The sequence below is a fragment of the Balaenoptera musculus genome, chromosome 4 (assembly GCF_009873245.2).
Source record: "Balaenoptera musculus isolate JJ_BM4_2016_0621 chromosome 4, mBalMus1.pri.v3, whole genome shotgun sequence".
Lineage (NCBI taxonomy): Eukaryota > Metazoa > Chordata > Mammalia > Artiodactyla > Balaenopteridae > Balaenoptera > Balaenoptera musculus.
This window is the reverse complement of record NC_045788.1, coordinates 104,361,685-104,505,863: the sequence shown is the minus strand read 5'-3', so window position 1 is coordinate 104,505,863 and position 144,179 is coordinate 104,361,685. Positions and strand designations below refer to the sequence as shown.

Here is a 144,179-nt window from a genome sequence, read left to right as displayed (position 1 = left end):
TGAAACCTTAAAAATTAATGCTTGAGATCATCTGAGCTCAGCAAATGCCATTAAGGCAAAAAACAACCTCAGTGCTTTACTTACCTCTTGGAGTTCCTGCCTTTAACTTATTTTTAGCCTAAGTAATATTAACTTTTTTTGGTAGCATTTGCACGCATTTAAGATTTTTAAAAATATTTTTGCTCAGCAGTTTTAGTTGTTTTCAGCAATTAGGGTCAGTCCTGGTACTTAGTTAACCATGTTACCAGTAATGGAAGTAAAGTTGCCTTAAACTTGCTTTTTCTTCTGCACCCATTACAGTTATCTCAAGCCTTTACTCCGTTTTATTATAATTTATTTTTTCCCTTGCTGTTTCTGGTATTACGGTTTATTTGTTACATCTACAATTATGGGTCAGTTCTCAGATTGTTTTCTTATCTCTGAATCTCCTTTTAACCTTTTAATTCTAATCATCTTGGTTTTTAGCTCTTCTTTTATTGGATTATTTACTTTGACACTATGTTATTGTATAGCATAAAACACTTGGGGACTCTGCCTCTGTAGTTTGAGTTATGCTAATTTCCAGACTTTTGCCTGTTATGAACTGTAAGTCTCTTCCTTTTTTCCTTGTTTTCTTCCTTCCTCTGTATTCCCTCCCTCCCTCCCTTCCTTCCTTCCGTCTTCATTTTTGCTCTATCATAGTTCCGTAATTGCCATGTGATTTAGTTTTACCTTGGTCACATTTATCATCAGGTACTGCTACAATTCAACATAATACGGATTTTCTTTGAATCACTTCTCATCTTATCTATAACCAGCTGGTCTTTCTTTCAAGCTTATGAGCATGTGGAGATGGCAGAGGTGGAGCCTTGCTGTGGAGGAGTGTTACCCTTGCTGTAGATCTGGCATCTGAGTTCTTCTCTGAGATTCTGTCATGAGTGGATTCTTGGGTTGGCTGTCATTCCAACATTGCACAGTACCATTAAAGATACTATTAAGCCAATTGGCCCTTCTTTTCGCTGATGAGTTCTCAAGCTAGGGTTGTATTTTTGTGGGTTTCTCCTTCATTTTTCTCAGGGATACCTACTTAACTCCTCAGTCCACATATTTCTAAATTAGATGACATTAGTGAGAACTTTCATAATACTCTAGACTCATTTATCATGATAATTCTTCTGGGAGATGAAGGCAAGTTTAGGTGTAATGCAATGTGACAGTATTTTCTATGTCTTTCTTTGGCCCCATTTCATTATGGCATTACGTTGTGACCCTTTATTTATTTTGTTGCTGCTGGTAAGTTTTACCCTCCCCCCTTTTGTAGGTTTTTGTAGTTATTTATTTGATCATTGACTTAGGTATTGGGGAATCTTGCTTCATTCCTGTCACCTTAGGCAAGTAAAACTTACTTAAAAATACCGTCCTGCAATAAAATTTATTCTTTTTATGAACGGCTTTATTTTAGATACTTAGGTTTTAATAATATATATCTGTTAAGGATCGTGTGCATATAAGAGTAGTTATTCTATATAAATTATCACTACCCATAGAAGAAAACACAGGTAGAAATACAAGATAATTATTTTTATTGGAGGGGGCATAATTCTGAGTGCCTGGCATATGTGATAACCCGCTGGGAGAGCCAGTGTTCTCAGTATCTAGAGGCAGTGAGCAGGTCATGGTTGTCTGGAAGAAAGATCTAGAAGTACCAGAGGAATAAAGTCCTACCAAAACCAGATTTGACCACTTCTTTGTCACTGACAAGCAGCCCAGCACTTATTTTTACTTAAACAAAAAAGCCACAAAAATCTCCCTTACATTAATAAAAACTTTCAGTGCTGACTTTAGATAATGTGAACTCACATTTATGCCTTATTCCTAATCAACTGCTACTACAATCCTGAAGTTTAAAGCACAGGGATTTGCACTACTATTTGCTGCCCTCTGCAGGCTGACTTAAAGCTTACAGATAATACTGGAATTCTGGAAAAAGCAAAACCCCCTGTATTTCAGTACAGATATATATTCGTGAACTTGAAGCAAGAAAGCTCATGAAATCTTACAAAGTATTTCTATTTCTGCTGCATAGATGCCATGTGACTGGGAACTGTTACTTGTTAGATGATTGAGAGATGGAGACATCTTTTGAGGAGTTCAGCATTAAAAGGAAAAGAGAAAAGTGCTTGAGGTAGAAGTTAAGTGTTGATTTGGGTTTGATTCTTAAATCACAGTGTAGTTCAACATATGGGTCCATATGTGAAACATTGCTTGTTACTTTTTTTTCCCCTGCATCTTCTTTTATTAGTTGACCCTCCGTCATTCAAGGAAATTTCTCTGGAATAAATGCTAAATATTGGCTTTCAAATTCAGAAACCTTGATGCAAGTATAACACAGAAGGAATTAAAAACAATATTTGTCTCATTCAGTCTCTCCAATGATTAAGTTGCAAAGTATGGGGGGTAGATAGTAGAAAATCCAGAATGTATTGAGGGGACTCTGAAAGTGAAGGGTTTCTGCACCTACTTTCCACTAGGACCCTGAGCATCTAAGAGTTCCCACAGAATCAGCTACTCTAGAAGAGTACAGTAGCAATCTCTTAAATGTAGTTAATAGGGTATGGGGGCAGAAATAAGGCTGACACAGGCCCAGTGAGCATCCTATGGCCTGTGGTGGCATGAGAATTCTCCCCAAAGACCCCGGATGTAGAAGTGAGGGAGAGAGAGAAAGAAGCATCTGTCCTGCAAGGGCCCTAGGGACACAAGAAGACATTACGGAAGATCACATCTCGGTTGCAATCACATCTTGATATTGATGCCAGCATGGAGAAAGAACGCTTGAGTACCTTATAACATGAGTTACATTTCAAAGATTGCAACACAGCATTGAGACAGACTGAACAAGAGAAGTAGATGTACTTTCCCAAACACAGGAAGAAAGAGGGGTGTGGAGGGCAGAGTCTGAATTTGAATAAAGCATGAAATACTCAGAAATCCCTGGAGCAATAGAATTTATTGGAAATAATTAAGCTTTATCCTTCAGAAGAATGGGGTCTTAAGATAGAGATCTCATCCAGATATAAGAAAAATAAAGTTACATTTTTTTCATACCAGCATTTGTGACTGGAAAGATTCAAGTGAAGGTTTTGAAAGAAAGTGAAAGATTTAATGACCTTGTATGGGAAAAGAATCTAAAAAAGAGCGGATATATGTATATGTATAACTGATTCACTTTGCTGTTCACCTGAAACTAACACAACATTGACACAACATTGTAAAGCAACTATACTCCAATAAAATTTTTTTTAAAAAGTGAAAGTTTCACGGAAACAGAGTGAAAGATTCAAAAGAATGTTCTGAAGAAATCACTCCAGCACTAGGACTTGGCACTTGTCCATCCTTCACTAGCATCTTACTCTCTGTTCACACTTGGTGTTCAGTGTCTCCTTTTCTTGTCTACCTTTAGCCCCTCTCTTAGTTTGGATAACTTTCCCCAGCTCAAAAGAGAGCAGCAGGAGGATAGGTATTGTATCGGTTTTGCTTATCATTTGTCTCCACTGCCTAGAATGGTTGCTGGCTTATGGTACATGCTTAATAAATAATGATTAAAATGAAATAATTTCTTAACTAGATGACTAAAGCTCAGATGAGAAACAGCCTTTTGTGAGAAATGCGGAATTAAGGCAAAATATTACTTTCACCTGTTCCTTCTCGTTAATGGACTGTGAATAAGTTTTGTGGATACTTTACTTGGTGTGTGGCAGTTCCTAGGACCCAACTTGGCAATTATAAGAGATTCACCATTTGTCAACACAAAGGTCTGGCAGATTTTATCTTTTCTTAGAATCATATTTGAAATGTTACAGTTTACTGTCTTCTCTTTTAGATGACCCTTTCATCATCAATTTCTCTAGCTTAGCATCACTAGGAAGAGTGGGAAAGGGGTCAGAGATGTGTTCATGAAGCAAAAACTAAGAGGACAAATTCCAGATTAACTTAGCTTAGTATTTCAAACAAACATTGTTGTTTGCTGCCCCTTACTGGTAAGATAATAAAATTGCTAAATCACATTTTAAAAGTGTAGTTCTTGGCACTGAAATCAGATTTTACAGGAAATAGCTCCTTTATCACACACACACACAAAATTACACAAGTGAATTGTCTCAAATACTGAACACCATGTGGGAAGACCACTTAATCAAAAGCAGTTTTCTGGCCTTCAGTTTGGATAATTGTGGAGAAAAGTTAAGTAGGAAAAGTACTAAAACAAACCTCATATGTGTAAGATGCTCTCCCTTGCTTGAAAACTTGGAAGTTTTCATTGGCAACGAATACTGTCAGTTGATTCCCTTGAAGTGACAAGCTCATTTATGAGAAAATACCTGCCAGATGCCCATGTCTGGGTAATCAGGGTTTGTCTGCCAGTCACTCTTTCACATAAAACTGGCATTCGTTGTAAAGCAGCAGCTAATTTAGATTTCAGTTGACACTAGAGCTCAAGAGCTTTTGTCATGATAACCATCATAATACATCATTATTCAACAGAAGTGCGTTATGCACGCTTCTCATGTTATCACACAGAAGTTAGCAGCAGGACTGAACCGCTGGGAAAACTGGCAGCAGAACTCGGAGGGCTCTCAGAGCCTTGGGGGTTGGGCCTCTGAATGTAGAGCCAGCAATTCTGCCCTGGTCTCTGTTAATGGTTAAAGAGCCCAGGGATTCCAGGTATTAGAGTAATGTTCTACCTCTAGTGCCAGGTTGGCTAGCCATGGAGGATTTTAATTTGGACATGAAAAATGGCCATGGTTTACCAAGGAGGTGATCCAGAACTGTAGGTTAACAACCTAATCTGTGGTTTCCTCTGCTGTATCTTCAGGAAACTCCACACCTCCTGGGGCTGGATTGAGATAGGCAGCCCAAAGCAGTGTACAGCAAGGACCTAATTCTTGGAAAACAGGTAGACAAGAATATGGGTAAGAAGACAATGCTGAAAATCTAGTCTGAAAGACAAGGCAAGGTTGAAAATGGAAAGTAAACAATGAAGGCCGAAGTCAGGATAGCGGAGAACAGACTGAAGGAGGAAGCAATTGAGGAATCACTTTGTGCAAAAGCTGAAGAAATAAAAAACCTCCAGCCCAAGAGTTCCGGCAGTTGCCTCTTTGCGGTACCTAATTTGTGACATGGGGCTTAAAGGCAGTTCCCTAAAGGAATTGTGCAGGGCCAAAGAGGACAGCTAGGTGGGGAAAAAACTACCTGAAGCTAAAAGAAAACAGGATCAGAAAAAGTGGCCCCAGGAAGGGAGCTAAGAGTCAGATGGTAATTCTAAGCAGAGACCCAGCAGATCCTGTATTGTTTCAGATAGGCGTGTTCTCCCCTGTCGCTGTCTCTCCTCTGTCTGCCCTTAGCAGTGAACTACTGGAAAGAATAACACTGTCTCCTCTTACTCGTTTTCAGCCCTTTGCACTCAAATTTCATCCCCCGCACTCCACTCAACATTGTAAAGGTGACTTCCTAACTGAAGTGGCTTCCTAAATCTATAGGAAAAATCTATAGGAAAAATCCTATAGATTTACTTATTTTAATCGTCTTTTTGCTACTTTATTTCCATCAAGCCTCTTCTCAAAATTCTCCTGATCGAAAGTCTTCTCTCGAAAGAGAGGCCTTTCCTGATTCCCCCGAGTAAAACAGTGCTTACTGTCATAGTGTCGCTTTTCCCTATGTTGTCCTCTTTTTATGTTTATTTTAGAAAATTCCAGATATAGGAAAGTAAACAGGTAATTCAAAAATTACCTAATTCATGGGCAAACTTGTTTTACCTAGTTCCACACCAACTTTCCCCTCCTATGCTATCTTGAAGTAGTTCCCAGACATCATATCTTTTCATCCATAAATACTTCATATGTATCTCTATAAAATAAGGAAATTTTTTGTTAAACAATCATAATACCATTATCATAACTGAAAGCAAGATAATAAGTCTTGGTATATATACAATGGAATATTATTCAGCCATAACAAGGAGGAAATCATACCTTTTGCAACAACATGGATGGACTGTGCAGACATTATGCTAAGTGAAATAAGTCATAGAGTGAAAGACAAATACTGTATTATCTCACTTATGTGTGGAATCTAAAAAAAAAAAAAAATAGAGAGCAAGACAGAGAAAACCAAACTCATAGAAAAAGGGATCTGACTTGTGGTTACTAAAGGCAGAGGGTGGGGGGAGGGTAAATTGGAGGAAGGTGGTGAAAAATACAAACTTCCAGTTATAAGATAAATAAGTACTAGCGATGTAATGAACAACATGATGGCTACACTTAACACTGCTGTATGATATATAAGAAAGTCCTTACAAGAGTAAATCCTGAGAGTTCTATAAGGAGAATTTTTTTCTTTTTTTCTTTTCTTCTATCTTTTCCTTTTATTGCATCCATGAGTAGATGGATGTTAGCTGAACCTATTGTGGTCATCATTTCACAATATATGTAAATCTAACCATCATGTTGAATGCCTTAAACTTATACACTGTTGTATGTCAATCATTTCTCAATAGAACTGGGAAAAATATAATAATTCTTTAATATGGCAAATAGTGTTTAAATGACCAGTTTACTCATTAATATCATTTTCTGCCTTGTTTGAATCGGTATTTAAATAAGATATATAACTGATTTGTTGATAAGTTTCTTAATTCTCTTTTAATCCATAAGTTCCTTCTCTCTCTCTCTCTCCATATTTTTCCCTCTGCAGTCTATTTATTGAAAAAAAACTTGATCATTTGTCCTGTATAGTTTCCCATTCTGGATTTTGCTGATGAGTTTCATTACTACTTTCCTCTTGTATTTTCCTTCGGTATTTCCTGTGACGTGATGGTTGGATCATATGAGGTTTTCTTGGTGAAACTGCTTCATAGGGCTTGTGGTGTTCTTCCAACAGAAAGTATACTATCTGCTTTTGTGATGTAGGCAGAAATTGGCTGGTATTGACTTGATCCATTAACACATTAGGAGTTGCAAAACAATAAATTTCAATTCTGTTGTTCTGTCTTAGTTTATTAACTGGACTACTGCTATAAAGAAAAACTTCCCCTCATCAGTTTTTTAGTTACCCAGCAATAGAGTTCATATAGGAAAGATGGGATAAATGCTTGATTGTTTCTCTTGTTTAAAATTAAGTTTCAAAATAATGAGTTCCTTAGCATCCTGCAGGAGTTACCAGTTGGTGTTGTTATTTATCTCAGTTTGTTAAAAAAAACTCCCCCATTCCCCACCCCTACAAACTCAATAGCTTAAAACAATAAAGCACTTTTGATTCTCACCAAGATGGAGAAACAAGATTCAGATTATTCTTCTGCCTAAAATAATTTTTAAAAAATACAAAACATATGAAACAACAATTTGTAAGACACTGGACATTAGACAACAAAGGACAATTATCTCTGAGAGACATGAAGCAAACAAGGTAAGTTCAGTGAATGCCCCACTGTACTAACTTGGGGGAATTTAGAGGCCACAGAAAAGGGAGGGAAAACTGAGGCAGATCCCAGCATACTCCTGGAATTGAGGAGATGCAGCTAAGATTTTAGCGAGTCCAAAGAAACTAGAGTTCACAGGACGTAGTACCAGAGAAGAGAGAAGTGTTCATCGAGAGAACTGTGGAGATAAGCATAGGTACATCCTCAAGTATCAGCTTAATACTGATCAGTATATGCATGTGAGGACACTCCCTGAGGCTGAAGGAAGAACCAAAAGAAAAGATTAGAGGCAACAGTGCCCAGCACTCACACAGGGCCACAAATAGTGCTTGTTCCCACCAGCCAGCCTAGAAAACCCATGATTTATGAAACATTAGGAACAGTACATGGAAGGGCCTTATCTCAAGAGTAGAGATTACGTAGCTCTGGACTAAGCACTGAGCTGATCTCACCTAAGAATCTTAAATTCAAGAGTCTGAAAGGTCAAACCATTTTCAGGTCACATAACTGTAACCCAGAACAAAGTTTAAGAATCCTTATAGGAATGCAGAAAATATCCAATACCCACAAGGTAAAATTTACATTGTCTGGCATCCAATAAAGTATTATTAGGCATGGAAAGAAGCAGGAGAATAAGACCCATTATTATGAGGATATAAGCTACTTGAAACCCATCCAGAATGGACATACCTGTTAGAATTAGTGAACAAGAACATTAAAAATTTATTATAACTGTATTTCATACATTCAGAAAGTTAAGAAGAGACATGAAAGATGTTAAAAAAGACCCAAACCAAACTTTTAAAGATTAAAACTGCAGTGTGTGAAATGAACATGTTGACTGTGAGTAATGGCAGGTTAGAGAGTCTAAAAGAAAAGATTAAGGATTAGTTAACTTGAAGATACAGCAAGAGAACTATTCAAAATAAAGCACACAGAAAAGAGGGGATTTTTTTTTTTTTGAATGAACAAAGCTGTGAGTTGCAGCACAATTGAAGCAGACTAATCTACACATATTTGTAGTCCCTGAAAGAGAGGAGAGAGAGAGAAGGAGACAGAAAAATTACTTGGAGAAATACAGCTAAAACTTTCCAGATTAAGTGAAAGCTATAAAGACACAAATCCAGGAAGCTCAACAAATCTTAAGCACAATAATCATGAATAGAAATATACCAAGGCAAATCATAATGAAATTGCTCAAAACCAGGGTAATCTTAAAAGCAACTAGACGAAAAGCTACACAAATACATAGTACATACAGATGACAGCAAATTTCTTGTCAGAAACAATGCAAGTAAGAAAACAATGGAGCAAGAACTTTAAAGCACTGAAGAAAAAGTGTCAATTCTATACCCAGTGAAAAATGTTTCAAAGCTGAAGGTAAAATAAAGACCTCTTCAGACATATAAAAGCTGAAAGATGTCCAATATACCCACACTGTAAGAGATATTCAAGGAAATCCTTCAGTTAGAAGAAAAATGATGGGAATATTATCAATACCAAGGAATGAATAATTCCAGAAATGGTAAATTCATAGGTAAATAAATGTGTGTTTCTTTATTATTTAAATCTTTTAAAAGATAATTGGTTATTTAAACAAAAATAGTAACAATGTAGTGTGGAGTTTATAACACACAAACTATATAACAAAAGCCATAATGACCACAATAGCAAAAAGGTCAGGAGAGGAGAAAAAGAAGTATGTACTACTGTAAAGTTCTCTTGCTACATTTGAAGATAGACTGTGAAAGTAAATGTATATACTATAAAACTTAAAGCAACCATGAATATAACAAAACAATAAATTACAGATAATAAGGAAACAATGGGAATCAAATAAAATTATATAAAATATTTACTTAAATGAAGGAAGAAAAAGATGGAAAAAGGAGAAAAAACAGATGAATAAAGTGGAAAAAAAACAGGATGATGCTGTAAAATCTTATACTAATCACATTAAATGCAAATTGTCTAAATACCCCAATTAAAAGGAGAAAATTGTCAAATTGTTTTAAAAAATCAGGATCCAACTGTATGCTGCCTACAAAAAACACACTTCAGATATAAAGATGCAAATAGGCTAAAAGTATAAGAATGGAAAGAGATACATCATGCTATTAATAATCAAAGAAGGTTAGAATGGCTATGTTAATATCATACAAAGTAGATTTCAGAACAAAGAATTTTACCAGGGCAAAGAATGTCATTTCACAATGATAAAATTGTCAATTTATCAAAAAGGCAAAGCATTCCTAAATGTTTATTCACCTAATAACAGAGCTTCAAAATACATGAAGCAAAAATTTATAGAACTATAAGGAGAAATGGGCAAGTCCGCAAGTATACTTAAAGAGTTCAATACCGTTATCTTAATAATTGTTGGAACAAGTAGATGGAAAATCAGTAACTGTTCTTAGATTTCAGGAATCTATGGCCTGAGAGCTAAATCCATCCTCTCCCTGTTCCACCTGTTTTTGTAAATAACTTTTTATTAGGTTAAAGACAGGTTTTTTCACTTATATGTATTGTCTATGGCTTCTTTCACATCACAACAGTAGATATTTATGGCTGTTTTCACATTGTAACAGAAAAGTAGTATTTAGGGGGAAATTTATAGCACTAGGTGCCAATATTTTGTACAGAATGAAAATGAAAACCAACACATCAAACTTTGTGAAACACCACTAAAGCATTACTTAGAGGGAAAGTTATAGCCCTAAGTGCCAATAAAAGAAAAAAAGATCTGAAATAAATCACTTTAACTTCCACCTTAAGAGTTGCATAATGGTGCCAAAGACTCTATGGCCAGCAAAGCCTAAAATGTTTACTATGTTTCTCTTTAAAGAAGAGTCTACTGATGCATGGCAGAGAAGATTAGAAGGGTACAACCACTTTGACCTAATAGACATTTATAGACCACTCCATTCAGCAATAGCAGAAGACATTGTTTTCAAGTGCACATGGTACATGTACCAAGAAAGACCATATTCTGAGCCATAAAACAAGTCTCATGTAATTCCAAAGGATTAAAGTCATACAACATTCGTTCTCTGATCACAATAGAATTAAGTGGGGATGATGGGGATACATCTGTCAAATCATCACAGTGATGGTTTTATGTGTGCACACATATGTCACAACTTATCACGTTAGACAGGTTAAATATGTGAAGTTTATTGTATGTCTGTTATAGTTCAATAAAACTGTTTTAAAAATAAACATGAAAAATAATCTGGGCAGTTCAGCTTCTCCAGGCTGAGCTTTGTTGGTCAGCAGGTGGCTGGCTGGTATAGAATGACCTCAGCTGAGATGACTTAATTCTGTTACATGTAAATCTCTCATTGGCCAGCAGGCTAGCTTGGACTTTTTCACAATGTGGTAGGAGGGTGGCAAGAATGAGAAAGCACAACTGTGTAAGAGAGCAAGCAGAAGCATGTAAGGCTTCTTGAGGACTAGACTCAGAACTGGCACACTGTCCTTTCTGCTGCATTCTATTGGTCAAAGAGAGCTAGATAGAGGGCCAGCCCAGATTCAAGGGATGGGGAAAAATACACTACCTACTGATGAGAGGAACTGCAGTCATGTGGTAAGGGGCAGAGATACAGGGAAGGAAATAATTGCGGCTGTTTTTGCAATCAGTCTTAGGATCATTATTAACTCATGGATTTAATCCTATTTGATGTATTTTAGTCAATTGCAGTTATTCTTATTGCTAGCATTCAAATTGTCCATACTAGGACAGTAGGAGCCACTGTTTACTTGGAACCCCCTGCCACGTCCTCTCAGTCTGGAAACTACATTTCCCAGATTCCCCTTTCCTATGCGGGTTTAGGTCGGAGTTTGTCAATGACGAACTCATGCAAAATTTGAAAGTTGTTAAGTGGGGGCAGAAGCCATTATTCTCAGGAGTTTGCTGAGACCAGGTTCATTGGCTTCACAGACCTGTCCATGAGCTTCCACTTCAAAGTCACTGTAGGTTGAGTGACAGCTTCTCAAACTCTTCTAGAATTCTTGCTTTTCAAACTGATCCAATCTTCATGCTAAAGACATTAGTGATGTGATCCTGTGGCTGCTTTCTCAGCTTTTCCACACTCATGTGAATTCAGATTCTTACAACAAACCCTTTTATTCCCATAATAATTGTTGCGGCTCTTCTATTATTTGAATCTGGGCTGATAAAGAGTTTCTTCAAGTTGGCTTCTGAGTCCTTTTGACGTTGTGTAGTCTTTAATAACTCTTACTTTCTGGTATAAGAAGATATTCTAGGGTTATCCTGTACCATTACTGCCCAAGATCTGGAATCAGCCGTTTCTTCAGAGACCAGCTGTTTTTTTTGTTTGTTTGTTTTTTTTTTAAGTTACTTGGAATAGTTCCTCTCTGAATACATGGTTTATTAATAATATCTCCTTTCACTATCTGACATTAAATTTTTTATATATTTGCTTATTGTCTGTCTCCTCTAGAATATGTCTAATGAGAGCACGGACTTTGTTTACCACTGTATCCCTAGTACATTTTCAGATACTAAAAATTTTTATTTTCTTACTCTTATCAAGTGATTTCTTACATTTTCTATTTTATTACTACTAGCTTGAGCCCCTTTAATACAGGATTAACTCCTGCACCAGAAATTTAACAGTTGTGTTCTTACCTTGTTTATTTATAAAATACATCCCACAGATTTCTGACATCTTTTTTTAAGGCTATGTGCAATGAAGAAAATGTTGGCAAGATAAGTTTAAACTTTTTACGTCAAAATTACTATGCAAGGTGACAAGTCAGCTGCTGTTTTTTTGTCTTTATTACACTAAAATTAAATTCAACATTTACAATTTCAAAAAAAAAAAAATCCCAGAAAAGTGCCTGTGATATGCCAGGCATTTTTCTTCCAAGGACAAGCCTTGGAATACATACAGTAAAAATCCACTACACTGGGGCAAAAGTAAGTGTGGCTTTGAGCAAAAGTTTGCTGCAATGCAGCTGTCATGTGACACCTAGTAGCCCTGTGGGTTTTGTGGACACAAAAAATAAACAGTGAACTCAGAAAAATACCACCACGGTAGTCTATTTTATATAAGTACCCTGGTGCCAAACATTTGATGCTAACCACGGAGCAAAAAAGCCAGTATGCAGATTAATACATGGTAAAAATTGAAATGTAAATAATCATAGTCACACCAGTACAAACCACGTGTTTTTCATGAAATGTCTCCGATTTACTTACTGGCAGGTTAAGTATCTGTAATTGGACAAAGCCTTCAGACTAGAGAAATATAATCTTTCTACTATAAACTTCAGTGATTTGAATTGATTGAGATAGAGGAGTAGCTATAAATTTCTTGGTGTTTTAACAAATTTGGTGTTTTAACAGCTGAACTAAGAGTGTAGTTAGAGAGGTCCTTTATGTTTTACCAAGTCAATATACTTTAATATAAAAATAAACATGTTGAAATTGTATTTGTAAAAAGGGTTTCCAAAATTCATCAGGTTTTTAAAAACAATTCTTATCTTTATATTTTCAGTCTTCTTTATAACTTGCTTATACAATCTATAAAGATATTGTGAATTATTGGTATCTGAATTCTTCAGTTTTAGTGTTCTGTAAAGTAGGAACACATTGAAAAATGGAAAATGTTAACTCTAAATGAGTCAGAAACCACTCACAGATTTCTTAAAGCCAAAAAAGTAAACAGGAATGACCAAATCGGTACTGTCAAACCAGTATCCAAGCTGTGATCTACTGTGATCTACCAAATGAGTCTGTTTGGTAAACTACAAATGGGTTAAAGAGATAATAGTAAGCATTTGTATTCTTTTTATACTATAAATATAAAATACCTTATCTCAAGCGAGGGAAGGCTATAATAAAAAGAATCTATTGATCTGTAATAAAAATATATCTATTTTGATAGCTGAAGATTCATTTCACTGCAGGCCTTGATGGGAAAGGAATAAGGAAAGCAGAGCATGCTGGGTAACAGTAGTATATGTCCCGCGGCAGCATAAGGAAAATAATCAGATTGCAAGTCTTCTGGGCTGGGCTTTCTACTTAACTAAATACCATACACACACACTCGTTTTCTCCTGTCTGTGTTGTCCCGGAAGCAGACACCAAGATGGAGTTAGAAATTCAAGAGTTGTAGTAGAGATAGCACCTGTGCAAGATCAAGAGCAGAGGGAGAAAAAGTGGTCAGAGAAAGCCTACAATCCACAGCGCAAGTCTGACACTTGTGAAAGTGAAAGGGTAAGGACGAAAGACTGGGGAGGCAGAGCCTCAGACCATGCTGCAGCTCTGAGAAAGTCTCAGCCCAGTGGGGAACGCTGGTGCAAAGATTGCCCATAGTTTCTAATTGGGAGGAGACTGCCCTCCTCTAGTAGCGTGCTGTGCTTTGTCTCTCCAGGGAGCTGCTTGAAGACAGCTTGGCCTTGATTTGAACCCTGGGGTATAACCTGAAGGCACTGCAGTTGGAGGCTGTCAGCTCACTGTACTCATGGCAACTTCTCTCTCTTTTTTTTCTAATATTTTTTTCATTGAAGTACAGTTGATTTGCAATGTTGTGCCACTCTCTGCTGTACAGCAAAGTGACTCAGTTATACACATGTGTACATTCTTTTTTTATATTCTTTTCCATTATGGTTTAGCATAGGATACTGAAAATAGTTCCCTGTGCTATACAGTAGAACCTTGCTGTTTATCCATCCTATATATAATAGTTTACATCTGCTAATCCCACACTCCCAGTCCTTCCCTCCCCTATCCTGCTCCACCTTGGCAACCACAAGTCTGTTCTCTATGTCTGTGAGTCAGTTTCTGTTTTGTAGATAGGTCCATTTGTGCCATATTTTAGATTCCACATATAAGTGATGTCATATGGTATTTGTCTTTCTCTTTCTGACTTACTTCACTTAGTATAATAATCTCTAGTTGCATCCATGTTGCTGCAAATGGCATTATTTCATTCTTTTTTATGGCTAAGTAGTATTTCATTGTATATATATATACCACATCTTCTTTATCCATTCATCTGCTGATGGACATTTAGGTTGTTTCCATGTTTTGGCTATTGTGAACAGTGCTGCTATGAACATAGGGGTGCATGAATCTTTTCGAATTATAGTTTTGTCTGGGTATATACCCAGGGGCGGGATTGCTGGATCATAAGGTAATTCTATTTTTATTTTTCTGAGGAACCACTGTACTGTTTTCCATAGTGGCAGCTTCTCTCTTGAGGGGAGATCCAAACAGCACACCTTCATGGCTGCCACATTTTCCATCAAATTATAGTGATCCGTAAAGCTATCTTTCTCTCTAATGGTAGGATAGATTGTTTTTTGTTTTTTTCTTGTTTGTTTTTATTGAAGTATAGTTGATGTGCAATATATGTTACAGGTGTACAATATAGTGATTCACAATTTTTAAGGCTTATACTCCATTTATAGTTATTGTAAAACATTGGCTACATTCCCTGCATTGTACAATATATCTTTGTAGCTTATTTTATACATAATAGTTTGTACCTCCTAATCCCTTACTCCTATAATTCCCCTCCACCTTTCCCCACTGGTAACCACTAGTTTGTTCTCTGTATCTGTGAGTCTGTTTCTTTTTTTTTAATATTCACTAGTTCGTTGTATATTTTAGATTCCACATATAAGTGATATCATACAGTATTTGTCTTTCTCTGTCTGACTTATTTCATTTAGCATAATACCCTCCAAGTCCATCCATGTTGTAGCAATGGCAAGATTTCATTCTTTTTTTATGGCTGAGTAGTATTCCATTGTATGTATGTATGTATATATATACCACATCTTTATCCATTCATCTGTTGATGGACTTAGGTTGCTTCCATACCTTGGCAATTGTATATAATGCTGCTATGAACATTGTGGTGCATGTATCTTTTTGAATTAATGTTTTTGTTTTTTTGGATATATACCCAGGAGTAGAATTGCTGGGTCATATGGTAGTTCTATTTTTAGTTTTCTGAGACGCCTCCATACTGTTTTCCACAGTGGCTGCAACCAGTTTACATTCCCACCAACAGTGTACGAGGGTTCCCTTTTCTCCACATCCTTGCCAACATTTGCTATTTGTGTTCTTTTTGATGATAGACATTCTGAAAGGTGTGAATTGATATCTCATTGTGGTTTTGATTTGCATTTCCCTGATGATTAGTGATGTTGAGCAACTTTTCATATGCCTGTTGGCCATCGGTGTGTCCTCTTTGAAAAAATACTTATTCAGTTCTTCTGCCCAGTTTTTAATCGGATTGTTTTTTGATGTTGCATTATGTGAGCTGTTTATATATGTTGAATATTAATCCCTTATTGGTCATATCATTTGCAAATATCTTCTCCCATTCAGTAGGTTGTCTTCATTTTGTGGATGGTTTCCATTGCTGTGTAAAAGCTTTTAAGTTTAATTAGGTCCCATTTGTTTCCATTTGCTTTTATTTCCTTTACTTTAAGGGATGGACCCAAAAAAATATGGCTGTGATTTATGTCAGAGAGTGTTCTGCCTTTGTTTTCCTCTAGGAGTTTTATGGTATCCAGTCTTACATTTAGATCTTTAATCCATTTTTGGTTTATTTTTGTATACGGTGTTAGAGAATATTCTAATTTCATTCTTTTACATGTAGCTGTCCAGTTTTCCCAGCACCACTAATTGAAGAGACTGTCTTTTCTCCATTGTGTATCCTTGCCTCCTTTGTCATAGATTAATTGGCCATACGTGTTTGGGTTTATTTCTGGGCTCACTATTCTGTTCCATGGAAGGAGAGATCATTTTTAAATGCCAAATATATGTATCTTAACAATAGATCATATGGATGATTTGCTCTTTTATTTATTGTAGAAATAAAGTGTGTACAAGAAAAAAATACTCTAAAAGGTTTCAGAGAGCTTCACCAAGACACCTACAATGGAACAAGAATTAAAATGACATCAGGCTTCCCAACAGCAACAGCAGAAGCAGGGGGACAAGAGAGCACTCATTTGAAAGTGCTGAAGGAACTTTGAATTAGAATTTTATATCTAAGTGATCATTCAAATGTGAGGGTAAGATGAAGATGTTCTGAAGCATACAAGGTCTCAGAAGTTTTACCACACATAGCCATTATCTAAAACACTTTTGGAAGAAGCACTCCAGAAAGAAGAGAAATGAACAATTAATGCCATTTACTGTTTCTTATATGACCACTACCAAAAAATAAAGAAAAAACATTAAAAAGAGGGAAAAAAGGAAAAAGACCCATCAATAAGGATTCTGAGATAAACTAATAGTAATGTTAACACAGTTGGAGGCTGCTAGAAAGACTGGAAAGAGGGCTGAGAGAGGGCTAAGGTATTGATTGTTTTAGGCTGGAGTTTCCCCAGTCAGACCCTGAGCCAAGGATCTGAGTGCAAATATTTTATTTTTGATGGTGACTTAAAAAATCACCAATAGGGGAATGAAGAAGTGAGACAGTGAGGGGAAGAAAGTCAATACAGAACATATTAAGGAACAAGTTATCACTTTGGACAATGAAACTAAATCCCACGGGGGCCCTCTGGGAGATGTAGAGCAGGCCTCAGATTTACCCTATTCGAAGAGCAAAAAACCTGGGTATTCACCCACCAACTCCAGTCCCTCATTGGTTAAGGGCTGTTCCCATGGTCATTAGCTCCCTGGACATTCCAGTCTGCCCCACATATGGCCAAGCACCCTCCTGAGGTCCAAGATAACCTCTGGCTAAGATTCACAGTGCCTGAAGTAAGAAGCTATTAGGATGTATGGGAAACATAATCACACAGGGGATCTGGGTTGGACACCAATGGCAACTGCTGTAATCTTCCCCTTGCACTGCACAGATCTACTTATGCCCCACTGTCTAGTCACTATTCTTCAGTTTACTGGACAATCACAATTTTAAAATAAAATGAAATGAAATACTAACAATAGGAAGCTAATAGGACAAACTGAAGTCTCCACTGCTGCAGTTGGTCACGAGCCTATGACAGCTGTGCAGCGTCTTACTTCTGTAGCAGCCATTGTATAGTCCACTCATCCTTGGCTAGCATTTCCACTAGTCTAGGTTGCTTCACTTTAGGAAAATTCAGACCGTCATCCCTGAGGGGTCTGATCCCTTTTTTTTACCATTTTCTAACTAATTCATGGTTGTTGTAGTTGCCTTCTCACTGTTATCATCGGACATATGATCATCAAGAAGAAACCAGTGAATCCCCTAAGTTCCAGACATACTTCTCTTTGCCCCCATGATGCAGCAGTAACTCTATCTTCTCATGATAATAACTCAATTACACCTTCCTATATAGTAACTCTTATTTGCTTCCTGGCCTATTGACCTGAGGAGTCAAAAGTGACCAGGTGGCAGTCACAGCCTCAGATTCAGTAGAACCTTACTGGTCCCCTGTAATCTAGCATAACCCAAGTTTTGCAGATAGAAGGACAGACATCCAAAGTGGTTCATTGTGAGTGATGCCAGGAACCACTTCTATTTCTATCCTTTCATTCCTATACCCATGTGTCCTGGCCATTGCAACATATATAATAACCATTGGTTCAAAGTGTATATCGCATCCTGAAGAACAGCACTCCAGTGCCACAGAGGGTCATCCACAAGCTGATGCCTTGGCTTGTACCTGTTAAGAGGCTATTTCAACATTCCATCAGACTGGCAGATTCTGGTAATGCAGTGTACGGTAGGACTGGTGGTTCCTGGTCACCTGAATATTGTCACGCTTCCTTTGCTGTAAAGAGGTCCAGTGCAACCAATTTGCTGCAGAGTTGTTGGTTGAGCTCCTTGAAGGACAGTACCGTTTTAGGGCTGAGCATCAGTCTGTGCTGCTGGGAGATATGATATTCAGCAGCAGCAGTAGTTAGGTTAGCATCAGTCAAAGGAAGCAATGCTATTGAGCTAAGCTACTGAGTCCGTATACAGCCTCCATCTCCACCACCATGACTACTCTCTTTAGGCCCATTGTGAGCAATGGCATGGCCAAGGACAGAGACTGGTAAGTGTCCCTGGATGAGTTATCCTGTATACTTTGTTGTTCATTTCCTCCTCCTCATGCTATGCTCATTCCAAAGATTTATCCACGTGTCTCTTCCTCAATCTTCCTTCATCTGATCTTTCAGTGCTTCACCCAGGCTCCTGACCCACCAGCCAAGCCACATGGCACTTCTCAAGATCTTATGTACAGTCTTCTTTCAGACTACTGAAAGGGGCCACCTAGTGTGAGTCTTGAAGCTCTGCTCTCTGGGAGGATTTCCCCTCATTATCGTGTCTTAGGGCCACGCTCGAGTAGGTCCACAGTGTAGCAGTGGTTTATGTTTAGCTCACTCCAACATATTACGCCAACTTATCTGTAGAACTAGGCTTAAAAGAATGCCTTAAAAAAAACACCAAACATGTTTTGGATATTTTAAATAGCATACTACTAAATGACCTTTTGTTAAACAAAAAAAAGCGGGGTGGGGGGAACTTGCAAAATACTTAGAACTAAAAGACAATGTACTGTATATCAAGTCTAAGGAACTTTACTCAAGCAGTGCTTAATGGAAACGTTATAGTTTTGAATGTATTTATTAGAAAACTAGAACAATTGAAAACAAATGACCTAGGAGTTCAACCCAAGAAGGTGAAGAAGGAACAACAGAGTAAAGCTGATAGAGAAAAAAGAGGAGAAGAAGAAGAAGGAAATAATAAAGATAGATGCAGAATCAATAAACTAGAGAATGACAAAAAATTAAAATTAAAATTAAAATTTGATAGGAGAGATCAAAAAACCAAGAGCTGGTTCTTTAGAAAGACAAATAAGATAGACAAGTAAATATGCATTTAACTTATGACTCAGAAACCCCACTCCTGGTCCTATGCCCCGAGGCAATCGTGCACAGGCCCGTAAAGAAACAGATACAAGCTGCTTTACCTCAGTATTATTTGTGGAAGTGGGCATTTGAAGGCACCTTAGTTATCCATCACTGAGACAATGGATAGTTAAAATGTGATGATGCATATTATAGTATGCTATGAAGTAGTCAGAAATAATGAACTAGATGTAATCAAAGCCACATGGATAGATCTTGTAAACATGCTAAGTGAAAAATACATAGTGCAATACCATTTGCGTAAATTAAAAGCACATGTATAGAAAAGAAACACTGCGTGTTTTAGGGATACAAAATTTTTCTGAGACATAAAATACATCAGCATATACCATGGGGGAGGGATGTAGATATAAGTTGGAGTAGGATCTGAAGAGGAAATATATCAATAGTAAAATTAAGACAAAACCCAACAAGAGAAGTGTGTGCCAATAATGATGGTGTACCATGATCCAAAAAATTAGAATGGTAACTATTTGTACCTGAGATTAAAAAAAATTTGTATGTCACTATTAACTACTAATTACATGACATGGAAGTTGTATTTTATATAATGTAGAGATAATTTTCTTTCATAGTGTCAGGTAAATACATACCTCTCTTTGAAAGATTTTGAGATTTGATTTCTGGTTTGGTTTCCCTTGGGCTTTCTTATTCTTTTTCTGAGAGCGAAGTTTGGGCATAATATTCTCAGTCCCTAAGGAATTCAAATATTTATCCAACTTAAAACTTCATAGAGTATTGTCATTCTGGATGAATTAATTAAAATAATGAATAACATTCAGTGAAGAAAGGTCAGAAGTATGATTCATAAATAAAAAATTCAGAAAATGTCTTCTACTTAAAGATATCTAAACAAAATATATTTCTTTCTGTGTATCAAATGTTACAGGCAGAAATTCCTAGATTTCTTAACATTTATTCATATAGTTTAAGAGGAAACATTTTTCTAATAAACATCAAAATAAAAATCTAAAAATACTTAGCAGAATAAAACATTCCCTAAATAGGGTCAGAATCAATTTTATCTTTATACATTTTCTAAAATTTTTATATCTAAATAGGAAAGTTGGAAACCATGGAAAAATATATAGTTAACCAAATATCAAGATATCCTAAAAATAATGAATTGCAGTATCTGATCATAAAATCCTAGCTTTAGAACTCTAGTTTTAATGTTTCAGTTCCATTTTTGGAGTCAATGTACCTTAAGGCATTTTTAGGTCAGATCTAACTATTAATTTACTTATGTTATAAATTATATATTTCATACATTTTAAAGTGTACATTTTCTAACTATAAAGATCTTTAACAGTGATATTAATTTATCTCTGTTTTGGACACTTTCAGAACATAATAACCAAATTCATGTGTTTTCCATTGCTTTGAATACTGATGATAGCTTTGTCCTAAGCCAAACACAGTTTTGTACAAAAATAGACATATTTAAGTTGGGTAATCAATTTTGGAGTGGAGATAGAATAAAACCTTCCTTTAGGCAAAAATAATTGTCCCAAAGAAATTTCTTGGCTCCAGGATCCCTGGGTATTAAGGCTGGAAGAGACCTTAAGATAGTTCATGAAAACCAATTGCTAAAAGAATCATTTGTGTTAAAAAATAAAATGTATATAATTTAAGATGTATACTGGAAATATAGCTGGTACTCAATCAATACTTTTGAATGAATGAAATGCTAACATATATTATCACAGCATATCATTCCCTTTTAAATACCCTTCATTGAACTCTTTTGTCTGGAGAAGTAGCAGGAAGGATCAGGAGGCAGGAGGCAGGGCCTGAAGGATGGTGCACATGGGGCTGAGTGAGAGCTTTGTCTATTCTTTTTGTTTTCCCTACTAATGCTCCTCATGTTGCCTATAATAGGCCTCTGGCTGAATATGTATCAGGGGTTGTTTTATGTCCCTAAGGGTACAGATTAGGTGACTTTTAGAGCTGCTGTCCATCAGATTAAATATACATATGTATGCATTCATGTTAGTAGGTGGGCTACTACGAGTTTATTGCCATTAGTTTCACTTTCAGTTTCTCACGGTATAATGGTCTGGTTTGACAATGAGTGTTGTACTACTGGCACCAACTTTACCTTCCTTTAAATCTCTTTAACAAAAGAGCATCATATACCAAGCCTTTTACAAAATGCCCATCTAAAGGGTTATTCTGCATATTTAATTCACTTGGGTTTCTGTTGCCCAGGTTTTATTTAACACTATTTTTCTTGTTCTTAACTTCTTCTCTGACTCTGATTTTGAGAACATGATTTGTGTCCTGCTTCGCTCTGTGCTTGTAGATAATCTCTCTTGCTGAGTTTCATTCTGTATCTTAATAACTTCCATGTTTTTTGTGTTCTGTAAGCTGCCATGATGTGTAAATGAGCCCTTACAATTCCTTAGGTGTGAAACGTCTGATTTTACACGTCTGATTTAATTTCCAAATTCCTTCTTGATCTCTGAGCTCCACAAAGCCAGAAGCTGTAACTTATCTATCTTTGTATCTCCAGTATATAGATCAGAACCTGAAATATGGCAGGCATTCGGTAATTGTAGTGAATAGAAAGAGAAGCAGTTTCAGGGACTGGAATCTGGGAAAAACTTATTCTAATCATCAAATTTATTCTATACTATATGTCATATTTTGTGGCCAGGTTATTTTATGGAATATACTTCTGTTGATGAAAAAATAGTCAGTCGATCTAAGAAAGAAATGGAAAATTTTATTCAAGCCAAATTTGAGGATTATAACCCAGGAAGAGCATCTCAGAAAGCTCTGAGAACTGTTCCGCCCATTAGAAGTCAAGGCACAGTTATATAACACACAGTCAAGGCACAGTTTGAGACAGAGGGCTGTACCTCAAATGACGTATTATTGACAGTTTACATGATCCAGATCTAAGTGCCATGTGACCCCTTACGAGATCAAGAAGGAATGTTATCTTTAAGGAGTCATCTTGTTGATGCTAGGGGAATGTTGTTCTTTATGGTTGAACAGGTATTTCTGCAGGTGGGGGAGGTTTGGTCGATGCATAATGCAGATACGCAATGCAAAGTGGAGGGAGAGAGGAGGTCAAAAGGCAGAGATTTTTTTGTCAATATTTTTCTTGTCTTGTCATAAAATATGAATTTTATTTCATACTTTGTATGTGTATATTTGCTACCAACCTCACAACAAAGAAGGAATTATTATCCTCATTTTATTAAAAAAAAGAAAAGCGAATCTGGTGCTCAGAGAGTTTGAGTAATTTGCCTGAGGTGAACAGGATTAGTGTAAGTAGCAAAAAATTCTCTATCGAAAGTCTTGGCTCTTCTATCTAAATCTAGTTGATAGAAAATAGACAGGGAATTTCTCCCAATCCCAATATGGTGTCAACCATGAAAGGCAGACATATTTGGGGAGGAATTCCCAGTTTAGAATAAGAGGTTGTTGAATCTTACCTAATGGGCTTGGATTACCATTCAACAGACATAAAGGAATTCCGGTCCTCTAATTGGCAGGCAGCCAAACAAGAATATCAAAGAGAAGGAGCAAACAGATGTGTAGAAGTAATGCAATTCTCTTTCTAGATGTAACACTCCAGGAGTCATCCAAGATTAGAAGATCCAAGATTAGAAGGTCTAATGTCATAATCTGTCTCCCCAGTATACCACAAACCAAATAAAATTTCAGGGAAAAAAGACCTACTTCTAAGAATCTTTTATCATCTTGTTTCAGTTACCCATTGCTGCGTAACAGCTTACCCCGGGCTTTAGGAGCATCAAACAACAATTTTGCTGTATCTCACAATTTTGTGGGTAAAGAAGTTGAACAGGTTTTAGCCGAGAGACTCGTCTCCATGTGGGATTGATTGGCATCATCAAGTTATATAAACTGGTGAATGGGATGGTCTGGAAGGTCCAAGACCTTTCACTCGCATGACTATTACTATTACTTCTAGGAGGGTCTAGAAGGCTGAGGTCAGCTGGAACTATTGACCAGAGCATCAACATGTGACCTTTGTAGCATGACAGTTGCAAGGTGGTTGGATTTCTTACAGGACACCCCAGGGCTCCCAGAAAGAGTTTTTCAAGAAACAGGAAGTAGAAACTGCCAGTTTCTTATGTTCTGGTCCTGGAAACTGGCACAGTGTTGTTTCTGCCGCAATCTAATGGTAAAAGCAGGCCTGGAACCCACAGTGATTTAAAGTGAGGGGACATAGACCCTCACTTCTAGATGGGAGGAATGTCAAAGAATTGGGGGTCATTTTTAATCCACCAAACAGCCCAATTACCATTCAGCAATTCTTGCTTATAAATGATATTCTTCAATATATTTTTTCGGTACCCAAAAGAAAGGAACTTTTTGTTCTTCTCTGTTCTCAGATTACTACTGCTATAGCTATCACATAGTACCTTATATTATGCTACTCTATATATTTTAATCACCACTTATCTTAGTCTACACTAAGATATGTTTACATTTATGCCCAAATTGTTTATATACCAGTATGAATGAAAAGTTAAGGCAGAAATTTCGTAATGCTTATTGTTGTCCCCACTCTTTCCTTCTTGGCCTCCAACTGTTTAAATACTTCCAGACTCTTTGCTCTTCTAAAGCAGATTGAACATGATACTGTTACCAGCATCTCAGCGTGGACAGACTTTTTCTCATTATCATTAAATGATAGACTGTAAGCCCAAAAAAGTATTTGGGGAATCACATAGACCAAACTTGGCATTTCACAGAAGTGAAATCTAAGGCTCAGAGAAGTCTGTACGAGCTTGTCCAAATCATGCAAGTAATTTATAGGTGAGCCTGAACTAACACTGAGGGCTCATTGATCCTCTTCAGTTGTACAGATGGCATATGTGTTTTGTGTTGGTATTTTTTTCAAATGGAATTTTATTAGAAAACTAAAAAGGAAAAACTTTTTATCTTTAAAAAATTTTTATTGGTGTATAGTTGATTTATAATGTTGTGTTAGTTTCAGTTGTGAATCAGTTATACATATACATATATCCACTCTTTTTTAGATTCTTTTCCCATATAGGTCATTACAGAGTACTGAGTAGGGTTCTCAGTGCTGTACAGGAAAAACTATTTTTCAGTGCTAAAGCAACCAAATCCAGAATACCAAACCATAGAAATGATTGAATTTCCTCTGGTTACGCAGTTAGAGCCTTCCTGTGTCTAAGATAGTTCTGGTCACTTTAGTCTAATGGGACCACTGACTCTTAACTGTTTACAAGATAATGTCTTGTGGAAAATAGAATGCATTTTCCTTCCATAGAAACGCGCGAGCTTGTTAGTCCCCATCTCGGATATCCGGTAGAAAACTTACCGCTCTTAAAGAACCTATGAAAGGCAAATCAACTTTAGATTTCATCTTAACCTATTGGCAGACATAGTTTCTCTGAACTTCCTCAGACTGCTTGCCTGGTACTGAGGATATAGATGATAAATAGCGCTTAAGTAGATAAAATTATAACACCAAGGTTTGTAATTAATGCATTTATTCATTTAATTGATTTTATAAATAACTAAGAGAAATTCAGTCATTATAAGAAATCTCACCCCAAGGAAATGATAAATCTCATTCAGTCAAGGTGCCAACCAACTCTCTCAAACTGCAGAAGCAAGTTTAAAAAATTTTTACAGTACTTTTCCTGTAGCCTGTTCTCATCACTGAGGATATAACACCTGCTTTATGTGACCACTATCATTAAGCTCTAGCTGTTGTAACACTGGAAGTGTAGACAAAATTCTTTAAAAAGAAAGCAATAAACACACTATTCCATTTTGCCAGGGTTATTAAGTACCATACACATGCTAGTGTGTCATAATAGCAGTTGGGTAAAGAGGGAGGATGCCAAAATGTATCAGTGATTCCTGAATTTTCAGATTATCAAGCATACAGTGAAACAATTGACACCTTTTATACAGATCCTCAAGATTTTAATTCTAAATTAATATGACCACCATACCTTGGGCACCTCTCATACTCATAAAAGCAGCACATATATAACAGAATCTCTTTGTAATGGATTTGATAGACTCCCATTTCCCAATGGTCAGTTGTTTGCTCGAGAGACATTTCCAGGTTAGAAAGTATAAATATGCATGTACCAGAAAATAAAAATCCCTGCAACTCTATTACCCAGAGAAAAATGTAAACACCTAAGGATGGATATATTTGTAATTTATTTTTTCATTTAATACAAAAATAGGACGTGAAAAAATTTTCATGTCTAAATCCTCTTCCACAGCATCTTTTTCTAAAAGGTGTGCAGCATTCTACCCTATGGCTGGTTTATAAAAATGTACTGATTATTAGCCATTTAAATTAATTACAATTTTGTTTACTAATAATAGCAATGCTGGATGAATATCCTAGAAGCATATTGGTTGCATACATTCATGAATATTTCTTCTTGACAGAATCAAAGACATGGAATCTGTGGGCCAAAGGTTTGCACATTTTAAGGCTTTTATGGCATATTCCCAAATTGTATCCAGAATCTATAATTTTTATTCTCGCAGCATTGTATGAGATATCCATTTTTCCCATACACTGACTAACATTAAGAAATAATAGTCATCTTTACCAGCCAAAAATAACTTATCTCACTAATATTTCAATTTTCATTTATTTGACTAGAGTGAACTTATTGTCCTATACTGGAATTTGTTTCTCTCTCCATTTTCTCCCCTATTAGAGCTTCTTGAGAATAGAAGCCTAGTCTTGGTCCCTCAGGTCTAGAGCAAAGAGTGTTTCTCACAACACCTGACTGGTTTGTACCCAGTAATGTTTGTTGAATAAATGAAAGTGACATCAGAAAATATTAGTCAAGAACTTAATAGAGAGTGAGTATGGGTCACCCATGATTAGAAATTTGTTAAACATGCATACACACAAAAGAACAATTCACACATACATAAATAATATTAAGAAAGAAATTCATTCTCTCATCATTATAATGTAAGAAACTTTTTTGGTACTAACTGGAAGAAGATCAGTCTAAAGTAATGAAAATCTTTAACCTTGGAATTTTTTTATGTGATTTTACTAATTTATGGCCACACACAACCACAACTTGAAGTAGGAGCTTCCAGATCCTTTCTAAGACTACTTATGGGCCTGCTACAATGAACAGATGAGATGTATTTATAGTTAGAGCTTTCCCTTGCCTATATTAAATTCATTGCTAAAAACCTCAAAAAAAAGGTATATTCCCTTAAGTAATATGATGAATTCTGTTGATTATTCAAATGCTGATAAAAGAAAAAACCTAGTTATCATACATAATATAATAAAAGCCTCGGATCAAGGAATATAACCAGTAGAATACTAAGCAAAAATGTGTGGAGTGAGTGAGTGTGTTTCTGCGTGTGTGTCTCTTCATCATATTACCAACCAGTTGAGTGAAAGAAAAAGTTCACTGCCCTGAAGACTTTCTAGAGGGAAATCTTCCTGGATGACAAGGCAGTATGCCTCAATATTTGCTGTTACCTCTGTGGGAACACAATTCAACTCCCAAACTCCTTTTGCTTTATCATTCTTCCTTTCACTAGAGCCTTGGGTTCAGTCATCAGAGGAGGAAGAGAATAGAAGATGGCATGATAGAGATTAAAATTTGACTTCCACTCACATGCCATTGACCAGGACTCTGTCACCTGGGAAAGGAGGCTGGGAAATGCAGTCTCGCCATCTGCAGGTTTGGTGAGCAGCTAACCATTCTGTGCCACATCATCTTTTGTTTTTTGTCATATTTGTGTAGCATCCCATGGTACCTTCGAGTATTTTGCTCTACCAAAGTCTCACAAATGCTATTATTTCCTTGGTATGTTTTACATTCACTTGCTTTTTATACTTCAAAAAATGTATTTAAAAAGAAAACCTTCAAAACTGTAATTGGAAAGCCAAAGTGAAATATCCACGAATAGAGCTTAACTATAAAAATACATGTACTAAAAACAAAAAGTTATAAATGCTGAGGCATTATCAGTGCTTGCAGAAGCCTCTAAGCTGAGGTTGGTGTTTTCTTTGTTGAGAATGGGGATTATAAAAGGATAGAAAGAGGCACAGTGTATATTTGACCAATATCAAAAATTATTCTTTTCTGTTTTATTATAATTGTAAATTCTATTTGTTCTTGGTTGTAATATTGTCAAAGTTGTTCTTATTTTCTGAGCATTTGATTAATATATCATTTTCAAACTTTCAGCACAATTTTGTTGTAAGTACAGTTGTTTCAATCATACCTTGTTTTTCAAAAATCTAATTATTCTTTTAATAGAAGACTTTTATAAGTTATAATAACAGATATATTTGAACTTACTCCTGCCATCTTATGTTTTGTCTTTTGCACTGCTTTTTTCCTTTTCTTTTTTTGTTCCTTTCTTGCTTTGTTTGATTGGATTTCTTTTACTAAATTTCTTTTTTATTAGTGGGATTGGAAGTTACACATCCAATTCCTGCCTTTCTGTTTGTTTGTTTGCCTGTTTATATACAAATTTATATTTTTAGCAATATCAATAGTTAATTATAGTGACATCTGCAAGTTATAATTTTAGCAATATCAAGGATTAATCTTAGCACAGTTTTAGGTTTTATTTACTTTGGGTTTTACCCCATCCCTTTATCCCAATGTCTAAATGTTATTATCATCAGGAATTTTAATGACCACATTTTTCACTCTTTTTAAGCATTATATATCAATAGTATTAAGACTTAACTGTATATTTATGTGTTGCCCTTTCTTGTATATCACGTTTTCTGTTTTCTTATATTTAACATTTTTTTATATTTAACATATTTCTATTATGATTCTCATGTAATTATCTCAGAGAGATTCTGTGGGTGGTAACTTTTGACCTTTGCAAGTCAGAACATTTATTTATTTTGACCTCACATTTAAATTCTAGTTTGGATGAGTGTATACTTGTGTTTTTGAAATAGTTCCTACTCAGCATTTGGAAGGTATTTCCGGAGTGTTTTCCAACACCACCAGTTTTTCCAGTGCTCACACTGACTGGGTATCCTACAAATTTAACTCAATTCTGATACTATCTACTTGGAGATAGCATTAGATCCGACCAGTTAAGGGGTCCGTCCCATAAGACTGCCCCCATGTCAGAAGCCAATCACAGCCCAAGTCGTCTGTCACTTGTGTTTCTGACTGACCAACCTAACCGTATATCAAATGTTCCCACGCCCCCTCCTCAGTTCTATTAATTTGCTAGAGCAGTTCACAGAACTCAGAGAAACATTTTCTTACATTTGCCATTTAATTATAAAGGATACTATAAAGAATATAGATGAATAGCCAGATAAAGAGGTACATAGGCAAGGTCCCTCATGACTGCTTAATGCTGATAGACCACCTTCTGACCCCTTATGGTGATCTATAGGGAATTCCTTTGGGTAACACTGATTTCATCATGGTTCACTGATGGTTCTTATTTAAAAACTGACAATGGCAAATATAGTGCTGGGTATGCTATTACAACTCCTCTGTTTTTTTTCATTTTTTTAAAATTGAAGTATAATTGATTTACAATGTTGTGCCAAACTCTGCTGTACAGCAAAGTGATTCAGTTATACACATAGAGACATTCTTTTTTTTAATATTCTTTTCCATTATGGTTTATCCCAAGAGATTGGATATAGTTCCCTGTGTTATACAGTAGGACCTTGTTGGTTATTAATTCTAAATGTAATAGTTTGCATCTACCAACCCCAAACTCCCAGTCCATCCCTCTCCCTCCTCCTCTCCCCCTTGGCAACCACAAGTCTGATCTCTATGTCTGTGAGTCTGTTTCTGTTTTGTAGATAGGTTCATTTGTTGCAACTCCTTATGATGTTGTTGAGGTAGTATCTTTACCTATGGCTATTTCCGTCCAACAGGCTGAATTATAGGCTCTTAGATAAGCTTGTACTTTAGCCAAGGACAAAACTGCCAATATTTATACTGATAGAAGGTACACTTTCAGAGTAGCTCATGATTTTGGAATGTCAGGGAAGCAACATGGCTTCCTAACTTCCAGTGGAAATAAAGTTTAAAATGACCCCTATGTTCAGGAATTATTGGTTGTAATACTTTTACCTACTGCTTTGGCTATTATTAAGATTCTGGGGCATTGTAAACTTGACTCACTGGAAGCTAAGGGAAATCACCCACCTTGCTGGCATTTTTGCAAGGAATGCTGCTGTTAAAGAGACCAGAAACAGCCAAATCTCTGTCATGGTTCAAAGGCATATTTCCCCAAATGATAACTTAGAAAAACTGGCTAGAAAAGCCCAATAGTTGGCCTCAGAAAAAGAAAAGCAAGATTGGAAATCAACAACTGTTAGTTTGATAAAAAGAGAAAGCTCTGGTTTAGACCAAATAACAACCCAGTCTCACTGGAGACTCAAATTCCCACTCCTAACCACTGTACATGCATTAAATCATTGATCTATTGACAAAATGATAGCCTTCATGAATAATGTTGGTGGGGAAACATTAACAAGGCCACAAAAATGCCTACCTTTCTTATCCCACTTGTCCAAAATACAACCCAGGGAAGCCTGTTCATACTGCTCCTGGACATTTTAAACTGCCTAACAGACCATTTGAAGTCTGGCAAATGGATTTCATACAACTTCCTCTGTCTCATGGATATAAATATGTTTTAGGCTTGGTCTGTATGTTTTCACATTGGACTGAAGCCTTCTTCTGCAGACAAACTACTGTTTCTTCTAAAGCCCTTTTGGAAAAGATTATCCTTACCTGGGGAACTCCTCTTGAACTTTTGAAGAACCCATCTTGCTGGACAGGTACTTCAAAAAGTCTATGCTGTTTGGTCAGTTTTACAATACTCTCACTATGCTTACCACCCTCAATCCTATGTTGAACACACTAATGGCATTATTAAGACGCAGTGATAAAATTTGTAGAGGCCCTCCAAAAACCTTGACCAAAATTGTTGCTGCAGTCCTTCTAAATCTCAGATTCACCTCTTTTGGAACACATTAACTCTCACCCTTTGAGATAGTCACGGGACTCCCACTGCACTTGGCTCCTGCTTCTTTTGACCTACAATTCATAGAAGGAGATAAAAGGAGAGATACTCCAATATTACAAAGGCCTGATTGCTTCTGCTAAAACTAACATGTTTTGGTAGAGCAGTCTTTTCACAGTGTGCTCTCAGGAGATGAAGACCTTAAGCATCACACCTTGCAACATGGAGATTTCATCTATTGGAAAAGGCACCTCCAGAAGAACTCTCTTCAACCTCACTATAAAGGCTTCCATCAGATACTGCCAGACTCCAAGGAATAGACTCTTGGATTTATGTAATGCACCTAAAGAAAGCACTGAACTCTGACTGAACGTGCACATAATCTGGTGATTGAAAGTAAAGATTTTCTAGAATAGAAGCAGAGGAAATCTGATGAGACAGCTTTCCAAAGTTATCTGGATCAGACCTCACCAATGTCTATGATCTTGATAACATATGGATTTTAGATAAAAAGTGCCTGAGAGATCTCCCTCCTACCCCTCCTTGTTACTCAAATGTGACTTTAATAGGTTTTCAACCTGTGCACTTTCCCTCATATGTGGGACACTACACCCAGGAAAGGTCCTTCCTGGCACTAAGGAAGAGAAGGCCACTAAAACTATAAAAACCTGATGCTTGATCAGCAATGCTTTCAGAGCAAGATCTTGATCAAAAGGGGGAAATGTTTAAAATTAATAAATAGAAACCTCAATTAAATAGAGTCTGGAGAATAGAAGGGGGAGCTCTCACACCCTGTGACAATAGAAGAGCCCAACAGGGGGGAAGAAAGTCTACTCTTCTTTCCTGGCAGGGGCTCAGCCAATGAAAAGACATAGATTCTTTGTTTACTATGGCCCTTACAACTTCCTTTCCCCCTCTATAGAAGCATTCTCCTTCCCTTGCCCTGTGGGGACTTGTATGTAACTTACCATGGTTGCAGACCCCAAATTGCAATTCTCTGCTGATCCTGAATGAACTCTTCTTTCCTGGAGAAATATCTGGCAGCCTATTTGTTTTCTGTCAACTCCTACCTATTTGCCAAAAGAAGGAAGACTTTACTTGGGTGATGTATTAGAGTTCTCCAAAGAAACAGAACCAGTAGGATGGATAGATAGACAGATAGATAGGTAGATAGATATAGATATAGATATAGTTATAGATATAGATACAGGTAAATAAATATAGATGTTTATCTATAACTATATATCTTACCGATACATATTATATGTATATTATATATGAAGAGATTTATTTATTATTATTATTTTTTAATATTTATTTATTTATTTGGTTGTGCTGGGTCTTAGTTGCGGCTTGCTGGCTCCTTAGTTGCAGCTCGCCTGCTCCTTAGTTGTGGCACGTAGGCTCCTTAGTTGTGGCATGTGAACTCTTAGTTGTGGCATGCATGTGGGATCTAGTTCCCTGACCAGAGATTGAACCTGGGTTCCCTGCACTGGGAGTGTGGAGTCTTAACCACTGCGCCACCAGGGAAGTCCCTGAAGAGATTTATTATAAGGAATTTGCTCATGCCACTATGGAGGCTGACAAGTTCCAAGAACTGTAGTCAGCAAGCTGGAGACCTAAGGGAGATCCTAGACAGCCAATGTTGTAGTTCCAAACCAAATATTTGCAGGCTTGAGACCCAGGAAAACCCCATGCCCCAGCTCAAGGCAGTCAAGCAAGAGGAGATTCCTTCTCAGTTAAAGGAGTATTAGCCTCTTGTTCTATTCATGCCTTCGACCGATTGGATAGGAGGACAATGTTTTACTCATTCTACTGATTCAAATGTTAATCTCCTCCAAAAAACATTCTCACAGACAAATCCAGAATAATGTTTAACTAAATATCTGGGCACCCCATGGCGCAGTCAAGTTGGCACATAAAACTGATCATCACAAGTCCACCCCTTGTCAACGTGGCACCCATATTCATCGCATTAAACAATACTCAAACAAAAACAATATTAAGACCACAGTTCCATCTAACATGATACAACTATCCTGTGTACAACTGAAAATGTACCAACCCCTTCCCTAGAAGAGGAGATAAAATCCTTCAGTGATGTTTACTCTTCTTCTTGATATCCTATAATTTCAATACTATGATGTAAAATTAACAGTACTTAAATACTGCAATATAACTTCAATACACCTACATTATAAGGTAATAGGAGAGGAAAGAAGACAGAGACATATAGATACAGATAGATATATATAGATACACAAATGTATTCATAGCAGAATAAGGAGGAAATGCTCAATGACAGTTACAGTCCTTATATCTATAATTGGTCATGTGGTTGTAGCTGGTAGTTTTACTTTTCTTTCACTACCCACTCTATATTCCTTTTGCCTTTAGCAAGCACCTTGCCTTGTCATGTATCTTTACCTGGGGGGGGTGGTAATCCAAACCTTGATTCCTGAAGGGTCTGAGCCATTGGTAGTCCTTCCTGGATTGAGTTGTGGTAGTTTTCCATTGATTTTAATCACAAGGGTGGTAATACTAAGAGACGCTAAGAGATCTGTGTATTCCACACATACTCTTCATTACCTCCATTGTGGAGCAGCAGTCCAATTTCCCCTGGGTAGTCAGGATCGGTCTCTCCAGTCAGCACAGTAACTACCTTCTAGGCCTACTGATTCAGAGGCATGAGGAGTCCAAAGTGGCGGGGTGGCAGTCTTAACTTGCAGTTCAATCGAAAATCATTGTTGTGTCTCAGCGTGGAAGCATTCCTCCCTTTGGAACTAAGACCTCTAGGCCAGCAGAACATAAAGTCATGAGAACAGGAAGCACGAATTTTACTAGTGATCACTAGGGGTAATAGAGACTGGTGCCACTCCCATTTTCACCCCATGATTCCTGTACACCAGCTACGGGAGAAGTAGCACCGTATATCGGATGTTGATTCAGACTATATACAGCCTTCTGGAGAATCTTGCCCCCACCCTGCGAGGTATAGCTGGCCTTATTAGCCATTTACCCTGATAATTACTCAGAAACAACATCTCCTATTCTTCATATTTGTTCTTGAGCTTGCTGTTTTTCTGGTTCTGCTATGAATTCAGCAGTGGTTTTCTTCAGGATGTGGTTTTCTTCAAAGCATTTGAGCTTTGGTTTTTCTAGCTGTGTCACTTCTCAATCAGTCTAATACAAACTACAGTTGACCCTTGAACAACTCAGGAATTAGGGACACAGACCCCACCGCCACACAGTCAAAAATCCGAGTATAACTTTACAGTTGGCTCTCATATCTGAGTTTCCACATTCTTGAATTCAACCAACTGAGGATTGGATTGTGTAGTGCTGTAGTATGTATTTAGTGATAAAAATCCATGTATAAGTGAACCTACACAGTTCAAACCTGTGTTGCTCAACGGTTAACTGTGTTTTTCCATCATCTATACAGTTAATCATCCCATACAATCAATTTTTCCATCATCCAGGAATTCCTCAAGAAGTCTTATGCATTCATGAACCCTTTCTTATTTTATAATGCTACTATGAATTTCTTCTCAGAATTTAAGGGATTTGAGGCATAAAGGGAAGGAAGTGCATGTGTTTGACCTGTCTATCCAGTCTCTGGCTTTGATATTCAAACGTAGCATATTGAGATCAGAAGCAAAAGACTTCTGGTTAAAAATGGTGGATTAGCATGTATTTATCTCCTTTATCTCATAAAACTTCACTAAAATAAAAATACATGAATTAGAAATATATGTATGTATATGTGTGTGTATGTGTGTGTGTATTTAAAACTTAAGGACAAATGAAATGGAAAAAGACACATAATGTATGAGAAATTTCCTCAACCTTCAAAACATGAAGTGTAGTTGGATAGGTAATAAGTGACTGAGTGGCACAAGTACACAGAGCCAGTCAATTCACTCTACAGAACCCCTCAGAGGCTCAGCACTTGCAGGCTGCAAGGAAGCTCTTGGCATGCTCCAGGCCCACTTCCCTAGACCATACCAGTAGGCAACTATTTCTCCATCCACATCCACACCCCTAACCAAGCAAGGGATCAGAAGCTTATTCTCTGGATAATTTGAACCAGAGAAGCTCCAGGTTCAGGAAAGCCAGTGAATAAAGGGTTGTAATGAGGCACAGGGCTAACAACATGGGATTTAAAGAATTATTACATATTGAATCATAAGCTCCTATATTAATTTCCTCACACTGCTCTAACAAAGTACCACAAACCACAAATTTGGTGGCTTAAACAACATAAATGTATTGTCTCACAGTTCTACAGGCTAAAAGTCTGAGATCAAGGTGTAGGCAGGATTGGTTCCTTCTGAGGGCTGTGAGGAAGGACCTGTTCTATGTTCTATGTTCTATGTTCTATGTACCTGTTCTATGACCTGTTCTCCTAGCTTCCTATGGTTTGCTGGCAATCTCTGATATACCTTGGCTTCTGCCACATCACCTAGAGCTCTACCTTTAGCATGGCATTCTCCCTGTATGTGTGTGTGTGTGTGTGTGTGTGTGTGTGTCCAAATTTCCCCTCTCACAGGCACTAGTCCTATTGGATTAGGGGCCCATCCTATTCCAATATAACTAATTACATCTGCAATGACCCTTTTTCCAAACAAGGTCATATTCTGAGGTATTGGTGGGTTAGGACTTCAAGTTACAAATTTGGTGGGGGAGGACACAATTTAACTCATAATAGCTCTCTTATTCATCGTGTTCTCAGAATTCCAGTAATTGGGCATATTATTCACATTCTTGTGTTGACCAAACAAATAGACTGCCAGATACTTCTCCAGCAAAGATGGGTTTATTCAGGATCAGCAGAGAATTGCAACTTGCGGTCTGCAACCATGGCAAGCCATGTGCAGGCAAGCCATGGGTAAGTCCCCACATGGGGGAACACTTTTATAAAGGGGAAAAGGAAGTTGAGAGGGCTATCATAAACAGACCCGTGGCTTTTCATTGGCTGAGTCCTTGCCAGGAAAGAATAGGAGTCTTTCTTCTTCCTGTTGAGTTCTGCCATCATCACAGGGCATGAGCGATCCCCCTTCTGGTCTCCAGACTCTATTTGGCTGAGGTTTCTGTTTATTAATTTTTTACATTTGTCCCTGTGAGTTTGAAGAAATTAAATGCACTTAGATAAAAGATTTTCAGCAACTTACTTCTGGAGTTCTTCAAAAATTGTGTTTTATTTCTGATTACCTGTTGCCTGGTCCCATTCATGCACATAGGGATTCCAATCAGCTATTTAGTTCTTAAATATGAATCAGCATCTATGAATCACTAGATACTTAAATAGTGCTTCCAATAAGGAAGAGACAGATTAAAATTAAACAGTCAGAAATAGAGGAGCCTGGAGGAAATAGAGACAGTGCAGGAGCAGAAGAAAGCTTTTAAAAAATTACAGTTGTCACAGAGATAAAAGAAAATTCTGCAATCATAAACCTAAAATGGGATGCTATGAAAAGGAAGTGTTCAGAAAACAAGAAAGAGGTCTTAGAAATCAAAAGCAGGATGGAATAAATGAAGGAGAGTAGATTATCAAAGAAATAATATAAATATAATACAAAATAATATATATTCCATTTGTTTCCCTGGAGACCTTCCTTCCCAGCCCTCTTTCCTCTTGCTCCAATATGAACCTGTTTTTCTGTAGATTCAATACAATGGTACACTTAAAAATGTGGATTAATGACTACACAGATTCTAGACATGAATTTGCTACTTACAACTCTTGTGATCTCACAGTGAGTTGATAATATTTTGTGTTAGTCAAAGGAAGGTAATAGCATTAAGAATCCACAAGGGGAGAAGATGAAGAAGCATTAGAGGAGAAAGAAGGAAATCAGGAAAGAAAGATTAAGGACAGATGGCCGTTGGTAACAGGGAAAGATTGCACCTTAATTGTTTTGTGTTACTACTATACTAAGTAGTAAAGAAACTGCTGTTGTGTCAGCAAGCAAAGTGATGTTAGGTGATCCCCCAGTAGGAAAAGAGTATTTAGAAGAGTGTACATTCCACAATAGCAACCTTCATGGAGAGGAACAGAATTAAATGACAAATGATTACCAGACATGGAGTTCCAATCCTGATATAATGCTGGTTTTCTGAAACAGGAAATTAAGGTGTTAGATAGAAAAACTACCTGATGATATTTTATGACATTTGTTTTATTCTCATTAACTGACAGATTAGGAAACACCTACAAGGTTTTAGCAGTTATTAGATTTATGTTTGTTATAGGTATTATTGAAGCATTGTGGAGTAGTACTTACAACTACTATAAAAAACTAGAAAATGTTTAGGCTATTTATAGAGTACAGGGATACTAAAGTCATAGCTTTGAAATTGACTCCCCATTACATACTTAGTAATGAATAACTTGGGGAGAAGAATAATGACTTCACTTTGTAAATATGCAACTAAATTTTATAAAGATAAGTTTTAAAGAATTCAAAAAGATGTTTTAAAATATTTGTTCAGCAATTAAAATTCTTTAATATTCTCATTAATAAAGTAGATGAATTATGTGATATTGCTGTTCTTTACAGTTTGGATATAACTACTGTGGGAGCAAGTTTCAATAAAAATATAATTCATATTTTGTGTGTGTGACACAGATAACATGTGCTTGTTGTAAGTCAACATATGGGAGTATATAAAACAAGGCAAATATTGCCCCCCCACCCCATTCAGTATCACCACTTGTCAGTAATCTTAACCATTTAGTGTGTGTTTTTCACCACATACAAACATATTGTACTTTGCATAGCACTGTTATTTTTCCTCAAAATACACTATATATATTTATAAATGTATATATAGAGAAACTTAACAACCTTGTAGGTGTCTCTTTTAATACACACTTTTAGGGCACTTGAATAATTCCATAATATTGATGTGTCATAATTTTTGGACCATTGCACTTTTGCTGGACATTCATAGTATTTGCAGTTTTTTACGATTATAATATTAAAATGAACTTCTTTTTACATATATCTTTATATATTGGCCATTTTGTTTCTGATATATTCATAAAAGTAGAATTTGTTAGATTAAAAGGAATACATAAAATTATTACTATTACTATTGAATATGTACTACATGAGCATACTAAGAAAAAAATTTTTAAAAATCAATGTGTTCTATTACATAGATTCCTTGTATGCTTAAACAGAAAAGGTTGTAGACTCTGTCATTTAATATACATACCAGCTCAGGGGTTTGGATTATGATCATCATTAGTTAATGTCTAATTGATTAGGTACACCAGTGACTATCTTGATATTCAGTATTCAATGAAGCTCTTGATGTATTATGGGCATTGCAGTAAAATGTGTGGCAGGTTCTTATTTACATTAGTCAATCCCATTGTTTAATAGAATTTAATCTGGAAATTGATAGTTTCTGTCTAACATATACTACCAGATTTTCAAAGGATGTGCACACATTTAATTTGGAAATTTTCAAATTTTATTGCTCTTCCTGTACAAAATAAGACTTGGAGAGTGTAGATGAAACCGGTGATAACTATTTTGTTGGTAATTTACTAGTCTTACAAGGAATGCTTAAAGAAGTTGGCTAGATAAGACAACAATATGTGCCCTCCCGCTCTTCTGCCCCCATCACTGTGTTAACGACAATAAATCATCTTTATTTTCTCTGATGTAGAGTAGATGTGATGGAGTGGCTAGAGTAGCCACTAGAGTAGCGTGGCTGGAGTAGCGTCAAGCACATGATAAGAACTCAGTAAGTACTAGTTGATTGCATATTATTCAAATTTAACCAAGAACTTGAGGCCATGGACTTTTAAATTATTTGATTCCAACATTTAAACAAGAGAGATCTAAGCATTCATTCTAAATAGTATGCATATAAAACAAATGAAATCAAGTAACATATTAGAGGGGTAATCAGATGGAAGTCATGTCATACGTATCAAATGCATCACATCACAAGTTTAAGTCTTATTCTACTTCCTAGTTTTAGTCTTTACTGCGCTAGGTTAGCTAGTCTGATCCCAGGACATCTTTGCATCATGAGATACCATATTATAGGTGCGTAATACAACTCAGTTTACACACAGAAAGAAAAAAAGGAACTATTATGAGACCCAAAGGCACACACATTCAATTGGTTTACATTTAATAAAGGTTATGATGAGATTCTTTAGGAAAAATGAAGAAAAGCCTCTGTTGGTTTGGAGATATTAAACTGGAAACAGAAGTATTGACTAATTTCTTAAGGTCCTTTCTACCGTTTTATCTCAGAAAAAACAAGTCAATTGCTTTATAAATTCATTAACTTTTTTCCAGATAGAAGTAAATAGAACGAGGAATAGCTGTCCTCAAAACTATGTAAAACTAGTAAGAGACAATTTTCCACTTATATGCATTTTCTCCCCAGTGCTGATAAGAGTATATAGCAAATCTTTCAAAAACCCAATAAAACTTACAAGATGCAAGTTAGATCCTTGTCTTCCATAATTAGTCTTTCTAAAGGTAAAAAGTTACAGTATGTTTCCAATTAAAAGCACTTATTAAGCTTATTTAAATATTACCTATATAACTTTAGGGGAAAGGGGCTATCTGTAGCTATGATGTAAATTTGGTTTGACAGAATATATATGCTTTTACATTGGACATAAGGACTAATAATCTTACAAAGAGATATAACTAGTAGAAAAATAACTCTAAATTAGTAAAGTTTTATTAATCTGTTGGCATTATGAAATATATGCTATTGACCCACAAAACAAAACATGCTTTCAAAAACTTCTGAAACAATTTTTGAAATTTATTTCTAAAAGTCACAGAGACAAAACTTTAAAAGAGACACATTTATACTAAGGATACATGCGTGAGCAAAAAAAATAAGCAAGGGAATACAAAAATGAACATAGTAAAATTTTAATGAATACAGTATTCTGGATACAAGTAGAATACCACTACATAAGAACTGTATTTACCTCAAAAGTCTATGGTAGTATGGATTGAGATAAACCAGGTTTAGGATAGTCACTTCACTATTCACATTTTAATCAGTGCTGACTAGAAGCCAAAGCAACTTATTTTAGGCTAAGATTTTCAGTTAAATTATAGAATGAATCTTCTATTTAATAAACATGTTTTAAGGTGATCTGTACTCATTTAAAGGCAGCTGGGGCAAGTCAAACCACAGAGAGCCCTTACAAAGACTAAGCACCAAATGACAAATTGTTTGTGGCTTTTGTTTGGGGCCACCTTACGTTTAATTTTGTTTAAATGTGTTTTCCATTAACATTTACATACAAATTCTTTCAGGCAAAAGATTTTAACATGGAACTTTCTGCTTAGCGATCTTGCCAACTGTTACTTACAATAGTTTTTAAGCAATGAAGACTTCAGAACAGTCCCAAGCCGATACTTAATTGGTTACAACTGTAAGATGCAGAACTTTTTAAGTATTGGTATTTTGGTCCCTGAAATTCAGTAGGGCCAAATGCGTTAACTGGAAGTAACATTTGTTTAAAAAAAAAAAAAAAAGAAAAAAAGTCTTACTCAAAGATGATAATGAATAAAATAACTATTTAGGCTCCAATACACAATCTTTCTAAATTTCCACCCTGTAAGAAATGATTATAATGTCTTTCAGGCTTGCTATATGCCCCAGAGAATCAAAAGAAACCAACAAGGAATTTAACATTTCAACAAGCTAGGAACTATGTACTGTAAGCATATAGTGAAATTCTGGAAGACATACTATCATACTTTGAGAAAACACTATTAACAGGTAAGCATGTGTTGAAGGCAGTTTATAAATGAAACATTACAAATCTTATGTTTATGCATACAACTTATAAAATAGAAAAAATGTGCTATTTTTCCCAATAGTATAGCATCACACTAACACTATATAGTTAAGATTGAGAGCTCTGTACACACGTCCACACCTCCACAGCAGCATATGCCTCTTAGACATTCTCCATTTGTTACCCAACGTATGCTAACCATGGTTTCACAGATTTGTACCAGTTTGAGCAGGCTAAGACAATCATTCTGCCTTATCTTTTTAACTATGAAGTAAAGTTAACCAGTTTCAGGGAACGAAAAGTTTCACAATCAGTAAAGAAACACATTAAACCTCCACAACAGGATGGAAAACGCTTCTAAGGACATGATATAATCCTAACAGGAGGACGGATTATGCCCCTAGATATACTGGATATACAAAAAGTTAGGAGCCTGGAGAAATACATTAAGCTATATGGGACCTAAATGATCATCAAATTACTAATAACTGCTAGAAACTCAAATGTGAATTATTGGTATTTTTCTAGTACAACGTCATCCAGTTTATTGTTTAGGACTACTCAAAGCCATCCTGCCACGATGTGTTTGCTGTTAGTGCAAATTAATGTCCAAACAATAGGGAGCAGTCTGAATCACATGAAAGTCTTGAAAAAATTAGAATGATTGTATGTCTAACCTTATCTTTGTATTCTGAAAATACTGCTATAAAAATCAATTATTTTCCAAGTTTCTTAGATCTTGTACCATCTTAGATAATTCAAATTAAACATGGTTGCCTGCAAATTCTTTACTAGAGGAAGTAAAAGCAAAGTACATTTTGGTTACGTTTTGCCACTGGTTTCCTCTTGCATGTGCTTAACAAATGAGAGCACTATTCTGGGCATTAATTGTGCTACTTTAACATAACTGAACATGAGAAAAACTGGTAGCTCAAATTTTGAAAAGTGATTTTTTTTTTTTTTGGTGGCAGACTTACTTAAAAACGAAAACAACAACAAAAAGCCCACATAAAATCTAAAATAAGATGGGCACTTTGACACCTCATACTAGGAACTTAAGTCCACCAAAAAAACTTAGACATGGAAAGCCGATTCTGAAAAACATAATATCTAATCTTTTTCTTATTCACTTTGGCTGTTTTTTAATGAAGACTTGTGGTAAAATGACTTCAAAGATAACTCCAAGTCACATAGGGCATCTTTTGTCAGTGCTTTGTAATAGAAATATACTTTATAAAGATTTTTAACTTGAATGGTTTCAAACACTTTGACTTTTTTTAAAGCTCTACTCCAAGTTTTCAGCTGTTTAATTTTTTAAAAATATAATTTGGGTATCCAACAAAGAGGACATACCTGGGCTAAGCCACTTTAATAACCTTACAGGATAGTGGAATTCAGATAGAGATCATTTCCTGAACATGGTTGACCTTTAACAGATCTGATTATTTCCTCACCCAAACAGTTATGCAGGATACTGCCAGATCTTCATTACAAAAATCTTGCCAGTATTTTTAGACAATGGTTTACCATCTATGATTAAAAACCTTATACCACCAGAGGCAAAGCACATAAAAGTGAAAGTAAGTAAACTTGTTTCTAGTCTATCTAAATAAACTCTTATAAAATCATGTGGAAAAATTAATGCATAAAAAGTAATTTCCTTATCATCTGATCTGTCAGCCAAAAAGTAATTACTAATTCTCTGTAAAAACAGGAAACTCAATCATAAAATGTCTACCTGTTTAAATTAAAATGCCAATCTTGAAGTCTTTTAACACCATGACATAAAAAAAAAGTTTGCAAATTCAAAATGATGCTTGAAATGAAAGCTATGGTTCGAAAATTTGTGTTTATAGTACGAGACTAAAATCGTGTCACTGCAAAATTCCCGGTGGCTTTTGGCACTGACATGAAAAGATTTTAGTCTTTTGGTCACTTGAAGCTGCTACTAATACAACAATAAGCCTTTAAAAAAAAAAAAAAGGAAAAAAGACAGTGAGGAACTGAAAGATAGTTAACTACATCATATACAAGTAAAGCATAGTCTGACATAAACAATCATTTTCTGCTAGGAATCTGAAGATATAAGAATAGTTTCCCACCATCCCTTCCTTTTTGAGGATCCTCTAATCAGAAATAATTCCTTTAAGTTACTGTGAGTGGTATTGCCTGGCAGCAGCTTCAACTTCCTAGGCTAGTCTTCAATCCAAGTAATTAGGTAATCTCACAAGGAATAATCATACATGGCAATGGGGTAAAAAAGCAGGGCAGTTCTTCCATGCACAAACATTTCAGGAGAAAAACCATCAATTTTAAAGATAACCATCAGGTTTCAGGTATCCTAGCACACTCTAAACCCTAAGTTTTGCTTTACACCATTGGTGACTAAAATTAACAATATGTTTTGCAGTGAGGTTTCTTTTTTTGTTGTTTTTTTTGTTTTTTTTGCCTGCAACTATATATACATTGCAAAACTATTATGCATCACATGATTTAAAATGAAATAAATATAAAAATGAACCACACAATCAACACATAACTTTAATACTCCACATTATTTATCTTGATCACAATGGTGATAACCTCCTTGTCAACAATCTTGTGAGTTAAGGAGTTGATTCTCATTCTCATATCCATCAGGCAGATATGCTCTCCTCAGTTGGTCTGACTTGGGTATGGAGCCTCCATTCTTCACATGGCGAGACAGGAAAGCACGGACTGCTGGGTGATCAGCCTTCTCAAGTGGGATGTTGGCTTCCAGGCACATTTTCACAAAGTCCTGGATAACACTGACTTTCTCTGTTTGCGCAGTACTGTTGCACTGAAGCGATGCAGTTAGAGGCCTCTGCTTCTTTCTCACATTCTGCTCTTCAAATTCTGCCTTCCTCTTGGTATGAGTCTTTGACTTGAGGTGGTCACTAATGGCAGACTTGCGAACATGATTCAGAACCACATTGCAAGAAGTGCAGAAGAGTTTTCCTCCATCTTCGTGCAGCTCACCTCCAAACTCAGTGACTCGATCCAGGGGAGTCACATACAAAGCAGTCTTAGAACGGTTTCGAGCAGGTGGTGCTGTCACTACAAATCTTTCCATTCTGACTTTGAATAGGGTTCTTTCAAGACAAGAGAAACAGAGTGTTATAACAACACTTCACGAGGGAAGGAATAATAAAAAGGTAGATATAAACATTTTAAGATTAAAGGCTTCACAAAACTTAATTCCAATTAATAGACTGTGTGTCTATTAAGTCTTAACTTACCTGAGATATGTTAAGGGAAGGCAAAACCAGAGCAAGTTACTAGTAACAACTAGGTCCATTCCTTGATTTTGATGAAATTCAAATAAATTCAAAGTATGAAAAAAGAACTATCCCAGATGTCACTATCCTTTAGAAAAACCTAACTACAGGTCAACATTTATGGTATTAATTGTATTAATCTCATCCAATTTAGATATGTGTTCAAGTTTAAAAGAACTTCTTTCCCTTCACAGTTCTGGGGCAACAGATTTTAGGGAAACAACTGCAAGGAACTGTGTACAAAGTTTGTTCAAACAGGTGGGCCACTAAACTGGCGTAATTCTACATGAAGTTGAATATAATTTCCAAAATTGTTCTGAGAAGAAAGAAAGTAAAAACCAAGAAAGAACACAGGCCAAATGCAATTAAAAGCAGCAATAATGATGTTAAATTTTAAAGTCAAAATACAGAGCTCAAAGTAAGTCATTTTTTTTAATGCATATACACCTCTACTAAGATACCTTTCCAAAAGGTGATAGACAAGCTATGTAAAGTGCCTTATCTAACACTTTTTATTCCATTAAAGAATAATATTTACATTTGCTAATATTTATTTCACTTATTTAACTATTAAGTTAGACCAAAATTAAGAACACAGTATCCTGTACATGACAGATGCTCAATCACAATTTGCTGATATGGAATAAGTGATTATCTTCACTATTTTTCCAAATATTTAACTCAGAAGCAGCTTAATAATTTCTCAATTTAACCCCAAAACAAATTTTTGTGATCATTGCCAAAATCGTAAGGTTATGGGCACTGAAAACTTGAGATAACAGAAGTTGTAAGTGATAACCATTTGTTCCCTGAGGCCATGCCATTGGATTAAGCTCTTACATTAACCTAGATATAAGAAGTTGAAATGAATTTGATAGAATTCAAGATGGAATTCTGTTCTGTTTAAATACATTAGAGAAAAATTCCCAGGTGTGCTCTGAAGAACTGTACTTTATAAGTGTAATCAGAAACAATGGAGTATTCCGTTAATCTATGCTACAGAATTCATAGCTGGTTACCATGAAATCTCTCTCAAAAGAATTTATGTATTAGACACCTGTGGACATAACCTCAGAGAAGAACTCAACATTCCACAGAAATTTTGGAAAGTATGATCAAGTTTAGGTTTTAATAAGTTTAATTCTTTTTTTTCCCATTAAAAATGTGTTTAACGCAAGGCTCTTGTGTCAAATATTATTTAGGTTATAGGTTTTCAATGGCAGGTAAGACAATTCCTGCTTACTAAATAGTGAATTACCATTACACATAGTTGTACTTTAAGTTAATGGTATGTGTTTTATAATCATATAGCAAGTCAGTCCCTATTATAATTAATGGTTCTAAGCTATTTATGAAAAACATTACATATTTGTGCCCAGTAATGCTTAAATCATTCTATTTGAAAAGTCTTCTGTCTTTGGATTTCACACTCTAAAACAATTAACATGTTCGTTATTCTTTGAAGCATAAAACGCGCAATCACTTGTGCTAATATGAAAGGCCTACACATTCCAAAATCTTTTAAGTTTTAAAGTATATTTGTGTTACTGCAGAGGTAAATATCCACCCAGCAGAGGATGCTCGAGTTTACAGAACCGAAGAACGAAAGTGTTTTCCATAGAAGTAAAGATATTTTAAACGAGTAAGTTACAAAGTTAAGAGCAGGAATTGGCCAACAAAAAAAGCAAATCATTTACTAGATAAAAATAAAACTCAACAGAAGTTTTCAAGTTTAAATGTTTACCAGATTAGTTTCCAGTTTTTTTCGTCTTGATACCTAGTAACGAAGGGTCTCCAGCGCAAAACCAAAGACGCATGAAATCCTGGCACTTTCAGTTTGTTCAAACCCGGAGATGCCTTCGAATCAGTTTTTCAACAAGTGATGGTGTGGAAATAGTTTCTGGGCTTGCACCCTATTTTCCCTGAGGTGCTGGGAAGTCATGCCTTTACTGTAAAACACGAAAAACAAATGGAAAGAAAAAACGGGGGAGGGGGAAGGAAAAAGGGTGGATGAAAAAACGAACAAGAACGTCCACAACAGCCACCACGCAGGTGTGCTTAAAATCACTCTAAGTCCACACCACAAATTCGGATCCCAACGTTCACCCCAACTCTCCTCATCCCAGTCCCTCCACAGTGGTGCGCCCGGATCTGCACCTCCCCGGGCGCCCAAGCCCCAGGGTTCGGGAAGAGGGAAAGGCGGGGCTCGCGACGCGCCCGGCGTCTAGACTCCCTCCTCCCGCGCGGAGCCCAGCACGCCGGCGCCCCACCGCCCCTGCCCGCTAGCTGGGCAGGGCCGAGTCCCAGCTGCCGGCCGTGGGCCCGGGAACTCGACAGCCGAGTTGGCGGCAGTCTCAAGGGAGGAGGCAGCAGGCGCCTGGCGGAGGCGGCCGCTGTCAGGCTTCCCGTCCCCTCCCTCTTCCTCCCGCCGACAACGGCGCCCCGGCCCCGCCCCCGGCTCCCGCTTTGGGACGGAAGGCCCCGGGCCCAAAGCCCGCACCAACGGCCGGGCCCACCCTCGGCCTCCCTAGCTCCTTGGTACCGTAGGATCGGGGCCGCCTTGAGGGGAAGTGGACGATACGCGGCCGGAAAGAAAAGGAAGAGGAAGAAAAGGAGGTGCAATGGGGTGAAGGCGGAGGACCAGTCGCCACCGCCGCCACCACCGTCGCCGTTGCCCGATCGAGCCCCGCAGCGGCCGCCGTGTCCCCCGCCGAGCCCAGTCCTCCTGCGCCGCCTATGGGAGAGCTCGTAGGCGGTCCCCAGCAACCGCCGAGCAACATTGACCAACGGACCGCGGATCTATCAAACAGACGGCTGATTTGGCCAATAGTAGTGGAAGGGCGGGCATGTGCATGATTGGCAGCTAGAGTTCTCCAATGAAAACTGGGGGCGTGGGTGGGCGGAGCCGGAAGTAGAGCCAGCCGAGAGGCCCCTGTCCGGCTGGGGAGGAGGGAAGGGGGAGGGAACTAGACGAGGAGGAGGAGGTTAGCCGAGGCAGCTACAGCGGCGGAGGCGCAGGGGCTGGTACGCGCTGGGCGGCGAGAGCCTCATGGCGGAGGAAGAGAGCGACCAAGAGGCCGAACGCCTCGGAGAAGAGCTCGTGGCCATTGTGGAGTCCCCGCCAGGCCCTCCCGGGCTTAGAGCTGCGGGCGAAGGCAGAGGCGGCGCTGGCGGCGGCAGCTGCCGTGGCGGCGGCGTCGGGATCAGCAGTCGGGATTACTGCCGACGCTTCTGTCAGGTGAGGAGCCCGTCGGCCGCCAGGACTTGTCAGCCAGGTCCTGGGCCTCCCTGCTTTTCCTGGTCTTCCCGTCTCCGAATTTGGGCTGTGTCCAGCGCTCGCGCCACCAGCCCAACAAGGAGCGTGAGGGTGAAGCTCCCCCCTCCACCTATCCGGCTTGGGGTGGGGGGCGGGGAGCGGGACGGGGATGACCTGCGCAGGTTTAGGGTTGCTGAGAAAGTGAGAGTTTGTCGGGGGTGGAGGGGCTGGAGAGAAGGAGGGCCAGCTGGCAGGAAAGCTCTGTACTGACAAGCCTGCCCTGCCCCAAACAGACCCCTTTCTGCCCGAGGGTCCCGCCTTTCTTGTGTTTCCTACCCTGTTTCTTGTCACCTCATTTGGAATCTCTGGCAACATTTCCTGCCTTCCCTTCTCCGCCCCTTGCCCCCGTATTCTCCCCTTTTCCGGAAATCGGAGGCTTGCCATCTCTCTACCGCCCCCTCTTCTGTCATCGCCACCCCTCCCCCTCTGCTAGGGTCTCCTGTCATCTCTTCACGAGACCCCGCTGGGCCGGTTCTCCAGTTGGTTTAGGCGCTGACCCACAGTGATTTAGTTACTCTTTTGGGAGGTGGGGTTAAGGCAGTGGGATTGTCATCTTTCCTTTTCTTACCCCTTTCCCCGATACACGCAAGCTCTTTTCTAATTAACTGCTAATAGAGAAAGTAGCTTTCCTGAAACTATTGCTCCAGTTACATCACCACCAACCCCCTTCCTTTAAATTAGTGTATTTTATTTAGCTTGTTAAAAAAAAAAAGAAAAGTGTCTGAATAGTGACAGTAAATTATTTACTTTGTCGACTGCCACTAAAATTTGATGAAGTTTAGAATGTTTGACCATAATCAAATATTAAAGCACCAAAGTACTTGTGTAGGGGTGAAATTTGTGTTATCTACATTCACATCTACATATATTTATAGTTTAAACATTTTGTTCTGTTTCACAACACTCTTACTTTGCAAACTCTTTTGGAAAAAAAATTTAACTGCTCCTTTTCCACCCCATTCCTTTATTTGTTTATTATCTTGGCTGTATAGCGTTCAAGTCATGGCTCTACTACTTCTAGCTGTGTTATCTTGAACAAATTACTTCACCTCTTTGTGCCTTAGTTTCTTTCCTCTTGTGTCAAATAGGGATAGTAATTAAAGGAATGAATATGTAAAGGGTTTGGATCCTTTACATATTAATTAAAGTAAGGCGTTAATTTCATTCCGGTAACAAGTAGGAAATAAAGTTAAGCAGAAGTGGGCATAATGTTTGCTGAAATTTGATTTTGTGTCTTTCCAAGCATTGAAAGAAAAAGGGTGGGGTTGACATATTCAGGTAAGTTTTTATACTTTAAACTGTTTTTTGATTTCATCCCCCCTTCCCCCAATAGATAAGTTGGTTTGACAGTGGAAATTGTCTTGGTGTAAAGATTATGTCAGTTTTCTTTGGCATTGTTCTCTATTTAGTGACTTTCTTAAAATTTTTTTTGTTGGTATTGGCATTCAGGATTTAGAGGTTCAGTGTCTTTACAGACCTTGTCTTCTATGTTTTATATCTAGAAACCATGTTATTAGTAGACTTTGTATCTACAGGAGTTTTAAACTTCTGAAAAATTAGGCTACAGTTGCTCTTTTTAATATAGTCATAGAAAGTCTTTTTATCTTTTTCTGTATTTTGCTTTTTATATCATTAATGAGCAACTTGGCTTTGGTTACATTTAGCTTTGTAAATTTACCTGAACAGATAACCCTTACTTGCTGTAGAATGGGAAATTTAATTTGAGGGCCAGAACATTTTTGGAGAACTCTTAATTACTCTTATTCTGTTTCTTGAAATCAACTTTAAGAACAAATGAATAAATTTAGTTTGTGAAATACGGTGTCCGAATAGTGACAGTAAATTATTTTAAGAACAAATGAAGTTGACTGTTTTATAAAACTCCACTACCTCCTAAAATATCCAAGGAAGCAAAACTAAACAGGAAGAACTTAATGAACTGTTATTTTATATTGCTAAATTATGAGTGTTATACTGACATACTTTCATGTTACCAACTTTTACCTGAACCCTCATAACATATTTTATAATACTCTAGATTACCAAATGATCTCTTCTTAGGGTTCTTGTCCTGGTTCCACCTTGTAGGTGAGCTTTGTGAAGTCCTTTTTTGTATTAAAACTTTTAGATGGAATAAAAGATTACCTGTATTAAGTTGAATTTTACCGACTGATTAACAAAATTCTAGTATAGTCACTCTGTTTTATTTGCCAGTAAGGGAAGCAGTAGATTATATAATCTAATTCCTAAAGATTGTTTCTTTCTAAACGTTTGGTTTCCTAATGTTCGCTAAGGGTAACTTGCCTTCATTAGTAAATGACTTAATTGTGAGTAATCCATAAAATGGATAATACACACTTGGGTTGGTGACAGTTAACTAAATATATGAATTATACACACAGTCTTGTGAAGTTGAGAAGAAAGGCTCCAATTTATCTTCCTCCTTTTAGAGAGAAATATGAATCAAAATTTCTTGGCAGTTAGTTGTGTGGGTGAAGGGAGAGGAAGGAACACTTCTTTTCAAAAATGCTTCTGTGTCTTTTACCACAGGGAAAAGTAAAACGGAAGACTAGATAATGTAAGTGAAAAATTATGCATGTACTCAGTGTATTTGATGATATACTTTTCTATTTGAGAAACAATACAAGTATAGTAATTAAAAATCTCAAACTAAGGGCTTAGGCTACAGCATTTTTGAGATGATGGATTTGGGAGATTGAATGTGTTCATTTCCAGTTACATTGAATAATGTTACACTAACTGCCCCATCATATCCTCCTTTGGCTCCTATTAGTGGACTCTCAACAATTGCTTAAATAGAATTGGCACTTAGCTGATATTTAATTTCAGGATGAAAGGAAGAGGAATGTAATTTTTATTGAGGACCTACTAACTCTTAAGGCCTTCAGATAGGTCTTGTTATGCAAGTTACATAGTTGAAATTGAGGCCTGAACAAGTTAATTTGTCAGGTGAAGAAGCTGGGATTTTGGACCCAGCCTTCAATTTCTCCTGAACAACAGATTGAAATTACAGATGAATCCTCAAATAATTATAAAGTGATTTTTTTTTTTTCTTTGTCAAGTTGTACAAAGGAGAAAAAAAAGGTTACTGGAAGAACTCAGGGAATCATGGATGAAAAATTTAAAAAGTACTCTTTCATTATGCCACAGTATAAAAAATATTCCAAGAAACAGTTAATTATTATTTCTCTGACTTGTTAGGGGCTGTGAACATTTCCCCAATTCCTGAAGTTTGTAGTAATTCAACTTAATTTTGTTGCTAGATATATTGAAATATTTTTTATCATAAATTGTAAACTAAGCAAGTAAAGGTACCTTCTTAGTTCAGTGCCAGAATGAATATAATGAATGATAAATAAGTATTTCTGGAAGCACTTTGATTTGTTGACTAAAATAGACTTTAAAATTATTTCTTATTACAGTGGGGTTAAGTAGCCATCCCATGAGGATGTCAGGAGTATAAAATGAGAGAATGAACATGAAGTGCTCAGTACTATACCTAGCACATAGATAGGCTTAAATAGATAGAAGCTATTAATATTTCTTTCATGTGAAATCCTCTGAAGGTTTAAGAGGGACATTAGAGATAACCTAATCTGTAGGTCACTTTGAGTTTGTATACCACAATCAACTTTAGAGAGAATTTAGAAATGTTACAATTCTAAAATTCTGTTATTTAACTAGAAAAGCCAAATGTTCCTGATGAAGCACTAAATGATTTGCAAAAACAACTACATTTTTTTTCAGATTTTATTTCCTGTAGGGGACATTGGGCAGTGTCGGGAGATATTTTTGATTGTCTTAATTGGGGGCTTGCTGCTGGCATCTAGTGCGTAGAGGCCAGAGATGTTGTTGAACACCCTGCAATGCACAGGGCAGCCCTAACAACAAAGAATTATCTGGTCCAAAATATCCATAGTGCCAAAGTTGAGAAACCCTGCTATAATCTTACTTTGGAACCCTTAGTGGATACTTTACATCTTAAAAAAAGTCTTTAATGATCCTCACATAATTTTAAGCAGCTACTGGGTACCCGGCACTTTAATAGATAAAGAGATAATCTAACAGAAAAAGGGTTCGCTTCATAGTTTTATAGAATACATGCTAATGCCTCTTACTTTAGAGAAATTAAAATTTAATTGTTTTAGGAAAATACAAGCTTTATCTCTTAGTCTTGGTATAAAATTTACATAATGTTTATAGTTTCTTGAGCAGTTTCTTAGGGTATAATAATACATTGTTACTAGTCTTGGAATTAATTGGAATTATTTTTTGATTTGCTATTACTTTTTATATGTGTTTTACATGTACTTGGTTTAATAAGTCATATATAACTTAAATATGAGGAATTGCATTTTGCTGCTAGTAGAGACCTGACTTAAACAGCTCAAACAATAGTACACATTTATTTCTCACATGAAAAGTCTTGAATGGATAGTGTAGGGATGATATGGTAGCTTTATCATCATTTTACCATCATTCACTCTTTCTTATCAGTCATCCTTATCTTCCTATCTCAAGTTTGCCTCATGATCCAAAATAATTGCTGAAGTTCCAGCCATCACATCTGAGTTCCATGTAGCAGGAACAGGGTGTCTCTGGGGTAAGCCAAAAACATCTTGCCCTAAGTTCTACTCAGTAACTTCCATTTCCATCTTGTTAGCTATTCCCATCTGAAAAGAATGTTAGGATTTGGGTTTTTTTTTTTTTTGTATTTTTTTCCCTGATAGACACATGTCTGTGATTCTATTAATAAGGAAGAAAACAAGAAGATATTGTAGAGGCAATTGTTGTTTGTTTGTGTTTTTATTTTGTTTTTGATTTTCTATTTTGCCACCGGTTATAATTTTATTATATAATATAATATTTTTTAAATAGCAGTCATTCCCTGTCCCTTTTCTTCCCTGCATCTTCCCCAGAGGCAATTACTTGCAGCTCTTTTAGCAAGTATGATATTTATCTCCATGTTATTTATTTATTATAATTATTATAATAAGGAAAAACAAAACAAAATGAACCCTGGATCTTGTTGGCTGTGTTTGGGGAGCTAATGCTTTGTTGTTATTTATGCTTTTTTTATGTTGACTTTCAGAATTGAATAGTGCTAATTGTTCATAATGACATTATTTGTAATACCAAATTATTGAAAACAACCTTTAGGCCAAAGTTAGGGGAATTGCTACATATAATGGAACCCTATGTTCTCCTAACAGTCGTGTATTTAAAGAATATTTATTCATATGGGAAACTGTTAGTGGTATAATAATGACTGAAAAGACACAGATGACAGGTGATTTCACTTTTGTAAATAAAAAAGACTGAAAATAAACATAACAGATCGTTAACAGTGGATAATTTATTAGTGATATGTTTATAGCTAAATTTTTTTCTTTACATTTATTTATTTTTTATGTTTTCTTGATTAAACCTGCTATCTTTATAATCAGAGGAAAAATAAAATGTAAAAAATACATTTTATTTTTTTCTCTCCCTATTTCACAGATTGCTTATTTTCTGTGAATAAATGCAAGAATATTTTGAGCATGATGAAATTTTAACTCCTTGTTTCTCAAAAATAATGTTCATTACTGCTTTCTAATAACCACTCATGACATTGGCTTGAAGAAATTTATCTCAATTTTTGTAGATAAGATGGTAGAAGAAAATATTTTTAAATGAAGTTCATTGCTTTAAAATTTTTATTGATACCATTATTTTGCAGTTCTGCCAAACAGAAGGCACCAATTGTACTGTTATTGTTGGCACAGAATCTTTTCGATTTTCTTGCCAAAATGTGGTCAACTATACCTTAGCAGTTACAAACAAAAGCAAAAAGAAAACTTTAAATTAAATTTAAGAAAGCTATGGTAAAATGTGTGTCTGGTGATGTATCTGAAAAAATAAAACATGATCAATAAAATATGGTCAATTAATATGCCATTTAAAATGTATGTTAATATATAATGGAGGGACTTCCCTGGTGGCGCAGTGGTTAAGAATCCGCCTGCCAATGCAGGGGACATGGGTTCGAGCCCTGGTCCGGGAAGATCCCACATGCTGCAGAGCAACTAAGCCCGTGCGCCACAACTACTGAGCCTGCGCTTTAGAGCCCGTGTGCTACAACTACTGAGCCCGCGTGCCACAACTACTGAAGGCCGCACCCCTAGAGCCCATGCTCCACAACAAGAGAAGCCACCGCAATGAGAAGCCCGCGCACCACAACGAAGAATAGCCCCCACTCGCTGCAACTAGAGAAAGCCCGCGCACAGCAACGAAGACCCAACACAGCTAAAAATAAATAAATAAATAAATAAATAAATTTATATTAAAAAAATGTAATGGAAAGGCTGTTAGGCCATTTAAGATCTAATGTAATTTATTTAACTAAATATTAATTTTAGTTACACTGTAAATTCAGCAGTACCTAGTCTGTTTTGGAGAGCATTTTTAAGGTTTGTAATTTCGAATGAATCTAATACAAGGTAATCTTCAGCTGTCATGTAATATATATCACATTTATTTTTTAGCTCCTTTTTCCTCTGACAGGTCAGTTCATCACTTCAGCAGTACACTCTATTCAGTTTGGGTCTGCTCTCTAGGATGAGACCCAGTCAGCATCACCTGGTTAGAGCTATGGTGGAACACTTGGTGGCAACTAAATATGAGAGGAGGTCAATCTATATAAAGTGCTACATAAGATCCTAAAGTTCAGTACATTGACACTCTTGTACCAACCTCTTAATACCCTCAATTCTCCAAAGCAGCTATGAATGTGAAAATAGCTGAAAGGCTTTCCATTTAAACAGTAGAAAAAAGAGTCATTGATGTTAGGGTTGACACTTGTTGTTTATAGTGTTGGCCCTCCATATTCACAGGTTCTGCAGCCCCGAGTTCAACCAACTGGACATGAAAAAATATTGGGGGGAAAAGTTCCAGAAAGTTCCAAAAAAACAAAACTTGAATTTGCTGCGCACCGGCAACTATTTACATAGCATTTACATAGCATTAGGTATTTAAGTAGTCTAGAGATGATTTAAAGTATATGGGAGGATATGTGCAGATTCAAATATTACATCATTTTATATGAGAGACTTGAGCACCTGTAGATTTTGATATCTGTGGGTGGGGGTAGGGGTTGGGGGGTGGTCCTGGAGCCAGTCTCCCAGATCCTGACGAATGACTGTATAAGGCACTGGGCATATAATGATAAACAGGCATTGTCTCTGTTTTTGTATGTAGGTATAACTTTGATAAGTTCTATGAAGAAAAGGTATCATACTATAAAATGCAGGCTAATAAAAGGCATTCTTGGGCAAGTTGAACTTGGCTGAGATTCTTTGGTTTAGTTTGAACATGTTGAATTTAAGGTGCGTATCTTCACCGAAAAAGAGATCTTAAAGATGGCTAGATTTACATAATCCAGAGCTCAGAAGTGAGATCTGGTCAATCATAGTTGTGTGGATGGTATTTGAAGCCGTGTGTGTGAATGAGCTCACATAAGGAGATAATATAGAGTGAATAAAGAAGAGGACTTAGAAGTGAAGCTTCAGAAACTCCATAGTTAAATGGCCTGGTAGAAGAGGTTGAGTCTTCAAATGAAGTCTGAGAAGGATTAAAGAGCTTGGAGAAAACCAGGGAACCATGGTGTCACAGAAGACAAGAAAAGAGAATATTTCAGGATGGAGTGAATAGTAACTGGCATCAAAAGCTAATGAGATACAACCATTGAATTAACGTGCAGGTCTTTGGTGACTTTAAGCAGAGCTGTTTGGATGTAACGATGGGAGCAGGAGTCAGACTGGAGTAGTTATTCAGAGTTGAGTGATACACTGTAATTGATCAGTTAATTAACTTTGAGAAAGAAGGGGATATCCTCCTTTTCTGGCTACATTTGTGGTAAAATAGAGAAGTGAAAGGAGAAGAAGTTAGAAAAGTAGTTGTGTCAGTAGATATTAATAGATAAGTGTACAACATTGTTCTGTGTACCTTGAAAATATGTATACACATATGATACCCCAATAAAACATGTACACAATTTATTAATATATAGTTCTATAACTAAAGTTTACTAAAATTAACCCATATCTGTTTTGGTTCCCCTAAAGTTGAAATGTTCTAAATATTCGCTAATCATTGTTGCCAGTGATTTGATATGTGTGTGTTATATTTTTAGTATCTGGAAGATTTATTTTATTGGAGTGCTCTATATATGTATATAACTTATATTTTGAGTGTTTTCCACGTGTCAGGTACTGTGATCAGTCTTTCACCTGTTCTGTCTCATTTAATCCACTACCCAACAGGATATGTGCCATTATTCTCATTTTACAGATCAGGAAACTTAAGACCAAGAGAGGTTAAATGGTTTGATTAAGTCAGGTTAGAATCCTGGCCCGTCTGTCAAGAGCCCGTGTACTTAACCATTCCAATATACACATATATTGTATCTAGGAATATGCATTTGGTGTCTGTTATAGCATCTGTGCATATGTATTGATATGTACTACAGCATACTTAAGCAATTATTGACCGAGTAAAAGTAGTGATTTAAAAAGACTCAAGGCAGCAGAAACTAAAGATGTTCATGAATGTAAAAGAGAGGAAAAAAATTGAACTTAAGCTATCAGAGGTTCCCTGTAAGATGTGATTCTCAACCTTTTAATTTTTTCCCCCAACTTACCTGAGTGGGATATGCTTCGCTCTGAAGCAGTGGTTCACTATAATGGTTATTTTTTAAATGCAAGAGTTATGATGGTTACAGACCTGTTAACTTTATGTTATTACCTTGTGTTTTGAAGGCTGGAGGGTATGGAATATATTTTAGATGTTTTTCTTAATGATTAAAATTTTAAAGTTTGTTTCTCCATATTATTTAAGATTCAACCTTGAATATCTTGAAATCTTACTAACCCAGAGCACAGTGGATGTGCATTTTTAGACTTTATTATCTATCCTTTACCATGTTTTGAAAGCTTTTGCCAAAGATCTTTCAGATTATAGAACTTGTTAGTAAAGTTTAAGATTTATATTCCATGCTCATGAGGGTGTGGTGAGATGGATATCTCATTTTCAAATGGTGGGAGCAGAAATCACCACAACCTTTCTGAACCATAATTCATCAAAATATATAAGAAACTTTAAAAATAATTTGTACTTTTTGACTTATAGCATTAATTTCTGAGGAAATATAAATTTGGATTAAATCGATTTATCATAGCATTAATTGTAATTAATGAAAGGAATGAGTTGAAAATGGAAAAGCAACCAGAACACCTAAAACAGTTGAACATTTTTCAACCCTCATAAACTAAAATATTATTCAACCTTAAAAAATGATGTCCTCAGTGACTATATAATGATCTAGGAAAATAAAGTACAATGACAAAAAAATTAGGTGGAAAAATTTGTTTGTAGCAGGATTATACAGTTTGAATATAGGCTGGTCCATTCTCACCGTATTTTAGAGGGGGAAAGTGCTGTAAAGAAAAATCAAATGAGCTATTTCACTAGAAACAGGATTTCTTGATGATAATCTGTAGGGGCCATTCGTGTACTTCAGGAAGTCTGTGAACGCTGAAATTATTTGCAAAAAAAGTTGTATTTACATTTCCTTGGTGAGCGGGTCTAAGTTTTTTTGTTTTTATCACATTCTCTTAAGAATTTCAAAACTTGCTAAACAAGCACAGACCACAATCATCCAAACATACCAACAGGTTATGAACCTTTGCTGTAAGCCATTGTGACACAAGCAGCACTGCCTACTTTTGCAAATAAAACTTTATTGGGGTTTGCCCTTTCACTTCTGTGTTTTCTATGGCTGCTTTCATGATGTAGCAGGGTTAAGTAGTTGAGATGGAGAATGTATGGCCCATAAGCTGCTTTCTGGCCCTTTCAAAAAAAGTATGTCAGCTCATGTCCTACTTTCTTATTTATTCTTTTTGACAACCCTGTGAGATAGATAATATTTTTATCTTCATTTTAGATGAGACACAGAGAGGTTAAACAGCTAACCCCAAGTCACACAGCTAGAAAAGAGAAATTACCAAGATGTTAACAGTGGTTATATGTGGGCAGAATAGGCAGAAAATGATGGATGATTTTTTTTAAGTATCCAGATTGACTATAGTGAGTGTACATAACATAATCAAGCGGGGAGAAAGTTGTGAAAAAAAATTAGATAAAACTGAGTTATGAGAACCTTAAAACTCATTCATCCTTTTTTATTATATTGATTTGCTACATTTCATCCTGTGTTTGTAAAGAGCAGATACGCTATTTCTGCTTCTCTTTTTGGGACTTAACTCTTATGCAGTCCTTTCTTAACGAGATTTTTTTGAAAAAAATAAATTATTCTGTTATTTATTCTGTTGATAGTTTCTTAAAAACTATTAACTGAAGCCATTTTGTCCTTTAACTCTTTTTTTATTATTATTGTTGTTAAAATTTTATTATTTTGAATTACTAGTTAGCCTTTTTTTAATTGAAGTATAGTTGGTTTACAGTGTTGTGCCAATCTCTGCTTACAGCAAAGTGACTCAGTTTTACCATATATACATTCTTTTTTTAATATTCTTTTTAAAATATTGTTTTCCATTATGGTTTATCCCAGGAGATTGGATATAGTTCTCTGTGCTATACAGTAGGACCTTGTTGTTTGTCCATTCTAAATGTAATAGTTTGCACCTACCAACCCCAAATTCCCAGTCCATCCCTCTCCCTTCCCCCTTCCCCTTGGCAGCCACAAGTCTGATCTCTATGTCTGTGAGTCTGTTTCTGTTTTGTAGATAGTTTCATTTGTGCCATATTTTAGATTCCACATATATTTCCCTTTAACTCTTTTTTAAAAAATTAATTAATTAACTTATTTTTGGCTGCATTGGGTCTTCATTGCTGTGCGTGGGCTTTCTGTAGTTGCGGCGAGTGGGGGCTACTCTTCGTTGTGGTGCACGGGCTTCTCACTGCGGTGGCTTCTCTTGTAGCGGAGCATGGGCTCTAGGCGTGCGGGCTTCAGTAGTTGTGGCATGTGGGCTCAGTAGTTGTGGCTCGCGGGCTCTAGAGCACAGGCTCAGTAGTTGTGGCGCACTGGCTTAGTTGCTCCACGGCATGTGAGATCTTCCCGGACCAGGGCTTGAACCCGTGTCCCCTACATTGGCTGGTGGATTCTTAACCACTGCGCCACCAGGGAAGTCGCCCTTTAACTATTGAGATTCTTTTTTTTTTTTTTTGAAAGTTAAGGAATTATTTATATGCTGCCTACTATATTGGAATTCATTTTAAATTATTTTATTTATTTATTTATTTATTTATTTATTTATTTATTTATTTATTTATTTTTGGCTGTGTTGGGTCTTCGTTTCTGTGCGAGGGCTTTCTCCGGTTGCGGTGAGCGGGGGCCACTCTTCATCGCGGTGTGCGGGCCTCTCACTGTCGCGGCCTCTCTTGTAGCAGAGCACAAGCTCCAGATGCACAGGCTCAGTAGTTGTGGCTCACGGGCCCAGTTGCTCCGTGGCATGTGGGATCTTCCCAGACCAGGGCTCGAACCCATGTCCCCTGCACTGGCAGGCAGACTCTCAACCACTGCGCCACCAGGGAAACCCTATTGAGATTCTTTATCCTCTCTTTTATATTTTGAATTTAACTTCAACAACTATTAAGTGCTCATAACTTAATAGGTGGTCATAAAATGCTGCATATGTGCCTGTCTGACAATATATACATAACTTACTTTTTCTTAATATTAATCAATTGAATTATCCTTAATTATCTTAGGCATAGATCTAGATACATAAAAGTGTTGTAGAAGATATTCCTGAAAGAAAACATTGGCTGTGTACTATGTGGAAAGCTTCATCCTAATGATTACAGGGGATTTAGGGAGGAAAAGGTCACAACCCCTTCCCTCAAGGAACTGAATCATCTAGTAAGGGAGAAAAGGCATATCTGACTACTGTAAGTGCTGTTACGACCTTGATCCAAGCTACAGTTGTCTTTCCCCTGGACAATTTTATCTCCCTGCTTTTAGTTTTTCTCAGTTTTTTCTCCACACAGCCAAAGTGATCCTTTTAAAGATATGAGTGAGGTCTCTTCTAAACCTTCCATGCTTTTCTATTTCAGGGTCAAAGCCAGAATTCTTACCATGGACTGCAGGGCTTCGTGATCCAGCCCCTGTCTAGCTCTTTGACTTGTCCCCTATTACTTTTTGTCTCCACTACTTACCTTCAGCTACCCTAGTGTTTTTGCCCCCTCTTTATCGACTTGAATAACTATTCTCCTGCCACTTGGCCTTTGTTTTGTCTGCCAGAAACACTTCATTTGGATCAAATGAATTGTTTCCCATTATCAAGTTCACAAAGAGAAATTAAAATCTAGAGTCCCAAAGAGGTTAAGATACAAAATTCTTGCCTTCCTGGAATATTGCTTAATCAGAGACAGAGTGTGCCTGTCTGGTTAGGGCTGGGGAGTTTACAAGAGCTGTAGCTTGGTCGTGTTCCTCTGACTGGGAGTGGCTTCTTTTACACCTCAAAAGGAAAATTATTTAACCTCCAATCTTACTTTTTAAAGAATCCGGAAGGTCCGTGGGCAAACACTTAATACTTTACCCAGCCAACACCCATTAAATTTAGAAACGCTAGTAATTCCTTGAACTTAGTACATAGTAAAGTTGACTCACATCACTTTCGCCAGTAGGATTTAGTGATATCACTAAAGATGGATATTAGAGGAAAGATGGGTGCACAAAAAACAGGGTACCAAGTCAGTTTTGGTTTCAACTTTACCAGGGTGCCAGTCAGTTATGGCAACTGCCAGTGTCTATAACTTGTAAAGTTTTACTGGGAAAATTCATCAAGTGGTTGTGCCACTGTGTGCTTATGATATTTTTCTGAGGGGTGGAAGTACTTTACCTGAACGTTTCTACTTCCTCGAAAGCTGTGTCTGAATTTCTGTCTTGCAGAGTTTATAAATTTCCATGGATTACAGCCGCAGGCACCAGGTCATACTTGATGTCTCTTCCTTTAGATTTCCTTTATATTAAAAGCTTTTACTTTCCATTTTATCTGTGTTGTCCTGGTACTCCTGTGCTACAGTGAGTATAGATTCTGTTTAGTGGCACAATTTCTATACTGCCTCTTGCAAAGAGTGTATCACTTGTAGTGTGTAAAGCTCAAAGTATAATCTCTACAAGGCCCCACAAGGCTCCAGCCTTGCAATTTCCATAGCTCTAGTGTTCTGCCCTTGTCTCTGGACTTCTGTGTCCCCAACCTGTGCCAAGTCATTTTTAGCCCTGTGCTACCTTGGCTTTTGCCACTTTCCCTGAAATTCTTAGGCCTATTGAGCTAAAATCATAAAAGCACTCCTCTGGTGTCCCATATTTGTATTATTTGGATAATAACCATAAATGGGTACCTGAAATGAAGCTGCTTTTAATGTTTCTGATGTCTGCACTCATAGGAGTCCAGTAAAGACAGTATCTCTTCAGCCACTTGCTTCTCTAGACCCTTTCTTTATTCTGCTTTTAACTGTTATAGGCCCTACATAATTTGTTCTACCTCATTGGCAGTGTAAACATTCCTTTTTGTCACGTTCCTTTCAGCAATAATAGGATATGCCATTTCAGATAAACATAGTTGGTTTCTGTTTTTGTTTATATTTTAGCCTGTTCTTAAGTTGGCCCCTCTTGTCTTCCTTTCCCTTTCTCTTTGCTTTTGGGCTTAGGTTTTATTATTCTTCAATTATGTCTTGTAAGATCTGCCATAATGTCAGAGATGAAAGTCAAGGAATTCTGAGTTTATCAAAAAAGCATTCATTATCAAACAGATTTTCCCCACTCTCTTCTCTCAGGTTTAAGGAAGTCTTACCAGCTCAACATAAAACCTAGGTCTGACCTCTTACTTTGTTTTTCTTCAGATTTGCTTTTCCTTGTCCACTCCCTGAGGCCTAACTTTGAGTTCCTGGGGCACTTTTCTTTGTGACACCATGCCATACCATACATTGCCCTTGGTAATAACTAGTAATTTGAAATGCACCTGAAATTCTTCAGGTATTTAAAGGTAATCTCTCAGCTTTTTTTAACCTTTCAAATCTGTACATATTTTATGTTACTGTATAGCAGTCGCAGTCTTCATGGTGTGGTTTTTTCACTTTTATTATGTACTTTCTGTCTATTTCTTTAAAATACCATCTTACCATACTTGAATTTCCAGTTCAGTTCACCGAGATTTCCATCCTACAGTTACCTGCTATCCCTCTGTTAGATACCTTTGGAATCAGTCACTCTTCCCTTCTGATGAGTAGCAACTAAAATACTTTTTTCCCCCATTCCATCTTTAGGAACACATAGTTCTGGTATATATATTTCCTTTGTCTTTTTTCATATCTGACTAGTCTAGCTTCTGAGATTGAACTTTTAAGGAAGTCCCTCTCTTCTTCCATCTTAACATGGCCTCCTTTTATTTATTTATTTTAACTCTTCCACTGTTATTTTAATTGAAAGTTTATCATCTTTTTAAAACAAATTTAGTTCTTCTTGAGACTAAGCAAACCTGGTACCTAAGGTTAGTTTTTGAGGCATAGGCCTTTTAAGTTTCCCTTTTGGCTTTGACTTTGTAATAATTCCATTGAACTTTCCTTCTTCCTCATCCTAGGAAAGTGAATTATGCCCTAAACAATAAAGAACCTTGACCCTTCTTTATCTCTGCACTTAATAAAATCCACTGGACATCTTCACTGAACTCAGATAAAATCTTGACATCTATAGCTTTGATTAAATTTGTGTACAAATCAATCTCAGAAGTTACTAGAGATTATATTATGACAGTGACTCTAGAAGCCTTTGGACAAGTCACATGAATATAAGAGCTGTTCTCTGAGAACAAAATTAAGAGGGACAGAATTAAGTCAGCTGATCTAAGACTAATATTAACAATTTAAAGTCTAGACACTCACACACTAGTGTGCTAAGACCCATATGGAACTTAACCAGCTTTTCATTTTAATCCTCTGGCTTGTAGTCTTTGTTGAGAAACCAGACAGAATGAACAAAAGGGATTTCCACCTACTAATATCTAAAAAACCTATATGGCTAATGGACATTTAAAAAATTCAATAATTATTGCCTCAGCCACACCTGCAATACCATCTGTGGCCAGGCCATGCTAATTTTTTTTTTTAATTGAAGTATAGTTGATTTACAATATTGTGTTAATTTCAGATGTGCAGCATAATGATTCATTATTTTTGCAGATTATATTCCATTATAGGTCATTACAAGATAATGGGTATAATTCCTTGTGCTTTATGGTATATTCTGTTGCTTATCTCTTTTATATATAGCAGCTTGTATCTGTTAATCACACACCCCTAATTTGTCCCTCTCCCCTTCCCTTTCCCCTTTGGTAACTACCAGTTTGTTTTCTGTATCTGTGAGTCTGTTCCTGTTTTGCATATACATTCATTTGTATTATTTTTTAGATTCTACATATATCATATAGTATTTGTCTTTCACATATTTCACCAAGCATAATATTCTCTAGGTCCATCCATGTTGCCGCAAATGGCAGTATTTTTAAATTTTTTTGTGACTAATATTGCATTGTATATATATGCCACATCTTAATTCAGTTATCTGTTGATGGGTACTTGGGTTGCTTCCATGTCTTGGCTATTGTAAATAGTGCTGCTGTGAACATCAGGGCACATGTATCTTCGAATTAATGTTTTTGTGGGCTTTTTTCCACATATATACCCAGAAGTGGAATTGCTAGATCATATGGTATTTCTATTTTTAGTTTTTTAAGGAACCTCCGTACTGTTTCCCACAGTGGCTACACCAATTTACATTCCTACCAACAGTGTAGAAGGGTTCCCCTTTCTCCATATCCTCTCCAGCATTTGTTATCTGTAGACTTTTTGATGATAGCCATTCTGACAGGTGTGAGGTGATACCTAATTGTGGTTTTGATTTGCATTTCTCTTATAATTAGCGATATTGAGCATCTTTTCGTGTGCCTGTTAGCCATCTGTATGTCTTCTTTGGGAAAATGTCTTTTCAGGTCTTCTCATTTTTTGATTGGATTTTTTTTTTTAATTGAGTTGTGTGAGCTGTTTGCATATTTTGGATATTAATGCCTTGTTGGTCGCATCATTTGCGTATATTTTCTCCCATTCCATAGGTTTTTTTCCTTTTGTCGATGGTTTCCTTTGCTGTGCAAAAGTTTTTAAGTTTAGGTCCTATTGGTTTATTTTTGCTTTTATTTCTTTTGCCTTAGTGGCCATGCTAAATTGAAGTCAGATGCAGATTTTTGCTTAGCCCATGCTAGTTAAGACATTGTCATGTGCACACACATCTGTGGATATCACCAGCTGCAGGCAAACGAAGATATTTGTTCACCCAACATGTTCATTTGATATTCATATACATTTCCATATATTTTGGGGTTCCCTTGTCTGTGTGCCAATTTTAATGTTTATACAGGGAGCATTTAGTATATTACTCTCCCTAGTGAGTTTGGAATCAAAGGAAAAATTGACAGGTACCAAAATTGATCTAAAGCCTTTAAAATGAGCCTACTACTTACCTTTGGACCTACTTAAGAGAAAAGTTGGGTCTTTAAGTTGATACTCAGCCAGCCACAGGGAGGACTCTGGCCTGCCTCATACCATATGGATGCAACATACTCAAGAAGAGAGATGAGAGTCTTCTGGGAGTGATACTTTTCACTGGTTTTCCACCAATGCTCTTTTTCTGTTCCAGGGTGTTATTTCTGATCTCACATTGTATTTAATTATTATTTCTCCTTAGTCTGTTTCATTCTGTAACAGTTCTTCAGTTTTTCCTTTCATGACCTTAACATGTTTGAAGAGTACTGATCAATTTTTTTGGTAGAATATCCTACAATTTGGGTTTGTTTGATGATTTCTCATGATTGGAATGAGTTTATGCATTTTTGGCAAAAGTACCACAAAAATGCTTTTGTATTTCTTGGAGCTTCATATCAAGAGATTTATGGTAGTAATATGCTTTATTACTTATTGGTGATATTACCTTGATGACTTTGTTAAGTTTGTGTCTGTGGGGTTTCTCCACTCTAAAGTTGCTATCTGTTTGTAGCTGATAACGGTCTTGCGGGAGATGCTTTGAAACTGCAAATCCTGCATCTCCTCAAACTTTTCACCCACTAATATTAGCATTGTTGCATGGATCTTGTCTGCAACATTCATTGCTGTGTACAGTATTTGCCTAATGGTGATTCTCTATTTCTCTCTTTTGTTCTATGTTTATTAATTAGTCTTCTTCTGTGAGGAAGAGCTGTCTCTTACACTTATTGATTAATTTGATTATTTGTAGGGACTCATGGATATTTATCTGGTTCCATGGATTAAAGTCCAATACTATCATCATTTATTTTGTTGCTCAAATTGTTCTAGCTTTAACTGCTCGGAGCACCTTCAGGTTGGCTCCCGTGTTCTTATATTCCATCACTGTTTCAGCATTTCATTACTTAGTCCTATCTTGGTATTTTCCCTGTTCCATCCCTGCCAGAGGAGGGCTTGAGCAGCCCAAGTTCCTTGTGCCTGAGGAGCCCCAATTTCCTCATATTGGAGAATAGTGTTTAGAAACCAAGATTTGGGCCCTAAGTGTGTATGTTGCTACTGAGGTGTCATTGCTCTGTGGCCCTCTCAATGGACAGAGCTAGGAAAATATATATATATATATATATATATATATATATATATATAGTAGGTATATTACAAATGAATAACCTAATCATACTGAAAGGGGGTGGGGAAAAGGCTAACTTAATGTTTCTTACAATGTTTATTTTAGGTATTTAGAAGATTAACAAGATTTATTCAGTGCATAGATTGGCATGTATTATAGGCATTTTTTGAAGCTCTTAGAATGGAAGGTAGTTGTGATGTGGCTAATCACATACGATCATGGCCATGGTTTGTAAATCAGATTTTAAAAGTGGGTGGATTCACTGTAAACAAGTAATGAAATTAACATTAGTGAACAGCTCCACTGACACCTGTGAAGTGTTTGATATAATGAAAGTTGATGCCAATGGGAGGTTTCAGGTAGGAAAATGACAGGGATGTGAATGGCCAGCTAACAGAAGTAAAGTCATGTGTGATAACTGTGTTAATGATCTAGTCTATTATTACCTGGGTTTAGAAATCAAGAGGATTGTTTGCTCAGTGACAAACTAGTGTTTGGTAGTCTTCATTGTTACATTAGAAAAAAGAATTCAGTTAAGAAACAGATAATCATATTTTAGTCAATCACTTTATGTGATACTTTAGGGGTTCCTAGACTGCTACGTTTGTATTATTTTTATACATTTGTGTATTAGGCAGCTCTGGCTGCCATAACAAAATATCACAGACTTGGCAGGTTAGACAATAGAAATTTATTTTCTCAGTTCTTGAGGCTAGAAGTCTGAGATCAGGGTGCCAGCATGGTCGAGTTCTGGCAAAGACGCTCTTCCTGGCTTACAGACTGCTGCCTTCTCTCTATGGCCTCACCATGGCCTTTCCTCAGTGCATGCATGTAGAGGGACAGAAAGATCTCTCCTCTCTTCCTCTTGTTATAAGGCCACCAATACTATCTGATTAGGACCCCTTCCTTATGACATCATTTAACCTAAATTACTTCCTAAGAGTCCTATGTCCAGATACTGTCACACTGGGGTTAAGACTTCAATACATGAACTTTAGGAGGACACATTTCAGTCTGTAGTAATTTGGATGATGTTCTTAAGAATGTAATTATACAGCAGTTCTTTACATAGTAACAGTAAAAACTGTTACTTATTAGAATACCAAAGAAAGTGACAAATGTAAGATGTGTTGCTCACTGCACAATGACCTGGTAGAGCACATTCAGATTATGATGTCATGGTATCAGCTCTCATTACCTGAGTGCTTATGATAACAGTTATAATGCAGGAGAAAACTTTCAAAGTAAAAAGACAATGTAATGTATAGTTTTACATATTTTAAGGAAAATATTTAAAAAGTAGTGTTATAGTGAATGTTATAGTGAATTATTAGTGTCTGGCATGACATTAAACAGTGTAAGAAGATACAGTCAGCCGTCTGTATCTGTGGGTTCCACATCTGTGGATTCAACCAACCGTGGATCAAAAATACTTGGAAAGAAAATTCCAGAAAGTTCCAAAACACAAAACTTGAATTTGCTATGCGCTAGCAACTATTTACATAGTATTTACATTGTATTAGGTATTATAAGTAATCTAGAGATGATTTAAAGTATACGAGAGGATGTGTGTAGGTTATATGCAAATACATTATTTTATATAAAGGACTTGAGCATCTGCAGATTTTGGTATGGGGTGGGGGATCCTGGAACCAATCCTCCACAGATACTGAGGGCCAACTGTATGTAAATTTCAGCCAGTTTTGTTTATGTCCCTTCAAGGGTATTGTGGGAAACCTACTGGAGGTGTTGTGCACTAGTACTTTTATTGTGTTAGGTTTGGGCTCAGCTGGATCAGGCAGGGTATTAATAGCCGAATCTTGGTGAATGAGGGAAGCTACAATGAGAATAGAACCTGAGAAAGTAGAAAGCTTCTCTTCTAAGGAGGTAAACCCAGCCCATAAATAGGAAGTGAATAAGGTTGTAAGTAGAAATGTATTAGGGCAAACTATTTGGGATTAAAGGTAGAAAAAATGTGAGTCTGTTAGGTACCTGTTCTTTATGTGGCACCAGAATGGTGTTGTGGGGGCCAAAAAGAGGCAATAAAGGTGGTCAAACACTTTAGTGAAGAGAAAATTTAAAGCCAGGAAACCACCATTTATCTAACCTTCTTCTCCTCTTCTTTTTTTTTTTTTTTTTGCCTGTGGTGGTTTGGAAAAATTTGTCCTACTTGGAGTCATCATAGTTACTAGTAGTTTTTACTTCCCAGCTAGTAAGGACTACTAGATACAGAAGGGGGATACAAGTTCACAGAGCTAATACTCTCTTGCTTTCTTCTTTATCCATACATGTTCCTAGAAACATTGGAGACATGCTAGACACCTGGTAATGCAATTTGGAATTGTCAAACAACTGTGAAGGGTCTGGGATTTTATCTAAGGTAGATTGCCACAGTTTCACAAATGCTGGCCCAAGACATGAAACTCCTGGGTCAGAGATAGCAAACTCTGTTATTCATGGCACAGCAAGCAGCATGTGCTTCAAGTTCATGATGGTTCCCTTTGCCCCTCAAGTGTCACAAAGGTGATGTGAGTGGCCCAGGTGGATCCTGAACTCATAGTAAGTTTATATCACAGCTTACGAACCCCAAGCTTAGGGAGTCCTAATCTTTTATAATGGTCTGCAAGCATATCTGCCTGACCTTTGCTCCAGAGAGACACATTGCTTTGGACAGGGGCATCATGGATATCATCTCTATTTTTCAAGGCTGTTTCCTATAAACATCTTTGAAAGGATGAAGGCAGTCAGGGCCTCTTTTAAAAAACTGTGGAAATACAAGAGACTCATGGAAAATTATCTCCAACAGGAAGTGATTAGTATGAAAAGTCCTTGAGCTCTGAATGTTCTTGGCTTTTCTACTCTGCTCTAGTTTTACCAGCTTTTAAATCAGGAGTTGGCAAACTTTTTCTGTAAAGGGTCAGATATTAAATATTCTAGACTTTGTGAGCCATATGATTTCTGTCACAACTACTCAACCTGTTGTAGCAGGAAAGCAGCCATAAATAATATGTAAATGGATGAACCTGGTTATGTTTCAATAAGACTTTATGGACATTGAAATTTGAACTTCATGTGACTTTCATACATCACAAAATGTTTTTTTTCAACCACTTGAAAATGTAACATCCATTTCTTAGCTTGTAGGTCATGCAAAAATGTGTAGCAGGCTGAATTTGGCCTATATGCCATAGTTTGCCAACCTGTTTTATAAGATGAATTTCTAGAATATAATAGTTTTAATACAGCAGTCTTGCATATGAGAGATCATAATTAACATTTTACAGCAATTGATAGTTCTAAAATGTTTTCTCATAAATTATTCCCAATTTAGCTTCAGAGTAAATCTGCAAGATAAGCATTATTATCTCCATTTTATGGTGAGGAAACTAATGCATAGAGAAGGAAGATGACATACCCAATTCATAAAACTAGTTAAGTGACAGAGCCAAGACTGATTTTATTCTGTATTCTTTTCTCCTCAGTATGGTACAGTTTAAACTTTCCTAATCAGTATCACACCACTATAATACTCATTTGTTGCCAGAATGTTTAGAGTTCAGTCTTGTAAATAATAATGATAATAATAATGCATGCTCATTTCTAATTTTCTTTATTACTATAGTCTACTGTCTAGCTATTTTAATGTTTGATAATCGGCATTTTGACAAAAACTAGATATAGGATGTGAAGGCATTTGTTACAACATTTGGTAAAGATTTGGCAGTTGAACCGTGTGGTCATTTATATACTATATTTCTTTTCCACATTTTCAAATAATAGTTCATTTTATTTTCAGATGTATACCATGAAACTAAACAATAAAGAACTTTTTCCCCCTCCTAAATCATGTGTTCATGCTGAACTAATGTTTTAATTTATCTGGTAAGTTTTATCCAAATTTAACATTTTCTCTAATAATGTACTTTTTGGATTGCTTCCCTATCAGGTGGTTGAAGATTATGCTGGAAGATGGCAGGTCCCTTTGCCACAGCTTCAGGTTCTTCAGACTGCACTTTGCTGTTTTACATCAGCCAGTGCATCATTCCCAGATGAATGTGAGCACGTACAATATGTTTTGAGTAGCCTTGCTTTGTAAGTACTCTTTACTTCTTATGAAAGTATTTTCTTGATATATTTGAGAACTGGTTTTTGCTTATTTTCTCTGCAGAAGGAACCTTTCCTAAAGTCTTCCCTCAAAAAGATTTCTATTTCTTCATTTAAGTGTTTAGGTTTAATTTTGAACATTTAACCACAATTTTGCTTTTAGCTTTAGAGTTAAGTGGAATTGTTATATAGATTCTTAGGTTTACTACTGGCACTTTCCTTTCCTTTTTAATTCCCCAGATTCCCTTGGCAAACTTTAATGGTAAATCCCAGCAGCAATTGAGGCCATCATAGTTAGCAGAGGGATCTTAAATCGAGCCAGAAAGAGGTTAGGAAACTTTGGTTTTTAAAAATACTTGTAAAGGACTTTGCGCTAAAGATCACAAACTGAGCACTTGTATTTATCCTTTTTGCCCTCCTAGATCCTACTAAAATAGTAAAGAAGTAAAAGAGGGAAATACAGTGAAAAGAAAATAGAGAAGAGTCATCAGTGAATGAAAAGATCTCAACAACTTTCTTTGGGAAAGAAAACAGATAGAGGAGTGTCTTTGAAACATGTCAGAGCAAGTCACAACTTAATTTTTTTTTTTTTTGTTCCTCACATTACACTCACATCACGTTAGTGGGTTGTGAATTCATTTATCAACATTACAAAATACAATAGAAAGTATCAGAGTGTGTCTCATGGGATAAGTATTATTTTGTGAAACTCTTGTTTTATATATTTATTTTTATGTAGGTGTATATACTTTATTATTTGTAAAACATTTTTTGAAACTCTGGGTAGCATATAAAACAAAATTATCCTCTGCCTTATAAGATAGGAGGAAGACCATCTGTCCTGCCTCCTTCCCCTTGGAATCCTAGGGAGGTATAGAATTTGAACATTCAGGGTATGAAATAGAGAGTAGGGAATGAGACACTTCCGGAGAATACAGATAAAGGAGTTAATTGCAGTTTTTTCATTGAGGCCATTCACCAGACCCTAGGGCCTGGGTAGGGTGGGGAAACAGCATTGATACTTTCTTTTTTTCACTAATGAAATTAAATGACTTCGGAGCAGTGACCTTTGTATTCTGGCAATTAAGGGTTCTTCTTGAGCCAGCTACCTAATCACTTAATTACCCTAAAGAAAAACTTACCAGTCACCAAACTCTAGACATGCTCACAGGGCTCCCAATTAAACTGCTTGTGGCTTTATTCTTAGATATTAATGGCTATTCAAGAATCGTCATACATTTGGGGAATGCCTTCAACATGAAAAAAATACAATGAAAACAAACTAAAAAAAAAAAAATTCTGGAAGAAATACTGTTAAGGTTGAAAACAAAAAAATTTAAAGGAGAAATATAAAATCTATAATTAGCATTTTCAGAGAGTTGAGAAGATTTGTAGGACATTAAAACATCAACATATCATGCTGTGTGACAGGAATAAAGAGATACCAAAAATAAGTTTGTGGAAATTAAAAAAATGTGATGGTTAAAATTTAAAATTCTGTAGGAAAGTTGCAAGGTAAAGTTGAAGAAATAATCCAGAATGTAAAACAAAACCAAAGTGAAGCAATGCTCAGAAAAAAACTGATACAGTGACTTCATGTAGGAGGTTCATTATTTAACTAGCTGAAGTTCCAGAAAAAGAATTTAGAGAATATATGTTGGAGGAAATTTTCAAATAAATATATAATAAAAGAATTTCCCAGAAATAAAAGTCATAAACTTCCAGACCGAGAGAGCCCAAGAAGTGCTCAGCACAATGAATATAAAAAATACTCAGCTAAATACATCATTTTGCAATTTGAAAATACCAAGAATGAAAAAACAGATTTGAACACCTTCTAGAGAGAAAAAACTAGGTCACCTACAAAGGAACAAACATCAGATTGATATTGGTTTTCATACAACCAACAGTGGGTGGTAGAATATAATGAATCAATGTCTCTGAACTTTTGAAGAGAAATTATTTTCAGTGTAGAATTTTATACTCATTCAAACTGTCAGTGAAGTGTGAGAGTAGAAACAATATTTCCAGGCATGTAAGGACCTAGGAGATTGATTTGTCCACATACTCTTTCTTGGGAAGTTATTAAAGAATGTACTCCAGAAAAATGGGGTATAATATAAAAAGACCAGATGACAATGGATCTAGAAAACAGTAGCTTTTACTTAAGATAGACGGAAGAGAAGTTCCAGGGTCACTGCTAAATAGTAGGTCTTACAGATATGTCACCTCCAAGAGGGGAATATCCAGTAAAAATGGAGACTTGAAACTAACCTTGAGCATTTGGAACCATTTAAGGTAGTGATAAAAGTAGACAAGGCAAAGGAAATAAAAAAGCAATTAGAAAAAATAATCTGAACAGGAAAGGACACAGAGTCATAGCAAACTACTTAGATATGCACTGAATGTTATTTATATATAGTTTTCTTCATGTAAATGATGCTTATTGACTTCAAACTTTTAAAGCACAAAAATAATTATCGTTACAGAACCAAGGACAATTATTAACCTTTCAGTATAAGACTATTTGATGGAAATTGCAAGTTGAAAGTGAAGGACAAGGGCACTAATATCCTTCCTTAAAATTCTTATTTTACAAAATGGAGTGTCAGTACATGAAACCATAAATAAAGGTGTAAGTAAAGTTACAAAGATAAATAATAGAGGAAGTAATAATGAATAACTGTTGGGAGGATGTACTTGTTTGAGGAGTTTAATTATCTTCTATCACAGCAGGAAGTTAAGAGATAATATTTAAAATTGGTAAATCAAGAAATACTAGCAAAGCTTATTATCACCAGCTATTAAAAATACTGAAAGTTGTTAACTCTGGGTCATTGGCAGTGAGAGAGAGTGTTGAAGCCTTTCTATACACTTAGCATTTTTAAATATTGAAGGTGTGTAAATTTAATATATGTGAACTTTTATGTTTTTTTGATTTACATATATGCATAAAAATTTTAAAGAGTGCATGTACACTGTGCTTCTTTAAAAGTTTATATATATTTAAAGTTGTAGAAGCTATGTGAAGTGATGGATATGTTAACCAGCTTAATTGTGGTGATCATTTCACTATGTATCAATTTGTATATCTTAAATATATACAGTTTCTATTTGTCAATTATACCCTAGTAAAGCTGAAAAAAAATTATGGGAGGGGAAAAGAGTTTAGAATATAACGTTATTTAGACTTGTAAGAGGACAGCAGTTTTAAAAATATATGTATTATTTTTAAAAAATAGATTTTTTTTTGCGATGCCTAAATGAATATGGGAAGTATTAGGACTTCTTGATTATAATTGACAAATCCTACCCAGCCTAGTTTAAACAAAAAGAGAAGGGCTTGGAGTGATTTATTAGGTGATTCAATCATGGAAAAGCAAGGAGTAGAACTAGTTTCAGGATTTCCCGAATCTAGAGAATAAAATATCTAGAATTGTTCTCTTCCTTTCCATCATTCCTTTTTTGGCTTCATTCTCTCAGGGCTGTTAACAATTCTGGGATTAAGTTTACTTTATTAACCAAGGGAGAAGAAACCCTCTGCTCCCACTTCTATTCCCCAAAATATTTTGGGAACTCAGGCCTGGCTGAGGTTATGTGCCTATTGCTTGAACTAATCACTCTGTTGAGAAGAGTATGGTAAGATTTTTGGCTATCTGATAGCAAGCCCACCTCATGGCTAGGGGAAAGGAGGATACTACATTGGCAGCCCTGCGAGGACCATAGAAATGTTGGAGGGATAAGCAGTTTCCTCAAGAAGTGAATGTGGTAATGTGAAGGAGAGCTGGCTAAGTAGACAAAAATAATGGATGTCACTACAAAGAATATTTTTATATGATATTTTGAAAGCTACCGAAGCAGTTTCAATTATTCTCTGCTGATTTCTGAGGAAAATAAATAAGTATTAAAAGAAATACATTATTTGTAAGCAAGAAGTATTGTTCTTGATTCAGTGCCTATTTGGATATTTCCCCCTTTTCATCTGTATAATCTTATTAACTTTTGTGTTGTAATGTGAAAATGTTTTTAAGGCTTACAAAAGTACTTTTTTAAAAAAAAATTAAGTCATTTGTTGACTTACGTTTCACTGCTTGCTCGCTTTTTTTTTTTTTTTTACTACTGCTCATGAAAAGAATAATGTATTAAGCAAAGGTAAATCTTATCTAAGATGGACAGCGCTGGGCAAAAGAAAGTAAATTATCTTAGTGGTTTGTTAAATAGTAATGTTTCTTATAAAGAAAACTTTCTGCATTATTTGAATTTACTTTAGTGGAAAAGATAATGGTACTTTTTTTTTTTTTTTTAATATTTGATTAGCACTTAGCACAAGGCCTGGCACAGAATAAGCATTTAATACTTAGTTATTATTAATGATACTCCATTTTTTTAAAATATTAATTAATTTATTTATTTAGGCTGTGTTGGGTCTTCGTTTCTGTGCGAGGGCTTTCTCCAGTTGCGGCAAGTGGGGGCCACTCTTCATCACGGTGCGCGGGCCTCTCACCATCGCGGCCTCTCCTGTTGCGGAGCACAGGCTCCAGACGCGCAGGCTCAGTAATTGTGGCTCACGGGCCCAGCCGCTCCGCGGCATGTGGGATCCTCCCAGACCAGGGCTCGAACCCGTGTCCCCTGCATTGGCAGGCAGATTCTCAACCACTGCGCCACCAGGGAAGCCCGGTAATGGTACTTTTAATACCAGAAGAAAAATGGGGAAATGGCCGTATGGTGGTGCCATTAAAAGAGTTAGTGAGTCTGGAACAGTGTTCTATTTTATTGAAATATTTAAGCCAGAAAATTCTTCTAACAATTATTCCATAATTATTCATTCATTCATTCTGTAAATCTCTGTGCTTGGTTCTAGAGATAAAATAGAAAATAAGATTGGTGAGTCCTTGTTTTAAAGACCTTACAGAGCTAAAAGATATTACACAGGCAGCTCCACTAGTATGTATTGTAAAGTATGAAAGAATTATAGGGTACAGTGAGAGAGTTTAACTGGGGACCTTTCCCTGTCAGGGAAAATTTGCTCGGTGAACTAAAACTTGAGCTGAGCTCTGAAGGAATGATGGGAGTAAATTAGATGAAGGAGCAAAAGAGACTCCCAGGAATGGCAAACAGAATGTTCAAGGTGCCTGGACAGGATGTCAGGTTATTAATGGATTTCATTATAACTCATATCTATTTGTAGAATTCTTGTTTATGATATATATAATGTATTTTAAAAGTTTTATTCACTTAAAAAATATATAGGTGAGCTAAAGAAGTAATGTTTATAACATTCTGTCTCATGCTAATATATATATGTATAATATATGTGTATAAAATATATGTTATATGTTAAGCATAAAACTACTATATTCTCTGGTAGTTTTGTCTGGTCTGTATATCTACCTTCATAAAAACCTATACCCACCTTGTAAATCAATACGTATGTGAAGATCTGCCTTCTGTAGATCTGGGAGATTCTAAAAACTACACTTTTTCCAAGATGTTCTTTACAGAGAAGGAAACTGGATTCTGTTTTTATTCATACCTGAGTGTTTTTTAAAATTTTATGGAAATGAATAGTTACGTAGAGAATTGTCTTAAATTGACTAATTATAATTTTACCTGGGTTGACTCTCCTTGTAAGCTGTATTTTCTAAAGAAATGAAGATTTTGCTGTGTATGTATGTATGTGTTGGTACTAAAAAGGACCTCAAATTAATTCCTTTTTTATAGATAAGAAAACTGAGGCCTGAGAAGTTAGGGGGCTTTTGCAAATCTGAGTTGCTTAAGTTCTGACTGTTTATTTTTCCTGTTGTTTTCTTGTTTTAGATTGGTTAAATACTGATTTCTAAGTTTTCCAGGTAGAGCAAAGCCAAACACCCTGAAACTAAGCGGACCTTCAGGCAGAGAACATAGACTTTATAAGTTTTACATAAAAGCAAGCTTTAATGCTGCCTTTCTAGCCTCTTTTAGCCAGGTGGAAAGTAAACGTTCATAGATTTCAGCATTCCAGGCAGGGTTCAGTAATGGAAGTAGTAATTTGCCTGGCAGCCGTTAGGTCCACAAGGACCCACACAGTCCACTGAAGGAGGGAACAGTTCAGCTAGTAGCATTTAGTATATGCAGTGGCAAACACTAAAAGTATATATGTCAAGTTGCATAGGGAGAGAAGACCAAAGGGCCTTCTTTTTCATGGAACAAAGTGGGTATACTCAGCCTCTTGTTTAGAGTGACTAGACAATCATGGGCCACATGTATTACATGAGAGATCAGTGACCCTTTCTGATTATGTTGCTGAATTGTACCATATTTCATCGAATTTGTGCCTAACTTCAGTCTTTACTATATTAAACCATGTTTTATTCGATTACATTTATAACTTAAGTCCAGGCTTCAACTAATTTAGGAGACAGCCTAGAAATCAGAGGAAGAAAGGCTAATTCTAAAGTGCCATTTTTTTTCAGTGGTGCCAGGCCCCACAAAAGGTGTTAGTCTTGTAGGCCCCAATCAGTACGTATATCCTTTCTCTACAACATGTAACAACTCTTATTACTTCCTGACTCTTCAATTATTTTTTTTTGAATTTTATTTTATTTATTTTTTTATACAGCAGGTTATTAGTCATCCAATTTATACACATCAGTGTATATATGTCAATCCCAATCTCCCAATTCATCACAGCACCACCACCACCATCCTCGCCGCTTTACCAGCTTGGTGTCCATACGTTTGTTCTCTACATCGGTGTCTCAGTTTCTGCCCTGCAAACCGGTTCACCTGTACCATTTTTCTAGGTTCCACATATATGTGTTAATATACGATATTTGTTTTTCTCTTTCTAACTTACTTGACTCTGTATGACAGTCTCTAGATTGATCCGCGTCTCTACAAATGACCCAATTTCATTCCTTTTTATGGCTGGGTAATATTCCATTGTATATATGTACCACATCTTCTTTATCTATTCATCTGTCGGTGGGCATTTAGGTTGCTTCCATGACTTGGCTATTGTAAATAGTGCTGCAGTGAACATTGGGGTGCATGTATCTTTTTGAATTATGGTTTTCTCTGGGTATATGCCCAGTAGTGGGATTGCTGGGTCATAAGGTAATTCAATTTTTATTTTTTTAAGGAACCTCCATACTGTTCTCCATAGTGGCTGTATCAATTTACATTCCCACCAACAGTGCAAGAGTGTTCCCTTTTGTCCACACCCTCTCCATCATTTGTTTGTAGATTTTCTGATGATGCCCATTCTAACTGGTGTGAGGTGATACCTCATTGTAGTTTTGATTTGCATTTCTCTAATAATTAGTGATGTTGAGCAGCTTTTCATGTGCTTCTTGGGCATCTGTATGTCTTCTTTGGAGAACTGTCTATTTAGGTCTTCTGCCCATTTTTTGATTGGGTTGTTTGTTTTTTTAATATTCAGCTGCATGAACTGTTTATATATTTTGGAGATTAATCCTTTGTCCATTGATTCATTTGCAAATATTTTCTCCCATTCTGAGGGATGTCTTTTCGTCTTGCTTGTACTTTCCTTTGCTTTACAAAAGCTTTTAAGTTTCAGTAGGTCCCATTTGTTTACTTTTGTTTTTATTTCCATTACTCTAGGAGGTGGATCAAAAAAGATCTTGCTGTGATTTATGTCAAAGAGTGTTCTTCCTATGTTTTCCTCTAAGAGTTTTATAGCGCCCGGTCTTACATTTAGGTCTCTAATCCATTTTGAGTTTATTTTTGTGTATGGTGTTAGGGAGTGTTCTAATTTCATTCTTTTACATGTAGCTGTCCAGTTTTCCCAGCACCACTTATTGAAGAGACTGTCTTTTCTCCACTGTATATCCTTGCCTCCTTTGCCATAGATTAGTTGACCATAGGTGTGTGGGTTTATCTCTGGGCTTTCTATCCTGTTGCATTGCTCTATATCTCTGTTTTTGTGCCAGTAGCATATTGTCTTGATTACTGTAGCTTTGTAGTATAGTCTGAAGTCAGGGAGTCTGATTCCTCCAGCTCCTTTTTTTTCCCTCAAGACTGCTTTGGCTATTCGGGGTCTTTTGTGTCTCCACACAAATTTTAAGATTTTTTGTTCTAGTCTGTAAAAAATGCCATTAGCAACTTGATAGAGATTGCATTGAATCTGTAGATTGCTTTGGGTAGTATAGTCATTTTCACAATGTTGATTCTTCCAATCCAAGAACATGGTATATCTCTCCATCTGTTTGTATCATCTTTAATTTCTTTCATCAGTGTCTTATATATAGTTTTCTGCATACAGGTCTTTTGTCTCCCTAGGTAGGTTTATTCCTAGGTATTTTATTCTTTTTGTTGCAGTGGTAAATGGGAGTGTTTCCTTAATTTCACTTTCAGATTTTTCATCATTAGTGTATAGGAATGCAAGATATTTCTGTGCATTAATTTTGTATCCTGCAACTTTTCCAAATTCATTGACCAGCTCTAGTAGTTTTCTGGTGGCATCTTTAGGATTCTCTATGTATGGTGTCATGTCATCTGCAAACAGTGACAGTTTTACTTCTTCTTTTCCAATTTGTATTCCTTTTATTTCTTTTTCTTCTCTGATTGCCATGGTTATTTGATTGCCTGGCTATTTGCCAGGACTTCCAAAACTATGTTGAATAATAGTGGTGAGAGTGGACATCCTTGTCTCGTTCCTGATCTTAGAGGAAATGCTTTCAGGTTTTCACCATTGAGAATGATGTTTGCTGTGGGTTTGTCATATATGCCCTTTATTATGTTGAGGTAGGTTCCCTCTATGCCCACTTTCTGGAGAGTTTTTATCATAAATCGTTGTTGAATTTTGTCAAAAGCTTTTTCTTCATCTATTGAGATGATCATATGGTTTTTCTTCTTCAGTTTGTTAATATGGTGTATCACATTGATTGATTTGCGTATATTGAAGAATCCTTGCATCCCTGGGATAAATCCCACTTGATCGTGGTGTATGAACCTTTTAATGTGTTGTTAGATTCTGTTTGCTAGTATTTTGTTGAGGATTTTTGCATCTATATTCATCAGTGCTATTGGTTTGTAATTTTCTTTATTTGTAGTATCTTTGTCTGGTTTTGGTATCAGGGTGATGGTGGCCTCATAGAATGAGTTTGGGAGTGTTCCTTCCTCTGCAGTTTTTTGGAAGAGTTTGAGAAGGGTGTTAGTTCTTCTCTAAATGTGTGATAGAGTTCACCTGTGAAGCCATCTGGTCCTGGACTTTTGTTTGTTGGAAGATTTTAAATCACAGTTTCAATTTCACTGTTTGTGATTGGTCTGTTCATATTTTCTATTTCTTCCTATTTCAGTCTTGGAAGGTTATACCTTTCTAAGAATTTGTCCATTTCTTCCAAGTTGTCCATTTTATTGGCATAGAGTTGCTTGTAGTAGTCTCTTAGGATGCTTTGTATTTCTGCGGTGTCTGTTGTAACTTCTCCTTTTTCATTTCTAGTTTTATTGATTTGAGTCCTCTCCCTCTTTTTCTTGATGAGTCTGGCAAATGGTTTATCAATTTTGTTTATCTTCTCAAAGAACCAGCTTTTAGTTTTATTGATCTTTGCTATTGTTTTCTTTGTTTCTATTTCATTTATTTCTGCTCTGATCTTTAATATTTCTTTCCTTCTACTAACTTTTGGTTTTGTTTGTTCTTCTTTCTCTAGTTCCTTTAGGTGTAAGGTTAGACTCTTCAATTATTTTGACCAACACTTATTCAAAACCGTCTCCAATTTTGTGTCCATCATCTTTACTAATCATTTGTGGAAGGCGAACCTTGTTTATTTTATAGAGAAATCAAGGCTGTCTAGCCTATTTCTTTGTTTTCTCTCTCTAAGGAAGAGATGTCTTCCTTTTTGAGGCCATTGGCGGTCTTAATTAAATTCCCTTACTAACTTCTCTCAACATTGTTTTGTTTTTCTTTACTATTTCATTAGGATATTTTGTTTTCAGGATTTGTTGCATTTAAAGTCAAATTAGACAAACCTATGTGCATTTATTTATATTGGCCGTGTTTAGATGCTCAACATTTCATTTGGTGCCAGTTGTGGACTGGCGTCTTTTTTCCTTGTAATTTTGGTTTTTATTACTCATTTTGTTAATTTTGGAGTGAAGTAGTTGAGACTATTTTAATGACAAAGAGATACAGGGATTGTTAAGTGGTATATTTGTATTGGCAGAAGTGAAAAGTGATCGGATGATGACATACTCTCTTCTCACCCATACTATGTATCAAAATCTAGAAGGATGTATGTGTGTAGTTTTAAAAATGGTATTTATTTTTTTCTGATCTAACTAAAGGAAGGAAAGCTTGATAATTGCCTTGATCAGTGTGGATACAGTAAAACTAGAGTGAAAAAGCAGTAGACTAAGAGGTGTTACTATTTCTGCTGCTATCAGGAAGATCGGTGTTATTCTTTAGAAGAACATGTATATAGTCATTATGAAGGAAGTAAATACATGTTTGAATTTTTCTAATATTTGAATGTCTTAATTTTATGCTCAGTCAGATCCCTGAAAAACTACAGATCTGAACATTTTAACTTTTCCTTCCTTCCCCTGCTAGCTTTGGTTCATAGAACTAGACTACAGCATTATACTGTCAGCTTTCACTGTGGACTGAAGTAAGAAGAAAAAGAAAACAAAAACAAAACATATACAAAATACATCTGTAGTTGTTGAAAATTTGACAAAATTTTGCTCATTGCTCCTTATGCAGAAATCTTAAAAGAAATTCCCCCAGATGCACCTAAATACATAAAGCAAATATTAAGAGACCTAAAGGGAGAAATAGACAAACAATATAATATAGTAAGGGACTTTAATACCCCACTTTTCATCAATGGATAGATCATCCAGACAAAATCAGTTAGGAACCATTGGCTTTGAACGACACTTTAAACCAGTTGTACTTAACAGACATACAGAATATTCCATCCAAAAGCAACAGAATACACACTCTTCTCAAATGCATAGGATGGATCATATGTTAGTCCATAAAACAAGTCTTAGTACATTTAGAAAACTGAAATCATTTCAAGCATCTTTTCTGACCACAATGGTATGGAAATAGAAATCAATTACAAGAAGAAAACTGGAAAATTCACAAATATGTGGAGATTAAACAACATTCTTACTGACAGTCAGTGGGTCAAAGAACAAGTCAAAGAAAAATTTTAAAATACCTTAAGAAAAATGAAAATGGAAATACAACATATCAAAGCTTATGGGATACAGCAAAAGCAGTTCTTTTTTTTTTTTCAGTGTCTGGTTTTTTTTTGTTTTTAACATCTTTATTGGAGTATAATTGCTTTACAATGGTGTGTTAGTTTCTGCTGTATAACATAGTGAATCAGCTATGCATTTACATATATCCCCATATCTCGTCCCTCTTGTGTCTCCCTCCCACCCGCCCTATCCCACCCCTCTAGGTGGTCACAAAGCACTGAGCTGCTCTCCCTGTGCTATGCAGCTGCTTCCCACTAGCTATATCTATTTTACATTTGGTAGTATATACAAGTCCACGCCACTCTGTCACTTCGTCCCAGCTTACCCTTCCCCCTCCCCTTGTCTTCAAGTCCATTCTCTGTCTGCGTCTTTATTCCTGTCCAGCCCCTAGGTTCTTCATAACCATTTTTTTTTTTTTTTAGATTCCATATATATGTGTTAGCATACACTATTGTTTTTCTCTTTCTGACTTCCTTCACTCTGTATGACAGACTCTAGGTCCATCCACCTCACTACAAATAACTCAATTTCGTTTCTTTTTGTGGCTGAGTAATATTTCATTGTATATATGTGCCACATCTTCTTTATCCGTTCATCTGTCGATGGGCACTTAGGTTGCTTCCATATCCTGGCTATTGTAAATAGAGCTGCAGTGAACACTGTGGTACATGACTCTTTTTGAATTATGGTTTTCTCAGGGTATATGCCCAGTAGTGGGATTGCTGGGTCGTATGGTAGTTCTATTTTTAGTATTTTAAGGACCCTCCACACTGTTCTCCATAGTGGCTGTATCAATTTACATTACCAACAACAGAGCAACAGGGTTCCCTTTTCTCCACACCGTCTCCGGCATTTATTGTTTTTAGATTTTTTGATGATGACCATTTTGACTGGTGTGAGGTGATACCTCATTGTAGTTTTGATTTGCACTTCTCTAATGATTAGTGATGTTCAGGATTCTTTCATGTGTTTGTTGGCAATCTGTATATCTTCTTTGGAGAAATGTCTATTTAGGTCTTCTGTACAGTTTTTGATTGGGTTGTTTGTTTTTTTTGATATTGAGCTGCATGAGCTGCTTGTAAATCTTGGAGATTAATCCTTGGTCAGTTTCTTCATTTGCAAATATTTTCTCCCATTCAGAGGGTTGTCTTTTCGTCTTGCTTATGGTTTCCTTTGCTGTGCAAAAGCTTTTAAGTTTCATTAGGTCCCATTTGTTTATTTTTGTTTTTATTTCCATTTCTCTATGAGGTGGGTCAAAAAGGATCTTGCTGTGATTTATGTCATAGAGTGTTCTGCCTATGTTTTCCTCTAAGAGTCTTCTAGTGTCTGGCCTTACATTTAGGCCATTTTGAGTTTATTTTTGTGTATGGTGTTAGGGAGTATTCTAATTTCAGTCTTTTACATGGAGCTGTCCAGTTTTCCCAGCACCACTTACTGAAGAGGCTGTCTTTTCTCCATTGTATATTCTTGCCTCTTTTATCAAAAATAAGGTGACCATATGTGTGTGGGTTTATCTCTGGGCTTTCTATCCTGTTCCATTGATCTACATTTCTGTTTTTGTGCCAGTACCATACTGTCTTGATCACTGTAGCTTTGTAGTATAGTCTGAAGTCTGGGAGTCTGATTCCTCCAGCTCTGTTTTTCTTTCTCAAGATTGCTTTGGCTATTCGGGGTCTTTTGTGTTTCCATACAAATCGTGAATTTTCTTGTTCTAGTTCTGTGAAAAATGCCATTGGTAGTTTGATAGGGATTGCATTGAATCTGTAGATTGCTTTGGGTAGTATAGTCATTTTCACAATGTTGATTCTTCCTATCCAAGAACATGGTATATCTCTCCATCTGTTTGTATCATCTTTAATTACTTTCATCAGTGTCTTATAGTTTTCTGCATACAGGTCTTTTGTCTTCTTAGGTAGGTTTATTCCTAGGTATTTTATTCTTTTTGTTGCAATGGTAAATGGGAGTGTTCCCTTAATTTCTGTTTCAGATTTTTCATCATTAGTGTATAGGAATGCAAGAGTTTTCTGTGCATTAATTTTGTATCCTGCTACTTTACCAAATTCATTGATTAGCTGTAGTAGTTTTCTGGTAGCGTCTTTAGGATTCTCTATGTATGGTATCATGTCATCTGCAAACAGTGACAGCTTTACTTCTTTTCTGATTTGGATTCCTTTTATTTCTTTTTTTCTCTGATTCCTGTGGCTAAAACTTCCAAAACTATGTTGAATAATAGTGCTGAGAGTAGGCAACCTTGTCTTGTTCCTGATCTTAGTGGAAATGGTTTCAGTTTTTCACCATTGAGAATGATGTTGGCTGTGGGTTTGCCATATATGGCCTTTATTATGTTGAGGAAAGTTCCCTCTAGCCTACTTTCTGGAGGGATTTTTTCATAAATGGGTGTTGAATTTTATCGAAAGCTTTTTCTGCATCTATTGAGATGATCATATGGTTTTTCTCCTTCAGTTTGTTAATATGGTGTATCACATTGATTTGCGTATATTGAAGAATCCTTGCATTCCTGGGATAAACCCCACTTGATCACAGTGTATGATCCTTTTAATGTGCTGTTGGATTCTGTTTGCTAGTAATTTGTTGAGGATTTTTGCATCTATGTTCATCAGTGATATTGGCCTGTAGTTTTCTTTCTTTGTGACATCTTTGTCTGGTTTTGGTGTCAGGGTGATGGTGGCCTCATAGAATGAGTTTAGGAGTGTTCCTCCTTCTGCTATATTTTGAAAGAGTTTGAGAAAGATAGGTGTTAGCTCTTCTTTAAATGTTACATAGAATTCGCCTGTGAAGCCATCTGGTCCTGGGCTTTTGTTTGTTGGAAGATTTTAAATCACAGTCTCAGTTTCAGTGCTTGTGATTGGTCTGTTTATATTTTCTGTTTCTTCCTGGTTCAGTCTCGGAAGGTTGTGCTTTTCTAAAAATTTGTCCATTTCTTCCATGTTGTCCATTTTCTTGGCATATAGTTGCCTGTTCTAATCTTTCATGATCTTTTGTATTTCTGCAGTGTCAGCTGTAACTTCTCCTTTTTCATTTCTAATTCTTTTGATTTGAGACTTCTCCCTTTTTTTCTTGGTGAGTCTGGCTAATGGTTTATCAATTTTGTTTATCTTCTCACAGAACCAGCTTTTAGTTTTATTGGTCTTTGCTATTGTTTCCTATTTCTTTTTCATTTATTTCTGATCTGGTCTTTATGACTTCTTTCCTTCTGCTATCTTTGGGGGTTTTTTGTTCTTTCTCTAATTGCTTTAGGTGTAAGGTTAGGTTGTTTATTTGAGATATTTCTTGTTTCTTGAGGTAGGATTGTATTGCTATCAGCTTCCCTCTTAGAACTGCTTTTGCTGCATCCCATAAGTTTTGGGTTGTCGTGTTTTCATTGTCATTTGTTTCTAGGTATGTTTTGATTTCCTCTTAGATTTCTTCAGTGATCTCTTGGTTATTAAGTAGTGTATTGTTTAGCCTCCCTCTGTTTGTAATTTTTACAGATTTTTTCCTGTAATTGATATCTAGTCTCATAGCATTGTGGTCGGAAAAGATACTTGATACGATTTCAACTTTCTTAAATTTACCAAGGCTTGATTTGTGACCCAAGATATGATCTATCCTGGAGAATGTTCCATGAGCACTTGAGAAGAAAGTATATTCTGTTGTTTTTGGATGGAATGTCCTATGAATATCAGTTAAGTCCATCTTGTTTAAGGTATCATTTAAAGCTTGTGTTTCCTTATTTATTTTCATTTTGGATGATCTGTCCATTGGTGAAAATGAGGCGTTAAAGTCCCCTACTATGACTGTGTTACTGTCGATTTCCCCTTTTATGGCTGTTAGCATTTGCCTTATATATTGAGGTGCTCCTGTGTTGGGTGCATAAATATTTACAAGTGTTATGTCTTGTTCTTGGATTGATCCCTTGATCATTATGTAGTGTCCTTCTTTGCCTCTTGTAATAGTCTTTATTTTAAAGTCTATTTTGCCTGATATGGGTATTTCTTCTCCAGCTTTCTTTTGATTTCCATTAGCATGGGATACCTTTTTCTATCCCTTCACTTTCAGTCTGTATGTGTCCCTAGGTCTGAAGTGGGTCTCTTGTTGACAACATATATGTGGGTCTTTTTTTGGTATCCCTTCAGCCAGTCTATGTCTTTCGGTTGGTGCATTTAATCCATTTTCATTTAAGGTAATTATCGATATGTGTGTTCCTATTACCATTTTCTTAATTGTTTTGGGTTTGTTATTGTAGGTCTTTTCCTCCTCTTGTGTTTCCTGCCTAGAGAAGTTCCTTTAGCATTTGTTGTAAAGCTGGTTTTGTGGTGCTGAATACTCTTAGCTTTTGCTTGTCTGTAAAGGTTTTAATTTCTCTGTCAAATCTGAATGAGATCCTTGCTGGGTAGAGTAATCTTGGTTATAGGTTTTTTTCCCTTTCATCACTTTAAATATGTCCTGCTACTCCCTTCTGGCTTGCAGAGTTCCTGCTGAAAGATCAGCTGTTAACCTTGGGGATTCCCTTGTATGTTATTTGTTGTTTTTCCCTTGCTGCTTTTAATATTTTTTCTTTGTATTTAATTTTTGATAGTTTGATTAATATGTGTCTTGGCGTGTTTCTCCTTGGATTTATCCTGTATGGGACTCTATGTGCTTCCTGGATTTGATTAACTATTTCTTTTCCCATATTAAGGAAGTTTTCAACTATAATCTCTTCAAATATTTTCTCAGTCCCTTTCTTTTTCTCTTCTTCTTCTGCCACCCCTATATTTCGAATGTTGGTGCGTTTAATGTTGTCCCCGAGTTCTCTGAGACCGTCCTCAATTCTTTTCATTCTTTTTCCTTTATTCTACTCTGCAGTAGTTATTTACACTATTTTATCTTCCAAGTCCCTTATCCGTTCTTCTGCCTCAGTTATTCTGCTATTGATTCCTTCCAGAGAATTTTTAATTTCATTTATGGTGTTCATCGTTTGTTTGCTCTTTAGTTCTTCTAGGTCCTTGTTAAACGTTTCTTGTATTTTTCCATTCTATTTCCAAGATTTTGGATCATCTTTACTATCATTACTCTGAATTCTTTTTCAGGTAGACTGCCTATTTCCTCTTCATTTGTTTGGTCTGGTGGGTTTTTACCTTGCTCCTTCGTCTGCTGTGTGTTTCTGTCTTCTCATTTTGCTTAACTTACTGTGTTTGGGGTCTCCTTTTCACAGGCTGCAGGTTCGTAGTTACCGTTGTTTTTGGTGTCTGCCCCCAGTGGCTAAGGTTGTTTCAGTGGGATTGTGTAGGCTTCCTGGTGGAGGGGACTAGTGCCTGTGTTCTGGTAGATGGGGCTGGATCTTGTGTTTCTGGTGGGCAGGTCCGCGTCCGGTGGTGTGTTTTGGGGTGTCTGTGACCTTAGTATGACTTTAGGCAGCCTCCCTGCTAATGGGTGGGGTTGTGTTCTTGTCTTGCTAGTTGTTTGGCATAGGGTGTCCAGCACTGTAGCGTGCTGGACATTGAGTGGAGCTGGGTCTTAGCGTTGAGAAGGAAATCTCTAGGAGAGCTTTCACTATTTCATATTACATGGAGCTGGGAGGTCTCTGGTCGACCAGTGTCTTGAACTTGACTCTCCCACCTCAGAGGCATAGGCCTGACACCTGGATGGAGCACCAAGACCCTGTCAGCCACAGGGCTCAGAAGAAAAGGGAGAAAAAAAGAAAGAAAGAAAGAGAGAGAGAGGGAGAGGGAGGGAGGGAGGGAGGGAAAATAAGATAAACTTATTAAAATAAAAAATAATACATAATTATGAAAAAATTAAAAAATTAAGTAATAAAAAAAAAAGAAAGAAAGAAGAGAGCAACCAAACGAAAAAATAAATCCACCAATGATAACAAGCGCTAAAAACTATACTAAAAAAGAAAAAAAAAATGGAGAGACAGAACCCTAGGACAAATGGTAAAAACAAAGCTATACAGACAAAATCACACAAAGAAGCATACACATACACACTCACAAAAAAAGGAAAAAAATATATATGTCATTGCTCCCAAAGTCCACCGCCTCAATTTTGGGATAATTTGTTGTCTATTCAGGTATTCCACAGATGCAGGGTACATGAAGTTGATTGTGGAGATTTAATACACTGCTCCTGAGGCTGCTGGGAGGATTTCCCTTTCTCTTCTTTGTTCTCACAGCTCCTGGGGTTCAGCTTTGGATTTGGACCCGCCTCTGCATGTAGGTCCCCTGAGGGCATCTGTTCTTCACTTAGACAGGACGGGGTTAAAGTAGCAGCTGATTAGGGGGCTCTGGTTCACTCAGGCCTGGGGGAGCGAGGGGTACGGATGCAGGGCGAGCCTGCAGCGGCAGAGGCCAGCATGACATTGCAACAGCCTGAAGTGCGCCGTGTGTTCTCCCGGGGAGGTTGTCCCTGGATCACGGGACCCTGGCAGTGGCAGGCTGCACAGGCTCCCGGGGTGGTGGGGGAGGTGTGGATAGTGACCTGTGCTTGCACACAGGCTTCTTGGTGGCTGCAGCAGCAGCCTTAGCGTTTCATGATCATCTGTGGTGTCCGCGCTGAGAGCCGTGGCTTGCGCCCATCTCTGGAGCTCGTTTAGGCAGTGCTCTGAATCCCCTCTCCTCGTGCACCCCAAAACAATGGTCTCTTGCCTCTTAGGCAGGTCCAGACTTTTTCCTGGACTCCCTCCGCGAGTAGTAGCTGTGTTGCACTAGCCCTCTTCAGGCTGTGTTCACGCAGCCAACCCCAGTCCTCTCCTTGGGATTCGACCTCTGAAGCCAGAGCCTCAGCTCCCAGCCCCCACCCACCCTGGCCGGTGAGCAGACAAGCCTCTCAGGCTGGTGAGTGCTGGTCAGCACCGATCCTCTGTGTGGGAATCTCTCTGCTTTGCCCTCTGCACCCCTGTTGCTGTGCTCTCCTCTGTGGCTCCAAAGCTTCCCCCCTGCAACCCCCACGTCTTCGCCAGTGAAGGGGCTTCCTAGTGTATGGTAACTTTTCCTCCTTCACAGTTCCCTCCCAGAGGTGTAGGTCCCGTCCCTATTCTTTTGTTTCTGTTTTTTTCTTTTTTCTTTAGCCCTACCTAGGTACGTGGGGAGTTTCTTGCCTTTTGGTAAGTCTGAGGTCTTCTGCCAGGGTCCAGTAGGTGTTCTGTAGGAGTTGTTCCACATGTAGATGTATTTCTGATGTATTTGTGGGGAGGAGGATGATCTCCACGTCTTACTCCTCTGCCATCTTGAAGGTCTCAAAAGCAGTTGTAAGAGGAAAGTTCATAGCAATAAATACTTACATCAAGAAAAAAAATGATCTCAAATAAACAGCCTAACTTTGTACTCCAAGGAATCAGAACAAGAAGAACAAATGAAGCCCAAAGTTAGTAGAAGGAAGGAAATAACAAAAGATCAGGGTGGAACTAAATGAAATAGAGACTAAAAAGATGATAAGAAAGATGGATGAAACTAAGAGCTGGTTCTTTGAGAAGATAAATAAAATTGACAAACCTTTGGCTAGAGTCACCAAGAAAAAAAGAGAGAGGACTAAAGTCAGAAACAAAAGAGGAGATGCTATAGCCAATTCCACAGAAATACAAAGGATCATAAGATGTTACAGTTGTCCCGTGTTATCCATGGGGGCTTAGTTCCAGGATTTCCCCACAGATACCAAAATCCACGGATGCTCAAATCCCTTATATTAAATGGCCTAGTATTTGCATATAACCTAAGCACATTCTCTCGTATACTGTAAATCATCTCTAGATTACTTGTAATATCTAATACAATGTAAATGCTATGTAAATGTAAATACAAAGTAAATGCTATGTAAATCATTGCTAGTGCTCAGCAAATTCAAGTTTTGCTTTTTGGAACCTTCTGGAATTGCCCCTCCCCCCCAATATTTTTGATCTGTGGTGGATTGAATCCATGGATGTGGAACCTACAGATATGGAGAGCTGACTATACCATGGATAATTATACCCCAATAAATTGAACAATTGACAAGAAATGGATAAATTCCTACATACATATACTGCCTACCAAGAGTGAATCATGAAGAAATAGAAAATCTGAACAGTGCAATTATTAGTAAGGATGTTGAATCAGTAATCCAAAACCTCTCAAAAAACAAAAATCCAAGACCAGACAGCTTTACTGGCAAATTCTACCCAACATTCAAACAAATACCAATCCTTCTCAAACTCATCCAAAAAATAGAAGAGAAGGGAACACTTCCAAACTCATTTTACGAGGCCAACATTACCTTAATATCAAAACCAGACAAGGGTATTATGAAAGAAAATTACAGGTCAATGTCTCTGGTGAACATAGATGCAAAAATCCTCAATCAAATATTAACAAACTGAATGCAACAATACATTAAAAATTTGACAGAAAAAGAACTGACAACTAAAATTTGTATGGAACCATAAAAGACCCCAAATAGGCAAGGCAATCTTGAGAAAGAAAGACAAAGCTGAAGGCCTCATACTTCCTGATTTCAAACTAAGTTGACCCTTGAACAATGGTGGGGTAGGGACACCAACTTTCCCATCCCCTGTGCATTTGAATATCTGTGTATAACTTTACATTCAGCCCTTGTATCCAAGGTTCGACATCCACAGACTCAACCAACTGAAGATTGTGTAGTACTGTAGTATGTATTCAGGGAAAAAAATCCAGGTATAAGTGGATCTGTGCAGTTCAAACCCAAGTTGTTCAAGGGTCAACTGTATATTACAAAACTATAGTAATCAAAATGGTATGGTACTGACATGAAAACAGACACATAGGTCATCGAAAAGAATAGGGAGCCCAGAAGTAAACCAACACATATATGGTCAGTTAATTTATAACATAGGAGCCAAGAATATACAGTGGGGATTGGACAGCCTCTTTAATAAATGGTGTTGGGAAAACTGGACAGCCAAATGCAAAAGAATGAAACTGGACCACTATCTCAAACCATACACAAAAATCAACTAACAATGGATGTAAGAATCGAATGTAAGACCTGAAACTATCAAACTCCTAGAAGAAAACATAGGTGGCAAGCTCCTTGACACTGTTCTTGGTGATAATTTATTTTGATTTGACACCAAAAGCAAATGAAACAAAAAAGAAAAATCAACATGTGGGACTACATCAAAGTAAACAGTTTCTGCACAGCAAAGGTAACCATCAAAATGAAAAGCACCTTTACTGAATGAGAGAAAATACTTGCAAATTATGTATCTGATAAGGGGTTAATATCCAAAATACAGAAAGTATAAAGACTCATACAACTCAATAGCAAAAAACAATCAGATTAAAAAAAATGGGCAGATCTGAATAGACAGTTTTGCAAAGAAGACATACAGATGGCCAACAGGTATATGTAAATGTGTTCAACATCACTAATCATCAGGGAAATGCAAATCAGAACCACAATAAGCCATCATCTCACACCTGTTAGAATGGCTGTTATCAAAAAGACAAGAAGTAGTAAGCGTTGCAAGGATGGGGAGAGAGGGAATCCTTGTGCACTGTTTTTGGGAATGTAAATTGGTGCAGCCACTATGGAAAGTGCTACTATGGAAGTTCCTCAAAAAGTTAAAAATAGAACTACCACATGATACAGCAGTTCCACTTCTGGGTATTAATATGAAAGAAGTAAAAACATTAACTCAAAAAGATATTGCCAACCCTATGTTCATTGCTATTTACAGTAGCCAAGATATGGAAGCAACCTAAGTGTCCATTGATAGATGAAAGGATAAAGAGATGTGATATGTATGTGTATGTGTATATATATATATATGACTATTATCAGCCATAAAAAAGAATGCAGTTTTGCCATCTGTGACAACATGGATGGACCTTGAGGTTATTATGCTACGTGAAATAAGTCAGACAGAGAAAGTCAAATACCCTAATGATTTCAGTTATATATGGAATCTAAAAGAAAACAAAACAAAACTGAACTCATAGATACAGAAAACAGATTGGTGGTTGCCATAGGTGGGGGTTGGGGGTAGGCCAAATGGGTGAAGGTGGTTAAAAGGTACAAACTTTGCAGTTATAAAATGAATAGGTCATTGAATGTATGTAAAGCTTGGTGACTATATAGTTAATAATACTGTATTGTAAATTTGTAAGGTGCTAAGAGAGTAGATCTTGTAAGCTCTTATCATAGGAAAAACATTATGGCTATATGTGATGACGGACGTTAACTAGACTTGTTGTGATCATTTTGTAATAATATGCAAGTATCAAATTATTATATTGTACACCTGAAACTAATATAATGTTATATATAAATTATATCTCAATTAAAAATTTTTCCTAGGATGAAGGCACCAAGGCAAACTTATATTTTTAAAATATTTAATAAAAATAAATATGTGACTCATCTTGGCTGTAGCTTATTGGTTATATTTTTCTTAAGCCATGGACCTTTGAAAAAGTTTTCCATTCTAATTTTGGAACTGGGGGGATGGAATATAATTTCCTGCTGGTCTTATAGGGAATAATCACAAGTAAATTTATTTTTGTTTCCTTTTTTACTTTCTTTTTGATTAAGATAGGTTTATAGGTGGAGATAAGTTTATGAGTTATGGATAAGTTTTATAGGTTATTTAAATCAAGATCTCGTTAGGGAAATGTAAGTCATGCTAGGTAATTCAGTAGAGAGAATTTAATTTAATTTATAGAACCAGTTTCATAGTTGTTAGAAGATCTGAGAGAATAGACCAAGGAGAGGATGATGAACCTACACTTAGCAACTAGTAGTTAAGTCGCTGTTAGTCCTGGAAATAGAAGGACAAAGGCACAAGGATGGAATACTAGAACTCGGAGACTGGAAATGGTTGATGAGGGGAAGAAGCATTGACTTGTGTGAGAGGAGACCTCGGAAGAAATATAATTACTGCTAAAGAGGTCCCAGAAGAAGAAGAGCAGGGGGAAAAGACCCCTTATTCCTCCCTTCCTCCTAACTTTCAGTTTTCTACCATTGCCTCCCTTGATCAAACTTAACCATTAACCAGTTGGCTTCTGCATAACTGACAGAGATCTCTGGGGTATTTTCCCCCATCAGTTTAGGTAATAAAAATGTATTGAGAAGTCCTGGGATGGTAGTTATTGCCTCCCAACCTCGAGGGAGGAACCGACAGTGTAGGAAACCACTGGAAAATCACACACTGTCCCAACACCTCAGGCCAACACAGTGAGGAGGAAAGTCATTCCCCTGAAAATGGGTCAGTTTTCATTCATCCAAGAAGGGTTGGGAGGACTGGAGCAGAGGGGACCATCACACGATACTGGGGTCAGGGTGGGGTTTGCTGGACCCCAAGCGGGCTCCTCAGACACCAAGGGAGAAAGAGATTCATTTCTTCTCGGGGAGGAGCTCTTGGTCACTAGGCTCAATTCTTACCCTTTATAAAGCTGTCACTTCCTTGGGTGAAACTTTCATCCTGTAGGTTCATCACAAGGTTGTCAGCAGTGAGATGGATATGATTCTGTGGTGTGCTGATTGTCTTGGAGGTAAGAGACCTCTGTTTTTGAAAGATATTTTCACTGATTATTAAATTTTTGGTTGACAGGATTTTTATCCTCAGTACTTTAAAAGGTGTCCATCCATTGTTTTCTGGCTTGCGCAATATTTTTTTTCCTGATGAAAAGTCTGCCGTCCTTATTTTTGTTTCCCTGTATATAATGTACCCTTTTGGGAAGCTGCTTTTAATATTTTCTCTATCACTTTTTCTTTTTTGTTTTTGAGTAGGTAACACATGTTCGTGTTTCAAAATTCAAAAAGTATGGTGAGCTTACAAGGAGATATTGTTCAGTTTACATCCTTCAATTTCGTTTACAGTGGAAATGCTCCCTAGTTTCCATTTCCATAGGCAAACAATGTAACTGTTCTCTTGGGTTTCCTTCCAGAGATATTTTATGCATGTACAAGAAAAATAATCATGTTTCCTTTTCCTCCATTTTACAAAAATGCTAGTGTAGTGTGCACACTGTCTTGTACCCTTTGTTCATTCAGATATCTTCATTCAGATATCTTTCCCCAACATAGAAAAACTATCATCAGTCATTATAATGGTTGTAGAGTATTTAACTGTTATGGATATATAAAAATTTTAACTAACTGGTACTCTATTAATGTGTGTTTAGATTATGTTCCAATCTATTGCTGTTATCAACAATAATGAATCTTGAATTTTAATGAATTGCCACGTATGAGTGGCACTTGGAATATGTACAGGCATACCTTGTTTTGTTGCACTCTGCTTAATTTGATTCACAGATAACTGGTTTTTTTGCAAGTTGAAGGTTTGTGGCAACCCTGCGTTGAGCAGGTCTGTTGGTGCTCAACAGAATTTGCTCATTTCATGTCTCTTTGTCATGTTTTGGTAATTCTCATAATGTTTCACACTTTTTCATTATTATTACATTTGTTGTGATCTGTGATCAGTGATCTGTGATGTTACTGCTACAACTCACTGAAGGCTCAAATGATGGTTAGCACTTTTTAGCAAGAAAGCATTTTTAAATTAAGGTATATACTTTTTTATACATAATATTATTGCACACTTAATAGATTATAGTATAGTATAAACATAACTTTTATATGCAGTGGGAAACCAAAAAATTCATGTGTCTTTATTGCAATATTTGCTTTATTGCTGTGATCTGGACCTGAATCTGCAATATCTGAGGTATACCTGTGCAAGGATTTTTGTATATTGTACAGGTATCCTGGGAGTAGAATTGCTAGATCAAAGAGTCTTAGGTTTATCATTTCGATAGTGCCAAATTTTCTCTGTAGAAGTTGAGCCAATTTACAATATTGCCAGCCATATAAGAGAGGACCTGTTTCCCTACATCTTTGTCAATGCATTGTTTTATAAATTTTTAAAATTATGATAATTTTCAAACCTACAGAGAAGTAGAAGGAATAGTATAATGAACTGCCCTTACCCATCACCAGCTTCAATAATTATCAATATATCATCAGTATTCTTTCATCTATACCTCCACACTCTTTACCCATTGCTAGTTATCTTTTTTTTATAGCTTTATTGAGGCATAATTTCCATGTCATTAAGTTCATGCAGTTTAAGTATAATTAAATGATTTATAGTAAATTTATAAAGTTGTGCAGCCGTCACCACAATCCAGTGTTACTACATTTTCTCCACCTCTAAAATATCCCTCATGCTTACTTTCAGACAATTCCCAGCCCAAGGCAACTACTGATCTGTTTTCTATCTTAATAGAGCTGCTATACCTAGACATTTAATGTAAACAATATGTCACAACATGTAGGCTTTTACATATGAGTACTTTCATTTAGAGTAATGTTTTTGAGGTTCATTCATGTTTTAGCACTTATCAGTAGCTCATTCATTTTTGTGCTGGATAGTAATCCATTGTATGGATATAGTAAATTTTGTTTTTACAATCATCAATTGATGGATATATGGATTGTTTGCAATTTTTTGGCTATGAACATTTGTGTACAAGTGGGCAAATGTTTTTATTTCTCTTGAGTAGATACCTAGGGATGGAATTGCTAGATGCTATGATAAGTTTATGTTTAACTTCGGTTTAACATAGAACTGCCAAACTGTTTCCAAAGTGACTACACCATTTAAAATTCTAACCAGCTATCTAGAAAGGTTTCAGTGTCTCCATATGTTCACTAACACTTGTGATTATTTGTCTTTTTCATGATAGCTATTCCAGTAGTTGTGTAGTGGTGTCTTATTTTGGTTTAAATTTGCACTTCCTCAGTGCTGTTGATGGCAAATATCCTTTCGTGTACCTATTTGCTATTGCGTATCTTCTTTGGTAAAATGTCTATTCAAATCTTTGCCCATTTTTAAATTGGCTTGTTTGCCTTCTTATTAAGTTGTAAGAGTTATTTATATATTCTGGTTGCACATTCTTTGTCAGATCTATGATTCGTGAATACTTTTGCCTATTCTGTGGCTTGTCTTTTCATTTTCTTATTGGTGTCTTTTGAAATCTATTGCTGGTTTTAAGAAACTTGATTGTAATTTTCCTTGTGTAATATCTCTAACATTTCTTACTCTTAAGCTTCTTGGAATTTTGGATTTGTACTTTTTTACCAAATTTGGGAAATTCTCTCAATTTTTTTAGGAAAAAAAAGGAAGTAAGGTGGAAACTTATGGAGGTCTTTCACAGGATTATCATAAATTATATCCTACATTGCTTATTTGTCAGAATTTTCAGAATTCACTATTTAGCCAACTGATAAGAAAGCTAAGAAAAAATATGTATCTATAGCTATTTCACAAGAATATGTAGAAATTTCCTTTCTTAAAATGAATTAAATATTACAAATAAATTTTATTTTCAATTGTAAAAAAAAAAGAATTTTTTTAGAAATCACCATTATGTTTTCTTAAAGGACACCACTTGAAGGGAATCCACAGTTGACCCGCACCTGACTGATTGTTCTGTTCATTTTTTTCAGTCTTTCTTTGTGTGTGTTTTGTTTTACTAATGCTATACCTTGTTTTCACTGATTTTATCTTCTGCAGAGTCTAATCTGACATTAATCCCATACAATGTATTTCTCATCTCAGACATTGTATTTTTTTATTTATAAAAGTTTTAATTGGGTCTTTTATGTCTTCCATTTCTCTGCTTAACCTGATTATTCTTTACCTTAGGAGTTGGCAGACTATGGCCCATGGGGTCAAATGCTGTCCATGGCTGTTTCTGTTTTTTTTGTTTGTTTGTTTGTTTGAATATGGCTCCCAAGCTAAGACTGGTCTTTATATTTTTAAACAATGGTGTTAAAAAAAAAATGTGAGAGAGACTTAATGTGGCCCAGAAAGCCTAAAATATTATCTGGCAACCCAGGCTCCACCCTCTACACAATGTAACAGTGGAGGAATTTGAAGCCACTGGTGCACTGAAGGTCATGATAGCAACAACCCACATGATAGCAATAACACAAACTCACTTAACTCACGAGTAGATTTATTTAAATGCTCAACAGTAAAGGCTAGCAGAAGAAAAGGCTTGTCTGTTTCCAGGCACCAATTTTATTAACATCTGTTTATACTTTCATATATCATAAAGTCCAGCTTTCAGTTAAAAATTATAGACATACAAAAAAGAGCAAGAAAAAAATGCACTATTAAGAGACAGAGCAGTTTGTAGAATCAAATTTAGATATAAAGATCTAGTGGGAAAAGTGGATAACATGGTTGAACATATTGAGAATTTCAGCAGAGAGCTGGGACACTTTTTAAGAAAGATTCAAATGGAAATGCTGGAAATAAAAAATATAGAAACAGATGAAGAATGCCTCTGATGTGCTCATCAGTAGAGTCAACACAACACAATTGAGGAAAGAATGAATGAACTCAAATACAGGTCAGAAGAAATTACCCAAACTAAATGACAAAGAGAAAAAGAGAAGAAAACAGAACAGAGCATCTAAGAGCTTTGGGAAAATATGAAATTGTATAACATATGTCTGTTAGAATCCCAGAAAGAGAAGAAAGATGAGGCAGAAGAAGTGCAAAATAGTAGCCATGAATTTTTCAGATATAATGAAAGATGTTAAACCACAGGTCTAAGAAACTCAGAACAAGAAACAGGATAATTTCAAACTCTCTCTCTCAGACTACCACCTAGGTCCCCTAGATGCATCACATTCAAACTCAAAAAATCACAGAGAAAATCTTGAAGGCCACCAGAGAACAAAAACATTACCTAATTTAGAAAGCTACAGCAGGCATCTCAGAAACTATGCAAGCCAGAACACAGTCAAGTGACATCTTTAAAGTGGTGAAAGAACAATTCTTTCAACTATCAATTCGAGAGGGAGAAATAAAGATGTTTTCGGGGAAGCAAATACGGCAAGACTTATTCCCAGAAGACCTGAACTACAAAAAAAAGTAGCACAAGTATGATGCCAGACAGAAAATCTACTTAAAGAAATGAAGAGATCTGAAAATGGTACAAGCTTGAAGATACAGTTGACCCGTGAATGGTGGAGGGGTTAGGGGCACCAACCTCCCACACAGTCAAAAATTCATGTAGAACTTTACAGTCAGGTTTCCATTTCTGCAATTCTGCATCCATGGATTCAGCCAATCACAGATTGCATAGTACTTTAGTACATATTTATTGAAAGAAATCTGCATACAAGTGGACCTTCACAGTTCAAATCTATGTTGTTTAAGGGCCAACTGTAAATATAAAATTGAATTTAAAAAATTTTTAGTCACTGTGAAACATAACTGTCTAATGCAGGGGTTGGCAAACTTTTTTTTTTTTTTTTTAAAGGCCAGATACTTTAGCTTTGCAGATCAGAGAGTAACTACTCAACTCTGCTCTTGTAGCACCAAGGTAGCCATAGACAACATAAATGAATGCATGTGGCTGTGTTCCAGTAAAACTTTTACGGAAACTGGCAGCCAGTCTATGGGTTATATTTTCTAAGTGCTGAGATTAAAGCAAAAATTGTAGTGAAGTATTGTTTGTAGCATGTAAAATTTAAATGAATGACAAAAAGAGCACAAGGATTATTATATTATACCTAAAGCAGCATAATATCATTTGAAGGTAGGCTAGGACTTATATATATAGTAAACACTAGAGTAGTCACTAAAAACATTGAATACAGAGATGGATATATTAAGCGAAAATGGAGATAAAATGGAATCATAAAATCACTCAATCCAAAAGACGGTGGAAGAAGCATCAAATGGAGCAGTGAACAGAGAATAAATCCATAGTAGGTTTCAATCCAAGCAATATATGTAAATTGCCTAAACCTATTAAAAAAGACAAATTGGTTGGATAGAAAAGCCAGTTCCAACAGATATATATCCCTACCCCTATGCCCTTTTTTAGATAAACAGGTACACACTTTTCTACACTCTGCTTTTTTCACTTAATATTATATCTTGGAGATCACTCCATAGTGATACAGAGATAGTCCAAATTTCTTTTTACATCTTACAGTATTGTGTAGATGTACCATAGTTCATTCAACATGCCTTCTAATGATAAGTATTTGGATTGCTTCCATTCTTTTCCTATTACAAATAGTGCTATGAGTAATATCCATTGGCATACATCTTTTTGTATGTTTGCCAGTACATTTTTGGGGTAGGCTCCTAGAATCTGTGTCAAAGGATGAATAGATATGTAATTTTGCTAAGTAGTCTCAAAGTTCCCTTTATACAGCTTGTACCATTTTGCATTCTCACCCATAAAATAAAGCTTTACCTCCGACCTCACCACAGTTTTGTGTTGTCAAACTTGATTTTTTGCTATGCTAATAGAAGAGAAATGGCACATCAATGTGGTTTTAATTTGTATTTTTCTTATTGTGAGTGAAGGTGAACACCCTTTTGCATATCCTTAAAGACCATTTTGTTTCATTTTCCACGAGCTACCTGTTTATATTATCTCAAGCCCATTTTCTATAAGTTAGTTGGACTTTTTCTTCTCAGTTTTCATAAACTCTTTATGTATTAGGGATATTAACCCCTTCCTCTGATATTAGTTACAAATGTATATGTTTTCATTTATGTTTTGCTTTCCTTATGGCATTTATATTTTTAGACGTTTTAAAATGTAATTAAAATTTATCAGTGTTCTGTTGCTTCTGACCATGAGTCATAGTTAAGAAAAAGTTCTCTATAACCAAGTTATATGTGATTACTTCTGATATTTGTAGTGTTTAATTTTTTATATTTAGGTTTTTTATCCATTTTGAATTTTTTCTTATGTTTGGAAGTTGGAGTAAATCAATTTTGTCTTTTAATATTGGGCTATCTGATATGGAGTAAACATTTCCCCTGATTTGAGATGCTGTTTTTGTCATATACTCATTTTTCACATGCAGTTGTCCTGTTTTTGGATTTTCCATTTGATTTCATTAGGCTATTTGTTGATGTGTCAGTATAATGCCAGTTGAATAATAAAGGCTTTACAAGATGTTTTAATATTGGCAAGTTCCTTTTCATTGCTCATGCTATTTCATGGTTTTCCTAGATATTAACGTTGTAATCAACTTTCTACTTTCAGAAAAACATGAGGGTATGTAAATTTATAAATTAGGAGAATTTAATACTTAACTTACTGAAGTATATATTTTATATGCTTTTTATCTTCCTCCAGTTCAAAAACACTAGAACACTAAGGCTGAAGCTTCTCCTTCCAACTTTAATGTTACTGATGCAATGTATTTTCGCTATGACTTTTAAAGCCCAGATGAAATTATTATTATTGCTTCATACTGTCAAATGTTTTAGCCTATATGCTTACTAATTTGCATCTTAGGCTCTTCTTGCTAATTTAATTTCCTGTGTCTTTGTAAACAGTCTTTATTATTCTCTGGTTTATATATTGTTCTTTGTATTTGGCATTTTATAGCTTACTGTGATTAGCTAGGTATAGATTTATTTTTATTAATCATTATTGAGATTTCCTGGGCTTCCTGTACCTGAGGATTGGTATCTTTCATCAGTTACGAAAAATTCTTACCCAGTTTTTGTCTTAGCTTCATTCTCTCATTCTTTTTTTTTTTTGAAGTATGATTAGGCATGTTAGACTTGTACACTCCATTCCTCATGTCTTTAACTCTTGCTTGTATTTTCCATTTCTTTGTCTCTCTGTATTACGCTTTATTTTTTTACAGATCTTTCAGTTTACCAGTTCTTTCTTCAGCTGTGTCTAATCTGCAATTAAATATGTTCATTGGCTTTTAATTTCATTGATTTTACTTTTTATTTCTATAAGTTTTTTGACTGCTATTGTTTTTTATCATTTTAATATTTCTTTATTCCTTAATATTATCCTCATTTTATATTCTGGGTCTGGTTTAAATATATAAAGTCTTCATGGACTTTCTGTTGCTTCTTGCTCATGGTGTTGTGTTTCCTTATATACTGTGGTTTTTATTGTCATCATCATTATTATTTACATTGTGAATTTGTATTTTCTTGGAATAAGTTTATTTGCAAAAATTGGGGCCTGAATTTGAAGTGGATATTCAGAAAGGATCTACATTTGTTCTGGCAGGGACCTGGAGATATTACTAGTCCAGGACCAATTTTAGCTAAATTCTTGGCTTGAGAATTTTTGGACCACGTACATAAAATGAATTCAGGTGACAACCTATATGAGAGGATTTTAAAACTAGATGTTTTTTTTTTTTTTCTTTTCCAGGGTAGTTCAAAGTGCAACCAGGCAGTTTTCCTTAACAGTCTTAGAAATGTGGTGAAGTTGTTGGGAGGAGCATATTGGTATAGCTGTTTGAAGTTTTAGTCAAGGCAAAAGCCAGCTATTTTATCCAGCATTTTACTTGTTTTCAGAGGGTGAATCGCTAAGGGTACTAGTCTGTCGTACTTTACAGAAAATAATGTACAGTTTATCAGTATATAGTTGAAAAAAAAAACTATGAACCTCTTCTTTCCTCACTAAAGACATTACTGAAGAAAGTATTTTGAAGATAAATGCATTGGAATGCTTGAGTATGACAAAGTAAACGCTCTTTGTTAAGATTAAGTAGTGCTGGGACTTCCCTGGTGGTCCAGTGGTTAAGACTCCACACTTCCACTGCAGCGGGTGCGGGTTCATTCCCTGGTCAGGGAACTAAGATCCCACATGCTGCACGGGCGTGGCCAAAGGGAAAAAAAAAAAAAAGATTAAGTACTGCTGAGTTTGAAACATCTATATGATCAAAGATTTAGAGTTAGTAAGTGTAGAAGAAATTGTTAAAAATGAGTGTTTAAAGTGTGGGCAATAACATTTTATTCTATTCTTATTTAATTCATGTAGAACAGACCTAATTTTCTTTGGCTTAAATTGGTAAGTGGGTTTCTTATATTTGGATAGTTAAGCATCATAATTTAGTGGAATTTTCCTATAGCAGATAAATGCACAAATCCACATTCTTGTATTTTAGTGTGAAAATTACTTATCTGCTTCAGAGACCCAAAAAAGAAAAGTAATTCTGGTCATAATTACCAATCTATTTATGTGTGCCTTTGTATTTTAAGAAGTCTGGTACCTTATTACCACTTGTAATATATGTGAAGTCTGGTAAACACTTGTAATATATGGTCTGAATTCCAAGCAACCCAAGGATAGAATATAGTTTGTTTCATAAATGGAAACTTTAGTGATATTCTAGTTATTTAAACTTACATAGCTAATAGGAATATACTGATTGATGAAAGTCAAATAAAAATGACGGTAAAAGGTATAATTTTTTAAATTCAGAGGGATTGCCATCTATAATATACTTGTCCCACTGCAAATAATTTATGTTTTTATATAAATCATTTTACCTGGGTATTTCTATTTTGAGTAATTATTTCAATTTAGGTGAATGAACTGTAGGTAACCCATAATTTGGACTAATATTAATTATAATTGGTTAATGTACAGACTATGACATATTAAGCATTATACTAAAGATCTATTTTATTATACAAATGTTAAACACTATATGAAACATATTCAACATTAAAAACCAATATAACATTATACAATAATAAATTTTTGGAAAGAAACATTTTGATGAATTTAGTTAGATATCTTAAAAAATCTTCATAATTTAAGTGAGGAAAAATTGGTGTCTTACATATCAACAAAATTGACATATGCAGAGCTGAGAAGAACAAATCTGTGAAGACCTCAGGTTTCTTCTTAGATTGTTGAAGGAAACTTTGATGGCAATGTTAATAATAGAAGTAGTAGTACTATATTATTATTAGCATGCACCTGTAGCACCCCCAGGGGTTGTTTTAAGTGCTTTACAAGAAGTAGCTACAATTATTGTTCCTGTTTTATAAGTAAAGAAACTGAGACACAGAGATATTAAGTGACTTGCCCAGGGTCACATATCAAGGAAATGGTGGAGCTGAGATTGAAACCCAGTGTGGCTGTACACCATGGGTGAGTAAAGGGCCAGATAGCAAGTATTTTTAGGCTTAACTCATAAGGTCTCTGTTGCCACTACTCAGTTCTGTTATCTAGTGTGAAAGCAACCATAGTCAATATGTAAATATATGGGTGTGGTTCTCTTTGAATAATAATGTACTTATTGACAGTAATATTTAAATTTCATGTAATTTTTACCTGTTAGGAAATATTATTCTCTTGGGTTTTTTGTTTTGTTTTGTTTTGGGAGTTTTTTTTGTTTGTTTTTGTCTTTGTTTTTTAACAATTTAAATATGGCTAACTATTCTTATCTCATGTATTATACAACAACAGGCCTTCCTGCTCTAGACTGCTATATATATTTTGGGGTCCTACCTTGTTCTACTGTGGATTCATTTACCCTGCACCTTGTAGAGTTTGCCTCCTTGAGGGCTAGACAATTTGATCTCTAAACATTCAGTTGATCCTTTACACTAGGCAATAGGAAATTCAACAGGTCTGAGACAAGAAGTTTCTACTTCTACATATACTCTAGGTTTTTCCCTTAGTGATTTCACTACTATGTAAATACTTATTGACTTTCCTGAATCTTACCCTCAGGCAGAGGTAGCTAGACCATATTGTTTTATCATTATTTACTCTACTTATTTTGCATGTAGTTTTTCTCATTTTAATGTCATTATAATGGACTTGGGCCTTGTTATTGAGGTAGCTGATAGTGAGGCATATACAGATCTCTTGTAATGTTGGCTCCCCTTTCATGTTCACATAATACAGACATAATTCTGCATATTTAGATTATCTACAAGGTCATATTAATCTGCACATTCATCTCTAAATTTACTGCCATAGCATATTTTATTTCTACTAAAAACCTTTGTATTTCTTCCTCCTTCAATAGAATTAAGTGGTCTACCAGTCAGTACTATCTACTCAATGTAATGATGCACTTTCTACCCCATTCTACCTAGTACAAAGTTAACACCTCCTTGTTTCAACATGTTATAATAGTGATATATGCAAAGTACAGTACTATGATAGTACAGAAGAATCACCTATATATTAGTCTGGAGAGAAGGAAGGGAGTTTTTAGGCTAAGTTCCTAGGTGGAATCGTATAAATAGGTCTTGAGGAAGCAACAGATCCAAACACCTTTAAGCACACAGGAGTTTTAGGCTATGTAGGGAAGTTTGCTGCAATTTGAGCATGGAATTTGGTAATAGCTATGTGTGTAAAAGTAGTTTTGGATCAGACATAAAGGTTCTTATGTCAAAATAAGGAATCTGAATTTCCTCCTCTTCATCAGTGATCTCAAATACCTAAATAAAATAGGATGGGAATATAAGTAATAAATAAGTCAAGTAGGCAGTGTGCTGGGGAAATGGGAGGTGGATGGAGACTGGCAAATTGGAAAAGAGGTCCATGCCTTGACTAAAGGCAGTAGCTGCTCAGCTTATTTTGCAATGGAGAGATGAAAGCCCTGTGTTACAGGGGTTCCTCTTTATCAAGAGCTCAGAGAAATCTACATTTAATCTGAAATACCACAGTTTTTAAATATTGGAAACTAAAATATCTTAAAATAATATTTTATCTATATAAAACAAATGTGTCAGCTGAAGGTCTTTGCTTTAGATGGTAAAATCTACACAGCAAGTGGTAAGTCTGTAAGTAGATCATTCTGTGTTTTAGGAAGATAACAATGGCAGCCATGTTGAACATGGATTTTAGGTAAATGTGGAATAGCAAGACAGGAGATAGGGTCTATTAGAAGTTTAAAGATGAGATAGATGTGAATTAATGCTTTATTAGGGATAGAGAAGATTCCAGAAGTACATTGATGGTGCTATTTTATACTTACTTATTGATGGTAAAATAAATACATAATGGTTGATAATGAAAAATAATTCTCCTTTTCATCCCTGACCCCTAGTTTCTGTTTCCCCTATGTAAAGGCAACTGTTTTTACCAGTTTGTTGCATATCCCTGTAGTAGTCTGGCAATATGCATTGGTGTACATGTGCCTTCTACTCTCTCCCTTCCTTTACACCAGTGATAATGTAATGAATAGATTTCTCCATCTTTGTTTAACAATACATGCCTGGAATTTTTCCCTTATCTATTCATACAGATGTAAATATATTCTCACTGATATTCTCATTAATATTTGTATTATATTTCACTTCATGGGTATATTATAATTAATTTAACCAGTCCCCTGTGGTAGACATTTAGTATGTTTCCATTGTTTTACTGCTACAAACCATCTGTGGATGCATATCCATATATATGTGTGTCTTTGAACTTTATGTGTGTATTATTTGGAGGATTAAATTCTTATAAATGGAAATGGTAAGTCTAATGGTATGTGTGCGTTTAAAATTTTTTTGACTATTACTATGTTGCCTTTAAAAGTAGTACCACTTATCATCCCTCCAACTAGATAGCAGAGCCTATTTCTGTACTTCAGAGCCATCATGGGATATATCAACATTTTTATTTTTGTAAATATGATAGGAGAGATGACATTTCATCTTTATAATTTCACTTATTTAATTATAGTAGAGAATCTTTTCATATTTGAAAAAAAATCCCTTGCGTTTCTTTTCTGTGAAGTAGTCTTCTCTCCCAGTTTTCTACTAGGTTGTTAACTTTTTTTTAAAAACAAAAATTACTTGTATAAGCTTTTTAATTAAGGAAATCAGCAAAGATTCTCAGTGTATCATTTTGCTTTTGACTGCTTTTATGTGGTTTTGTTCTGTTGACATTTAAAAATTTTAAGTCAAATTTATAAATATATCAATTTATGGAGTATGGTTACTATACTGTATTTAGAAGGGTCTTTGCAATTATTGTGTAATACCTAGGTCTTTTATATAATTTTAAAATTCTCAGTTATATTCTGCATTTGCATTTGTATTTAAAAATTTGTCTTTATTAGTGATTTGCTTTGATTAAAGGCAAAAAGTAAAAAGACAAGAAATAACACATGTTGGCAAGGATGTAGAGAAAAGGGAACCTTTGTACACTGTTAGTGGGAATGTAAATTGGTGCAGACAGTCTGGAGGTTCCTCAAGAAATTAAAATTGGAACTATCATATGATCCAGTAATTCCACTTCAGTATTTATCCAAAGAAAATGAAAACACTAACTCAAAAAGACATATGCACCCCATGTTTATTGCAGCATTATTTACAAGAGCTGAGATGTGGAAACAACCTAAGTGTGTCCATCAGTGGATTAGTGAATAAAGAGGATGTGGTATATATACACAATCAAACATTATTCAGCCATTAAAAAATGCAGTATTGCCATTTGTGACAGCGTGGATGAACCTTAAGGGCATTATGCTAAGTGAAATAAGTCAGATAAAGACAAATACTGTATGAGCTCACCTATATGTTGAATTTTAACACCAAAAAAACCCAAGAAAACCCCAAAATACCAAGCTCATAGATACAGAAAGCAGATGAGTGGTTGCCAGAGGTGGGGGGTGGGGAGTAGGCAGAATGCACGAAGAGAGACAAAAGGTACAGACTTACAGTTATAAAATAAATAAACATGGGGATGTATTAATAATACACAGTATGGTGACTACAGTTAATAATACTATGTTGCATATTTGAAAGTTGCTAAGAGAATAAATCTTAAAAGTTCTCATCACAAGAAAAAAATTGCAACTGTGTATGGTGATGGATGTTAACTAGACTTACTGTGGTCATTTCACAATATATACAAATGTTGAATCATTATGTTGTACACCTGAAACTAATATATTGTTGTATGTCAATTATGCCTCAAAAAAAGGCGCCAGAAGTGTTTAAAAAATACAACTTCAGGTATTCCTAGTTGAGTCTTCTAGGTTAATAAAATTTAAAATTTTTCAGGGATTCATCATTTGTGATACTTTAGGATTACTAAATAATATTAAATAATTTTTAATAGTTTTCCATGCTCATGATTAGGAAATAAGTTATATTTCTTCCTGTGTGAACTCATGAATTGTTAAAGGCACATAAAGTACTTAGTAACAGTATTTTCCAAATAATTTATTTAAAAAGGAGAAACCACAGAGTTTGGACAACTTATCATAAATGGGATAATCAAGGTAAGCCTAGGGTTTGAGGACCATGTGTCATTTATTAGGTATAAAATTGGTGATATTGCTATAATATAAATGTTGGCTAAGACTTTCATTGTGCCTCTTATATTTTTGGGTCAATTTTACCACCCCTTGTATCTCTTTGAAAAAAACCTCAGAATTTGAGTTTTCTCTGGGGTCCATTGTTTTGGGGTGAAGCTGGACTGTGTGCCCATTTTGAATCATTGTTATATGTATAGCCACATTTTTGCCACATGGTATACCACTGCATTTTTTCCCCCACTGTGAACACTGGTAGACATAAGTAATATAATTGTTCATTCTACAGGTATAGAATTTCAGTATATTTCTTTTTATTCTAATTTTACTGAAAACATAACATGAATCCTAAATGATCAATATAATTTTTCAAAGCCAACTATTTTAAAACTAAATATCTGATATTATGTAACTGTTATCTCTTGAGACTTTTAAATTGGGGCAAAAATTCAGAGAAGCAATGCAAGTTATCATTCACTTATTCTTTGTAGGAGTTTCTTTGAGTTGCTGCTGTTCTTTGGAAGAGATGAGTTTTATGAAGAGCCCTTAAAGGATATTCTTGGATCATTCCAGGTAAAACAGTTTACTACTTACATTTTGTCTACATTTAAAACATGCCTTTATTCTCCCCCTAAAAATAGTATATTGATTATTTATTGATTATAAGGTTTTATATTTACTAAGGTGGCAATGCTTAAGATTCTGTTATGTTGGCAAAAAATTCTTTTAATTCTTTTAATTCTTAAAATTAATCTTTAGCTGTACTTCTAAGCAATTCATACAGAGGATTTTAATTCCACATTTGCCAGAGTAGAGCCTGCTGCCACCACCCTTATAGATTCCCAAGCGTATCCTGGACATATACTTGCTTTTTACTGCTAAAGGCTTTTATTCCAAAGCCCCATGTAGAACTCAGCCCTGGAAAAAGGACTCTTTTTGCCTAGACTAGAAGCAGGCTGTTTGTTCCATGCCACTTTTTCCTTTGGTTGTTTCCTGATTTTCTCATCTGTTTTCTTAATAGCCTTCCCAAGATAGGAGGCAGATTTTTTTTTTTTTTTTTTTTGCACATGCTCTATGAGTGAAGAGTAAATCCAGAAGGGAATGACAAAAGATCTAAGACCTCACCTGTAGATACAAGAACATTTGATGTTTTTACCATTTTGTTGGGAAGCAATACGTAGTACCATGGCTCACTAATGAGTCCTTGGCAGTCTCTCATTGCCCTTTTTTGGGGTGGAATAAAGATGTACTTTGAGCTCCCCCTAGGGGTACAGTTGTTCAGACAACGTATTGCAGTCTACCTTGAGGAAGGAAGTCATCAGAGTAACAGAAAAGTCATGCAGTGCTTTCTCTCACCTAGAATTTTTATTTCATGTTTATTTAAAGAACTTTTAGACTGAATTAAAACAGATTTTTATGAGTGATCACTCTGGTACATACATAAAATAGGAAAACTATAAACAAACTTAATTGGCTAAGGTATATCTAAAACTTCTTCACATTCAGAAGCTTACTCTAGAATTGCTTTTCCTTTCCAGTCATCAGTGTCTATTTTTCTACACCATTTTGTCTTCAGTGGCATCAAAAGTGTTGGTGATGCAGCATTTCCTAAAATAATTAATAAAAGAACTAAAAGTCACTGGTACTGGGCTTTTAAAAGCTTAAGCTGGCTTTATAATAAGTTCTGTTTAATCAACTTTTGGCTCCTGCTTCAGGGGTATTGTTAAATTAGATTAATTACCCTATACCCTTCCTATACCATCTGATATCCAAGAGTTAAGAGAGTGCTCTGCTAGTCTCCTGGATTTTATTCTGTGTCACCAGTATACCCTTTTGCAAGTTTTCATGTTGTCTCCGAATGTCCGTGCATGCAGAATGACAACTACATCATGACCATTACCAGGCTGACATGGATTCAAAGATAGCATTGAATGTAAAATATAATCTGATTTCAGAGTTATAAAAATATGAAAAAATGTATCTTAGAATCAGTGAAATTAGGTACATTATATTGAACTTTCTACTTTATCCATCCTTACATTCAGCAAGTGGTAAAAATACCTGTTCTTATGGAGCTTGCATTCTAATTAGAGTCTATATTCAAGTATTTAAAACTTCTTAATTTTCCATTCCATTTTTCCTTTGACACTTGTGCTCTTGGCAATCTATTCTTGAACTTTTACTTCAGCAAATATTTATTTAGTCCCCATTGTGTGCTAGGCACTAAGCTCTGGAAAAAAACATAATAAGCAAAAACAAAAAAGCCCCTGCTATTGTGCAGTTTAATTCTAGTGTAGAGACAGAAAGACAAGAAGTCAAACCTTTGTAAAGTTAAGAGTATTTTAGAAAGTGACAAATGACTTCAGTGGGAACTACTGAAGCGTTTTTAGAGTAGATAAGAGACAATACTTCTGTTTTAAATGTGTGAAATCATAACGTTTGTGAAGGGATATATCCTTTTTCTTTTTTTCTTGTGAACAGGGTTTCCATTCAGTTATCAAAATAATTAATCCCTCAAGGGAGAGTTAATGGTTTTGTATTGTTTTCTGTCTCCTACTCAAATTCTAAGGCCCACCCCTTCTCCTGTTTGTTTGTTTTTAATCTCTGCATTTCCACTACTTTTGTTGCTGTTGCTTCTTCCTACTCTGAATTTTCTTGGGCCTCTAACTCCTGCCTCCTTGGAGAGATTTCACCTTCTGTTCCCATCTTAGCTTTATCTGGAGAACAGTCTTCCATTTTCTAACTGAACTGCTGCTGCTGGTGCTTTGCTGCTGGTGCTTCCCAGACATGTGCCCTAAGGGACCCAGGAAAGGCCAACACGTAGTCCATCATGTATACTCTTCTAAAACCTCACATTTGCTAAGTTTTGTGAATTCTCCAGGCTTTTGACTGACCTTTGATAACCCAGTGACAATCCCAATGTCACCTTTTGAATTTTTTAATACTTTCTACTAGTGCAAGCCCTAGTTCCCAGGTGGTTCATTTCTATCCATCTTTCATACAGCTTAAGATCATGCTCTTTCTCCTCTACAAGAAGTAGGACAAACACAGCGCTGCTCATACTTTAATGTACATAAAGATCACCTGGGGATCTTGTTAAAATCCAAGTTACGACTCAGTAGTTCTGGGGTGAGGCCTGAGAGTCTGTGTCTCTAACCTGCCCTGAGGTGACGCTGATGGTGCCGGTCCCTGATCACGCTTCGGGTTAGCAAGGGACTAACATTCTTTGCTGGGTTTGAGTTAATCGCTCATCTGTTCCCCCATCTACTCCCCTCCCATTTTCCAACTGTGAGTATCCCAGCTTGCCACTCTGTCATCTTGGGCAAGTTACGTAATTTCTGTGTCAGTTTTATCATTTGTAAAATGGGGATAATGATCGTACTTGCTGTATATAGGGTCATCGGTTTGGCATGGTTCTTAGAAAAATGATCAGGCTTAAGGCCTAAGGCAGGCCTGTAACCTGTCTGGTGAAATGTGTGGACTCTGAAGTCATACTATTCGGATTTCTGTTTTTCACAGTGAGATCAAAACCTACCTCTTAAGCTTATTCTGTTCTTCCATGAATTTCAGAATTCCTAAACCTTGAGTTGTTCAAGTAGAAATTATTAATTTTTCTTATCCACTGACTATATTTTTTCCTCTGCTTTATTCCAAGAGGAAACTTCATTCTTAGAGCCAGATGTTCCATATACAGATGGTATGGTCTCCAACTTAACGATGGTTCAATTTAAGATTTTTCAAATCTACAATGGTGTGAAGGCATACCATTCAGTAGAAACTGTACTTCAAATTTTGATCTTTTCCCAGGCTAGTGGTACACCATATGATACTGTCTCATATGCTGGGCAGCTGCAGCAAGCAGTAGCTCCCCGTAGCTCCCAGTTAGCCATGCCATCATAAGAGTAAACAACCAATACACTTACAACCATTCTGTACCCAGACAAGCATTCTGTTTCATTTTCAGTATAATCAATAAATTACATGAGATGTTCAACATTTTATTATAAAATAGGCTTTGTGGTAGATGACGTTGCCCAACTGTAATGTAAGTGTTCTGAGCATTTTTAAGGTAGGCATGGCTAAGCTATGATGTTTGGGAGGTTAGGTGTATTAAATGCATTTTCGACTTATATTTTCAACTTACGGTGGTTTATTGGGACTTAACCCCAGTGTAAGTTGAGCAAGATCTATGCTGGCTTCTAAGACCTTGCTTACTTGGCACTTGGCTTCCAGTAATTTTTCTTTACCTCAACACAAGAAGATGACACATTTCTTATATGATGCCCCTACCTCATTATTATTTTTAATCTGTTCATTGGTGAGCTTTCCATAGGCTCGTGATTGAATTCATACACTCCAAAATCCATTAATTTAATTAAATATTTTAGATTCCTAATGAAATGACAAAAATAATATAAAATTTGGAAAAAATTCCTTGTAAATGCTGTTAACTAGGATGAGGACTTATTAACAGTTGATTAACTGAATGTGATTAAATAGGGAAATGAGAGAGAGAGATAAAAGAGAGACCTTCCAGTGCTATCCAGTAATACGCCACTCCCCCTACCAGCTTGTAACAATAGGGGCTGGAGGAAATAGCAGGTGGTGGGGCATTTGGTATGTGACCAATCTCATTCTTGTTGGTGCTTCTTGAAAATGCACTAGGTGTGCAGCAGAACCAACAGAACAGGAATCATGTTATACCTACATTAAAAATGGGATGTATGGCTCTGCATGAGAGCATTCCTTCCACTGAGAGAATGACTGTATGACCCAAACTAAATGCAGCCTGCCCCAATACCCAGAGGTCAGAAAGTTTTGTAAAGTTTTGTCTCCCACTGTAGCTTCCTCATAATTTACTGCCTCATGGGCCATTCGTCTAACAAATCAAACTTATAAACTTTTACCTTCTCTGTTTGGGCTTGAAGGATTTGACAGAGACCTGTTTACCCATTAGTAAAAGAGCTCTCTGTTCTAAATACTCTAGGTAAAGATGAATAAAGAGACTAACACCAATTACCATCAGTTACAGTTTTTAAAAAAAGGATCAGTTATGTTCTTGCTGTGGTTGAGTCTGTGGTATCTTCCATGAAACTGGAAGTGAAATTGTAAAGAAGGGACAACCTCAGGAATGTATGGAAGTAAAATACTGTATGGAGATGAAACTACTAAACTAAAAGTGTAGTGAAGGGCGATCAACAGCAGATTAGCTCCAAGAAAATCCAAATCAGTGAAGGAAATAATTTTTAAAAATTAATTTTCAATTCATAATTACATACAGCTATATCTTATTTCAGTTTTCAGGATAAAGAAAAATTCCTACAGATGCAGGACTCCTGTAGAACGAACAGGATTCTCACAAAGGAAAGAATAAAATCAGGTCTGCAGTGAACTTCTTCATTGTAACAAATGCCAGAATAAATAAATAATGTCTGGAGTTTTTAAAGGGAAAAATATTATTTAATAATACAGCTGCCAGGCCCTATAGTCTATGAGAGAGGGCAACAGAAATAAATAGTCCAAATACTTGGAAAACAAACCAGCTACATCTTTTATCAGGAAAACAAATAAAAGAAGTATGCCAGCTGATTTAGAAGTGATCAAAACAAAGAATTTACACAGAGTTGTTACAGAAAAAAAATAGGACTGACCTGAAGAAACAAGTAAAAATTAGCACACTATTGTTAATACCGTTATTATGAAAATCCTATTAATATCAGAAATGATTCTGAAAAAAGAAAATACAAGTTTTAAATAAAAGCACACACACAATAATCAGGAACTAAAATCTCAGATTATGTTATTGATTGGATGGAGGTAAGGAAGATAGGGAGGAGTCAAGTATATTCTTGGGCATCTAAGCTGAAGTAACCACGTAGAGTAGTGCTATTCACTAAGTGAGCAATGATCATAGGGGGAAGAGGAGGATACAGAAAGAAGATAAGTTCCATTCTAGACACAAGAGTTTTAAATATCTTTGGAATATCCAAGTACTGATGATGCGCAATAATGTTTAGTTTCATGGGTCTATATATGTATCTTCCTAATTTGTTTCTTTTTAATCCAAGAACATATATAATTTTTATTAATGAAGAGAAAAATAGATGTTATAAAGATTTTTGTTCACTTGTTTAATTTAGGGGAAAAAAAACCAGAGAGACCCTGGAGTAGTCAACAAAATGCCAACCAAGGGGGGTGGGATGGGGAGGGTGGGAGGGAGGGAGATGCAGGAGGGAGGAGATGTGGGAACATATGTATATGTATGACTGATTCACTTTGTTATAGAGCAGAAACTAACACACCATTGTAAAGCAATTATACTCCAATAAAGATGTTTAAAAAAAAGCGTTACTGCTAGAGCTCTACAAATGTTTTAATGAGCCTACCTGGTTCTCAGAGAAAACTCTATCCCCATCCTTTGGGGTCAGTGTATAAATCACAAATATCTTTTTTGTTCAGACTAGAAGTTGGCCTTCCTTAAACTTTTTTTCCTGGGACTTCACCCTATTTTTAAATCTGCTTGACCTTCCTTGGGGGAGTAGAGGAAGGAGGTGGGAGGAGGTAGGGGACATAAACTTCCAAACAGGAGTAGGCCCAAGGCTATCTTACTGCAATAGCATCTTAAAAGGAGCAAAAAATAATCAGCAGTAAAAGAACCAGCCACAACAGATCGTTATGCCCACCCTGTTTCACTGGGGCAAGTGTTGATCTCCCCTGAGAAGTTAGAGTATATATTCATCGTGGTCATAAGACCAGCACATCTCCCAGATTTTATTATTTTTAGCTAATAGGAATAAGTTTAGAACTATTAACATTCCACTAAAACCTTCTAAAAACTGGGATCATGTCCCCTCCTCCCTAGGCTACTTGGAAGAAATTCCCCAAATACTTAATTTGGCAAATTCCTCATCTTGGTATTCAAAACCACCTTTGTATTGCTGGTTAAAAGGTTTTTAAATATAACCATATCAGCTTAAGAACAAGACATAAGTGAGAAGCAGTTTCAAAATTGTGTTCCCATATTTTCTGCTTGAATAGAAGCTCTCCTGTCTCTGCACAACTCCATCTTGATTGCATATGACTTGCCCCACCTAAGTTTTTCCACTGTTACAAAGCACTAATCTATATTCTGTCTGTGGTTTGATAGTCTCTCCAACTACGTAATTAGATTTGGTGGGCAAAGACTAACTTTCATCCCTTTGTTTCCAACATTTAGTAGTCTAAGTCCCCTAAGGGGGACTGGTATGTCTGCCAGTACAAAGGAAGGATAAATAAGTCCATAGACATTTCTATCTGATGTCCAGCCATTTCTTTCTTTTAAAAAAATTCTATTTAGAGATGTATTATCCTTGCTGAACTCTTAAAAAATAAGAAACAATGAGGTGTATTGTCTGAAGCTGTTTACTTCATGGTCCATTGGTTACCACTGTGTACAGTAAGATGGGGAAGACATCAATAAATGTATTCATGGGATGAAACCATCAAATGTTTACTTGTAGATTATACTTTGACAATGTGTAGGAAAAAAGAGAAACTGAAGTATGTTTAATTGTGAGAAAAGTATAAGGGAAAAGATTTCACTATCTGTGAGAAACATGTTTGACAAGTGTGCCACATATTTAGCACTGGGAGTAAGAGTGATTGATGTTAAAATTAAAGTTTCAGATTCTGAAATCATTTTGTAAAGATTGTATTCCTTAGATAAATCTTGTGTTGAAATGGGTAAAGCTTTGATATTTTTCCTCTGGCATTTATCTTGAAATTATTACTCATGGTTAATAATTCTTATATATCACCACCTCAGAAATCTTTTCACTTTCTCTGTGTTTTTTTAAATAATTTGTTTGAGTAGGAAACACTTTACTTTGGTTCAACTGTTGAAGTTCTACAGTCACTTTGAAGAGATAAAAGACCCAGAATTATTTCAAGCATAAAATATATAATAAATAAACTTGAGATCGTTAAGCTCAAGGGACCAAGAGCAAGCCTCCAAAAGATGGGGCTGTCAACATCAGTAAGTTGCATATCTCAGAAAAGGCCGGTATACCTGGGCATATGGAAGAGCAGTCATCTCAAAAGAGATGAACATTGATAGTTATTCACACCATAGTATCCAACATAAATGAAGATCTTAATATCCTGAGTATCTTGCAATCTGTGTGTTGTCAGGAGCAGACATATAAGTGCCTTTAAAGTCAGTGATAGGACTTAACTTTGAAATTAGTTCTAAAAGCATATCAGGATCATTGAGGCACTCATTATTCACTGAAAGCTGATTCTGTAGAGTGTCTTTAATACATAATAATTAGAATTATCAACATATTAGTGCTCGAAGTAGTTTATATTTTCCCAGATAAAATATTAGCTCATAGAAAATTTAGCTGTAAAGAACTGTAGAGGATATTAAGTCCAATCTAATTTTTTAATAAATGATGAAACCAAAGACCAGAGAGATTCATTAATTCATTCATTCAACAATGTTTACTGACGCTTAAGTAACTTGCTCAATTTGTAGCATAGCCCGTATTGTGACCTGTTCTCTTGACTGACTCCAGTACTATTTCTGCTGAGTTGTATTTTACATTCAGCTCTCTGTGTAGGAATCTATGCTGAAATAAATCTTGCATATACTTTAATTCTGCTTCAGGGTCTATCTTAGAGGCTAGAACTGTAACAATAGCACTTCTCTGTTGGCCATAATATTTCATTACTTATTTAAAAATATTGATAGTAGGGCAGGGTTGTGCTTTCATTAGCATGGCAACCACCAGTTAATTTTGAAATCTGATTATACTCTCAGTTGATAGTTTTACTATTTATGATTGGCTTCCGCTTCAGAAAAAAACTGATTGCTAATTTAAGTAACATTTACATTGTTACCTAAAATTTTTTAAATGTATAAAAATGCAATCAGGTTTATTAAACAGGAGACAATTACTCATATTTAAATATTTGTTTTTTTCAAAAGCCCCAAAAGAGGTATCTTAAATAGTTCACTAAGTACGTGATTCTAGTTATTTTAAAAAATCAAGTATGTGTAATTTATATGCATTAATGAATTTTTATAATTTTAAGACTGAGAGTCACTTTAGAAATTATTTAATCCAATAATCCCTTATTTTATAGATCAGAAAATTAAGCTCCAGTGGAGCTGAGGTTTATAGGAGCAGAAAAAGGGCCTAAATTCTGTTCTCAACCCAGCATTCTTTCCAGTATTCCCTAATCTATTATATGAAATGATGTAACCATGTGTTTGCAATAATGTATATGTCAAAAGAATAGGTTTAAAGAAACGTTTTTATTTATACTACCATCTTAAATGCTTCATGGTCTTAACATTTTAAAGCCTTTTCAAGACCACCTTATCCGGGAGAGGGAGGAAGAAGAAACTTTAGTTTGGTTACCTGAGTGATAGCAGATGAAGGCATCAACTAGAGTGCAAATTATAGAAATGGCAAGGAAGAAGCAGATCAGGAGATGTTGAAGAAAACTGCCATGACATTAGGATCAATAGAAGCAGATGAGTTTTATGTTTGATTCCAAACACAAACATAAAAACAAATAATACCAAAAACCAGGAATCCCCAGACTTCTGATATAATACCCATCCAGATTTTTTTTAAGTCTGAGCACATATCCCCAATATATGTATATTTGTTATTTATGTACATGCACTAATACTATAATACATTATAAAACATAAAAATCTATAGTAAAATATTTTAACAGTATAAGACTTTAATGACATCAGTATGACTGAATGTGCTTTATTTTTGAAAAATTTTTAACAGTTCATATAGTACTTCAAAGTCTGATTTTTTAAGTTCAGTTTGATTTGATACTTGGTTTTAATAGTTGTCATAGGTGAAAAAGATACCTTTGGTAGATCCAAATGGAAAAATTTTTTTTCTAAATGTTGATACTCAGTTTTAAATGCCTTCCACCAAATTTATAATTTTTTTAATAAAACATTTGCAATTTTGCAACTTTTTGCAAATTTGCAATTTTTTGTTGCAATTTGACTACTAAATTTCTATTGTTTCTGAAATCAATCATTTTCTTGAATAGCAGCCATTTTTTAAACAAAATAACTCATTAAAATGCTCCAAATGAAGGATTTTTTTTTTAGAATTTTATTTATTTTTTTATACAGCAGGTTCTTATTGAAGGATTGTCTTAAACAGAAAATTCTAGTTTAAGTTTTTTAATGGCATAGATACAAGCATTATAGGTGATATCGATTTTGGGCAATAACAATCATGTCATGATGTAAATACGTCCAAGCATCCATTTTAAATGATTTTCTCCTTAAGAACTTTCTTTTACAAAGCAGTAACTTTTTCACTGTATACTATTCCCTTTATATGAGCAAACTCAGAATGTTTATGTTTTCAAAAACATCAGGTAAATACTTCTTAGGAACTTATCACAGAAATGAACAGCAGATTTGTGAGAATTGTCTTTTTGTAAAAGAAAACTGCATAACATCTTTGAATTTTATCACTTTTAAAGTGCTTTGCCATAAGATAACCGATGAAAATATAATAATAAAAGATATGATCATTCTCATTTCAAAGTACTGTAAAGATTTTACTGTATTTTAAGGCTTTGTTTTTATAAATTAACCACATTGAATACCTTTTGTATTTTTGCTTTGATTTGCTGCAGTAGCTTGCTTATGAATGAATTTGACATGTGGTATTTTATACTTTTCTTCTGGAATCTGCATTTCATTCAAAATAAGACAGATATTTCATAGTGCTTCTACTTACACAGATTTCTGTAAATTCCTATTCTGATTTAAAAAGTTATTTATTGCGAATACGTCTTCTCTGATATACCTTTCCTTTTCTGACTGTTTGAAGAAGCTTTTAACTACGTGGGAAGTAAGATGGCAACACTTAATTAGTAATGCAAGGCCTTCCTCCTATATTATGAGTACCAGAAGAGTGGAGTGGTACAGATTTTCAGTACTGCAGGAGAAAGTATTATGGATTGAGGTGGCTAGTGAAGGCTTCTCTGTGGAAAAATAGTTAAAAAAGGATTTAGATAGGTTTACCAAAAGTTGTAGGAGAAAGAGAATGATACGAGAAAAGGCATAGGCAAGAAAGGACAAGATAAGTTTGGGAGACATGGAAGAGACCAGGCTGGAGAAAAGGAGTCATGATGTGCAATAATAGGTGAGTGAGTAGGTAGGTAAATCCAGAGGTCCTTAAATATGAAGTCGGGGCATTAAGAACTTTTATCCTATGATAAGCGAAAGGGTTCAGCTCAAGTTTGTGTAATGGCCAGAACACTGACCTGCAGCTTCACAGACATGTTGTGGTGGCTAACTCTAAAGTGGCAGCAGGTGCGGGGAAGAAACATCTTCTGGAACTAAACGGATTCTGAAAGAAGAGTGAGGGAGTTACGTTTTCTCTCTGCCTTTGGCAAAGACACAGGATTGAATGTAAGTTTCTGAGGAAATTATATTTAGCACAGTGCAGTGGGTAAATAAAGGATGAGGTTAATATACAGGTCCAAATTTAATTAAGTAAACATTCTAAAACAACACAATATGAATATACTCTAGAAAAGATAAGTTGTTAATTCTATAGTGATTTAAGTGTTTCCTTTTTCACTTGGGAGGCTTTTAAATTGAATATCATCCAAAAAAGCCACCATACTATTTAAGGAAAAATAAGCCAGAAGATACTTAGAAACTTTTCTTTCATCCTGTGTCTTTTTAAATAGACCAAAGTGAAATCTTTCTTTCATCTCTATTTCCTATCCAGAGTTATTTCCCCATAGAAATGGTCTCCAAAATATGGTGTACTTGACTCAAGGAGTGCATGCACACAAAAACCAAAACTTTCATTTATAATTTTTATATTAGAAAAATGAATTTAAGCTAATTTACTACTCTTTAATAGAAGGATTGGTAGGAGTACAGATATATAATTTACAGTGTAAACATTTATGAAAGTGCACTCCAAATGTAGGAGGGATTGGGTTTGCCAAAAAGTTCATTCAGTTTTTTCTGTAAGATGGCTCTAGTAACTAGTAGTGCTTAGTTGTCTTTAACTTCATTTGAAACAATTTTGTTAGATTTTATTGTGACAGTTGTCATATCATCGTGTGTTAAAAAAAAAAAAAACATTAAAATTGGTGAATTTCTGTATAGCCATTTTAATATTGAAGATGGAAGAAAAAAGCAACATTTTTGGCATATTATGCTTTATTATTTCAAGAAAGGTAAAAATGCAACTGAAACGCGAAAAAAATTTTGTGCAGTATATGGAGAAGGTGCTGTGACTGATCAAATGTGTCAAAAGTGGTTTGTGAAGTTTTGTGCTGGCAATTTCTCACTGGATGATGCTCCACGGTCGGGTAGGCCAGTTGAAGTTGATAGCGATCAAATCGAGACATTAATTGAGAACAATCAACGTTATACCACGCAGGAGATAGCCGACATATTCAAGATATCCAAATCAAGTGTTGAAGATCATTTGCACCAGCTTGGTTATGTTCATTGCTTTGATGTTTGGGTTCCACATAAGTTAAGCAAAAAAACCTTCTTGACTATTTCAACATGCGATTCTCTACTTAAACGTAATGAAAACGTTCTGTTTTTAAAACAAATTGTGACGGGTGATGAAAAGTGGATACTATACAATAATGTGGAATGGAAGCGATTGTGGGGCAAGTGAAATGAACCAGCACCAACCAAACCAAAGGCCGGTCTTCATCCAAAGAAGGTGACGTTGTGTATATGGTGGGATTGGAAGGGAGTCCTCTATTATGAGCTCCTTCTGGAAAACCAAACGATTAATTCCAACAAGTACTGCTACCAGTTAGACCAACTGAAAGCAGCACTCGACCAAAAGCATCCAGAAAGTCAACAGAAACACATAATCTTCCATCAGGTTAATGCAAGACTGCATGTTTCTTTGATGACCAGGCAAAAACTGTTACAGTGGCTGGGAAGTTCTGATTCATCCGCCATATTCACCAGGCATTGCACCTTCGGATTTCCATTTATTTCAGTGTTTACAAAATTCTCTTAATGGAAGAAATTTCAATTCCCTGGAAGACTATAAAAGGCACCTGGAACAGTTCTTTGCTCAAAAAGATAAAAAGTTTTGGCAAGATGGAATTATGAAGTTGTCTGGAAAATGGCAGAAGGTAGTGGAACAAAATGGTAAATAAAGTTCTTAGTGAAAATGAAAAATTTGTCTTATTTTTACTTTAAAACCGAAGGAACTTTTTGGCCAACCCAATACAATCAAAAAGTATGCCAGAGTTGACTGTGGGGTAGGGATTGTTAAATATACAGATTATCAGGGTTTTCTCCTAGAAACCTTGATTCAGTAGGTTTGAATCGAGGTCTGGGAATCATTTTTTAACAAGACCTCCAAGTGTTTCTTATTTTCAGCCAAGTTTAAGAAATTAGCAATAGACCTATTTCACCATATCTTGACTTTAGGCCCAAGTCCAGTTCTAGGTCCCACAGCACTAATGGCTGTATGATGGGTGCCTCACCTATCCTAACACAGCTAGAAAGAAAGATTGTCCAAGAGCTCAGCAGCAGAGCTAAAGCCTAATCAGTGATTCATGGGCTGGCATCCAGCTCACCTTATTTCTTGTGCTTTGACTGGACCAAAAGCCAGCTTACAGTAGTTTAATTTGTATGGGCAGCAATATGTATGTCTAGAGTAATTTAGGAGTTTGTTTACCTTGAGGTTTGAAATCGATGATTGTTTTTAACCATGAAGTCATTGCCACAGATCATTACTATATTCCATGTGTTAAAAAATCATGGCTGATCAATAACTTTATACCATATTTTTATGAGTGCTGTAATATGCTGACACATGGAAATGTAGAAATTAATTTTATGATAAGGCAGTTGGGTGTCCTAAAATAAAATATTTATTCAGAATCTTAAAAAATAGAAAAAAAATAGCTAACATTTATTAAGTACTTATTCATTGTCCTAAGCACTTTTCAATACTGTGTATTATTTAATCCTTACAACAATCCTATGAAATAGGTGTTTTTAGTATCCGTTTTGTAGAGGAGTTAACTGAAGGAGCAGAGAGGTTAAGTAACTTGCCCATTTGGTTATAGGGTTTTTGTTTGCTTGCTTGCTCATTTTAATTTGGGAATTCCCTAAGTAACTTTTAGAAGATACTTACTTTCATGTTTTGACTTAATGATCCTTTGGCTTCTTTGAATGATTCTTCATCTTGAAACTTGATTTCTTCTACTGCCTTGTTCTCTTATAAAACAAAATCTCTTTCATGTATTTTAACAATGAATGAAAAGTGGCATATAGATATCACTTTGGAACGTTGAAACGATGAAAGAGCATGACAATTTAATAAAAGCAAAGTGTTCACTGCCACTTTGAATATGTAGCCTAATGATTCATCTGATAAATAAAATTTGTAAATATATATGGTTTTATCCTGAAGCTTCGCTTTATAACTGTTACTAAGTTTTTTATGTCTGAGGGATTTTTTAGCACAGAAAGAAATTCTGACAGTCGCTTGTATTTTAATTGATGTGCAGTTTATTCCAGTTTTTAGCATTGCCAATTTCAATATCTAGTTTTTTCTTAAGGCCTTAAGCTCAATTTATGCATTAAAAAAATAAATCTATCCATACCTTCACTAGGCCTTCAGTTAATCTTTTTAAATTATCAAATTAAATTCCATGAAACATTTTAAAAAACACCTAACAAAGTATATAATGAATCAAAGCATCATAATCAAATGATTAAATCTTGTAAATCTAAGTCTAATAAATTTATAAATTCAGTAAACCAAGTTCTCCTAAATATTAAACATTGTTTACAAACTTGTTACATATTTCATATTTTAATCACAAGTCTAAGATAACAGATTCTCTAAAAACATTTCAAATATCTTTTTTAAAAAATCCCCCAAAATGCATAGACAAATTATCAGTTAATGCCCAACTTATCAATAGTATCTTTATCTTAAACCTAATGCAAAGTCTTCATATTATAGCCTGGATTCATTCCTTCAGCCTGTCATTTCTCATCCCAAGACTATAAATCTACTTACACAACAAAGTGGAATAGAATTTCCATCTTCCAGCCTTCTGCTACACCTAAGATTCTACATTTGGGATCAGGGACAGAGACCTGTACCTACCTGCCAACCAGAATCTGCATTGGACAGGGACCTCTCTATTACCTTCTTATTGTTAGGCCTGCCATTGTTAACAGAAACTTTATGAACCCTTACATAAATGAACGTACACATTTTACATTTTTGCAACCTGGTTCTTTTCCTAGGAATGATGCATCCTGTAAGTTTTTCCATTAGGTTTTTGCAGCCTGGTTCTTTTCCTAGAAATGATGCATCCCATATGTTTTTCCCTTAGGTTACACTTCATCCCTGTTATAATGGGATTTTCTAAGTCCAATTATGTACAAACTGTGTAACCTTTGGCATTAAAGCCTATTTGTGTACTAATGGGGTTTTGACACCCTAATTAGGTTACTAAAGCAACCCTTTCTCTTCTGTAGTTTAACAGCTGCCTCACTGACCATCAGTCATTTTATTGACAATGATGATCAAGTTTAGTTTTTAACCCCTTTAAATTCACAAAGCCAAAATGATTTTTCTCTCCTAGGAATGCCAGAATCACCTCCGCAGATATGGAAATGTGAATCTGGAACTGGTGACTCGAATCATTAGAGATGGTGGCCCATGGGAAGATCCAGTGTTGCAAGCTGTTCTAAAAGCCCAGCCAGCATCTCAGGAGATAGGTACTTCAGGAGACTCAAACTCTAAACCAACATTTGTGAGAAGCAAATACAATTTCATTTTCTAACTAGAGCAGTAATAGTGATTTTTCTTTATTTTATAATACTGAATAAGAGTAATGTATTTTCACATGAAGTGTGTTTAATTTGTTATATTAACCCAGCCCAAGAGTGATTTGACATAAGATTAGGTACAATTATTTCTAGTAATTTCCTATTAAAATGGGAATTAAGAGTATTAACATATTTAGTATCCCCATGCTTTTTACAGAGTTTGTTTTCACTTCAGTTATGTTTTTTAAAATCTATTTAAGTAGGAACACCCTTTAAAACAAAAACAAAAAAAAAACACCCTGCTTAAGCACATGGAATCTCCCTTATACAGGAAACTCTGTGAAGGATGGAACTCCTTCAGCTTTTGTTTTGATATACACTACCATATATCCTACACCTAGCCAGTGCTCAATATAAATATTTGTTTACTGAATGAATGACCACATGATGAATGCATAAGTGAATGAATGACTAATTAAATGAGTAAGTAAATTTCGATTCCAGATACTCTAGAGCAGTATTTCCCAAACTTCATTCATTAATAGAAGTTAAGTTTTGTCTCATCCCCTTACCACCTGCATACCTTTTGGACATCACTTCCTCTCCAACCTATATACACAGTGGTTCCTGTGAGCCAAAATCTGCTTTTGAAGGCAGGAAGCTCTGTCAACTATTTCTAGTTAATTCTTTTTTAAAAAAACATTTGCCATATTATTCCTGAGCCCCAGAACATTTGGGTCACCAAAACCCAGAATGTAAGCTCAGCAGTAGTGAATAAGCACAAAAGTGTGGACACAGTTGAGAGCATGGAGAGAGCCTATGGAGTGCAATTATAACATGGCCAAAGGGAAAGACAAGACCTGCCAGCTGGAACCATTCAGATATTGGTCTGGTGAGAAGACATTTCACACCACCAATTGCCTGAGCAGGTTAGGATCTTTCCATTTGTCCCAGGTAAAGGAGTGGGGTGGGTTGTGAGTAGAACTGAATGGAGAACGGGCTATGATTCTAGGGCTTAAGAGCAAGCTGACCCCAGATACAAGTGTAGAGGACTAGAAGAGATGTTAGAGAAGATGAAAAAAGAGATAAGACCAGGAGAAGCAGTGGTGGAATGAGATGGGAGGTAGGACAAGACTAGAAGGAAAGAGCTAAGGTATATGTGACAGTGGTGTGGTATAAATATAAAGGATACAAAGGAGACTAGCACTTGATGTGAGGGTCTTGGAAAGGAATAAAAACAAAAGAAAAAACTGAAGAGGGAGGCAGTAGTTAGATCAGAGGAGGAAGAGTCAGCTCATTGAGGAAAAGTATGAACCATCAAATATAGGGAAGGCAAGGGTGACAGCCTTGAAGGAATCTCTGAGGAAACTGGAGAATGTGGCCAGAGGGGACAGGAGCTAGGCAAAGACAGAATCATAGGGAATGAGAACAGGGGAGCAGAGTTTGGGGTTTTAGGGTAGCTTTTCGGCTCCTTTCAGTAGGAGCTAGAACAAACCTGTTGCTTGTTGGTGTGAGGGCTGATGGCCTCAATATATACAGTTTATAATATGTATATAGTCCTTTCATACTTACACTAGCATACCTCACTTAGGGAAAAGCTGTCTAGAACCTCATTAATGTAGATGACTGTACTCTAGTTGGTACAGGGTACCAGCATATCAGGGTAAAGATCAGTCTGAAGTTTATCTTTGCATCAACTATACAAAATCAGTGTCTGCTTATCTTATAGTATAAACAGAATTGCAAGGCAAATGTTGAAGCCCAAATAAAACATTATTCATAGGCATTTCAGAAGCTACTGATTAAACATATGTAACTAATTAAAGGATTTTTGGATTTGAAATCATGAAATATGGGTTCCAGTTCCTGCTCTGCCACTTATTTAATTAATACTTTGTCCTTGGGCAAGTCATTTGACCTCTCTGAGACTCAGTTTTGTGATCTGTAAAACAAGTATTAATATTATACCTGTCATGAGGTTGTTGTTAGGTCTAAATGAACTTATACAGATAAAGGTTTTTATATATTTTAAAATTGTGTAAAAGCGAGTATTAATTAGTAATTATCCTTAGTGACACATGGGCATACATTAATAAGCAGTCCTGTTTGGCACTACTTGTAACTTAATTTTTTTGTTAGAAAGTAATAAAATATATTTCTTTTATGATTGAACTTTTTCATTAATTCAGATTACATTTCTCTATAATTAATCTGAATTAATATGGTTTAATGACAAATTACAATTTAGCCTTTTAATCTTATAGGAATGAAAATATTGGTCAGTAAGAAGATAAAGTATGTAATCTTAGACTAGAAAGAAATTCCAGATCCCATGTCATTTGAAACATATTTTAACGTTAGTGAACACAAAAAAAGAATATTTCATGGTTTTTTTTGTTTTTTAAATTTTGCTTACTTTTTAGACTGAGAAAGAATCAGCAAATATTTCTTGGGCACAGTTTTGGTGTCTCTTACTTCCATTTTTCCAATCATTTAACTGAACATTCTTTTCACAAATAAACTCCTAATAAGAAAAATACTATTTAATTAAATAGTTGATTTAATTATATACCACATGTTAGCGCTAAGGTGTCAAAGAACGAAGTTTGAGACAGTCTTTTCATGAGAGTAATAAGAGTCTGTTTTCTTTTTAATATAGTGAACAAATATTTAAGTTCTGAAAATCCACTATTCTTTGAACTACGTGCCAGATACCTAATTGCTTGTGAACGCATACCTGAAGCAATGGCTCTTATTAAATGTTGTATAAATCACCCAGAAATCAGTAAAGACTTGTACTTCCATCAAGCACTCTTCACATGTCTGTTTATGTCACCTGTAGAAGATCACCTATTCCGGGAGGTATTGTTTGAGATTATGTTTGCCTATTACCATTTTAACCTTACCAAAAAAAAAGTAGCCCATTCTTGTTAAATTCCTTTTACAGTAATATCAAAGGTTTTAAGATTACATTATCTAGATGTTCCCTTTGGCACCATTCTTTAAGCTCATATTGAATTAGAGTCTGATATTAACAAATGATGAAATTAAAATTTTTGTTGATAGGCATTATTCATGTTGAGTGAGCTTCTGGTGTGACAGAGGTTAAATAAAAACTGAGAAGCATTATGATTTTGCATTTTAAATAAACTCCTAAGAAATTAAATGCATATGTTTGTTATTTTGGTTTTTTTTAAGATGAAAGAACCTTTTTCTAATATGGACCCTACATACCTACAAGCTGTGGACATTGAGATTAAAAGTAGTCATTGTAAACTATAGGTTCTATATAGTGAAACTATGAAAACATGAAAATATCTCTGTACAATTCATCATTGTCTTTGTAGAAGAAAACTAGAAATCTAATTTCTTCTGACTACTTAATTTAAACATTTATTACACCTATCTTTCTAGATATTTTTAATGATACAAACTGGTTTTTCTTTTCGTCTTATAGCATTTACTGAAAACTGATTGTAAGAGTGGAATTGATATCATCTGTAACACTGAAAAAGAAGGCAAGACTATGTTAGCCTTGCAACTCTGTGAATCCTTTCTTATTCCACAGCTCCAGAATGGGGATATGTACTGTATCTGGTAAGTGTTCCTAATATAGAAATTGAAATGGTGAGATGGGGTACAGAAGGAGAATTGGTTAGCAGAATTTGTACTTTATGTTTTTTTTAAGTTACGTGAAAATGTTAAGCCACTTTTCCCCCCACATTTATTGTGCAAAAAATGATAGGTTGTAAGACCTATTGTAAGGATTAAAAAAGAAAATGATCATGTACCAGTAATCGATAGCGTTGATATTTAAGGAATGTGTTACAATAAAATAGTTATGTTTTAAATTAAATTTAGAGTGTTATTTTTAAATTTTTTTAAGAGTTCATTTTTCAGAGCAGTTTTAAGTTTTACAAAAAAATAGGGAGGTACAGGCATTCCCTATATATTCCCTGCCCCCACAAAGGCATTTCCTCCCCCATTATCAAGATCACTCACCAAATGGTACATTTTTTACTAAGAATGAACCTACATTGACACATCTTAATTACCCAGAGTCCACAGTTTACCTTTAGGGTTCACTCTTGGTGTTAATTTTCTATGGGTTTGGGCAAATATATAATGACATATATCCATCACTATAATATCATACAGAGTATGACCTAAAAATCCTCTGTGCTCTGCCTATTCATCTCTCCCTCCCACCCCTGCCCCCACCTCTGGAAACAACTGATTTTTTTTTTTTTTTTTTTTTTTTTTTTTTACTATCTCCATAGTTCTGCCTTTTCCAAAATATCATATAGTTGGAATCATACAGTATGTAGCCTTTTCAGATTGGCCTTTTTCACTTAGTAATATGCATTTAAGGTTCCTCTGCGTCTTTTCATAGCTTGATAGCTCATTTCTTTTTAGTGCTGAATAATATTCCATTGCCTGGATGTACCACAGTTTATTTATCCATCATCTACTAAAGGACATCTTGGTTGCCTCCAAGATTTGGCAGTTATGAATAAAGCTGCTATAAACATCTGTGTGCAGGTTTATGTGTGGACATAAATTTTCACCTCCTTTGGGTAAATACCAAGGAGCATGATTGCTGGAACGTATGGTAAGAGTATGTTTAGTTTTGTAAGAAACTGCCAAACTGTCTTCCAGAGTGGCTGTACCATTTTTCATTTCCACCAGCAGTGTTTGAGATTTCCTGTTGCTCCACATCCTCACCAGCATTTGTTATTCGTGTCCCAGATTTTGGCCATTCTAATAGGTGTGTAGTGGTATCTCGTTGTTTTAATTTGCATTTCCCTGATGACATATGATGTGGAGCATCTTTTCATATGCTTATTTGCTATCTGTATATCTTCTTTGGTGAGGTGTCTGTTAAGGTCTTTGGCCCATTTTTTAATTGGGTTGTTTGTTTTCTTATTGTTGAGTTTTAAGAGTTCTTTGTATATTATGGATAACAGTCCTTTTTTGGATGAGTCTTTTACAAATATTTTCTCCCAGTCTGTGGCTTGTCTTTTAATTCTCTTGATATTGTCTTTCACAGAGAAGTTTTCAATCTTAATGAAGTCCAGCTTATCAATTATTTCTTTCATGGATCATGTCTTTGGTGTTATATCTAAAAAGGCATCAACATACGCAAGGTCATCTAGGTATTCTCCTATGTTATCTTCTAGGAGTTTTGTAGTTCTGTGTTTTCTGTTTAGACCATGATCCATTTTTAGTTAATTTTTGTGAAGGGTGTAAGGTCTGTGTCTAGACTCTTTTTTTTTAATGTGGATGTCTAGTTGTTCTAGCACCATTTCTTGAAAAGACTATCTTTTGCTCCATTGTATTGCCTTTGCTCCTTTGTCAAAGAACAGTTGACTATATTTATGTGGGTCTATTTCTAGCTCTCTGTTCTCTTCCATTGATCTATATGTCTCTTCTTTCACCAGTACAACTCTGTCTTCATTATGTTAGTTTATATTAAGTCCTGAAGTCGGGTAGTATCATTCCTCCAAATTTGTTCTTCTTCAGTATTGTATTAGCTATTCTGGGTCTTTTGTCTCTCCACATGAACAGTTTGTCCATATCCATAAAATAACCTGCTGGGATTTAGATTGGGATTGAATCTGTAGATTAAGTTGAGAAAAACTAATAACTTGACAATATTGAGCCCTCCTGTCCATGAACATGGAATATATCTCCATTTATTTAGTCCTTTGATTTCATTCATCAGAGTTTTGTAGTTTTCCTCATGTAGATCTTATACATATTTTGCTAGATTTTTTCCTCATGTAGATCTTATACATATTTTGCTAGACTTATACCTAAGTAACTCATTTTGGGGACACTAATATAAATGGTATTATGTGACTATTAGTTTTTCTAAGCATTTTTAAAACCACTTAAAAATTATTAGCAGAAAAAAAAATTATTAGCAGAATATTATGAAGCATCAAATTTATCTAGCAATCATGTAATTTATAATGTGGTTTGAGAGTATTTTTAGTACCAACCCTTAAGTGCTATTAGATGAAATCATGAATAATAATTAGAAAATATTCTAGTAACTTCTGCCTCCCCTACCCCAGTACACACGCACACACACACAAAAGAAAAAAAACCCTACCACTTTGACATGTCATTAATTCTTAAGAGAAAACTAGGTTTCATGTGCCTAACATCATAATATGAAATGATATGGGCTATAAACATTTTTTAATAAATGCTTTCAAATTTTAAGTTCTTAGATACTTAAAACAATAGCTTGAAGGGGGTTTAAAGATAAATGTATTTAATATATTATAGATTTTATAGATTAAAATCTTCAGATTCAGAGATAGAGTCAAATAGCTAATTAATAGAACTGGGTCTAGAAACTAGTGGACTTATCTTCTATGGGACTGTACTCTTAGAATATACAAATTTTTATTCAGAAGTTTACCATGTAAATTGAAATTACAAATAGAGGAGAGGATCAGGAGACGATGGTAAGACATACACTTCTAAATAGTTTCAAAGTATTATCATTTCTTGATATGTGGTTATTTTGAAACAGGATATAGTCATTACTATTATAGTATTTCTTTTCCTATGGTGATAGGAATGTTCTCTACCCTTGGCTATATTAAACTATTTAAACAGAATATCCATTGTTTTCATTTTAACACACTCATAAATAAACTGGAATCAAGTATAAACAAACCAAAAAGGACCAGGAAAACATTTTATTTTCTTCTTCTCTTGGCTAACCAATTTCTACTCTTTAGGGAAGAACTTTAAAAATAGAACAGTGCCTATCTTTCCTGCTCCTGGCCACAGTCACCTTCTAAGAATAGAAGCTGGGTGTGTGACTCCCAGCTGCCTAACTGAAAAGGAATCTTTAGCCTGCTTCTTTGTCCTTCCTTCTGAGTAGGCTGAGTTCTGATCGCCTGCCCTCTTATTTCTTCTACCTCCCTCCTTTATATTTCTGAGTGCTGGGGTCCGAAAAAGTTGATTTTCACTGTAACTTCAAGAGCCGGATTCTCTCCCGCTTATAAGGTCCGTGTTGTCTGTCTCATCTTGCTCTTCCGCTCACTCTGCATCTCCCCTCTCTGAGGACAACACCTGATCACAGTCCAGCTTTGCTCTGTCTCAAGCCAATGAAGCCAGCTGCTAATCCAGTTCTCTCACCATCGATAGTAATAAGAATATTATAATAATAGCAGCTGCTTATATTTGCTGAGTGCTTCCATTAGTCTCTGCTTTATATATGCATTATCTCATTTACTCCAGCAATCTTATGGGGTAGATAATATTATGCCCAAACCATTCAACTAGTAAATAATGATTCAAACCCAGGCAGCCTCTGCTATTAAACATTACTTACTATAAAATGGGTATAGTATGAAAAAAAACCTGTGTGGTAAGGGTGGCTATAGACCTTGTTATAGTCTCTCTGCAACTAGATAACTTGGTGGTTATATTAGCAGTTAGCTACCTGGGAAATGTGTTTGTACACCAAATCAGTGCTATGTTGTTTCTTTTTTAAGGACCCTTTTTTGGAAAGGAAAACATAAGCTTCATTAAACTTTCCCTTTGGTCTTCACAAAGAAGACTATCTGAGCAATTTATTAAACATCAGTATATACCAGACATTTCACCTTAGGTGTTTTCACTTATTTCTCTTAATTCTTTTTATGTATAAGAAAACTGTGGATAAAAGAGATAAAAGCCACACAGCTAGTAACAAAATGGAGTTGGAATTTATACTAGTCAGTTTCCAAGTGATAACATCCTATGTCTAACTAGTTCAGGGAAAAGGTAGTATTTATTGAATGTATACTGGGGTATGACATGAGCCACAGAAAGGGCAGGGTTATAGGTGGTCCTCAAAGATAATTGCTAACAGGGACGTTGAGATTGCTGGGGGTTTTTAAAAGTATCTCTGTTCTGCCATTTGGCTTCAGTCTTTCCTGTTGCAGACCAGAAGAATGCCAACAGTCCCCAGGCTTCATAGTTTAGAGTTGAGAACATTCCAGGGATTCTGACCAACTTAATTGGGGTCAGTTTCCCATCCCTGAATTAATATTTTAAGGAGAGTGAGGAGGGTCACTTAGGAGGCATGGCTACTGAGGTTCCAACCCTGCGTATTTGGGCTGTTCTTAGAAAATGGTGGTTCACTGTGAACTGGGGAGTACCATCTCAGTTGGTATGTAATGCCCTATTGAAATGTAGGTCTCTTATTCCCAATCTCCTGTTCTTTTTCACTACCTCCACTATATAATGTGTCATTGAGAAGATTTACAATGTATTAATAGTTGGGGAAACAGGACTTATAAACAAGGAAGTATATGAAAGGCATTAAATCAATAAGAGAGAGAAGATCTGTTCTGAAGTAGTTATCACTTTAGTTTGGGGTATTCATGAAAGTTTTCATGAAGAAGAGGCACTTGATATGGACTCTGAAAGATAAGCTTATCTTAGAAATAAATATTTTCCAAGTAGAGCAATCAGCACAACAGAAAATGAGAATAAATGAAGCACATTAACTGACACTGAGGAAACCAACCTAGAATAATGCCCAGGATTCAAATCCTGATCCTTCTGACACCAAAACCCATGTTTCTGTTGCTTTTAACACCACAAGGCATATTGAACAAGTACTAAATGAAATAATCTGGGAGGCTGGAAGCAGATCAGTTTAGCAACCCCTATAGAAGTACATATGGAAAATTAAAGGGCCTAACGTGGTAGCATTGAGAAAGAATGATATAACTGTGGGCAAAAATATAATAAAAATATAAAGACTATGAAAAACAAGCAGGTTAGAACCAGACAGGTTAGAGGAATGTTTAGTGTCATTGATCTAGGAAAAGATAATCAATTTTGCAGGAATTTGATTTGTTCTAAACGGATTAAAGTGATAGAAACCAATCTCAGTTGAAATATCCAGTTATGGAAACTGGGAAAGAAGTCAGAGCTAGAGATTTGGGAACATGATGTGAAACCTGGTGAGCTTTCCAAAGGAATATGTGTGCAAAAAAAAAGTGAGTGGTGGACGGAAACTTAGGAACACCCACACAGCTAGTGTGAAATGGAAGAGGAATTTTGGTTTTACTTTCTGTGTTGCTTGCCATCATTTTTTGTTTTGTGTTGTGTGTTGTCTCTCTAAATAGAGTATGCATACCTTCATGATAGTAGTCAAGCTGTCCTTAGATTTAATAGCTGTATGTGCTGGGTTCAAAGTACATTCTCAGTATATCACTTTTTTTTTTAAACATTTTCATCAATTATTTTAATACGTTTTAGATTATGATGTTTTATGTAACTTTTATAACACTTTTCAAGGAATTCTAATTTGCTAAAATGTGATATCCAAATGTAACAATTATATCTTATGATTTCCTTTGCCTCAAAACCCACTGCTCCTACCTTGTTCATCTAATAACCTTGGCCACATTTTAGAAAAGAATCTACCTGTGAAGTACTTTAAATGGTCCATAGCTTGTCTTTTTAAAATACTACATCTTAATGGAAGAGTAGATGATATAAAACATAAAATTTCAGAATCAGTACTATAATATACTTACACTTTTAATCTGTAGTACTTTTGGTATCTTAATAGATTGAAAAGTATGAACCATTTCTTCTTTGCAGAAATTCTACAACATTGATTTCTAAATTTGCAAGTGGGTATTAATTAAAGGTCAAAGTTAAATTTTTTAAGCAATATCATTAATATTGGTATACTGAGATTAGAATTTGTTTTGATCAAGTACTAGAGATGCCTTAGGTTTGTTGGCATATAATTAGAATGCATTCCATACAGCAAATTGCAATTTCTAATCTCACCTTTTCTCCTAGCTTCTATTAGTCCCAAATAGGTAGCGGAAGTAGCTTGGAAGTTAACTTAATGTCCATTTACACCCACTTTGTATACATCCCAGCCAGGGCACTACAGAATCAGGGAAAGACAGCTAATGTCTGTATTTGAATAAACTGTATTTTTGATATTTCTCTTTTTTTCTCATTTACAGGGAGTTGATTTTCATATGGAGTAAACTTCAGCTAAAGTCTAATCCTTCAAAACAAGTTTTTGTAGATCAATGCTACCAGCTTTTAAGAACAGCAACTAATGTGAGAGTCATATTTCCTTTCATGAAAATCATTAAAGATGAGGTAAATAGTATATATTTATCCCTTCATTTTAAATTAAATTTAAATGACAGTTCACTGAAACCTGAATCTCTTGTGGTAAAATTTATTTGATCATGTAATTGAAGAAAAGGAGGATTTTAAGGCCACATTCTCCATATATTATACCCTCCCCTCCCCACCACCTCAAACTCCCAACATGGTACAAAGAGTATGCATAAATGAAAATAACTGAAAAAAGAGAAAAAAAATTTAGTGTTACATAAAGTTTAGTATGGGAACAACTGCTTCCATATGAAGCTTTTATCTCTTTTCTTAAAATTAAATAAGCCTGGCACTTTTAACATTATTCTAAATCCTGTATGTAGAATCTTAACTAATTTGCAAATGAACTTTGTGTAACTATAGGTAATACCTGTTCACTATCATAGAGAAATACAGTTCATAGTTTTACGTTTGGTGTTTAGGTAAAAATGAATAATGAATTCTGAGACATTTTTGAAACCTAAGGACAAATTTTTAAAGTGTTTACTTAAAATAATAGTAAAAACCCATTACCTGTTTTTAAAAATAGTTCTGAAGCAAGTTTTTCATGGGCCACTGGCAAGTGAGTACAATTCTACATGTGATTCTTACATAGACATAAAAGTAGATCCTACAGATCTTTTTACTTTTTCTCCTCAAGTATCAACAGAACTTTGAATACAAAGATAGGAAAGATAAAGCTACCTTACATTTTAGGTAGCTCCATTTAACTGAATCTTTATGTGGGTTACTTTTAAATATATAAGGAGGCATCCATTAAGTAATATATTTTAATTTTTTTACATATTTATGCACTTATTACATTCATTATCACATCACTCATTAGATGTATGACCATGTAGTGATCATATTCCCGTGATAAAAAGCATTATATACGAGGGTTTTGTTTTGTTTTATTTCCTATTTATTTTGCTAACTGCATTAATAGCTTCATTATTAAAGAGTGAAATGTCATTTAAATGCATTGTCAAAGTTAACCTCTCTCCCCACCAAAAAAACAGGGAAAAAAACAAACTATGCTATAGAATACTTCTTAATATTTGAAGTACATCAGAATTACCTGTAAAACTTTTTAAAAAATATTTATCTATCTCTGTTTTTTTAACATATGATTCTCATTTGTACCAAAAATCGAGAGACTTTGTTATAGAAAATTTACAATATAGGTGAAGTTCAGCCAGTTATCATAGAGCTTTCTCGTTTTCACATGTGTGGTCAACCTAAGAATACATGATAAGAGGAAAAATTCAAAGATGAAATAAATATTTAAAATGTGCTTAATTTCTTACACACTCTATTAAAAACATTTTTATCTGATGGAATAGATCATTCCCATGCCTCAGTGCTAAGAGGCACAGGCAATGCTGTGTGAGTTCAGAAGGAGACATTGCAGATAGCATATCTGAAAAGCCTTCACAGAGGAAGATGCTTTCAGCTGGGTTTTAAATGATAGAGAAGGATTATACTAATATTTGTAGAGGATTTTGTAGTTTACAGAGCCCCTTCTCCTCATTCTATTATTTGGTTCTCACAACTGTCCAGTGGCATTAATAGGGTGGCACAGAAACGGGGACGTGTGTGGATGACGAAACTAATCGAAGAGTTTAGTTTCTGTGGGGTTGGGGGTGGGGTTGCTATAGACCCTAAAGGGACTGAATGCTACTCTAAAAACTGAAATGTCAGTCCATAAATATCCTGGAATTGTTAAAGGCTTTCAGGTAAGAAAGTAGCCTGTTCCCTTTTGTGATGATCCTGAAATTTTTAAACCTCAGCAACTGTGAGTACATTATAATTTCATGAGGAAAGAGAGGATGTAGATAGAACATTGGACAAAGAGAATGAATTGTTTTGAAGCAGTGGATTTGGATTTGCTATATCTGGAAAATTTAGGTAGGTTTTATAACTGACAATTATAGAAATGAGAAATTTGAATTCAGAAAAGGATTCCAAGCTGGAAATGGTGGATTTATAGGAGGAGACTAAATCAGTGGAATATATCTGATCTCATTCATTCTGCAAACATTTATTCAAAGGTCATTGTATGCCAACTCCTATGTTAACCTCAGAAGGCTACAAAAAATGAGATACTGTCCCTGTGATTTAGGAATTCCAAGTCAAGAAGTAGGGGCATAGACAATTATAAAACAATATTACATGCTTTTTAGAAATAAGTATAAATTATTTTCACTGGAAAGAATAGCGAATGTTTTTAACTCTACCCCAGGGCAGGGGCCAGAATGAATCAGAAAAACTTTCAAGGCAGAACTGATTCTCAAAGAATGAATAGGAGATGGGTAGGAATTTACCAGCGAGGTTAAGTGATATGCAGAGTTAAGGTCTGCTTGTGGAACTGTAAGTAAGGGTTGCATAGCACGTAAGGAACTAAGAGGACATGAGGCTGGCAAGGTAGTGTTCCTCCCTGTCATCTGTAATATACCATATGCAGGCAGTATGATACACAGACACAACTGTTAAAGACATATTATTATTTTATCTCTTTCTATTCAAACAAGCATTTAGATCATTCTAGAGGCATTATTTATAACTTGAATTAAGGTGGATAGACAACAAATTCCCAACTAAAAGCTGATGCCGTTATCTTTGAGTCATCAGTAAAAGTTTCAAAGCTTGAATACTTTTCAGATAACTTCCAGTAGGTTCATTATTCTGATACCTTATTAGATTTGGAAAGTTTGTAATTGCCTTCTTCATGTGGATTATACTTCTCCCCTTATTTGGATAAATCATGTCACTTAATAAGTACAATAAGTAATATTATTTAGTGCAGCTTTGTGAAAGAGTTTCCATAAGCAGTTCTTTTTTTTTTACTTTGGTATTTTTTTAACATCAAAAATTGATAACTATGTTTTTAAATACATATAATTTAACCCTTCTGCCACAGAACGTAAGATTGGTACCTTAAAACAGGGGCCTAGATATGTAAGAAACTTGAATCACCATAAGTTCATGAAGCATTTTATATTTTAAGAACCATAAGGTTATGAAGCATTTTGTATTATGGTCAGTAGGGCTTGTCAGACTTGAAAACTAAATAAATTGGAAGCTAAAACACTATCTTTTCCAGGTTATTCTCAAGTTAAAAAAGATTTATTTGTATATTAAAAAGTAGTTAAACATGGCTACCCATTGAAGAAAATTGCACATTTAGAATACTGTGTTTATTTAGCTTTCATTTCAGAGTTGTAGTGGGTTGGCCAGAAAGTTTGTTCGAGTTTTTCCGTAAGATGTTACGGAACTTTTTGGCCAACCCAATATTTTAAAAAGATAAACTAGTAAGTGTTAATAATTTTTTTTTAAAAAGTAGCAGTAATATTTTTCTTTTTACAGGTTGAAGAAGAAGGCTTACAAATTTGTGTTGAAATATGTGGTTGTGCTCTACAGCTAGACCTTCATGATGATCCCAAAACTAAATGTCTAATTTATAAAACAATTGCACATTTTTTGCCAAATGATTTGGAGATTCTCAGGATTTGTGCACTCTCAATATTTTTTCTTGAGCGCTCCTTGGAAGCTTATCATACTGTTGAAGAGCTCTACAAACGTCCAGATGAAGAATATAATGAAGGCACAAGTAGTGTTCAAAATCGTGTTCGTTTTGAATTACTTCCAATTTTGAAAAAGGGATTGTTTTTTGATCCTGAATTCTGGAACTTCATAATGATTAAGAAAAACTGTGTAGCATTACTGAGTGATAAATCAGCAGTTAGATTTCTAAATGAAAGTACACTGGAAAATTCTACAGGTAATGTAAAAAAGGCAGTGGAACAGCAAGGTTTAGATGAAGGACTTGACTCTCTTACAGATCAGAGCACTGGAGAGCTTGATCCTGATGATATATCTGGAGTGCAACCAAAAGGTCATATTAATGCAAAGAAAAACCTCACAGCTCTTAATGCTTCCAAAGTAGATCACAATGTCCCAAGGCATCGGTGTATGTTATGTAACAAGGAATTTCTAGGTGGTCACATTGTGAGGCATGCCCAGGCTCATCAGAAAAAGGGCAGTTTTTCATGTGTGATATGTGGTAGAAAATTTAGAAACAGAGGACTTATGCAGAAGCATTTAAAGAATCATGTTAAGAAAATACAGAGACAGCAACTTGCTGCAGCTCAACAGGAGGATCAGGAAAATCCTGCTTTGGAAGAAATAAATTGTTCTGATACTTTCATTTCATTTGAAAATGGGAAGTCTGATAACAAGGATTTGGAAGTAGAGACTATTACCGGTTCCAGTGATGGAAACAAAGATGTCATCCCTTCACATGTGGGTGAATTCATTGAAATTCCCGGAAGTGTATCGGAAGATGTTATTGAAAATATTACTGAAAATGGCAATCCTGATACTTCTTTAAATAATGTCTCAGAGCCATTACCTGTATGTGTGGATGACTATGAGGAGGAAGAAGACGAAGAAGGTGATTATGAAGAAGATGATTACGACCTGAATCAGGAAAGTTCAGTACTTCATAAAATCAATGGAACCGTGTGCCATCCAAAAGACATATATGCGACAGATCAAGAAGGAAACTTTAAGTGCCCTGCTCTTGGCTGTGTCAGGATATTTAAAAGAATTGGATTTCTAAATAAGCATGCAAGGACTGTACATCCAACTGATTTAAATGTGCGGCAAACAGTAATGAAGTGGAGCAAAGGAAAATGCAAATTTTGTCAAAGGCAATTTGAAGATTCTCAACATTTTATAGATCACCTTAATAGACACAGCTATCCAAATGTGTACTTTTGTTTGCATTTTAATTGCAATGAGTCATTTAAGCTGCCAGTCCAACTTGCTCAGCACACAAAAAGTCACAGGATATTTCAAGCTCAGTGTAGTTTTCCAGAATGCCATGAGCTTTTTGAAGATCTTCCTCTGCTATATGAACATGAAGCTCAGCACTATTTAAGTAAAACACCAGAATCATCTGCACAACCAAGTGAAGCAATTCTTTGGGATGTTCTTACAGACTCAAAATCTAATCATCAGGAAAAAGACTCATCTAGTAATGAGAAACAAACTGTTAGTCTACCAGTTTCTACTAGCAAATCAAGGAAAGATCCTACAGAACCAAAGACATGTATAGAAAGTATGGAAAAGAAAACAGACCGTTTAGTTCAGAATGGAAATGAACATTCTGATCACACTGTTTCTGATATAAGCTTGACAGACCAAAAGATGCCTGACATAGAGCCAAATTCTGAAAATAATTGTAGTATTAGTGATTTAGTCAATGGACACAGTGGAATAGAGCAAACACCTTTAGTTTCCTCAGATCCTGCTTTGAAAATTGATACAAATAGAATCAGGACAGAAAACGGTTCCATTTTACCTAGTGTTGTACCACAAGAACACAGTACCCTGCCAGTACCTCAGGCACCTTCCAAACCAAATCAGACGAGTGAACATACTTCATATGGCTTAATTTTAACAAAGCCATATGTCAGACCATTGCCTCCCAGTTACCTTGATGAACGGTACCTTAGTATGCCAAAACGCAGAAAATTTCTGACTGATAGGGTAGATGCCTGTTCTGATCAAGATAACGTTTGTAAAAAATCAGTGAAAAGATTAAGATGTGGCAAATGCCTGACCACCTACTGTAATGCAGAAGCACTTGAGGCTCACCTTGCACAAAAGAAATGTCAGACACTCTTTGGATTTGATTCAGATGATGAAAGTAAGTCTTCTGTCTTCTCAGCAGGTATATCTGTAGAAATAGAAAATGCCATAGATCTTTGTAAGGTTAAAAAAATTAACATTTATATAACACAGGTAATAAAGCACTACCCCATACATTATTTCCTTTAATCCATACAACCACCATGAGATGCTATCACTATTCCTGTTTTATAGATCAAGCAACTGACATTCACAAGTAATTTGCATAGGCATACACCTGTGAACTTGTGGAAGCCAGAACTTGAACACAGTTTTTTTATACTTTTGGATCATACTCTTTAACTGTATCTGAGGCTTTTCTTCATTCCAAGTTTTATGTAATAAGAGATCTAAAAACAAAGTAATTATGATGGAAATGTTTTTCATCTGCATGCCAGAAATGTAAACCAAGTTGAGCCTCTATTACAAAAACAAAAATAAGAAAGAACCAGAAAATAATTGAAAAATAAAACTGAGCAAAAGAAGAGCTTGCCTTTCTACTAATATTAATATTCTTTAAATGAGTAAGGGTATAAATAAACAGGAAATCTAACTTAGAATACTAGATGAACATCTATAAATATGAATTAACAGACGTGTTCTGTTTTACAGGTGCCTGATAAAAATGTTTCAGAACGATCTGTCGATCAAGCAGTAGTGTGCAAAAAGCACTACAAGAAAATGCATCATCAGTTTGCTATTTCCCTGATGGCCTTAATTTTAGAGCGGTCTTGGATTACTAAAGATAAAGACAAAGCACATTTTCTAGAATGAACTCACAGAGGAGATGTGCTGGTTTAGACTCCAAAAGGGTTATTACAAAACTCCCAAAGTACCAGTTATCCAGAAAAACCACATTTTTTTAAGAAGTCGATGATGATTAATAGCAGCATGTTCAGTTTCGCTTATGTGAGAAACATATGCAGGCAACTAGTCAAAAAGAACAACCAGCTATGGCCTTACAGAAAGGGAAAAACCCATTACAAAAAACGGAGAGGGGGGGATGGTTTACAATAAACAACTTAAAAGTATTCCACAAATAGGGTTTGTTTTCTTGTCATGCCTAATCAGATTATGTCCTCCTTTCTGGTCAAACATGCTTTAAGGAACCATTTCTGTTTGGTTTATTATTACTTAGAAACTGATTGATAAGATGAAAGTAAAACGGTTTATCACCATCCTAGCTGTAAAAGATTGTACCTTGTTTCCAGATGATTGATTAGGTCAAAGTTCAATGAATGACATGCCAGCATTTAAAATTAACAAACAAAAGAAGACAAAACAACAGTGCTTTGCTAATAAGCTCTTGACAGAACCTTCCACTTTCCATTTTTATAATACCAATGAGTTATATTTAAAAGGCAGCAGCGTCAATAGAAAACATATTATCAGTAACTCTGGGAAGAGATGGGAGGATCTAAGACCATTAAAGGCTATCTTAGTTGAGAGAAAACACTGAATTGCAAATTCTTCAATGTGAATAATGGTATAAGCACACTGGGATATTTCTGTTTGTATATAGAGTAGTGTTAGGACATTGCTTGATGATTCATAGTAAGGTCCTTTAGACATTAATGTGAGTTATCTAAGTACAGTCCTATAAAAATAACTGACTATAAAAAAAAAATATGCAGCTAAGAATCCGGTCAAGAATTCATTGGTTTTATTCAATTAGAGTTAATTCTAAAATAAGCCATATTACTCATGCTTTCTTATTTATTTCTGATGAATTTGGTCTGAATAGTAATTTTTATATATAAAAAGAAATATTTACACAAAAATTTGCACAGCAAGAACACAGTAAGATATATTGATGCATTTATTTTCTTTGATGACCAGTAATTTTCCTAAGGAAGATCTTTAACTTAACAACAGTCAATAAATCGTTAAAACAGAAAGGTTTTTTAAAATACGCTCTCAGATGTGTTCCACTTGTATAGTCTTTAAAAGAGGAAGCTTAAAGACTTCCTTTTACCTAACAAACAGTGTGTTAATCTGTAGCAGGGGTAAAATGAACAAAAATGCAAAGGCAAATTCTTCAAAAACAGAGCTGTTAATGTACCAATGTCAACCAGATATTCCAGTTATTCCAACTGATACATTCTTGTTCAAAGTATATAATCTCATCAGACCCTACTATTATAAATTTCTGGATATTAAAGCTTCGTGAATGAAATTACTAAGGAAGTGTGACTTTTCTTCCAGGGTAGCATCCAGGCTTTATTAAATTAGGATTTCCAGGTCATGATAAATCAGATATCTAAAAAATGACCCAGTTTTATTAGTTTATTTATCATAGGCATTCACTACTATGCAATTGATAGTCATAAGTCCATATCAATCAAATCAGGTTTTTGTTTTGTTATGTAGCCTACATTAGGCTGTGGAATTTACATTTAAATAACATAAGTAAACAACTCGATAAGGTTTTTAAATCCTTTAAGGTCAACTAAAGAAAAAAATGTTTTCCATACTTCCTGATACTAAAAATATAATACTTGAGTTCTATTTCAGTTCAGTCTAAAATACATCATGTAATAAAAAGTATTTGGAAACTAGTTCATATGGACAATGAAGTTATTTTGAAATATTTCTGCTTTGTACATTTTCCAGATGTTTAAAATCACAGCTTAACATTTTATCACATTTTTAACTTTTTATTTTTTATAAGTTGTAACTATTGACATAAATCCATGTCTGCAAATTATTTTCATTCATTTTGCAGTTCATACCAAGATGTTTTAAACATATTCCACTTGTTATTTTTTTGTCTTTGAGGTTTTATTTCTACTTTTGTGTTGGTAAGGGAAAACTTTCTGAAAGACTGAGATCAAATTGGTTTATACATAACTAGATCAAGGAATGTTTTATAAAATTCTATTTGACCACATTGTTCTAACCTCCTTATATACTTATCAAATAATTGCTATTGAAAGAATGTGTACATTTTCTTATGTATGCCTTATAAAACATAAACTTACATCATTTTGCTTTTACGGGGTGCATAAACTTCCAACAGTTCCAATGTGGGATTCAGAAGACAAGGAAGCTTTCTTCTTATTCCTCAAATTCTTCTCTTTTTCTTTTCTACTCCTTCTATTTTAAGGATGTGTTTATCTTACATGGACCAAGTTTCAATCCTTCATTTTCAAATAAAAATTTCCTTTGAAACATTAAATATTAACTTTCTGCTATGTTTCAGTAAGGTCAAAAAAATAGCAAATCTGAATTTTTGCTGCTCAGATATTATGGAGAAGATAGATAGAAAGGAGAACCTTCGTGGACAGGGGCACTGGTACTTTGGGCTTCAGCCATATTTTTTTTTTTATAAACCACCAATTATATAATGAAAACATAACATTGAACTTGTGATTCTTTTCAAATCACACTTGAAGGTTCAGCTATACTCCTTTCATGTTTGGTTCAAACTGTAGTATGGGTGAAAAACCTAAAAGGGATGGTAGTGTTTATTTTTTAATTTATTTGGTACTGTAAAACACCATTTCAGAATGACTAAATGCTGCATATGCATTTTGGAATTGTTAATATGTGAAAGATATTACAGATTCAGCAAGAAAGGAAATTTGTGCTTCCTTGTTGAACATTAAATTATTTTACTTTGCATTTTATAAGAGTACAAATTAAAACTGAGCCATTGAACTGCAATAAATCAACAATAGTGTCATTTCAAGAAATTTTTTTGTACTGTACATAGATTTGTTCAATAAAACATTGTCCTTGTTGGTAATGAAGTGTTCAGTTTTATGTAGCACATTACTTCAAAAGGAATTAGGCTTAAGGTATATGTTAAATAAGAAATTTCTATTATGTTTCATAAGAGAATGAGGTATTTCAGTTAATATTACCATATTCAGATTATTGAGTGATTTTAAAGAACATAGAAAACTCTAAAAGTCTACACAAAATAGATATTTTTAGACATTGTTTAAACTAATGTCTATATGCAGGAATTAAAAGTTGATAGAACACTGGTTACTAAAGTCATTTCAGGTAAGTGGTTTCAGTGTGAAATAGTACCCTCTGGAAACTTAGTAGGTGGAAAACAAATACCAGAACTTTCCAAGACAGTGGATGGACTGATCTGCACTGGTAATTCTTCAGAGATGAAGAGCCTCTGGTGGAACTTAAAGACGGTGAAGTCGCTTTGAAATAAGATGTAAATTATGAAAATTACTTCCTACAAAAGTATTTCAATGGGAAAACGTTCAAGCCAATTAGTAATCTGTATCTAAAAGTGGGGTACTTGGGCATGAGGGCTCCTACTCTTTTGGCTCACTAAGAAAGGAAAACCTCCTACACTTTTCGCTATAACTTGCAGCTTGGGGCTGAAGTAGAGAGAAACTCTTTAATGCGATGAGAGCACTGCAAATGAAAGAACAGATATTGTGTTAATTACGGTGATTTGCACATATTACAAATGTTATGCTTTGAAAAACTATGAGAAAGTTACTGAAACATTCTAGAGCTGAGATCTAGAATTCTCCATCTATGATTTACGGTCATGTGATCTTAGACTATTAAATAAATGTATTGAGGTATTTAGATAAAGTTATTGGGGTTATCTAGACTTTCCATTTTTTCTTTTCTGAAATTTGAGAAATGCTGGGAAGCAATCAAATATTAAATACACTTCCAAGATAAACAAATTAGATTGCTTTCATAGCATAAGATCCATACTAATTTCAAGAATCAACTGATAACAAGGCCAGAAGTTTGGGCTGTACATCAATATTTAAAATGGAGGCGATCCAATATTACATGGAATAAAAACTAAAGGGAGAGAGGTTCATGCCTTATTTATGGGTGCTGCAGCTGGAGAAGAAATTACTGTGTACCAGGTTACTTTATATGTGTTACCTCTTATTGTTAAAACAACCCAAAGGTAGATATGAAAAATGCTTTTTAGACAGCAAGGCTCAGAAAGGTTAAATAACTTGACTAGTCACACAGCTAATAAATGGAGAGGTGGAACTGAAAAGTCGGATGTTCCCTCCTAAAATCCTGCCATGCGGTTTCCATTCTGCCATGCAGTTTTCCCTACAAATTGTACAGCATGAGTGGATCTAATGTATCCAGATGGAGAGGGTTAGTCTTGCCTAAGGATCAGTGATTTCACAAAGGATGAAGTCTGGTACAGACATGGCTGTTTGATGTTCCATTCTCTTCTACTAGCAATGATTCTTAAGAGTGTGGTCCCCAGAAGAGCAGAATCGCTATCACCTGAGAACTTGTTAGAAATGCTAAAGTTTGGGGAGTTCCCTGGCGGTCCAGTGGTTAGGACTCTGCGCTTTCACTGCCATGTCCCCAGGGATCGGGGAACTAAGATCCCATAAGCTACGAGGCGTGCCCGCTGCCCTCCCTCAAAAACAAAGAAATGCTAAAATTTTGATCAGGTGAGGGACCAATCTGTCGTTTAACAAGTCCTCCAGGTGGTTTTGATACACACTAAGGTTTGAAAACTACAGATCTAAAGCAACAAGTTTCTTCATAAAGTATTAAATTTATAGAGCCTTAGAAACTCAATTTCCAGGACATTTAAAGAAGTCCCCTATAAATACGTACTTAAATAACTACTGTTGAATGAATGGATATTTTAACAGATCTAATACCCCAAAACCATTCTAATCTAGAGAACTTTTTTCAAAGTATTCAGTGATTGAAACTACCACAATGTAATTTAATGAAAACAGCTCAAAGATGTGTGGAGATCAGCTACATTCAAATTCCAGCATGATAGTTTTAAGGCAATTAAGTGTATCCCACTGAGCTCAGACTTCCACATCTGTTAAAAGGGGAGAGCCGTTCTTGCAAGGTTAAGAGTTAAGCTCCTGAAGGGCCTGGTGCTGAGGCCTTCCTGTTAATGATTTTACTAACTTTCTCTTGGTTCCAACCAAAAACAGCCATGCTGTTTTATTCCATGCATTTTTCACATTTTGCTCCCTTTACCTGTAATTCTTTTTCCGCCCCACTCCTCATTCTTTGCTTAATCTTCTTGGGCATCACCACTCTCCAGAAAGCCTAATCTCTTGACAATTCTGGATTTCTCTATTGAAACCTATTTCTCCCAGTCTTCCTCCTCTCAGTAAACAGCAACTCCAGTTGCCCAAACCAAATCATTGCAATCATCCCGGACTCATTATCGTGTCCTTCACTCTCACCAGGACTACTGTATTAATCTTCTAGTTGGGTTCCCTGCCTCTACCCTTGCCCTTCTGGCAGTCTGTTCTAGACACCAGCAGCCAAAATGATACTGTTTGAAACAAGTCAGATCATGCCATTCCTCAGTTTAAAATCCTCCAATGGCTTTACAATTCATTCATTTATTCAACAAATATTTATTGCATACCTACTATGTGCCAGCCTCTGTAATAGACAATTGGAAAAAAAAAAGAAACAGATAAAAATCCCTGAATCTCAGAACTCACATTCTACCAGGGGGATGGGGGGGGGGGCAAAAATACAATATAAGTGCTATAGAGAAAAATTAAGTGTGTAGGGAAAGTATAAGTGAGCATGGCATTGTAGGTTGTGTTTAAACAGGATGATGATAAGACATGATGATACCACCTCTTTGATAACTGTTGAGCAGGGAAAGTAATGAATGAAGTAAGGGAAAGAGAGCCACTCAGATATCTGAGGGGAAAATGTGCTAGGCTGAATAGCAAGAGCAAAGGCACTGAGGCAAGGACCTGCATGGCAAGTTTAAAGAACAAAATAGCAAGGGAACCACTGACCGGTCTGGAGTGAGAGACTGAGAGAATAATAGGAAATGCAGAGAGAGGTAAAAGATAAAAGCCAAAGTTTTTACAATGGGCTGCAAGACTCTAGACTGCACTGATACAATAGCCACTAGCCACAAGTGGCTATTAAAATTTAATTGAAATTCAAATAAAATTTAAAATTCACCAGCTGAGCTGTACTAGCCACATTACAAGAGCTCAATAACCATATGTGCCCGATGGTTACTGTATTAGACAGCTCAGATGCAGAATATTTTCATCTAAGAAAACACTTTTGGACAAGTGGTTCTATATCAGTGGTTCTCAACTTGGGGAATTTTGCCCCCCCCCAGGAAACATTTGGGAAACAAGGTAGGTTTGGTAGGGGGGAGGAGGTGCTACTGGCATCTAGTGGGGAGAGGTCAGGGATGCTGAAGTATCCTACAATGTTGTGGGACAGACCCACAACAAAGAATTATCCTGCCCAAAATGTTAGTAGTGCCACGGCTGAGAAACCCTGCTCTAGATCAATCTCGACAACTCCAACCTCACCACTCACTGCTTCCTCTTTGCACAAGCTGCTTCAGCCTCCTGGCCTCCTTCCTACATGCCAAGCACTCTGTTCTTTCCTCAGAACCTCTACTTTTGCTTCTTCCTAGAACACCCTTCTGTGGTTCAGTTTCTTCATAAAGTATTAAATTTATAGAGCCTTAGAAACTCAATTTCCAGGTCTTTCCTTCAATGTCACTTAGAGAAGCCTTTCTTCACAGCCTGTATAAAATAGCAACATCCTCTCCTCCAACCCTCTCTTTCTGATTTCTCTCCATAGAATTTCCTGCCATAGTATATAGTTTCTTATATGTTTATTGTCTATTATTTCCTTCCACTAGAATACAAGCTCCAAAGGACTTGCATTTGT

The 144,179-nt window shown here is 35.8% G+C and overlaps 2 protein-coding genes across 7 annotated transcripts; one reads left to right on the top strand and one right to left on the bottom strand.

Moving 5' to 3' along the window:
* Positions 1–39,240: 39,240 nt before the first annotated feature.
* On the bottom strand, positions 39,241–46,188 carry CGGBP1 (CGG triplet repeat binding protein 1). 2 transcript variants are annotated; one of them, XM_036850869.1, is made up of 3 exons: positions 45,979–46,188; positions 45,181–45,385; positions 39,241–43,250 (listed from the first exon to the last, which is right to left on the bottom strand). In XM_036850869.1, the coding sequence occupies exon 3, from the start codon at positions 43,229–43,231 to the stop codon at positions 42,728–42,730; it is 504 nt and encodes a 167-aa protein (XP_036706764.1). In that variant the 5' UTR covers positions 43,232–43,250; positions 45,181–45,385; positions 45,979–46,188; the 3' UTR covers positions 39,241–42,727. The 2 variants fall into 2 exon arrangements, with proteins under 2 accessions (XP_036706764.1, XP_036706765.1); XM_036850870.1 differs by having other exon boundaries at positions 45,214–45,385.
* A 220-nt stretch (positions 46,189–46,408) lies between these two features.
* Positions 46,409–137,553, top strand: ZNF654 (zinc finger protein 654). 5 transcript variants are annotated; one of them, XM_036850326.1, is made up of 9 exons: positions 46,409–46,674; positions 68,439–68,584; positions 105,334–105,415; positions 120,488–120,623; positions 123,334–123,536; positions 124,132–124,271; positions 130,682–130,823; positions 134,193–136,539; positions 137,133–137,553. In XM_036850326.1, exons 1-9 carry the CDS (start codon positions 46,486–46,488, stop codon positions 137,138–137,140), a joined length of 3,393 nt encoding a protein of 1,130 aa, XP_036706221.1. In that variant the 5' UTR covers positions 46,409–46,485; the 3' UTR covers positions 137,141–137,553. The 5 variants fall into 5 exon arrangements, with proteins under 5 accessions (XP_036706221.1, XP_036706219.1, XP_036706220.1 ...); XM_036850324.1 differs by having other exon boundaries at positions 46,417–46,674; positions 134,193–137,252; XM_036850325.1 differs by lacking the exon at positions 120,488–120,623 and adding an exon at positions 110,147–110,222 and having other exon boundaries at positions 46,417–46,674; positions 134,193–137,252.
* The last annotated feature ends 6,626 nt before the right edge of the window (positions 137,554–144,179 follow it).

What these genes read in the sequence shown, in the direction of transcription:
- CGGBP1 (XM_036850869.1), bottom strand. Translation starts at nt 43,231, where the DNA reads ATGGAAAGATTTGTAGTGACAGCACCACCTGCTCGAAACCGTTCTAAG.
- ZNF654 (XM_036850324.1), top strand. Translation starts at nt 46,486, where the DNA reads ATGGCGGAGGAAGAGAGCGACCAAGAGGCCGAACGCCTCGGAGAAGAG. An exon ending in ATATTCTTGGATCATTCCAG is followed by an intron (nt 105,416 to 120,487) that starts GTAAAACAGTTT and finishes TTTCTCTCCTAG; the next exon opens with GAATGCCAGAATCACCTCCG. An exon ending in GCCAGCATCTCAGGAGATAG is followed by an intron (nt 120,624 to 123,333) that starts GTACTTCAGGAG and finishes TTTTTAATATAG; the next exon opens with TGAACAAATATTTAAGTTCT.